Raw genomic sequence first — 144,179 nt, forward strand, 5'->3', positions numbered from 1 at the left:
GAAAAACTGTTAGGGATTTAAAATAGAAAATAATTTAGATTTGGCAGATATGTTGGCATTGATGTGTATAATTTCATGATAGTAACATCTTCATTATTCATCTAGGTGAAAATCAAGATATGGGAAAATGAAAATGTAGGAAACACTTATATAACTGTTTCGAAGGTGTCTTATCTCAACACTGATATGTCTTTCATACAGTTTGCTTTTTGTTGTTTTAAGATTTAAATAGGAACAAAAGACACACATACAATAGAAAAGACGAATATGAACAAGCATGGATAAAAATGAAAATTAAATAAAATCACAAATCTTAAAAAGAAATTATTATTATTATTATTATTATTATTACTGAAATAATATTATTACTATTGTTATTATTTTTATTGTTGTTGTTGTTGTTGTTATTATTGAAATAATAAGATTACATACATTATATATTTTTATATTATTATTATTATTATTATTATTATTACTGAAATAATACTATTACTATTGTTATTATTATTGTTGTTGTTATTATTATTGAAATAATAAGATTACATACATTATATATTTTTATAATATTATTATTATTATTATTATTATTATTATTATTATTATATATTTTTATTTCTATTATTTATTTCCCACATGAATGTTCAGCACCAGTCTGGGTTGCTCATGTCAGAAGGAGAGGCGCGACTTTTTGGGAGGTCCTTGAGAGAGTAACGCTACTTTCTGATTGGCTGAGCTAAAAGGGGCGGGCAGAGAGGGGGATGGGTTAGTGTTGAGGCTTTACTGAGCTTTTCAGCAGCAGATCTGCACACAACAGAGATAGAAACACAAGCGGAGAACAGAGAACTGAACTAAGGAGCAGAAAGAAAGAGAGAGAGAGAGAGAGAGAGAGAGAGAGAGAGAGGGGGAGAGAAGCCGAAAGAAGCGATCTAGGAGTGTTTTATTTATTTCTCAGCAATCTGTCCATCTATGCTGTGCATGAATGAATGAATATCTGTGGATGTGCATGAACATGGCACATGACACCGGGGCTCCGATCGATCCCTCATCACAAGTCCGCTTTTATTAACCTGGAACTTTACTCCTTTAAGAGGTCACTCTTTCTCACTCTGAGAGAGAGAGAGAGAGAGAGGGACGATTGAGATTCTCTTGAACGATTGAGAGAACAGTTTCATCTTCATCCTTGTTTCATCTCCATGATCCAGTAACACCTGGAAAGAAAAAAAAAAGACACCTGTCCTCTCAACACGTGGATCTAGCAGATTTTGTTATTATTTATTTTTTTTTAAAGGATTGCATTTGCTTTGGATTTCTTCCACTGCTTTGAATCAGAGTTTTCAGTGGACAGCGAGGTAAGATGTGTGCATGGTTTATATCTGGAGGTTTTTGCAGCAGCACGAGCCAAGTTGAGAAGAGATAGCTTATAACTTTTTGGACTGCAGATGATGCAGTGTGTGCGGGTTTATAACAACTGTTAAAGCTTCGTCTCATGGCTGGGGTTTAGTGTTTGTACCCTTTTCAACTTTCTTGACATGAAGTCTAACCTTTGTCCTGTACTTTTAATATGGGTAATTTGCTTGGGAATGTGCACGAGCTGGACCTTTAAACTAAAGTGCTTGATATGTATTCTTAAGTTAAGGGATTTCTATATTCAAGGTGTATTCTGGAAAAAGTACATCGATCCGAAACTTTCAAAAAAAAAAAAAAATGTTGATTTGGATGTGAGGGAATGCTTTATTAGCATTTATGGAAGGAGTCTGCAGTGTCAGAGATTCAGACAGAAGTAAAGCTGTAACTTTAAGTTTGTTAGTCAAGGGACAGAAAAAGGCGAGAGCTTCTATTTATAGCACAAAACTGTACCAAAAAAAAAAAGTTGTTTCATTCTTTTGTAAATATATTCATACAGAAGATATGCCCTTGAAGGTAGCACACCAACGACAAGCTAAAGTACTTTTAATTCTGATAGTGATAATGGCCTATAATTACTTATAATTATAATTTTGTGTGGGTGTGTATTAAGTGCCACATGATAGCTTAGACTCTGGATGCAAAAAAGGTTACTGCTAATTAAACCGCATTCTTCTTCACTGGAGCGCAAAATGCTGAGCGCCCCAAGTGATCCAGTGGCAGCTGTTACTCTCCAAACACCTCCAAACTCTCTGCTTTTCTCACCCGGTGTGTGCGCATATATATGTGTGTGTGCTGAATCTGCTGTCCTGCTGTTCTCAGCAAAGAAGGTGTGATCTCAAGCTCACGAGAGTCTCGAGTCTCAGTCGCTGGTGTGTTTTGTTTTCCGTCTGCTGGGGAAATAAAACCCTGTGAGCAGCTGATGGTCTACATTTTGTCAGGTCTCGTCACATCCTCGCCTCATCTCTCGCTCTCTCTGGTAAACATCACACTAACCAGCTCTGATTTACATGCCCATCCCTTTATCACGGAGCTAATTTTCCCAGGAAGCAACTCTCTGATAGAGGAGTAGGAGTGTGTGGGGGAGTTTCTAGCAGTGATAATGAAGCAGTGCCGTTTGGTATAATATGAGATGTAGGATATCGGTTACAGTGTCAGTTATCACTAAATTCATCTTTTTAGGAACAGAATGTTGAGGTGACTGAACTGTGTGAAATATCAGATGCATGAGGAGGAAAAAATGGTTCCATCCTAGGAGATCGACTTGATATAGTTCAGCTAGCGGTCACCTGCTGTGGGGACACACACACACACAACACAACACTTAGCTTTGGGTGGCCAGATGCCTGCTTACCTTCCCTCTGACGCACAGTGAATGGCAGATGGCTCTCCCTAGATAAAGGTGAGAAAGATAGCGAAGATAAGAAGAGTCAGAGGAAGAGTCTAACACTGTGTTTATTCACGTTTAAAACAAATTAACTTCAAGACACAAATATACCTGCACTTACATTATTATTCAACCATGAATGCTTATTCAAAACGACAGAATTGCCATCTTATAAATGGACACAGGCTATGGTGCTCTTAAAAGACAGCTGTCCATTTGCTGCTTGGGAATTTATCTACCTACCAAGGCTGCCTAATTTTCAATGGATTGGAAGATTAGTGAAGCTAATTTTAAACTGATTCTCCAGCATTTTTCCACTGAATCTCTGCGCACCACGTCTTTAGCGATTAGGCGTTTCCTTGTACTGAGAAAAATCCTGCTCACTTTTGGTGAAAGCCTTTAAGACGGTTGACGCATTCTATCAGCAAAGCCATGTAAAGTCCTGGTTTTTTGTTGTTCTTCAGCTTCGTCAACTACGGTGAATAATTCAGTAGCTACAGAGAAACTGTTCTAGCATCTTCAAGGATTGAAATACGTGACGAACACAAATAGAAACCGGAAGTGTTGCGTTCTAACAGTAGTTCCCACCGATTAGCTTCATTTGCTGAGTCTGAATGAATACTTTTAATTTGTTTGCTGTTAGTTTTGTCTGTTGTTACAGTGAATGTAGCCTATTTGAATACGCCTAGCCTGAGGGGAATGTAGGACTGAAAAACGTTTAGTTCATTGGCCAGAAATACAGCTACTGAATTCAAACAATGCTTTGGCAAGCACACAAAGAACTCTCAAAAGTTCCCTGAGCACGGACAACACAGGGCCAACCCTCAATTAATTACTAGATAATTACGTAAACTTCAGGTTTAAAACATTTCATATGTTGCGTCCAGATTTTATTTTTATCAACAAACTACAAATCAAAATACGTGATATGTTTAGTTCACTTCCTGTTGTCAATTCAGGGTTTTGCTTTGCTGAGATTGACCCATGTTCTAGCATGACTTTGCCCCTGTGCACAACGTGAGCTCCTTGAAGACACGGCTTGCCGAGATTAGTGTAGAAGAACTCCAATGTCCTGCACAGAGCCCTCATCTGACCCCATTGAACACCTTTTGGATGAACTGGAACACTGACTGCACCCAGGCCTCCTCAGCCAACATCAGTGCCTGATTTTACTAATGCTCTTTTGGCTGAATGAACACAAATCCCCACAGCCATGCTCCAGCATCTAATGAAAAGCCTTTTCAAACCGTGAAGGAGAGATGGGATGATGAAGAAGTACATATGGGTAACAAGTATACACAACCAATCTGACCGATTAAGGTGGATGTGGTTTAGTGAGCTTTCACACTGCCAGTTTAGTCTGAAACAGAGCATGTGGAACAGGAAGTAGGGCTGTCACTTTTTAACTAATATTGAAATTTTAACATGACATGAAAAATTCATATTCAAACTATAATTAATGGTTAAATGCACAGAGAAATTCCTTCTTCACATATCCCATCCTCGGAGGTTTGGGGTCAGAGCACAGGGTCAGCCATGATGCAGCGCCCCTGGAGCAGGGGGGTTGGTGCCTTGCACAAGGGCCCGATGGTGGCAGTTTGGGCGGTGCTGGGGCTTGAACCCTGATCAACAACCCAGAGCTTTAACCACTTGAGCTACCAGTTAAATATTAAAGTGCTACCTAAGCACATTAGAGAACTTGTTTAGCTTCTGTTATAGCAGTGGGCGCCATAAAAGTTTTGAATGCCCTCTAGATTTATCAGTAAATTAAGCTAATTATTTGAAAATTGAAACAACAGCAAGCAGCGAAACTGCCTTTGGCGGACAATTACAACGCAAAATCAGTGTGTAAGTATTTTTTGGTTAGATAAGGCAAAGATAAGGCTGTTTGTCGACATGACAACAAATCTTCATGCTCATGTATTGGCTTAATACTACAACTAGGCAGCAGAAGGTCAGACAGAGGCACAGACAAGCGGAGGAGCGCCAATCATACAACCTCGTACGACTGCATATTATTCGGCGTACATTGTGTTATTAAAATACTGACAAGAATGTTTGTGTTGCCTTTTTCGAGGCAGCGGGAGGGTGAACATATTCGAATGAATTGCGTGACATTTAAAATTTGACTTGATTTTTCAAAATAGTGACAGCTCTAATGGGAAAAGCACCATGGTACCAAACCTGACACTTCCTGTAGGAGGTGGTGTGAGTTCAGTTTCACTGGAACTGTGCCACCATTCTCGTGAACGTGAACTCGTACTCATACTGCCGTCTGCACTTGTTCGGGAAGTAAAGCAACCTGTGTGTGTGTTTTATTGTTGATTTACATCATTATTTTAAACAACACGTGTAGCATGAGTGGCAGGGGAAGACTGTGGGATCCAAAAGAGACAGGTGAGGTGCCTTACTGCGCATCATAGCACCAGAATAATGATTTATGATATATATGCGGTGAGTCATGTTATATTCTTTATGAGTGTTTGTGATGAAATAAGATGAATGCAAATGCATGGAGGATTGATAGAATCAAGTGAGTCTGAATCCAGAGTGATGCTGTGGGGCACCGGGAACACGATCGGATTCAAGAAGCAAACATGGATGATTGTAAAAACCTGTTTAAAAGGCATTTCAGCACAAAACCAACCGAATCAAATCACATGCCACTGGAAATAAAGTGTCTTCCATATTGTTAGTGGGATGTGCTGTTATTTTAACTAAATCAACCCATCAGTCAAGTTTGATTTATTAGATTTATTCTTTACTTAATGAATCATTTACCGATTCCTGTGACAGAACAATTCAGGAGATTGTTCAGTTGTAAACATTTAGATTTCATTCACTTTCAGAGACTTTTAGGTCACAGGGGTTGCTATATTTCCCCAGTATAAGCAGCCAGAGAAGTTTCTCCGAGCCTGACATGCTTCTGATTCAAATCACATTTCCTGTTTGAAATTCAGACGGCTTCTCTCGCTCATTAGTTCACTGTTCTATCTTTGTTCCGTTCTCCCTTGTTCCCAGTGTAAATGTCATACGTGTTTCCGAGTAACATTCATGCGAAAGAACTAAGTTATTGGCCAAAAAGATCCCGTCTGCACGCACACACCCATATGATACTGCGACATCTGACTCTATTAATAAAGCATGCTTGGATGGCGTGACTGGGATGAAAAGTCTCCCACAATAGTGATGAAATACCTTGTTCCTTCTGGCAGGTACGCAGTCATAGCATTGCTTTTCTGTCCTAATGGAAAAGCTCGCCACGGGCCCTGTGTCATTAGTTTAGAGAGGAATTATGCACTGTTGGGGCGCACTAAGCCGCTTTTCGGTCGGCACCGAGGTCACCCGGGAGCTTTAAGCTCCTATCAGTTTTTTAAAAACCCATTTTCAAGCATTCAGCTGCGTAATAATTCACTCGCCTGTGTTTATGAGGGAAAATCTGCTTTAGGGCTGGTGTGTAAGGGCCTCGGCGTCAGAGTGGTGTTACACAACACGACACTCAGAGAGGAAAATCAATACACACAGAACTCAGGCTTGCCTTGTTTCGTCTGTACAACTCTGTGTTCTGATTGGTCTCTCCATGATGAAGCACATAAAAGGATAAGGTCAGTTTCACTTAGGTATTTAACCAAATGTTTTGGCTCAAAAAAAATTTATATATGAAGCTTGTAGCTGGAAGTTGAAATCATCACATGTTTTGACTGAATTGTACAGAATCAGTTCCTAAATAATTGCAGAATAAATATATACTAATTATTGAGTTAACAAATTATTTTGGGGTGGTTTCATTTACCACTAGCTCTACCATTTTTAATGATAGCATGCAAATATTCATACAGCTATTTTGTGCTTGCATGAGTAACGCAGTTGTGTTGAAATTGCAAATACATGAAACATGTTTGTGTTTCCTCACCAGACTCTTCGAGACAAACAACCTTTCCTGCTCACAAACTGCGTTCTAAAATGAGAAACTGCATATTTTTGTCAACTGAATGAGCAAAAGCAAGGCAGATGGAGGGAACGACTGTTTATAGCTGCTATAACGTAAGCGAAAACAGTAACTAGCTGTGTCTCCACAACATTAAATGTGAATATAAATGTAACCAGACAAAAGTATGGCATGTTGTTTTTTTTTTTTACCAAAATAATGTAATCACTGAATATTGCAGTGGTATAAGAGAAATAAAACACTTCAGGATGTTGAAGTTATTTGGTTATTGAAAAATAATCAACTTCAGGGTGAAATCAGTAATTATTGTTTTTGACTTTCAATTAAATTAATAGCAGCAGGATGCTTATCTGCTAGCATACAGCATTCGGTATAGCTGATAAACAGTAACAAGTGTGCGTCAATCAGGCTGGAATGATTTGAGCGACACTTTCTTTGAGTTGACGAGGGCGCTGTGAGATTTATACAGAGCTGTGAAAAAGCTTTTTGCCGCTGTTATCCCATTAGACGCTTGTGCTCCCTCTGTCTACGTACTCAGCAGAGCAAGGAAAAAGGAGCGAAATGGCCCTGGATGTTAAAAATGCATCCAAAGCTTTCGTCCAATTAAATATTTAACCTCCTGTTCCTTTGCTGTATGAGACAGAAGCATGGAGCGCCGTCACTACAGCATGTTCGTCCAGCGTTGACAAGACAACTGACACACTTACTTAATTCTATTAAGAGGAACGGCACAGTTGTGCTCCGGCGCTAAGATCATGCAGCTCTAAACGCTTTATCGAATGTTAGTTGGTGTTTGTTCTCCTGCAGAGGGACACGCTGAGCTATCAAGCACCAAAGCAGATGATAAATGAGTTCGACGCTCATTTCTCCTCTATTGTCAATAGCCTCCCACGGCATGTGATTGCGATCACTCTAATCATCCCTGCATTAGCTGGATCTCGTTCACACACACACACACACACACACATACACACACACTTGCACTCTCACACTCACTCAGCCAACCAGCGTGAAGGAATATGAAATCTGACCTGCTGGCTCGTCTCTATTCACATGCACATTCACTGCTACTGTTTCTTAGCATTACAAATTAGCATTACGGTGGCAACAGTGATCAGACAATCAAAAGATACTTACAATGTGAAGTAAGGCCCGTTGACCCCGTGGGGCGGGGGGAATTGGTGACGATGGCTCATTAGGTAGTGAGGGTGCCAAAGTGAGGGGTCAAAGCCTTTGTCTGGAATAATGGGGGGCTGATTTGCTCAGGAGGCCTGTTGTGAGGTGGACACCAGCAGAGCGTGGCAGAATGGAAACACACACACATACACTCTCTTATCAGAGCCTGGAGAGTGTGAGTGTGTACAGCACTGATAAGGTAAAGGAGAAAGGGAGAATATTGCTGATCTGAAAACAGATTGGTGAAATCTGAACAATTTAAATGAGCTTTCTGCAACACCAGCAGCCGAAAGCGTTCGAAAATCTCTCAGCTTACGCTAGCACAAATTTCTACGTACACATTCAATGTCTTGCATTGTGTTCTCACTATTTCTGAAAGTGTGCAGTGTATTTTCATATGCAAACATTTCTGGACAATTAACCGATGCTGCATTCTATAAAACAAAGCCATTTATATGGTGTGATGTTGCATGTGTGATTTAATAAGCTTACTTGGTACTGTTTTTTACTTTTCAGGTTTTAGCACTGTTATGATGAAATGTAGCCCTGTGGGAAGATTTCGGTAAACAATACAGCGCTGTGTGACAAGTATGACAACATTAATGGGACAAAAACTGAACTGTACACCGTAAAAGATGATAGGCCCATTAGCTTATTTTTTTCTCTTCAGCTTATGACAGCTTTTGGATATTGAACTCAAGTTTATAAGGTTTCAAAAATAAAACTTACATTGTACCAGTGCATAAAGTAAACCAGTTCACCCGTACACGATCATTTTTCTATTAGTTCTTTGAATAACCTATGATTTTGCTCGCTGACACATCTTACGAAGTCCCACTACTCCAGACTATTTAGCTAATAATAACACATTCAGAATATTTTGCATATACTTTTCAAACTTATTGGAAATCCACTGCATATAGAAACTATATAACAAATTGAAGCTTAACTGCTACTCCTTAATGCTCAGAAACATGTCTATAGTGTGAACCGGTTTCAGTGAAGCCAGATGTCGTAACATTGCCTCAGAATGAGAATAAGTGTTGTGACACAAGTGGATCATAATTATCTTCAAGGATTTTACTTTAAAACACCCCAAAATTATGGACATTTTAATATTTCTGAACTGCATTTCTGTCATGCTAAAACTGGTAGCATACCAAGATAAAAAGCTAAAGAAATCATCTAAAGAAATGATTTGCATTTGTCTATAAGTTTCTAAGTCATCTATTGTTGAATACATTATACTTCTCAAGCCTATTAAATATATAGGAGCACACCGTGAGCATGTCAATTATTTAAGACATTATGTTTGATAAGTTTACACTCACTTTTCACAACATCAGCTATTTTAGTTACTCTTTCATTCAATGTATTTTTTTCCACTTTAAGCACTTAAATGTTCTATATTTATAGAAGCAGGGGACACATTCTGTAAAATGAGAGTAGTGAGGAAAAAAGTTTACAAGGGAGAAAGGCATTGGAATGCAGTAGCACAAAACATTAGCTTCCGCTAGCATAACTTTGCTTGAGGTGAACATTAACCTTGCAGGTAAATGAACTTTGTAAAGGCAGGCCAATTTCTGTTTTCTGAATGTTTTCTTTTCACTTCTGACTTAGGTTTGGGGGAAAACAAACCTTTTCTAGCTAACTGCTGCCACTATGATTTCTGACGCTAGTCACTGTTAGCACTATGGTATTATGTTACCTCACAGATGCAGGTAAAGTCTATGTAAACACATGGCTGCTTGTTTACAAACAGGCTAATGCGAATGTCATGACATACATTATTGATATTTTCCTAAAGCGGAAGTTTATGACGGCAGGTTTACGTCGTCTTGCGTAAGTATTCACCCCCCTTGAACATAGTCTAGTGTTAAAGCCTGGAATTGAAATGGATCTTATGGTTGATAAAATAGTCTTCTGGCTTTTATCAGCTTTGCACATTTGTATCCTGATATCTTTGCGCGTTATTTATTTATTTATTTGTAAATACTAGCTATATAATTATTTGTTAAATGCACTACGAAATAAAACTGAATAAGTAACTTGACTATAAACAATATATTGGAAATTCCTGTTGTATAACAGGAAGAAACCTCGCTGTCATGTGAGAAAATCTTTGGTGTGGTAACAGTAACTCCACATTACTAGTCCACATCACATTACCGTAGCTGAATTTAAATAATTTATATTTCTTGTGCTCTTCAGTGTATTTATATTGAGATGATGTGACACTTGAACTGCACGCAGGTGGACGCCGTTCAACTAATGAGCTTATGGGATTTGCGGTGGCTAAGGGTTTCACAGCAAGAAGTTATTTTTTTCTTTGTTGATTTTTCTCCACACTTTTTCCACATTATTACAGGCTCTTCGGCGTATATTCATGACATATAATCCCAATTAAGCCCAGGCTGTAACACAAAATGTGGAAAATATACAAGGGAGGATAAATACTTATGCAAGTCACTGTCAACTGTCTGGTTAATATGGTCATTTGAAGCCTGAGTCTGTTGTGAGAGCCGTATCGGTGTTATATATTAAGTCATCATCACAGCTACACAGACACGCTGATTCTCCTATTGCTTCCCCCCCCCCACTATTCATTCTGTTCACTGGAGCTGTACACGATTTATACACATAAAGGCCCATTGTGGAGTTTTATATGACTGAGCTGTACTGCTTCATGTAGGTGGTGCTGTAGAATGTGCCTCATCAGCCCCTGTACGCCTGGATGGCTTTATAGACTCTTCTGTCAACAACAGATTAGCTATTAAGGTCATATTTTTCCACTTAGGTGTGGGTGTCCATGCATGTGGGCATGATTGTGTTTTTAAAATGCCATTGCCATGCACGACCGTTTTTACTACCCTGGCCTCTGGTTTTCCCAGCAGCACAGTACAAGTGAATTAAACTGTATGTAATGTGGCCATTGATGTATCGGCAGTTCTAATCATCACCTCAGCAATTGTTTGCAATCGAGCCACGGGTCATGGGTCCGCATGATGCATGTAGTGAAAATAATTCATTACTCAGCAGTAGAGTAGCGTGCTCTAAAGAGCTGTATTCAGCTGTTCTCCGTTCCTGCAGGGATTTCCAGGAACACGGATTTATTTTGAAGCCTCTAAATAAATTTACATCCGAACAGGCTTCCGACACCTGCGGGGGATGGAGAGGAATGTGGCAGTTTTTCGTAAAAGTTGCTTATCCTAAACTTGCCTCGCAGCCCCACGTTGGCCAATAAAGACGTGTGGAGGAGGAAAGCAGTGGAAGCTGAGACTGGATGACACCCTGTCTTCAAAAGTGATAATCATAGCACATTGTTATAACACAGGCACAATCTATTATTTTAAATGATACTTTTCAGGGCGAAGTGGTTTACGCAAGACGCATGCAGCTTCGACATATTTTAAACTAAATGGAAAAATATCCACATTACATTTTATTAAAATAGATTAGAACACAGCAATGTTGAAATCTCAAACCTGATGTCAGACGGTTGGTTCAGAGGACTTTGTGGTTTCTCTGTGTGTGTTTTTTGTCTTATTAAACTCTTTATAGCTTCTCTAACTTTTATACATGATAACTAGTGTGACTCATGGACATCATTCAACTATAAGCTTCTTTGTAGCATTGTCCATTGTTGAACACATTACAAATAAGACTGAATAAGTAATGTAATTATAAATGGGTACAAAGTAAGGCGATATATTTTATGTTGTCGCTGTTATGGGAGAAACTCTTTTGTGTGGTAACAGTAACTCCACATTACTTTTCCATACCGCATTATCAAAGCATTATTTTCCTATGACAGCATATACCCAGTGCTTTACTCTATAATCAACAGGTTGGTCAGTTAGAGCTGCATTTTGTTTTCATGTCAGCAGAGTGGAGCTGTTTACCTGGAGTCAGTGTGTAGGGACTTGCTCTATTTTGACATAAGATTTTTTCATTCCTGTAAAAATCCTAACATTGGACAAGTTGAGGAGGAGTCATACAAGTGCTCAGCCTTAATCAGTTCAAAATAATCAAATAATGCTTTAAAGATAAATGTTTCCAATTAGACATTATGATCCCGTATAAAAACAAGAGCGTCGTCAACAATAAAATGTACTACTTTACTGTTTCCCACATGATGTCGTGCTGTTTACTACCTGCCCCCTTGACCGCTAGATCCTCCTACTGTTCTGAAATACCAGGAAAGCTCAGGGCTTTCTGAAGCTCATCTCAGTCAGCCCTCAGAAGTAGTTCTATATATTTAACAAGCCCTTAAGCAGTGGGATGAGTCCTAAAAAGAAACAGTAGCTCCTGCACTGGAAGCAGTCTGTTTCTTAAGCTTTCATTATCTTTCGTCTCTTCTTCGTCTCACCTCGTCTTTGACACTTCATCTGATTATTAGTTTTGAGTCTAATAATGTGCGAACGTATCTGTCACCAGAGCTGAGAAACATCTTTTTATGTGACATTAAAATATGACGTCAGTGTTAGCACGTGCATGATAGCATGGCTGGTTACACATTGGATGATTTTATGCTCGATTTTGGGCATGATTTGCCACCTCAGGTGATCGTAGGGGTGTGTTTTCCTTCTAAAGTCACGTTTTATCATGCACGTTTTTGTGAAATTTTGTGTCCATGGAATTGCCAATGTGAAATCATTACTACAAACAGCAGGGGTACGATCTCCCGGTCTGGTCGAATCACTTAGCGTGTGCAATTGGAGGGTTGAAACTGTCAGTGAACTCACTGAGGAAAGTGCAGATAGCCAATTTTGCTCTCTTGACTCTCAGTCATGGATGATTGTCCCAGAATATTTTCAATTCATAAAATTAGGATTTTTAATTTCTTACTACTCCTTAACTTTTCTCCCTCGCTTGCATTTTGAATGCTTTCAGAATATTCCAGCACCTCAATGCTGCCTCAAAATTTTTTATTTAAACAAGAAAGTTCCAGAAAATAAATAAATATATTTAGCAAAATAATACATTTAAATTAAAAAAGGAAAATAAAATAATAAAATAAATAAAAAATAAATGAAATAAAATTGAACTTATCACTGATCATCGATCGCACATCCAGCAAACAGAATTATAGGGAGCAAAACATGGTACTCCTTAAAATTTGTCAAGACTAAGATAACAGATAACTGTCTTTGTACTAAAGGTGCTCTCAAGAAAACAGATTCCTTGGGGTTCTATATCGACCCCTGGGGTTCTGCTGAATAGAACATTTTTTCCACAAAACGGTTCTAGCTTGAATCCTTGGAGAGCAATGGACCTTTTATATCAAAACTGCTCTATAAATCTAAGAATGTGTAAGAAATCCGTGCCATTGCTTTTTATTTAATCTCTATGTAGATGAAATAAGAGATGTTTTGAAATGGCATGCTTATGAATAACATATTTTAGACAAGAGCAAATAGTTTATCAAATTTGTGAAAGAATTTAAATTGATTAAGAAATTAAAATGATAGAAAGACTGAAATGAGAGGGAGGAGTTTTTCTGTTATCAATACTGTATGCCATTTTTTGTTAGCTTTTTTTTGTTGAAATAAATTTATATTGTGTCTACTTATAGATAATAATAATAATAATAATAATAATAATAATAATAATAATAATAATAATAATAACAGTAATAATAATAATAATAATAATAAATAGCCCCTAAATTAATCTAAAAAAGAATAATCTAACTTGTATTCAAAGAACTCCATTGGATTGCTTTGGGTAATCAATTCAATATTGTTTTATATAAAGATCCATTTTGGGCTTCCATACACTCTGAAAAATAAATAGCTCTTTTCCAGGGTGTGTAGTTCTATGAAGAACCTTTAAACATGGATGCTTTCAGTGCTCAAATGTTTCTTGTAGTCGAAAATGGTTATTTAGTCTTGATGGCACTAAGAAAAATGGGGTTCTTTTAGAACCATTTACTGAAAGGTTTTTCTATGGTATCATTGCGAAAACTAGATAGATAGATAGATAGATAGATAGATAGATAGATAGATAGATAGATAGATAGATAGATAGATAGATAGATAGATAGATAGATAGATAGATAGATAGATAGATAGATAGATAGATAGATAGATAGATAGATAGATTACCATTTGTTTTAAGACAGTGTGTTTTGGGACTGGGATCCCTCAGAACAAATTGTAGGTATAGTGGAATTAAAAATTGAAAAATAAAAACAATAGTTATAGGAGCAGGCAGGATTGGGATACACCTCTACTTTGCTCTGCCTCCTGAACGTGACTGACTTCCTCTAATGATGCTTATCTTATCTGCTTCCTCTAATGATGCAGGCGATGTCATTCTGAGTGGATCATGGGATTGGGATAGCACTTGGAATTGCTGATGCGTGTAGTATCATAGAATATGTTGAATATTATGATCTATCTATCTATCTATCTATCTATCTATCTATCTATCTATCTATCTATCTATCTATCTATCTATCTATCTATCTATCTATCTATCTATCTATCTATCTATCTATACACTATATTGCCAAAAGTATTCGCTCACCCATCCAAATAATCAGAATCAGGTGTTCCAATCACTTCCATGGCCACAGGTGTATAAAATCAAGCACCTAGGCATGCAGACTGTTTTTACAAACATTTGTGAAAGAATGGGTCGCTCTCAGGAGCTCAGTGAATTCCAGCGTGGAACTGTGATAGGATGCCACCTGTGCAACAAATCCAGTCGTGAAATTTCCTCGCTCCTAAATATTCCACAGTCAACTGTCAGCTGTATTATAAGAACGTGGAAGAGTTTGGGAACAACAGCAACTCAGCCGCGAAGTGGTAGGCCACATAAACTGATGGAGCGGGGTCAGCGGATGCTGAGGCGCATAGTGCGAAGAGGTCGCCAACTTTCTGCAGAGTCAATCGCTACAGACCTCCAAACTTCATGTGGCCTTCAGATTAGCTCAAGAACAGTGCGCAGAGAGCTTCATGGAATGGGTTTCCATGGCCGAGCAGCTGCATCCAAGCCATACATCACCAAGTGCAATGCAAAGCGTCGGATGCAGTGGTGTAAAGCACGCCGCCACTGGACTCTAGAGCAGTGGAGACGCGTTCTCTGGAGTGACGAATCGCGCTTCTCCATCTGGCAATCTGATGGACGAGTCTGGGTTTGGCGGTTGCCAGGAGAACGGTACTTGTCTGACTGCATTGTGCCAAGTGTAAAGTTTGGTGGAGGGGGGATTATGGTGTGGGGTTGTTTTTCAGGAGCTGGGCTTGGCCCCTTAGTTCCAGTGAAAGGAACTCTGAATGCTTCAGCATACCAAGACATTTTGGACAATTCCATGCTCCCAACTTTGTGGGAACAGTTTGGAGCTGGCCCCTTCCTCTTCCAACATGACTGTGCACCAGTGCACAAAGCAAGGTCCGTAAAGACATGGATGACAGAGTCTGGTGTGGATGAACTTGACTGGCCTGCACAGAGTCCTGACCTCAACCCGATAGAACACCTTTGGGATGAATTAGAGCGGAGACTGAGAGCCAACATCAGTGTGTGACCTCACAAATGCGCTTCTGGAAGAATGGTCAAAAATTCCCATAAACACACTCCTAAACCTTGTGGACAGCCTTCCCAGAAGAGTTGAAGCTGTTATAGCTGCAAAGGGTGGACCGACGTCATATTGAACCCTATGGATTAGGAATGGGATGTTACTTAAGTTCATATGCGAGTCAAGGCAGGTGAGCGAATACTTTTGGCAATATAGTGTATAGTGTATATGTGTATATATATATATATATATATATATATATATATATATATATATATATGCCTAGTACTAAGTAAACCATCATGTCTTGACCTCAGCTACCATTTTCTGCATGATGAATTACAGCATGGCCCAAATCTTCGAAGCAGTAAGATTTACTGCTGACTAAGGACCAAACTGGCAGAGAGGGAGAGAGAGAGTGGGCGCTGGAAACGGAGTGTTAAATTTTCAGAAAGGTCAGTGAGGTCAGAGGTGCCATGTGTGACAGCTGCTTTTGTCCGAAGTAGTGGCCAGAGAGAGAGAGAGAGAGAGAGAAGGATGGAGGGGGGGTGTTTGGGGGTAATTTAGTCAATAGTTTCACTAGGTAGGAGTGTAGACATGACATTTAGAAAACAGAATGCTTTGTCTTTTTTGTCCTGTAAACTGTTACAAATTGCTGAAACTGGAGACTCCTTCCATGGTAAATATATGTCTTTTTGCAGACGTTCATTTATAACCTTCGTAATGTATTAGAGTGAATTAAGTCTGGCTTTACTAGATAGTTAGTGTATACTGTGTATTCTGTGTATACTGTATACTACTACGAAGGCTTTACTGTATAGTTTATTAATGTAGTTAAGTAGTTAAGTGCATTACAGCCCAGTTTAAGGGACAAATGTGGCGCCACAATACTTATACTCTCCTGATTAAAGTTTTTAGATGTTGTGCATTGACATAAAGTCAGCAAGTTTTTGCCTAATGTTTTGGCTATGAGAGCGTTTAGTTCTGATATGGTTGTATTTCATCCATGTCTGCTACTTAATTCATCTAGGATAAATTGCTTTACTGGTAAATTGCGCCTAAGATGATGTGTATAGTGGGATTGAGGTTTAAACGTACCATACATGCCAGTACTAGTAACTGGTCCATCAAAAAGTTTTGCCCTAAAAATTTAGAATATCAGGAATAGTAACTATGAAGCTAATACAAGCCATTATATTACAAGACATAAATGGTATATTCAGTTGGAACAAATTTGATGCCTCATTCTCTACATAATTATGTGGTGCCACCCATTAGTGTCCTCTTTCACACACTTTACTGGACATTCCAGTGGCTACCGGCTACATATTATTCAAAACATATGATTCAGTCTTAACAAATATAGGTTTGTGGTGATTATTTTAAAGCGTCCATGTGCAATTTTAATATCTTGACATATCACAAGACCAAAAGGCATGTTTTTAGCTGAAGGATTTCAGTGTGAAATGCCTGATCCTGATTGTAGTGGGTGGGGACTGTTATATTTTTGGGTAGAGTGTTTTCCCACACACATATGCAGAACACATATGCAGTGAGCTCACTGCTGGCCTACGAGTGTTTGTGGGAGTACATGAGGATTTTAAATAGAATCCCCAAGCTTATTCCAGCTCGGTGGACACAGAAAAAAACGTGGGAGTCGTGCGTGTGTGTGTGTGTGTGTGTGTGGTGGACAAGGTTGCTGTTTAAACTGCATCAGATATTGATAGGCTCACACACGCACGGTTCTCTGTAGACTAATATTAGGAAGGTGAAATGTGGTGAAAATTGTAAAAGTGATGAAACGAAGTTAGCACATTCAGCATGTGCTTGTGTGTCGGTATTAATCTGCCTCTATAAATTATTCAGGATCCATTTTGCTCACAGTCAGTGGGCTCTGAGCAGAGCAGCGAGCTGAACAGCTTCCCTGTGTCCTGCCACTCAGTCTACCTGCTTTTATTGGGTTCACTTTAGAGTCAGTCGTGTATGTGTACACGTATTCAGCTCTATAAAGACCAAAAAGGACCAAAGGTCCTTAAAATCATCTGGTCCTCACAAAAATGACAGTAGTTTCTCAGCTTTTATGTCAAGAAGTGCGTGAGGCTGAAAATGTTTCAGAAATATCCAGTGTGTAGCGCAGGCCTGTTCTTCAGTTGCTGGGAAACCTTATACCGTATTGATTAGGCTAATTATGAATGGTGAGCTATTGAAACTAACAATGTTGTATAGGCTAAAACATGTTCAGGTTACTGCTTCAGAATGAAGTGATCACGATTCTGACCTTGAGTTAGTGTGTCAAAGTCTTCACGACATTTGGTCTTTACCTGCCAGCATATGGCAAGATGGCACTCTTTGAACTCTCGCTTATCCACCTTGTGGGAGCTCTTTCAGTTTATAATCCTTACGGGCACAATCTATGACTTTGGCCACGTTTTCTTATCGGTGTGAAGCAGTCTTACAGCTTTCAAGCTCTGAACATGTTTCCTGTGAAAGCTATGGCTACTCAAATAAGTTTAGAATGTAGCACATTAAGTCAGAAATTTTGTCCATCATGGACCATGTTATGATGTAGGGTACTGGGAGGGGTTTCTCAGAGCTCCTTTGAAATTGTTGGGTATGTATGTATGTGCGGGAGGTTTATTGACAATACCACAACACAATCCAAAGCCACAGTTGTTAACATCGACAAAGGTCAAAACACTGTAGGCATGACATTTCGAAAACAAATGCTAGAAACGAAAGAGTAGGCAAGAATCAAGGCGAGGGCTGAAACACTTACTCAGGAAGGAGCAGAACTTACTCAGATGCTCAGGTGTGGAAAGACTTCACAGCAGTTTGATCCGTGCAGGTTTATTATATTCTGGGATAAAGGAAGTAATCAGGAAGTGTCTATTCAAGGAATGTCATGACCTTTGACATGGAGGTATAATGTAAAGTGATGTAAACGTAGACCCTATTTACACCGGGTATTGACATGCATCCTGGGTGATTCACAAGCTCTCAACTGGCGTTATGAATACATCTTCAGTGACCTTTTGTGATTGTTATTGCTAGGTGTGAACGTGGCCTCAAGACGTTTCAAGTGACCAAGTGTAAATTATGTCTATCGGCTTTTAGAGCAATATTTGCAGTCATGGATTGTGCTAGTGAGCAAAGGTGTGAGTTCCCATGCCAAGAGACTCATGGTAGAGATACTGAGAAAAGCCCCTAACCATGAGCTCTATGCTTGAGTTGGAGTTTGTATCATTTGATCCAGTAACAGCACATTCCCACAGCAATGGTATGGCTTGATTCTATCAAACCTCTGCGCATTTGCGTTCATCTTATGCTAACACAAATGCACATGGAGAACATCCTACAGGTAGTTTGAGGTTGGGTGCTCTTCATGGTGTGCTTCATGGTCCAGCTTTCACATTACTAATGGTTCATGCTCTGTTTCAGACTAAACTGCCAGTGTGAAAGCCTCTTAAACCACTTTATATCCACCAGATGATTAAATAAAACATTTTTAATTACAATAATGGTACATAATTAAGTGATTAAATCTTAATACACTGATCAGGAGTTTTCATGGTTCTGACCTTGCGTCAAAGTCATTCTTGTATCTTCACAACATTTGGTCTTTACCTGCAAGCATATGGCAAGATGACGCTCTTGTGGGAGCTCTTTTCAGTTTCTAATCCTTACGGGCACAATCAATGACTTTGGTCACGTTTCCTTATCGGTGTGGAGCAGTGTTACAGCTTTAAAGCTCTAAACACGCTGCTTGTGGTTTGAATGGAGGAGAACAGCGAGGGAGGGCTCCATTAGAAGAGTGTTAAAACTCAATAATCTCCGTATCTGAGTGGCCCATGCCCACCGGCTACACACACCCAAGCAGCGTAATTAACTCTAAACAGCCCTTATGACTGCATAGATCTCTTTAAATGAAGGAGGTAATGGCAATTGGGTGCTGATCTAATTTAGCCACTGGGAGCTGGTCAAGCAGCATTTGGAGGAAGGAGGAAGAACTGAGCGAAAGGCATAAATAGAAAATGTGGGTTTTTAAATAAATAAAAAAAAAACTGGAAGCTGTTGTGCTCGAAAACTAAGATATATACGCTAACCTCCTTGTAATATTTCCACTTAGAATGACAATAAAACCAATAAAAAATTTCATTTTCCTTAGTAGAGCGGAGTTAAATAGGGACAGAGTGGAACAGAGAATCTGTAATTAAGTGCTACTGAACACAAACATATTTCGTTGGGCCTTGACACATCTGCTGAGATTGCATTTCCTGGCCTTTGTTGTAAAAAAAAAAAAAAAACCCTTCAATATAACACCTACTCACTGAGATGTTACCTGTTTTACGCTGACATGATGCTGGTGCTGATTCAGAGAACCAGTGAATGTTTTCTGCATTTTCACCTGTTTTAATAGAAATCCGTTGGAGTTTCCTAATGCTCAGTCTAACAATGAGAACAATCCTGGATTCTTCTAGAAGCTTCATCGTGGTGTCCGTCTTTACAACTCCATGAAAGCATGCTCAGCATTTGCGGATGTCTAAAGGCCCCCAGTAGTTGCGTTTTAAAACAGAGAGTCTCGTTTATATCGCAGTCGTCTACACTTTGAGGATTGTATGGGGTTTCCTGGTCTATAGAGTTCCTACAGGTTTATTTAAAATATAATGGCTCCATATGCACAGACAGCTGTTGTGTGCACTAATCACTGACAACATAGCACGTTTAATTCAAAGCTGTTTTCCTTCGCTCTCTCAGCGTAGCACTTTGTTATTAGCGCCGATGCTGTGGGCAGATGTAAAGATCTAATGAGGCATGAAAAGATGGTTATGTTCATTAACCTGGGGGTCGTTCCTGAAAAGAGCACAGCCCATTACCTAATGACACCGCTGTTGTTCAGCTTGCTGGAGTGTGTGTGTGTGTGTGTGTGTCCTTCTATCTGGTGAGTGAAGCAATGCCCTCGTGGAACAGCTGCAAATAGCACGGTCTAATTCGGGGGAAAATCGCAAGGCAAGTTCACTCCACAGTTGTAATTTGCTGGCATACGTATTCGCACACTCCCACGCACACACGTTTCAAACATGCGCTAGATCTGGTGTGGGAGGAGGGTGTGAAACAGCTCATGTGGAAAAGGAAGTAGTTATGGAGAGACAGAAGCTGTGTTTGTCTTTTCTGTATTGTGTGTTTTATACTATCTATCTATCTATCTATCTATCTATCTGTCTGTCTGTCTGTCTGTCTGTCTGTCTGTCTGTCTGTCTGTCTATCTATCTATCTATCTATCTATCTATTAGTGACGCTGACCATGTTTCTTAATGCCAGACTGGTTTGATGCTGATCTTGTATGTTCTTCGTGCACAACACTCTCTGGAGTTTATAGAAAATGGAAGAATGGTGCAAAAAAACCAAAAACATCCATCAGTCCTGCGTGTGAAATTGCATGGATGGAAGTGTTGATGAATGAGAGATGTCAGAGAAGAATCTACAGACAGCTTTTATCTGATATGAGGGCTATGTTTTCACAAATAACCAATCTTTACAGCAGAGTCGAGCTGAAAAGCATCTCAGAAGGAACAGCAGGTTGAACTTGTTTCAGCCAAGAACAGGAATCTAGGCAACTACTGTCCAGTCCATGCCAGCTAATTCAATTCAGTTTATTTGTATAGTGCTTTTAACAATGGACATTGTCTACAAAAATTATAAAGTTTAAAAATTAATTGACTCTAACATTTATACCTAATGAGCAAGCCCTAGGCGGTAGGAAAAAGGCAAGGAAAAACTCCCTGAGATGTTACGAAGAAGAAACCAGAAGGGAACTCATTCTCATTTGGATGTCACTGGACAGTAAATGATGTAAATGTAAATAATGTCCTTTCTTCAACGAATCAAAATCGAAAAACTGATGTGTGTGGTGCCGCAGCCGGTGGGATTCAGAGCTAGTTGCACAAAATATAGCTACAGTATTGAGGTGTGTTGCATCACGGCTTAAATATACACACCAAATAAATGTTTTTATTCCTTTCCTGGGTGTTGAATGACAGAATGTTAAATGCAAAGGCCTAAAACAAAATAAAAAACGAAAAGCCTGGATGGATAATTCTCGGCCCGGGTGCCAGACCCTGAGCTGATGATCTGAAAATCCATTACGACTGAAGTGACAGATTTCTGATATACCTGCAAAAAGCACCTTTGCATCTTTTTTGACTTAGTCATCAAAATCAGCCTTTACTTTTAACTAAATCAGAGTAGCTTAGAATGCCATGACAGAAAGAAAGGAGTTAAAAAGGCTTTCTTTTAACGGGAGCAATTTTTCAGCAGTGCGGGTTAATTGTCAAGGGATTTCCTCCATTGATCAGGTCGATCAGCCATGGCGGGTCACTAACCATCTGGGTTTAAGTGAATTATTGATTGATAAATTCAAAGAGAGACTGATTCATGATTTGAGACCAGACCTTGTAAAAAATGAATTATCTCTGTGCACAAGCCCCACATAAGGCAGAGTAAATAGAACAAAGGGGCTCCCTCTCTTTCCACCCATAACACCTTTAGGGCAGTAGACAAGCCGGTCCCTCTTTTCTCCTCGGCTTCTGATGCCGTTCCATCACTCTGGCCCTGTAATCACACTTGATTGAGCTGTTTGTGCTCAAACAGGGGCGTTTGCTGAGCAATTAAGGGCAGAGTAGGAGATAAAATAACACAACCCCCCTGCGGACTCCCTGTCGTCTATGGGAATATATCGCCTTCCTCCCCCAGCTGAGAACAGATCTGCGCTTTCCTCCTACTGAGACACAGTTCATCTTGTTCTTTCCGGCAACACAGTCAGATGTAATCAGAAGTTTTATTATTTTTTTTTTTTGCGAAGAAATACGCTTAAGCGCAGCTTTTATATAACAATCCTAGCTAGTGGGTGGATTGGAACAGTCACAGCGTTCACTTCAGTGCTTCATGTGAGGAATTTCTGGCGGTAAAAACTACAGGATTTGCTGGTATGCGACTCATATGTCGTGTTATTTAGTTCTGAGTTGAAAAAAAAAACGAAGCAGAAAAAATCAGATTAACTCCGATTTAAGGACTAAAACAGATTAGTGTTTTATTACAACACAATGCAGAGGATTTGTAGTTAGCTACAAGGTGGGGGGGGGGGGGGCTACAATGCCACCCTCTGTAAATGTATTTATTTACTGCTCCAAATATTTGGCCATGGAATAAACTGGAAGCTGTTTTTTTTCCAATGAAATATGAATCCTAACAAAAATACTGGGGTTATTATTTTTGTTTTTGTTTTCTACATGTGCGATATTTTCTAGCGAATTTATCTGCTCTCTATGAAACTCACTGGCAAGCGTTATCAAATAACAATCCAAATAGTCTGCCTCTAGATCTGTATACATTTCTGCATTTCTAACACGTTGCCAGTTCAATCGGAATAAAGTATGCATATCTGGTTACATCTTTACCAACTACCACAAAATGGGAAATGGGAATGGGAAAAATTTGGTCTTCCACCAAACCGTTCTCTCTCCCAACACAATATCATATGAAAGCTACCATCCAGAGAGGTTGAAGGTTAACATCGTCTTCTCCGGAGACATGAAGCTAGCCAGAAGAACCGTCTGCCCTCTTCCACATACATGACATACATCTCTGTGACTGACAGAGAGAATGACTTGTATCTTGCATTCTTGTTTTTGTTCATTGAAGCATTGTGCTCATTTCCTGTGACGTGTTTACAGAAGTAGTTCATGGCCGGTGGTTCATTCTCAGACTTCAACAAGACTCCATGGTAAAACTAAAATGAATCTCCTGGTTATGTAGTTACACTTTTGACCATATAGTACACAGTTACAGAAGTGAAATGATTTGTAATCACACACTCTGGTGTCATTCTTATGAAGACGAAGTTTTCCCTCACTGTCGTCACCTCTGGCTTGTTTTTTAGCGATAAATTATAATTCTAATTAAAATTTGTACTGATATTTAAATATAATGACCAGAAATAAAATTGAATTGAGTTGAACCAGCGCATCTACCTACGCTTTAGACCTACGCTTTCTATGTCATCTGTGCTACACTACTTATGATAAACAGGATCAGTACAGGATTTCACACTAGCTAATATATTCAATGTTATACTGTATGTTGTGTTGCAAGCTTGTATCTTGTGCGATTTGTATGAACTAAATCAATAAAAATAAGGTAAACCTTGATTGTTTGTTTTGTTGTTACCATAGTAACTTAGTCAGCCTTTACTGTGTATTTAGTCTGATCCTGTTCTCTAAGTAATCAATAGCAAGCAGGTTATAATGCATAGAAACATGGCAAGCCAACTGGAAATGCTGTATGGTATTGATGTTTTTTTCCACTTGTCCAATGAGAGACAGAGAGAGAGAGAGAGAGAGAGAGAGAGAGAGATAGATAGATAGATAGATAGATAGATAGATAGATAGATAGATAGATAGATAGATAGATAGATAGATCAGTAGTCCAACACCCTAACCACTGAGCTGCCACATCCCTTAACATTATGTGTATTATGTATAATGTATAATGAGATAATGTACAGTATATGTACAGACAGTATACATACAGTATTTAAAGAGATAAACTAGGGTAAGCAGTGAATTACACAGTTATAAACAATTACATTAATTTAATATAGTAGCTACGGCCAATCAGTAATTTGATTGAATATATAGACGAATTCTGAGACTCAAACCAGTGAGAAAGTGTGATGCACTGAGCACCAGCCTTCCCTCATGCACTGTGTAGTCTGTTTGAATTTGCCCCCTGGCGTATCCCCCCTCTCAGTGTGATTATTTTAGGCAGGTGAGCAAACTCCGGTGTGGTTCAGTTTGATTCGAAGTGATTCAAAAACTGCAGGAAGTGACTCAAATATGATATATTTTGGGTTGCATGTTGCTTTTTAGATATTTTTGCAGCTCTGAGCTGCTACACTGAACTGTGAGGAGCAAACACATTCAAAAGGGAAGCAGTAGATACTTGCCCGTCAGGGGCAAAAACAAGATCAAGGAGGTGGTTTGGACAAAGCAAGGCTCAGCCATTGCATTCGGGCTGTGCTGACCTTTGCGAGTTCCCCAGATGCGGGAATCTTGACTGCATAGTTTCTGATAGTGGGGACTACGTTCACGCTGTCCCCTTTCTCATTTAGGGTGGTGGTAACTCAAGAGGTTAAGGATCTGGGTTGTTGATTGGGGTTCAAGCCCCAGCACTGTCAGGCTGCCACCGTTGGGCCCTTGTTCGAGGCCCTCAGCTCCCCCTGCTCCAGGTGTGCTGCATCATGGCTGACCCTGTGCTCTGACCTCAACCCTCAAAGAATGGGATATGTGAAAAAGTTCACTACTTTATGGTGTTGGACTACTAATCAAGTCAATGATGAACTCCGAAACTACACTGACCTGTTAGTTCCTCAAGAGCTCTTGGTTGCACAGTTCTTAGTTACAATAAACAGTTGAAGAAAGAACATTATTTACATACATGGTTCATCTTAAGGTTTCTTCCTTCTTCTGCCTCAGGTTTGCTCATTAGGCATAAATGTTAAGGATAAATAGCAACTTCATATGTTTTTCTGCTTCTATACTTCTGTAAAGCTGCTTTGAGACCATTGTTTATGTCCATTGTTAAAAGCGCTATACAAATAAATTAAGTTGAAATGAATTAATCAGAAGGTTGTGAGAGCAAATCCCAGGATCACCAGGCTACCCTTGCTGGGTCGTTCTGGATGTCTGTCTGCCAAAAACTGTAAAAGTAAACTCCACCAAGGGACAGAGATGCAAAAAATATATGTTCTGTCTATTTGAATAATGGCTAGAATTCCCCAAATCTCTTTAATTAGGTATTTCCACTGTATTTAAACAAATTTGTATTGTCTGTGACTTTCCCTTGCTGTATTTCCAGCCAATAATTAAGAGTTTTATGATTATGTTTTGAGATATACATGATTCTCGACTTTTTTGCTGTGTTTAATTATCTGACTGAATCACAAACAAACCATACATATGGGTTTTGCTCTGATTTGGGACTAATAGGTGTGAAAGTGTTACTGCAATTTTTTAAGCTCTAGTTTAAAGCAAGTAAAGTTCATCTTCATGCTTTTTCATATTAGGGCACATATGAAATACAATAAAAGCGTCTGATATTCTGTATTTTGTACGAGTATTTCGGACAGTAATTCCCATGGATTTTTGATAGCTTATTCACGTAAACCACGTAGCTGGACGTCTTGCCATTTCTGAGGACGTGTCTGTTTTGCGTGACTGCACATACATTTCTGTGAAGCGAAAAGTCTCCCTTGGCTTAACCGCGTATTAATTCTACACAGCTTCGGTAAAAAAAAACGGGACAGATCCGCTGGAGTGTCTCGACAGATGTTACGAACAGGTGGAAGTTTTCTTTGCATAATATTTCTTTTTCCACTCTTCTAGGTTTGAAATACTCAAGGGGAGGATTCTGTTCCTAAACTTTCACTTGGGAGAAGAAGACTTCTGGTAAGGCTTAAAGGATGCAGCTGCAAAAACTGGTATACTTCGTAAAAGCTAATGATTGCATGCGCTAGCACAAAATATTATCCATCACTCATGATGTTTTTGGGTTTTTTTTTTTTTTTTTCAAAAATCTGATGAACTTTCAGTAGTAAACAAGCAACAGCCTGAAATTTGTAACCAGATGCTATCTATAAAGGGATGCATTAGCTGCATTCATAAAATATTGATTATCACACATTGTTTTGTTTTGTTTTTTTTTTAAATCCATGGTAATGGCTTTGGGTTTGTTTCCATTAAACCCTTCAGAGTCCACATTTCGCCTCTTTGCTCAGACGCTTTTATCATGCTCAGATTGGAATTCATGCTACATTTGCTTCGAGCTGCTTACAGTTTTCCTCTCGGCAGCGTACGATCTTGTAGAAGAGGATGAGTGGGTTTGATATATTTAGAGAAATCTGTCAAATACAAATACTGTAATGACATAATGACTCGTTCATTTCCTCAAAAGGAAGGAACATCCTTATGCTTTATGTATAGTTTAATGGCACATTTTACATATTTATTGTCGTGCCTAGGTTAAATCTTTAACATTTAGCTTATTGGGAGTTAATGCTGCAGTCAAAAGCAGGCACAGATCAGTGTACAGCTTGTACCTGGTATTTAAGTTTTTAGCTTTAATGTGCTGATAGCTTTAGGTTTAGGTGGTAATGGTGTGTTGCTGATAGATGCTAAAAAAGCTGCCTGGAATCCAGCAAACAGGACATTCACTAACATATCTAAGAAGGTTACCTAGTGCCGAGACTGAAGTGAGAAAAAAAAAAAGATATTTAATTTAAAATAACAATTAACCTCTGGTAATTGTGTTCCTCTGGTCATTTTTTTCATTTATGTGAACTTAACCCCTGTGAACTTCAAGAACCTAAGATAAGCAGTCAAAAGAAAGCAGGAATACCTTTTAACCAAGTCACTGCCAAGCATTACATATTGTTCACTCTCGACTCACATTATTTTCTTAATAATTTACTGGTCACAGTTGAAAAGAAAACAAACAAGACATATAGCGAGCTACAAAATCCACTGTGACGCCTGCTTTAAACATTAGTGAACATAATGGTTTACTCAGCTAGACAGAAAAGAAATTGGCTAAACATTAAATTAACATTAAAAGGAGATTATAGAAATTGTCTGAAAACCGTCTCTACTAAATATGTTATGAATGTTATGCAAAAAACGATCGCAAACTAGGACGAACTCTTAGGGCTGAAGATAATATTTAGTCAAAGCATAATGATTTGTAATATTTTATTATATCTGAGAAATTATTAATCTTTTTATTGTTACTACTACTACTACTACTACTAATAATAATGATAATAAAAATATTATTATTTTTATTATTAATTGTTATTATTAGACATGTAGATTTTTTGTCCAATTTAAGTGTTGGAATAGTGAATATTAGGTATTGATATTTACTATATTCAGAAATCAATGTTCATTAGCTAAACAGGAACCTAACTTAAGTCACATTAATTTTTATTTTTAACGCTTGCACAATGACAGGACAGTGTGGTCTTTATGGTGTTTTCCAGAGTTTGTGTGCTTAAGGATGGATTAGTTGGTGGTACCGTTTTGCAGACATGTTATAATGTAGGTAATTATGCTGGCTGGTGTTTGTTGTGGTCAGTATTAGCCTGTAACCCCTGGCTAGCCTTTGGCTCCAGAGAGGCTGATCGAGGACAAAAGGTTTTTAGGGAGGTGACAGAGGTATGGCTAGAGCTGTCGGGAGGTGTAAGGGGAGGTCAAGCACACAAAAGTGGGCCGGAGCGCTGAGACTAATGTGTAATGCACTCAGGAGGTAGTAGTGTGACCCCCACCGCCTCTGATCTGGGACTTGCTCAGTTTCCTGACGCGCCCACAGAGATTAGTCTGTATGTGGGGGAGAGAGAGTGTGAAGTGCTGAACGCGCACTTCACAGGACAGACTTGAACGAACTTAACACTTGTTTTCACACACCAAATCTCAAAACAGAATGTGGGATAAATACAGCGGCCATGGTCTAATGATTACTTATATTTACATCACATTACATTATATTTATACCACAGCGCTGTTGAATGCTGGAATCTGATTGGACAGAAGGTGTTTATTCGTTTTCTGTCCTGGGTATAGCTTTAACTAGAAAGTTTTCTGATGCTGGAAAGTCTACAGGAAGGAGGGCTTCACTGTTTGTGGGTTCTATGTAACATGTAATGCATTTTTGTCGCATTAATTTGAAGAAACAGAAAAAAAACAGGGGAATGCCAAGTCAAGCTTTGTTCTCAACTATATAAAACCAATGCAGGACACAATGAAATAAAACAGGACCCTGGTGCTACATAAAACGCAAAACTAAATACAACAAGAGAGAATTAAGAATTAAGTACTAACACAGTTCTGCATGAAGTGCAAGAGAGTGTAAGAGTATATGATTAGATAGAGTGATGAGTGTATTATATGATGAGTGAATTATAGCTGTTAGGACACAACTAATTACATGAACTGACTTGTTTCTTGGACATTTTTAACACTGGATGTGTTTAACAAATAACAAAAGTTAGTGTCGGCAAAAGTTATTGCTTTGGTGTAAGAGGAATGAAACACTTTATGGCATGTGCTGTTATAGGAAAATAATATTTTGCATAATAATAACATTTTAATATACTTTGCATCACATCACATCACTACTTGATTAATTTGCTTTAACAGTGAGGCTCATTGTGTATTATTACTTACTTAAAAGGCACAATATTATTATCATGGACACCCTAGTGAGAGAAGCTAGTGAGAGACTAGGGAAAGAAAAGTCACATAAAATGATATGCCTGATGTAATTTCATATGATAACATTAAAATGCATGATCTTGCCAAGGGTCCTGTAGATTAAAATGCCACCCTACAGGTACCTGGGGCGCTTGGTCGCTTAGTAGTTAACGGGGTTGACTCGCACCTCAGGGGATGGGGTCAGATTCCCGCCTCCATCTGTGTGCAGGTACTTTGGTTTCCTCCCCCAGTCTAAAGACATGCTGATATTGTAGGCTAATCTAAATTCTCCATAGTATGTGTGATATTGTCCTGGGTTGGCAGCCACTGGCAGTCCAGGGTGTCTCCTTCTTTGTGCCCTGAGTCCTCTGGGATAGACTTCAGGCTCCCTGTGACTTTGTGTAGGATAAACAGTACAGAAAGTGTGTATATGTATTTATAGATGTGCCGTAGGTGGGCCCATTAGTTGTTATCTCCTGTTAGCTGGCTCATCATCTCTGTGGGCCAGATGTATGCCTCAGTAGGTACAGTGCAAAACAAAGCATGACACAGCCGCAAAGCGTGCTCCCAGTGTGTCTGAAATCAACAATCAATTGACTGTATACTATCCTGCAAACAGCGCCTGGTGACCATCCATGAAATGCTGTGCGCGAGACGTAAATTGCAGATTTAGAGTGTGGAGTTGGTCAACCACAGAGCTGTCGAAAAGCTCAGGACTAAAGAGAAGAGGAAATGTGAGTACATTAATAAAGATAATGTTAATTAATCAATGTTAGTTAATTCATAATGAAGTTCTTTAATTAAACAAAGACTCGCATCACAACAAGTAAACAGTGTGGACGGTGTTAATTACAACAGATAGCATATGCAATTTGCTAATTTGCTTAATTGTTGTTGTGCATACAAAAGTTTCACTTTATATAATGAAATAAAAATGTCATTAATTTTTCTTGTGGTCCACCTTTTGAAAACTGTTCAATATCTTTTAGATTTATAGATTCGAGGGCATGTTGGTGTTCCTGATGAATGTGCTATTATCAGGGTTGCCAAATCTGCATGACAGAAACAACCCCGGTATTGAAAAATCCCATTTTCTGGTCTCATATTATTATAAACTGTATATCAGAAAATAAAAACAAGCCATGCTGGCAGTTTAAAAGCAGATTTTGCTATTAAACAACACACCTGGTAACTCTGGCTTAAGCAATACACATGGAGCTAATTTACACCTGGCAAAACTACCTGCTGATAATTTCCTAGTATTCAGAACAATGAATGGAACAGGCACTGATTTTCACTCTGCACTCCTTTTTGTGTGTATTTTAAACATATATTTTGTGATTAACACGCAGAGGTACAGATATACTGAATAAAAAGATATTTTGTGCAGAATCTGGCCTGATTATTCCTGAAAACAGGCACAAACAGACCATGTAACTATGAGGAATCTCAAAATCCCTCTAATCCAAATCTCTGATCCTCCTGCTTGGTGGCAGTAGGAATTAGCAGAAGGCTGTGTGGCTAATACTAAAATACCAAAACTTTCAGCAGCTACACGCTCAAAATAAATAGACAACGCAAATTAAAAAATGCGTCTAATTCATGGACACAAGTAGTAGGTGTGGACACCTGAACATCACTCCCATGTGTTAAAATATCTCACATGGCTGTACATGTTACATATTTTTGGCTATATAATGTATTTTAGACAGATTGGATCATTAAATCATCAACTCCTTTTCTATTTAATTTAACAGAAGTGTTTCTGGACAGTGTGTTTTTATTCCTGTGTCCAATGGTGCTAGTAAAATCTTTTTTCCTCACAACACTAAGGTGAATTAGTCACATATTCTCCCATCAATCATTTATTATTTATACAACAAAACCACTGGTAACATGCAAGGTAGTCTCTCTATTTAAGAATATAACAAATATTCTTTGATAAGACCTTGAAAAACACATGAATTACAAATTAAACATTATTATAACTAATTCGATCATTTTCTATAACCTTACTGTCCTTTTTGCTACCTTTAAAAAAAAGAGGTTAAAAATATTCATGATGAAACTTATTTTCAGTTTTAAAATATGTATTTTCATATGTTTCTTGAAATGTAATGTTAAAGTTCCACATTTGATATATATTGCTTGTATTCTACAGCTGTATTTTTTTTTAATTAAATGAATTAATTGAGATTTTAATTCCAACTAATTAGACAATGTTTAAAAACATTTATAGTTAAATATCAGTATTTAATATTAATATTTTAATTAAAAATATTATAATGACTATTTTAGCAGCTCTAATATGTCTAAATATTGTAAAATAATTGTTGTCTTGATGATATTGGTTATATATGTATTGGTGTTGTGTATATAGTGAATGATTTGACTTTGGAAGTAAAACATGGTTTCAACACCATTACTAAAATGTGTTACTATCATTTTGTCACATCCAGTAATCTCTAATCCAACACATGAAGGTCTTTGGTGATCTTGGTGACAGTTAGGATTAAAGGCCAGGAAGAAGGGAGCAACTCAAATAAGTCAGTATAGAGAGCAGAATACTGGTGGCCAGGGGCAGCAATATGAGCCTTGGGCCCCTGACAGGTTAATGCCCTGGGCCCTCCTTTATGGACTGTTTTCATTCTTTTGTCTAATTATCATTGTCAGTTCCTTTCATCGGAGAGCCTAGAAAATCCCACACCTCTTTATGGCACCCATGATGGTGTCTAGTGTAGAGCCACTGGAGATTTGTTTGTGTTTGAAGCACTATGAAAAGCAGGTGACGTTATTCATGGGCTGGTAGCGAAAAGCTTTCTGTTCACTCGAGTGATGTACTTCGGCACTGCACACTCCCACTCTTCTGACTAAGCTTTTGGAAATACTTCCTCTTCCATCTGCTCTGATGTGGCTGTAGGACTCCATAAATATATAATAGCACACTGCCAGCTTCTCTCTACATTCTTTTTTTTCTGTTTTAAATGAAATAAACTCTGCCCTGATTTTCTCAAATCCACTATAAATTTAGGTCACGTCTTTGTACGACTAACCTTAGGATATAGAGATCTGTACTGTTACCCTGCAGGAGATGATCGGATATACACTTCAGAATAAAGTCTTTTAAACCACCACAAAATGTTCATATTGAAAAGGATCAGGTAATGAGGTATCTGGAAACATTGATACTGTTAAAAAAACAACAAAAACCAAATAGTGTGCCAACAGCGAGTGTTGGAGACGCTGGCCTACTTTTGCCTTTATGCAGCAAGGGTGGGGAGAAGCCTGCTGGCTAATGATAGATGAGTATATTGATGGGCCATGAATGAGGAAGAGTTGAGTTTTCTTTTTTTGAGTTGAGGTGTCTCATGGGATATTCAAAAAGAATTCCATGTTAAATGATGCTACTGGAAGGTAAGAATGAGCTTATAGATCATTGGGAAATTCGAATACAGTGGAATGCCCTTGCTTATGAATTTTCGCCTTAATAAATTTTGGAAGAAATTTGCATCGGCATACAAAGAATTTCCGCCATTTTTCGCTAAGTTGCCGGGAGCCGTTCAAGACTTGTTTGCATCAGTGGAAAGCCAAGTGAAGCGAGTTTACAAATTTTTCCAGTCAGTGTAAGAGTCAACCCACGATACCAACGTTGCCTTTGGCATGTGTTTAAAAGCTCCATGATTTTTTTGCAGGTTTTTTTGTTGACAGGTTGGTGGTGTGGGTGGTCTGTTCTATTTTTACCACAAGCTTGGTGGCATGACTTTCTGTGAGGACCCTTGACATGGAACGCTTGCAAAAAAATGATTATAATGTAGGACATTGGTAATATTGGTAATATTTTTGGGTGGCTGGAATGGCAATAGTATTGGAATACAATTTTCGCCTTAAAAACCCGCCTCTAGAACGAATTAAATTCGTATGCCGAGGTTCCACTGTATCTGTGTGTGGGGATTGTGAGTATAACATTATAAGACAGAATGTGTGTTATAAGTATGACTGAGCTTATAGGTTGAACAGGATAGCAATGCTTCTATGGGGTTTTAATCACCATTTTCAAACTATCTGATCCATATACTCTTCTTAATCAAATCAGAGATCTGGACTGTCCCGTAAGTGCTGTGGCACATAATACTTTACATGTATTTGGCAAATATATTAGGTATACATTGAAAACATTTAATTTGGGTAAACATTATGACTGCTGGCCACTGGTATGTAGGCTAATAACTGATCAGTAATTCTGTCTATGTAGTTTTAATGATTTAGCTGTTGCTCATTTGTCTGCAGTAAGAACTTTACCCTCCTTACCATGGTCATGAGGATATACCATGACCATAGTAAAGGCAGAAATATATCTTGGATAGGACAACATTCCATCATAATGCACCACTCTAAAGAATAAGGGAAGATAAGGGAAACTGGAGAACATGAAGGAAAATCCCACGTGAATACATGAAGAATGTGCAACACACTTACATAGATAGTAACTGACAGCTGGAACCCTGGAGCCTGTGAGGTACCAACACTACCCATTGCAGATATCATGCTGCCCTTTAGTGGTGTAGCACTTACATTAATTGCAATGCTAATGAATACAATGACATTTTTCTTCACACGCAGGTAAAAGGGTTGAGAAAAAAACGGTAAAGGTCATTTATTTTCTGACCATTTTCTAGTTTGTTTGCTATAGGGAAGGGTGTGTCAGCTGGAAGTGTGCCTTTTATGTAGGTCGTAAAGGGTTTAACCTCAATCTTAGTTGATATGTTCTCCTCCTCTTTTGAGTGTGTGTGAATTTCTTAAGTAGCTCTCGTGGGACCCATAAGCTTGCCACAGGAAATGTAAGAACAAAAGACTGACGCCTACTCAGTAGAGTTTAACGACATTGGTATTGTGGTGAAGAGTTGCAGATGTTCCTGCTATCAGAGAAACATATCCAGTAATCTTCAGTGGCTTCCAAGCTGAGGGTTCAGAAGTACAGTATGTTCACATTGATAAAGCCACATTGTTTTATTGGTTTTTCTGTATTTTTTTGAGGAGCATAGGATTGACAACATGTCAGCAAGGACTGCAAGTGTGGTCACGCCAAGGGTAAAGTTCTGTAGGAGTTCAGATCTTGTTGGGCCTTGAAATGAGACTCTTAGAAATGAGACTCTGTTAGGTAAGGGTCATATCTAAAAGATCTGATTTTGATGACGTCAGTTACCTGTGTAGAAAAAGCATCCACACTCATTTTGCAACCCAACAGCTTTTACATCCTTTCAGTAATAGAGAGCGCAGGAGGAAGCATGTGTTTAAACTCATTAATCAGTTGACTAATTGAATCCAAGAATCATTAGCATTGCCTGTATCAGGGGTCAAAACATAAGTAGGCAACAATTTTTGAACAACAAACATAAAAACTAGAAACAAGGCCTGGACTTAAAGATATAAATAACATGTCAAGTCTTTGCAATGGACTATGACACGTTGTACGAGAGACAAATTATTCAAACACTAACACAGAACACTATTTGGCCAAAAGTATGTAGACACCTGACTATTGGTCAGGACCATTGTTGGTCTCATCATTGCTCTCACAACATCCACCACTCTATTGGGAAGGCTCTTGACTAGATTTTGGAGCATGGCTATGGGAATTTCTGCTTAATTACTCAGGTGAGGTTAGGCACTGATGTTGGTTCAGAAAGGCTTGGTGCACCGTCAGCATTCCAATTCATCCTGAAGGCCTTCCATGGGGTTGAGGTCAGGACTGTGTGCAGGCCATGTGATTTTGTCTACACCAACATCGGCAAACCACGTCTTCATGGAGCTTGCTTTCTGTGTAGGGGTATTGTCATAAGGTTTCGGCTAATTCCCTAAGGGAAATCTTAATTATACATCATACAAAGACATTCTAGCATACGTCCAACTCTGGGAAAAGCCTAAACATGAATGTGATGGTCAAACATCCACATACTTTTGGCCATTTATTGTACTTTGTTGGATCCCATTTCTTCTTGGATTGGCAATAGCATCATTGCTGCATTACTGAACAAACAAGCAATCATCGGAGCTGTCCCAGACGGCCATAGAGATTCGCCACTGGGGCAGATAAGCTGACCTTTCTCTGTGCCTCATTACGCAACACTGTGTTAGGTAACGGCTAGGCAATCTTAGCATTGTGTTCTAGACTATTCAGGTATCTAACGGCCTTCCTCATGTGCTAGCCAGCTCTTTGCCTGGACTGCATTCTCCCACATATAAACCTGTCTGCCTAATGAATAAATGTAAATGTACTTTAGCACCGTAAAGTTTCTTTGACCTTCAAGGCCAGAATTTCCTATTCATCCACTGACCACATTTTAAGAGCTTGTTAATGGAGGCATTGACTTGCAGCAAGCAACCTTCCTTTACGGCTTCGAGTAACATTAAACAAAACTGAAGCCTCTTAAACATCTACTGAGGCTTAAATTATATAAGGTCACACCATATATCTGTTTAGAGAGTCGACAGGTTATGGAGGGATATACTTTGTATTTTTTTTTTGTATATTGTTGTATTTTCCCTTCTATGTCGAGAGATATCGACTGCCTTTTGGGTAGCTGATATGAAGCAGGGTGTTCTTTATCTTTCTTGATTTGCTGGGGCTAAGACAGAAGGAGACACAGTAGGGTATTGCAATTGAGGTGCAAAGGTCAGATCTATACATGTTTAGACATATGGGAAGGACTTCGGCAGGGAGTTAAGAAGAAAAAGTAATTTGGTTGCGTGACCTTTAATTTAATCGCAGTAAAGTGTGTATGAAGGGCAGTGGGAAAAAGAACACAGCTGATAACTTTCACTGCCTGCTGAATAGCTTCCTGTTTGCACACACATACACATGAATGAGCACAAGTTGCCATGGGGATGGGAATGTGTGGCGCCGGGCACGTACTGTGTCCGCTGATCTCGGGTCACTGATAATCTCACCCCAAACACAGCGACAAATAAAAACCTCACATATTTCTTTCATCTTCTTGCTTTATGATACAATAGCGAGCGCAGTAGTGAATAATACCCTGATGGATGATTAAAACTGCGATTCAAGTGGGTGTAAGAGTGTATTTAGGTGTGTTAGATCTTTTCTAATTAATCTAAGTGTAGTTTATCAGCCAAGACATATTTGCGATCTGTTAGTGAATATATGGACAGTGATCTTGTGCTGATTTGAAAATATGGAATTGAAAACTATGGAATTTATTAATACATCCCCCTTTAAACATGGCTTTTGATTGTCTGCCTCCATAGAAGGCAGGCAACCTTTTCATCAAATCTTAATTTGCTTTTTATTAATCTGATCTAAATAACAAGCTAAGCAAATATTTAGTTAACTGACACGAGCTAGGAGTTACCCTAGTAAGTTGCTTGAGCTTTATGTATAGAAAACCACAAATGGTAATCATCTAGCAAGCATTTCCTCTTTAAAAAAGTCACATATGAACTCATCCTAAGCAAGTTTAGTCTCATTGGAGATGGGGGTGGATGAAATTACCAAAAGATCCAGCAGTGGTGTGTGTGTGTGTGTGTGTGTCCAAGTAGAAGAGAAACCAGAGGTTTCTGCTTAGAGCTGTAAGCTTAGCGATGCAAACTAGCATTAAAGTTCAGGTAAATAAGATAACTGTTTTCAGTTGAAGTGTTTCTGCATGTGTGTGTGAGAGAGAACCTAATCCTCCTTCACTGGAACTAAATGATATCTTCACACACACCTTTGACTTTAAGCCAGAATGAATAATGTTTCCCTTCCTCAGTGTTCAAAGTGTTTAAGGTTTTAAAAGAGTTCTCCTCAAGGCTTTGCGTTTGCGATGCACCACTTGGTTTTGCCACTGTGTTTGTGTTGTGTTTACGAGAGCAGAGGGCTGCACCGTGTGAGGCGTCACTTTCACACAATCCGGAAAGGTCTGGCAAGCAAAGCTGTGGAAATGTGGATCGCCAGCTGCTGTCCATCCCAGGAGTGTAGGGAGACTGTGTGTGTGTGTGTGGTTGTGTGTGTGTAGCTTAAACAGGTGCTGGTGAAACTCAATCCTCACTACACAACACCCACACTCCCCCTACTCTCTCTCTCTCTCTCTCTCTCTCTCTCTCTCCCTATCTCTCTCACTCTCTCTCTCTCTCTCTCTCTTTCCCTGGAGCCCTTCAGAACAGGAGTAGCTCTCTGTCTGCCACCCCAGCCTATTATTCCAGCCACTGTTGTGATCTTTAACCCCTTTAACAGGGAAAGAACAAAAGGTTCTAACCTATAAGCTCTCAGTTTGCCAGGGGTTTTATCTGGGGCAGAGAGTAAAAACGAACGTCATGAAATACCAGGACTGAGCATGTGTCTCTATCAACTTTTTAGTCTCAAAATCATTTATGACAGCAGAAAAACAAACAAACAAACAATAACAACCTTTGTCCACAGAATAGAAATGGAGAAGGCATCTGTCCAATTTGGACAAAATAAGACACCGTAGAAGACATTTCTCCTTCCTTATGCTACCTTCTATATGAATATTCTGATATATTGCAGATTCAGCATCTGACCATGATAGTGTTGAAGTAGCCATCATGATTGCAGATATAAAAAGCTAAGCTAACAGTTAAAGCGTTTCTTATTCTTTACTCCCTAACCTGATCGCACAATATAAAGGCATTTATCATCATTACCATTACGTTTCCGGTGCTTAAGGCTGATTGAAGCCTTTCGCTGGTAACCAGGTTCAAACCCAATGCTTGAAAATGTGTGCATTATTTTATTGATTTTTTATGTTTGATATACAGAAATACATTAAATGTAACAGATTATATTTGCTTGAAAGAAATCAAAAGCATAATATATGAGTTTCTTGGTTGCAATTAGACTATAACTATAAGATCTCAACAGTTACAGTTGCTTAGTTACTTCACATTGGCCGAATAATTCATTTCATTCTTTTTGCTTATGTTGATAATGTGTGAAATGTTTTTTTGAAATGCTTTGTTTCAGATAGCTAAAATGAATATCTTAAATAACCAGTGAACACTTTTAGACTTTAAGGCATTATTCATACTGCAAAATATGATGCTTTAGCAAGTACGATCTTGAAGGCGAATGTATCTAATATTAATCATTATGGATATTTTAAAAAACCAAATAAGAATATTAAACCCAATTCTAGACATTTGTTTATTATGAATTTAAAGTTACCTTAAAACTCAGCCCTTTGTGAAACGTACACTGTACATGCAAGCAAGAGATATAACCAAATATAGATCCATTTGCAATGAACAGATATTAACACATTTTAAATGCGTACAAATGTAGATTTTTCTTGAAAGCTTGACAGAAATCTTGAAAGTGTGTATGACTGAAACTAGACGTGTGTACCAGGACTAGAATCCCACAGGATGCAGCATGAATTTTTTAATTAGGTCCACACAAAGACGATCGGTCAGATGTTAAGCTTGAACGACAAAGAAATTTATGCATTAAATTCATGAATAGCAGCATGCAGTTTTATTTTATGTGATGCATTTACATTCTCATTAGTAAGTGCCTGGTCAGGGTCACAGTGCTTTTATTTTGGGAGGAATAGAAACATATAAATATGGTAAAAAAAATACTGTAAGCAGGTTACAAATGCAAAAAATGAAAAGGAGGATCAAGCAGGATGGAGAAAACTATCCTGTAATTGAGACGATCAAAGATAAACTTGATTAATTGAAGAACCGAGGCTGAAGAACTGTCAGAGCCTGAATTCAGAGCCTTACTGACAGTGCTGCTTTCATTTGAGGGCATAGTGGAATGTTAATACTGGAAACATAACTGTCTAAAGGCACGTTCTTGCGACCACATAACGATACAGATGTAGTGTTACAACCTAATAAATACATACACACATACATAAATACATAAATATATACATACTCTATGACCAGAAGTTTGTAGACACCTGACCATCACATCCATATGTGTTTTCTGAACATTCCATTCCAAGTTAGTCCTTTTTTGCTGCTATAATAACCGCTACTCTTCTAAGAAGGCATTTCACTAGATTTTGGAGCGTGGCTGCGAGGACCAAGGTGTTCAGTAAGGTTGCATACTGCACCTGCACCATTATCTTACCTTGCGACCTCAAACTGCGAGTTTTGCACAATTAATGTACATTTAATATTTAAACCTGCACTGTAGCTTTGGTAAATTAATAGTTTGTACTGGTTCACTTTTTTTGTACAATATCATACTGCACTATTACACAGTGTATATATTTATCTATATTTTCTGCACAGTTTTGCTTAAAATTCTTAGATTTATGTTTAGATTTTTATTGTTGTGCACCAATACACCAAGGCAAATTGCTCGTATGTGTAAAAGCCACAGTACTTGGCAATAAAGCTGATTCTGATTCTGATTGTGGTCAGGGCTCTGTACTGGCCACACGGGTTCTTCCAGTCCATCCTTGGTGAACCATGTCTTCACGGAGGTCGCTTTGTACACAGGAGCATTGTTTAAGCCCTTTAGTTCCAAGGCAATGCTATATAATTGTCTGCTTCCAAATTTTTGGTAACAGTTTGGGAAAGTTGCACATATTCGGATGTCCGTACTTGAAGTCCTACTGTACTTATTATTATTAAGATGAAGAAGAAGCCAATACAGATTAGAACTATAAAGGAAATTGCATTGTTTCATCAGAATGAGCATAGTCAGTGTTTGAGATCTGATGCACTAATCGTTTAAAGTAGAATATTATTATAATAAAGGGCATGATGAATTGTATTCAGAATGACTGTCTAAGGCAGCTTCACATGGCTGGGTGTGCGCGTGTTGTGTGTGTGTGTATGTGTGTGTGTGTGTGTGTGTTCATTCAAGCACTGCTGGTTGTCTGTGTAGATAAGAGGAACGTGAGACGAGCTGTCAATCACTGTGCTAACAGCCTAATGACTACTGAAGGATCCTGAATGACAAAGGCCCGTTTGCTGGCTGATAGGAATGCTTGATTATACCACGGCGCGTTAGCTAAGCGAACTAATGTTTACCGTTCGCTCCATCTTTCTGTGACTCTTACAAACACGCGAAGGAGGGCTGCTGGGTCATTTATCCGCTGAATGCTGGAGTTAGACTTTGCACTCTTGCTGTGTTTGCTGTCTTTTGTCACACGACTGTAGTTATTTAAGGCGACAACTACGTACACACCCTGCCAAAATCTGACTCTTTCTCTCTTTCCTTCTTTTCGGTTCTTTGTTTCTTTTGATTCTGCCAAACATGATTTGGTGGTCTGGGGTACTTTTGCTGCAAGCCAAAAAACATTTCCTTAATGATTTAATGATTTGGCAATTAAAAAAATCTCTGTGATAATCGGAGGAGCTTGCAGTTTGTTCCAAATTTTCTGCATATTTGGGCCAAAATCTTCTCAAAATCACAGTCAATCAAAGCAAAATACCTGCAGCAAAGTCAAGCAGTTTTGGCCATGGCAATCCTCTATGAAATCCTACAGAGCCTGAAAAATGTCTTATTCTTCGCACTATTTACTGTACCTTCCTTCATAATGTAAACACATTATGAATTGTATATTGTCTTCTATGATTTAGATGCATACATTAGATACCTAATTTGCTTTCGTACTTGGCTTCATATCTCTGTAATAGAGAATATACTGTCAAATATATGATATTATTAGAATATAACAGACAGAGATGCATATCTAAGTTCTTTGCACTTTGACTATAAGGTTAATCTCCAATATTCATTTCATTTTGAATCAAGCTTTGATCAAGTTGCTGTACATCTTTGTGCCCTACTGAGGCAGATAAATTTAGTTTGTTATCAGAAATCCGGCTGTGCAAAAGTCCTGGATGCTCCTGCACCAGATTCGGAATAATCTTTAAATGTATTTCTTTTCTGTCTTATTTTTTCACTGTTGGCTTGAACCAGACTTTACGTGCAGGTCAGAAAGTAAAGAAAGGAAGAAGTGGAAAAGAACATGAAGGCAGTTCATTTCACCACCTTGGAAGGGTGTGTGTGCCCCCAGAGGAAGGGATGAAGGTTCTTTTCTGTTCTGGCGAAGTCAGCAACAATGAAAAGTGAAGTAGAGAGAGAATATCAAGAAGGAGCGAGAGAAGGAAGAGAGGAGAGGTGAAAGAGGAGCCTTTGATCCTACGGCGAGACACAAACCTGCCAAGGCATGCTTGCTGGAGAGTGAAGGGGAGTGGGAGGAGCGTGCACGCACTGACACACACACACACACCCACCCACATCCACACACACACTCTCATACACACAAAGGTAGGAAAGTTCAAAGTTTGCCATTGGCAAATCGCATTGACTCGCCGTCTCTGAAGGTTAGTCCGGCGTTTCATTCAGCTGTCAGTGAGTTTGTCAAGGAACTTGAGCAACCAGGAAAGAATAAGGAAGAAAAGGAGGAACTAACTAAAGAAGGAAAAAAAAAAGAAAGCAATCTGGAATTGGCACTGTATAGAGGTACAGATTACTATGTCCTTTCTCCTCTTTGAAAGCAACCTTTGTGTATCTCTCTGTATCTCTCTCTCTCTCTCTCTCTCTCTCTTCCGCAGTAATATGATCCTCTGATCCAGGGATAGACTGAGTCCCACTTTCAACACTCTTCCCTTCAGTCTGAATGCAGTGTGTGTACCGTGTGCAGGCAGTGCATGTTAGAACTGCGTAGGTGTGCTTAGCATTGGTAGACATTAATGTGTCACTGTGACACTGTCTATACAGAAAAAACACTGCAGTGGGATTCTAACAGGTGAAGAATAGGGATAGAGGTTCCCTAGGGTTCTTGGTTCGAATACCAGGATTGCTGGAGACTGACTGGACTGCTAGATGCTTGCACTGGATACTGCTTCACATGTAAGTCTTTTTGGATAGAAAACATTTGGCAAATAAATACAGGAAAATGGACAGCCATGGAATTATATATTAATCAATATAATATTTTATCATCTCAGTAGAGCGGTATTGTTGTATTGTTATAAAATGCTAGGGCTGCATCAGTACCGATATAGGTTTAAGTATGAGAGCAATTCAATTAAGCGAGCACTGAGACACGTATGCTTCCTTTCTGTAGCACATGGTACTATTGATTTATTTGTTTATTTGTTTGTTTGTTTCAATCCACCCTCACTGATATGACAGAAGAAATGGATAATGTTGAAATTTTTGGTAACTCGTAGAAGCTTGTCAGTCAAGGTTCACATTACCGAGTACACATACGTGGATATAGACGCTCTCAGGAGCTCACGTAGCATGTCATCATTTTCTAGAAGAAAACTGGATTGTCATGAATGCCACGTTTCTTGTGTAAACGCTTCTTCAAACAATTTGTTTGCATCCAGCGTGATTCATGACACCAAGTCTACAAAAGTGTACATGCTCACTGAATGGATTCTTCACGATTCAGGGGTTAGTGTTCAGTTAAGCGTACAAAAGATATGAAACATTCCATGGGCTGTGAGTATCCCTCAGACTCATCCAAAATATTTACCATTTATACGTGAGCTCTTATAGGCTAACTGATAGAAGTTGAGAGTTGAACTATTGTATCCACTCATAGTGTTCTAGTAATTTTGTAACAGGTTCACTGTTTGAAGCACCAATATTTGAACACTGTCTGGCACTCATTATGCCTTGCGCCCACATGATGTCCTTGAGAAAATCTGTAAAAGAGACAGTGTCTGGATATATTTCGCTGTAGAGATTAGCACAGGCATGATGTCTAAGTTAGAGGTCTATATTGGGAGTGGGTGAATTTTGGATGGGAGCAGGTGGTCAGATATGAAGCTAATGGGACCAAAGAGAGATAATCAATACCTCAGAACAGGGGATTACGCACATTTGAGCTACAAAGTGGAGATTAAATCATGTATGTTCACCTTTTGTCAGCAACATACTAGCCTTTTGTTGCCATGTACCTGTGTATGTTTACTTTCGCAATACAGCTAACTGATAAATCAATAGTATAGATTTAAGGTACAGGTTACGACCTTTAGTGGAACCAGACATTGCTTTTCTGTTCACTGGGTTGGGAAATTCAGCATACAGATATCTGTGTTGATCTTCTGATTATAGTAAATGTGCATTACTGCTGTGACTGGATGATTTTCACCACTAAATCTTGTGACCGATTTTAATCCTTGTAGTGAATTTTAATTTTAAGCCCTTTTTCCAATTCCAAAAAAATGGTGCAATGGAAATTGACTTATTGGACATTTTCAATCAGTATAAACAAATGAAATGTTTTATGGCTGCAAGTCTGATATAAAAGGAGTCAGGACTTTCAGTGTGAGACATGTGTTTTTTCCTCTGTCGGGTAACCTTACACAGAATTTTTGTGGTTGAAGATCTTCTTCTTCTTCTTTCAGCTTTTCCCTTCAGGGGTGGCCACAGCGAATCATCTCTCTCCACCTATCCCTATCTTCTGCATCCTCAACATTTGCACCCACTAGCTTCATATCCTCATTTATTACATCCATATACCTCCTCTTTGGCCTTCCTCTTTGCCTCCTGCCTGGCAGCTCCATGTCCAACATTCTCCTACCAATATACTCACTCTCCCTCCTCTGAACATGTCCAAACCATCTTAATCTGGCCTCCTTAACTTTGTCCCCCAAACATCCAACATGAGCCGTCCCTCTGATGTACTCGGTCCGAATCCTCTCCAGTAGTGGTTGAAGATAACAGCTTCAAATTTTAGATGCTTATGAACAAGCACTTGGGCCATCTCAGCGACCAAAAAATGGTTTACTTTGAAGATGAAAGTTTTTTTTGTTGTTGTTTTTGTTGTTTTATTTTCCCTGAATTTATTGCCCCTAACAGGCTAGGTAAAAACAGAAAATACTTATGAACTACAAAGCCCTGAGTGTCTACTTTCATATGAGCCATTAATCACCACCGTGCAGACGTGACAAAGAGATTCAGTGGTGAACATGGACACAACAAAAACAGGCGCAAATTCCATTTTTCGGCCTCTGATAAAAAGAGTTAACCCAATTTAAATTGTTCAGTTGTTTTAAGCCAGAGGGTGCTCTGCTGCAGTAGGACTAAAAGACAGAAATCTAGAGCACCTTGCTGTGAGTTTGATATTATTTCTCTTTGTAAATTTCTCAGTCAAAACAAACACAAATGCCACCAACAGGAGGAAAGTTGAACTGCAATGAATCGATGATACTTGATCACCTTAAAGATAGGCTTTTCCTTCTTCTAGTGGTTAAACAAATATAACGTTTTATGGATACTACTATATTAAAATTAGGTAGAGGGTACATCACTGTCTGTTGAAGTGAAGAGATGCTGTTTGAGGCAATCTGACAGCTTGACTACAGAAGCGAATGCCACTCACGAGTGAAACGGCTACATGTTCGTGTAATGTTGCATATTTCTTTTGTCTAGCCACTCATTTTCCAAACAAAATCACATGTTTATTCAGGTTACTTTAAAGGTAATTAGAACTATAGATAACTTCCATAATTGATTCCTCTGTGTATGACTATAATGAAGGAATGTATTCCTGCACTCAGTTCCTCCAGTGTGGTGATTAACGACGCTGAAGCAAGTTCCGAGCAGCTCTTGACAAAGTATGTCGTTTATTTAGCATAATATGCACCTTGCTTCATAGTTGGCGATTAGCCAATTAGCCATTTATTATGGTTAGTAGATAAAAAAAAGGCAGCCCTTGCAACTTCGAGCTGGCAGGCAATCAACTTTGCTCAAGGCGCTGAAAAATGGTACGGTTTCGCTGCGAAACTCGGCCGCCATTATGACTCGTTCTAGTTGTAGATTTTCCTGAGAGTTATGGCGCTACAGATTGATGCTCCTGTCTCCTGTTTAAGGAGAAAGTTGCATCTAACGGTTGCGACTGAAGCGAGTGCTTAATTCTGCAGGATCCTGATGCTCGCAGCACTTTCAAAGTGCCAATTGTTTTAAGACACAGTGCTAAATCTTTTCTCTATTTTCTCACTCTCTGGATTCTTTCTCTTTATCAGCCTTTATCTCCAAGCCACGGCGGTGGTTTACGACGTCTGAGACTCTAAGGAACGAAAGAAACCACTTTGCGTGGTTTGTCAAGAAAGCAGAGAAGGGGATTAGCTTGCTTTAAGGCCTCAAAGGGATGTCTCAAAGGATGGAAGGGAAGAAGGAAGGAAAGGAAGTGTAGAGAAAGGAAGAGATGTATATAGAGAGATTCAGAGTGGTTTTGAAGATTAACCTCTTAATGCACAGTGTATCGTATTCGTACGCAGACACACTGACTCCAAGTGCACTGACTCCAAATGACTGATATTCCAGAATCCTGTGGGGTAAAGCCTCTGAAGAGCTACTCTCATTGGCTGTCAGTTTTTCTCTCTTGGCTTAAAGATGAAAAAGACATCTTTATAGAACTTTTCTAGCCGACTTCATAGCATGGTGCAGTGAATTAACTGTGAACCCAGATCATGGATTTGTTGTTTCCAGTCCCTGGAGTGCTGAATTGCCTGCCAGGGTACCAAACAGGGACATGTGGGCGGAGTTAGACCTAGAAGTTTTCGTTATAGTGACTTCCTGCCAAAAGTTATTTTTCTTTTTAAATGTCTATAGCTTAAGAGCTGTGATCTAACTAACATACTACCAGTGAAACTAAACAAACTGAGCAGTAGCCTTGTGAACTAGCTAAATACGTAGAACGCTGTGAGCTTTTGGAGTTTTGCTGTCGAGGTTTTTTTTTGTGTAAATGGTACTCATTTAATTCATTTCATATATTACTCTACTTGATGAAATGATGGTTCTTAGTTCTACTGATGGAGCAACAAACTTGGAACAAGGGAAGGGGTTTCACTCTGGAAGAGGGTGTCTGATAAAATGCAGTATATATATAATTTAAAAAAACACGCAATTTTAATTTGACAGTATTCCTTGTATATACAAAGTTTGGCAAATTATGCAATTAAATGATCTGAAGTTCGTCAAGTCGATGATTACTTTAGTTTATTTTATTATGTGTACATTTACTCACACTCTGGAGCACAAGTAGGAATTTTTTTCCCAAATATGTAGAAGGAATTACATTCTTGTGCAGTCTGAGGTAACAAAGCATGCTGGTTAACATCCTTAGGTTGACTCTAACTAATTCTAACTAAGTCGAAGTCTGCGCTTTTTAAAAAAGGAATAAAATAAAATAAAAAACAGAAGGGATAGGGATTAAAAAGGATGTGCTAGTAGATATAAAACAGGAAAAATGTGCCTGGGAACCATGTTTGCTGCCAGCAAGCTGTTACTGTAGAGCAAGACCTGCCCCTGGGGTGGAACATGTATAATCTAGAAAGCATTTAATGGAATGATCACAAGACTAGGTTAGGTTGAATCATCCAAAAAAAGAAAAAAAAAGTTCTCCTGAAAGAGACAAATCCACCATTACAACAAACTGAACCTGCCTCAGTTCAGTAGTTCACATGTGTGCACAAGGTGTGCACTTGAATTCTGGCCAAACGAAGTGACTTTAGGAAATATTTGTTCTTGTGCTGTCTTGCAAATGAAACACAAACCCTGGAGGAAAAAAAAAAAAAGCCACCTTGGCAGAATCCTCCCAAAGTAGAACACAAAGGTATAATTGTAATGTGCTTACGATCACAATACTATGATAAATATAGCAAGATATATTGTATTATTGATTACTGGTGCATGACTAGCAGGAAGTAAATCAGATTTATTTTCTCCTTAAGCCTAGTCAGCTTCAAAACCTAACCAGTAAACCACTATACGGTATGCAGTGCATTTTCTGCTTGTGTAGGTGTGTGTGCGCGAGTGTGTGTGTGCTGGGTCAGCAAGGTGATTATGTCTTAATAAGAGAGATCTCGTCTCCGATTATATGCAGAGCTAAAAAAGCCTCTTGTTTTAAAAGGGCATGGCTGCTCTGCACTAATTCTGCTCCAGTGCGTGGCGATTATGCAGTCCCATTTTAATCACATTACCATCCTTTCCAGAGAGGTTTGATTGACAGCTGGATTTGTGTCGCAGATTCACAGGTTTGGTCACTCTTGAGAAATGAGTGTTGGTTATTTGGTAGAAATTGGGATTGACTTCTGGAACATAGCATGTATGGCAGCGTAGGAAAGTGCTTTCTTGGCAACATCATACACACTTAGTACTCATCTTGGGCTTCATCATGGCTGACTTGGCTTGAATAGACTTCGGTGACTTGTATTATTCCTTCAATCAACACCTTAGGTCAAGATGTGCTCTTATTATTCCTTCATCAGAGCTAATTATGAGGGAGAAAGATAATCAGTTGTGCTTTTATATTTGATCACCTGTGTATTATTAGAGCTTTGGGAATGTGGTAGCTTAGTGGTTAAGGCAGGGGTTGTCCAGTCTTATCTGCAAAGGGCCGGTGTGGGTGAGGGTTTTCATTCCAACCATGCAGAAGCCTATTGAAAGCCAAGATCAGTTGATGGAATAAGGTGTGGCTCCTGCTTGATTGGAATGAAAACCTGCACCCACACCGGCCCTTTGTGGATAAGATTGGACACCCCTGGTTTAAGGTGTTGGACAACTGATCGGAAGGTTGTGAGTCTGAATCCCGGGTCCTCCAAGCTGCCACTGCTGTGCCCCTGTGCAAGACCCTCCGTTGCTTAGTTGTATAAATGAGATAAATGTAAGTCGCTTAGGATAAGGGCATCTGCCGTAAATGTAAATTGTCCGGATATCAGGTAAAAAAAAATGTTGTGGTGACTGATATCATGACACTGTCACTCATACTTTAGCTGTTCCCCAACATTAGATATCAGCATTAAAACCTATAATGTTGAATATTCGTAATGAAATCATATAGTAATGGGATTTTCTTTTACAGAAGAATTTCTTTTCACTCATTTCTATTCTAGCACATCATCTACAAAATACAGACTTTTTCTTACAGTTGACTGTTTGCTACAAATCATTCTTTTTTTTTTAATAAACCAAATATTTTTATATTTTTTTATACAGGTCTAATTACAGACCTTTATTAATTATGATAGTTGTCATGGTTGCATTTCAGCATTATGAGTGGCATTGATGAACAGGGATTATGTTTATGATTACAGACTGATTTAACAAACGCCTGCTTTCCAGTTAGACACAGGATTCTATCTGCAAATTAAAAAAAGAAATGATATAAATGACTTGCAGACAAGATGTTTGGATAGATTTCAACTTCATAGATTTTACAACCAGATAAATAGAGAACAGAATAATAATAATTTTAGTTAATTTTGTTTTATTTTTTTGGGCTAAATCTAAGGAACATACTGTAGATTCTGAACTTTGGGCCATTTATTGTCCAAGTGCTTCAAGTGGAAAAACCTTGAATATAGTCAAATGGAGCTAGTATCTTCTTTTATAAGATTACAATAAAACAAATCTAAGATTAGTAAACCTATTTCTAGGTATTCATGCTTGAAATGGTCTTATTGCATTGGAGGACCATTTTCTATAATCATTTTCGATCCTTTTTTTCCATTTCTAGAAATAAGCCAAATAATCTGCCAATAAAAAAAAAAAAACTTAGAAAATATGTAGAAACTTAAAAAAATATGTAGAAATAGGATCAACGATCTTAGATTGGGTTTGTTAAAATCTTATAAAAAAGAAAATATTAGCTAAGTAAGACTATATTTAAGATATTTTGACTTGCTAAGATGACATTTTTTTTTTGTAGTGGAGGTCACTACACCTTCCAGAAACTTCTGAAAGTTCTAACCCGGGATTAGAAATGTTAAAATGCAGGGAATGAAAACCAAAAGATTTTTCAATAAAAACAATTTTTTTAACAAGTTGTTCCTGAGTAAAAGCGAGTAAACGAGGTGGAAGTTAGAGATTAGATAATGTCGATAATATGAATTCAGTCATTTTTCTAAACGATCCAATCGATTAGATATTCAGTTATTTACGGGAACAGACACGTGAATTAATAATTGTTCGCATGCATTAGAGAAATTGAGTTGAACACTTAAACACTGCATGTTTTAACTCATTTTTCAGCGATAGTATCTTTTCAATTTTCAGCCCAAATTAAAATGTGCCGTTTAGACCTGAACAGGAAGGAAATGAGTACCGCGGAACAAAAAGGCTGCATGCTCAGGGCTTTGAAGTTTTATATATACCTCCCATAGCAGATAAGATGAGTGTTGGCTGTAAACGTCGCTGAGGTCTCTGTGCGTCCATATTTCACATCCACAGCCCTTTTTCCTCTCTCTCTCTCTCTCTCTCTCTCTCTCTCTCTCTGTCTGTTAGTTCTGCTTTACTAAAGCTTTTATCCCAGCGGACTGTAAGCGTTTTGTTTTGTTGCTGGTTCGACAAAAGATCCTCATTAAAGCTACCCAGCTCGCCTTATATCCTCCCTCTGCCTTTCTGTCTCTCTCTTTCTCTCTCTTTATGTGTGCTTGGGGCAAAGATAAACTGTCACCTCCCAAAAACCTGCACCTTTTGAGGCATTCGGCAAAAAAAAACTCAAAGTGAGCAAGAAAGCAGACTGCACATTGGCTCTGGGGCTGAGTCAGTGCTTATGACTGTTGATATGTCAAGGTACCTAAAGCAATAATTAATGTGGATGTAAACATGAAGAGGCGGCATGCGGTCAGACTGCAAGTGTAGGCGTGATCCCGGCGCCGTACGATCTCATCAGAGAGAAGTGGGATGAAGCGCAGATGAAAGATGGCAGGCAGGTGAGGTTTATGCGGCATGGGGATATAAGAAAGACTTAAAAGCTGCTGCATAAATGGAACATGGAGGCCATTGGACAGCTTTTGTTTTTCCATCTTGTTCCAACGCTCTGTTCAGTCTGTGATTTTGCAATCGCAAACATTAGCTCAAAAACAAGTAAATGTCTGTGATATTGGGAGAAGATTGCAATTTTTTTAAAACGACATCTTTTCTGAAGAGTTCGGGTCAAGACGCATTGTGTGATGTCATCACAAAGCGCACTGAAAGAGCCAAAGATCTCTTCGTTTGACGTGCATCAAACATGAGTACTTACATGTCTTTATTGGTAGGAGTCATGTGTTTGCAAATTCACCAATTCATGTCGCATCAATTCAAGCACCACAAGTTGCATCACAAAAAAATTGTGCAACAATCACAAAAAACATCCATGAAATTTGGGAGGATTGTTCGTCAGTGTCGTCCCTAAACAGTATTTCTAACACAAATCTAAGGCAAAAACTTGTATAGTGACAGAATTAAGTACAGTAATATGTTCAACATGATCGTTTTTTTATTACTTTTGTATTCTCTAGCTATAAGTAAAACACAACAGTGCATAAATAAATAATCAAAGACAGGAAGGTGTGTTAACTTCTGACGCAAAGTAGACTCACTATTAAAACCCCAGAGTTGTTTATTTAGCTATATAAAAATTTCCACAACTTGAAATGTTTTCCTTCAATCCTTCCATTCTTATATCATAGCACTAACAATTCAACAGCAATAAAAATCACTTATCAGTTAAAAAATGGCACCTATAATTTCACCCCGCCCCCCCGACCCTGCATTTATTAGTACATTTAATGCCGAGGAACAGCAATGAATCAAGTTTATTCCTGTTATTGCTTAGGTTAAAGCAGCTATAAACAGTCATTCTCTCAGCAGCCTCTCTTTTTCTTCCTCTCTCATAAAGTTAATTTCAGCTTGTCATGTCATTTACATAGAAACCACAATGTCTTTCCTGGGGTTAAAAAAGTGAGAGCTCTACATCTGACTGTTACACAGCACTCGCACTTTCTCAAATTGATAGATATGTGTCTCTTGCCGGAAAACCTCCACGTATCACAAATGACACTTGTTAAATCTGTGAAAGGTGTTTATGAGGACTTTTTATGCGGAGCGTATGATACACAAACAACGGAGGCAGTTCAAGCCGAAACTATTTATTTAGGTATTATTCAGGACAAAAATCCATAATCTGTATTGCACAAAGGTCGACTAGACAGACAGCGTCTGTAACACGTAATCGAGCGGATCAAATGAAAAGAGTCAAAGCACGTAGATACATTCAACGCAACAATACAAGCTTCTAAATACAGCTGGATAAAGTGAGACTATAATAACAGATGAAGAAACAGATGATAATGATTAGGGGCTTGGTCAGACCGGAGCAGGAGCGAGGTAAACTAGCGAAACAGGAAGTGCACAATAGATCTTTGTGACTAAGATTCTAGTGAAATAGTCATTTCTCAATTATCCAGTATGAAAATATGTCGTGACTCATTAGGTTGAACCAGCATGTCAGCTAACATGCATTAAAATCTGTAAATGCTTTCAAATTACTTTCATGTTAATCTTGTGGTCAGATAATATGAGGTACAAAGTATGAATAACTGCCTTTGTTATCATGACTACATGCACTCTATTACATCCTTTATCCAGTCAATAAAAAGTGGGCGGTCCTTTGTTGGGTTCAACTTGCGTCAGTTTTGCGTCAGAAGAATCTCCAGTCTATTCAGTTTCCCACTGTTAAAGGAGGACTTGAGATGAGGATCCAAGTGCAAAGAGATCAACAGACGCAAAATCCATCATGAAATCCCAGACAGAGTCTACAAAACGAGACACGAGAGCATCTCGCCATCTGGTAGAGATGGTATACTTCAAAATGGCTGAGTGTTTGGCTGCAGGTTTTAATAACGCAGCAAGTCAGGAATAAAGGCTGTGTGTGTGTATATGTGTTTGTTTGTGTTCAGGTAATTGTGCCCTCTGCTGGCGGGGTATTTTTTAGTCGTGGGTGTGACAGAATGAACCATAGGCTGTAAAAGCCCCATACAGTGCTTAATACACAGATTCACCCTATAGGTCTCTTCAGGTTGGAGAAAGCTAGCCATAGAAAATAACCTTGCTAACCTACCTAAAATGTAGCCTACTGTGATAATCCTATAATGCTAAGATTATCATTTTTATAATAATATCTATAATATTAAGTAGATGAAGAAAAACAAGAACAGCTACAACAATAACATTAAAGTATAATAATATATAAATGGGGACTTTGCCTTGCACTATACTGGAGGCTTGATTTGCATGTTCTCCCCATGCGCTGGTGGTTTTCTCCAGGTACTCCAGTTTCCTGCCCCAGTCCAAAGACGTGTTATAGAGTGATTGGGATCTCTAAATTGTCCGTAGTGTGTAAATGTATGTGTGATTTTTTGCCCTACGATGAGCTGCCACCCTATTCACCTTATGCCCCACGTCTCCTGGAATAAGCTCCAAGTCTCACCACAATCCTCTGTAAGATAAGTGGTACAGAAAATGGATGGACAACAACAACAACAACAACAACAACAACTGCTACCACAACAGAGCAATTATCCTAAGTGGTAGCTGAAAAATGCTGTAGGAAAAATTCAGCTTTAAAACTGTAATGCAAATGGAATGCACAAGGATGAAATAAAATACGAAGAGAGAATACAAGGACAAAAAAAATTACATTAAAAAATGGATTAAACTAATGAAATAAACAAAAAAGTCCAAAGAAATTTTTAAAATGACTACAAGATTTTAGCTGTAATACTAAAACAGAAGAAGTACTTTCAATGAAAATAGCAAATTAAACCGATGTGTTGTTTGGTGCTTTTTTTTTTGGATGAACTGTTTCAGGCAAAGAAGTGTTGAGGAACAGTTTTAAAGTATCTTACAGAGAAAAGACCTAGAGAGAGCTTTTAGCGCACCGAATTGAGATAGTAAACAAGTGAAGCACAGTCTTGATCTGCGATCTGCTCGAATTGTTCTTTTCCTGGTCATGTGCTTGTCTTTAGAGGAATGATGAGCACAGCTTGGCATGAGATGACATTGATGTGTCTGTGGGCTGTCAGTAAATAGACCTCCACTGGCTGCACACTTTGGACCTTCCCAAAAGCTCTGACCTTTTTGTAGCGATCTCCAGCTGCTGCTAATGAAGTGGAGAGCTTGAGGGAAAGTGATGGGCTTGAAACATGTTGAAACATGATCATTAAAAAAAAGGGGGGGGGGGTCATATTACCGTTCTTGACTTATGAATCATCTGAGCAGTGTCTTCCTGGTACCATGTCTGTAATGTGGTCTTATATTACCGTATGTTCATCGACCTAAAGGGATTTCCCATTTGGCATCATGACCTTTGACCTGATTTTACCAGGAGGCAGCTGTTAAAGATGCAGTTGAAGTGTTAATATTAAACAAGCTCTTATGTCGTGGATCATTTTATTTGGCTCTGTGACATATTTACATAAAACTTTCTGCCATATGCTGCAAGCAGTGAACTCACACAGAGCAATATTAGAGACGGTGGTCATTAAAAATGAGCTCGAGGCGCCATGATTTGCATTCAGTCAGCAGTGTAGACCCTGGCAAGCGAGCTGAACAGGAATCTTTCACTTCTTAGTGCTCAGTGCTCGCTGAATCGAACTGCTCTTTGTGGTCAAAGAAATTAACGCAAAATCAAGCAAACTCTACAATATTCAGAGTTTACAATTTTTAACGACCACAGATTTGGGCCAAGGCATGTCATGATGTGTCATCATGAAGCACGTTTAGCCAAAGCCCTCTTCTATTCACGTGCGCTGAAAAATGAGTACAGCTATAATAGAAAGTAATTACATATGTAGTTTCACTGGATTCAAAGAAGGATTGTTGTTTCGGCTGCTCCCGGTTCGGGGCCAGTGGCTGGGTTAGCTCACTATACAGGACTTGAATCCGGGCCACAGCAATGAGATCACAGGATCCTGCCGCTGGACCACCAGGAAGCATAGTTTTACCGATTCAAGTAGTTTTCCTAAAATAAGATGCATTGCAAATTTTAAGAAAAGCTGCAAAATCAAGCAAAAACAGATGGCGCTGTCTGCTACTGCTCTGACTGCTCAAATCTCCTGTAAAGATACTGTTTCAACTCAGTAAGATGTTATATTTGATCAGGTTCTATGTAGCTGTAGGAAGTTGCTGAAGTTCCACCTCGTCCTATTTCCCCAGAGCACAGCTTGCAGTCTGCTTTCCCTTGAACACGATCGTCATTAATCACGAAATACATCCGGATCACTGTCATTGTGTGTCGTCTGTTCATCACGTCGGCGCAATTTCACCTGGTATCAGATGTTGGTATTAAAATTCAGCTAAATGAGAATGGTACCAATAATACCGCTGGTCTTGAAGAGATTTGTTGCTTTGTGTTTGTTCCTGGACCTCACTGAGCTCATCTTTATCAGGAATGATTTGGCGGATCAGTGATGTATGAACATCTGGGTGCTCCCAATCATCCTCCCATTAACCTTAATTTTCTTCTTCTTCTTCTTCTTTCAGTGCGACGCTTCATTTTTGCTCTGTGATTACCTGCAATTTTTAAAATCCCATCTTGTTTTTAAGCCTCAGTCAGTTCACGCTTAATTGCTCAGAATTATACTTCATTACTGAATTTTGGAAGATTTGTCCTTGAGGCTTCGTAGAGATGTATGTCTACTTGGTTATGATTTTTTTTGTTCTTGTTGCCTTTCAGGGTCACCAGAGTAATAGAAGCTCACCCCCCCCCCCCCTTTTTTTTGCTTTGCTTTTGCTTTAACACTCTTCTCGTGTCTGTCCCTGAAGTTTGTGAAAGTGAACTCTTTGTGAGAATGTTTGCGTGGATGGACATGTGACTGAAGAGAAAAGGCCTTGAGAAGGCAAAACAGAGTGAATGAGCCCTCAGATAAAAAGGCAGAAATAACACTGGATGCTGGGAAGGAAGAAGACGACGTTATACACACCTCCGTAGCTTCTATAGTGTAGAACAGCAAGGAGAGTGCCTGAGAAAGTGACACAGGAATACACAACATTAATAAAACACAACACTGTACTAATCCATGGTATAAGACTACAAATTTTTTTAAATGGAATTAAAAATTCGTATCGAATTATCAGACATTTTTAATCAGTCGAAACAAGTCTGATGAGTCAGGACCTCTGTTTTTGACCTCTGTCAAAAGATAATCTCACACAGAATTTTAGTGGTTGAAGATAACACCTTCACATTTTAGTAGTTTATGAACAAGCACTTGGAGCATCTCAGAGAGCGGAAATGGGTTTGATATCGACATTTAATATGAAGAGAGAAACATTTATGTAACATGGCCTTTTTTAAACTTTTCTATGAATATATTGCCCCTAGTAGGCTAGGTAAAAACAGGAAAACTACAAATTCTTAAACACTAAGGTCATATGAGCCATTAATCACCACTGTGGAATGTGGCATGACAAAAACATTCAGCGCTGAACATGGACACAACCAAACCAATTTTAATTAATAACATGTCAAGAAATACCTGTGTAACATTTCTCTGAGCAGAATGCTTGGTCTTTATTTTGCGTATAGTCTTCATTTTCCAAATTTCTTCAGCAGTAAACATTTTTTTTATGATCAAGATTTTTATATATCCAGGTTTAGTTCACATCAGGAACATATTTCACGCTCCAATAAACTATATACAAACAGATGACATGAAGTTGTCCACTTGTACAAAGGAAGGGCAGAAGGAAAAATAAAAATAAAGGATGTCATCTAATTAGCATTATTTGACCTGCTCTTAATAGTGTTGTCCTTTGCACTGTTGAGCCTGGCAGTGGTGCCTTCCAGTCTCTAAAATATAATAGCCAAGTAAAAATTGCAGGAGTAGATAACTTCAGAATAGACTTTTTGGCAGCAGTACCTACTGTCAGTAAGGATCTTTGTTGATGAGCATTCAGCTGGAGAGTGGAATCATCTAACACTAGAAGAAGTTGAGGATCTCGTGGTATATCCAAATGTAGGAAATCCGAAAGAAGAGAACATTTAAATTTCCAAGAAGGAACCACCACTGGGCATTCCCAAACCATGTGTAAACAAAAGCCTACTGTAGATTTATTACATAAATGGCGGTAAGGATCAGATCTAACCTTCATCTTGTACAGTGCAATGGGGTGAAGGAAAAATTGGAAGATTTTTTTGCATGAATGGAGTGAGAGAGTAATGCTTAACATTAAGGCTCTCTGTTAAGATCACCATATTGCTGTTAAAGGAGTGATTAATGCCAGCTAAGTCCAAGCCACAGGACTTACATAATGAATGCTCAAACAATTAAAGTCTACTAATAACGGATGGAACTTTCTAAGAAATTATCATAACATTTATATGAGATGCTTTGTTAATAAAAATAGGAAATAACTGACAGCCTTAAAAAACTGGTTAATCCATGAAAATGTAAGTAATGATCAAAACCAGGAAGCAATGAAGCAGAAAGAACTTCACTTCCTTCACATGCTATTGAAATTATCATAAATATGAGTTTCCACGGGGAAGTGCACATGAATGACCCTGAAATTTGTAATTACGACTGGGAAACGCTGATATAATTTTGTTATTCAGGTTTACAACATGGTAGAAACCTTAACTTTCAGCATAGTGGACAAGACTACAGTGTCTCTGTTTAAAAACATGTTTTGTTCATTTTTTTAAATGAAGCTAATTGTTTTGTTGAAGTGGATCATAAGCCATACTGTGCATTTTTACACCATGAAAATAGCTTGTATTTGACGAAAATCCCATCATCATCAGCAAGCTAGCTGAGTAATAGGTGCTATGGTGTCAAAATAAAAGTAAAAAGAAAAAGAAGTCTATACGGACGAACCTAGCGTCGTCCAGGTTTCACGTTCTTTCCGACGACGAAGGATGTGAACTCGTAATTACCACTTCGGAAGTGGAACGTAGGGTCATTCCGATAACACATCCTAATGAAGTCAGCTTCAAATGATTCAAATGAATTCAATGAGGAATGAAAGCAAAGCGACAAACTATTCAAACGCATAGAGACAATAGAATAATACGTCAATGTCAGACCAGGACTAGAGCGGAAACTAAAGTACATGGCTAGTACAAAGCCTAAATCTACACTGGAAAAAAAAGATGTAATATTACACCTCTCAACATGATCTGATTTTATTGCTTTTATGAAACTTAATTAAAAAAAGTTTCTTATTACTAAATTGAATGATGTAGAGTGAGCGTGATGGATTCATGTAGTATTAAGGTGAACCAGTTATCTTGTGAAATCTCATGAGGATGTTGGTGCTGATGGGAAGCACAGTATAACTATAGTTGAAAATATAGTCAGTTAACCATGCATGATAGATGGACAATGGAAATATGTCTGTTGCAAAACACCAGCATTGTGAGTTCGAGTCTCAGCTCAGGTTTGAGCTTGGTGTTTGATTTTAGTCAGAAAAAACCTGATCAAATCATCTTTTTTCTACAAAACAAATTGCGTTAATGTTACTCAGTTTAATCACCTGGAACCGATGTATGCATTAGGATTACTAAGTGTAGCCATTTCCTGTAGTGCTTATCCTACATAGGGTTGAGGGGAACCTAGAGCCTGTTCCAAGGGGTCTCAGGGCACCAGGGAAAGGGACAGCCTCACACTCACACACCCATTAACACAATGTGGATGCTTTAGAGATGCCAATCATGTCTTTGGATTGGGGGAGGAAACTAGAGGAAACCCCTGAAGCACAGGGAGAACCTGGAAACTTGGGGTGGGAATCAGACCCCCAATGCTGAAGGTGATTTTTAGGGAAATCCATTTTTTTCCTAAGAAAATACAGTTGTTTCTAGTGTTTTTCTACAAGCCTTGGCCTAAACAGAAGAACAAGACTGTATAAACACACCAGAAAGGCACAAAGTGAACTGAATTAGCAGGAAGAATCGCATCAGAGGAAAAAATACCAAACAGGCATTGAGTAAAGCTCAGTGAAGAACACTCTGCTCATGGCAGGATGTTCTGGGAACATTATGCTTACTCATTAAACTTTTTTACCCTTAATGCAACCCAAGCATAGAACTGAGGATTCTAGGGTTAAGGGTCTGACTCAACAGCTCAGCAGTGACAGTCTTGGGATTTGCACTCGTTCGGGTCACAAGCGTAGAACTGTCTTCTCAAGCGTGTATTAACGAACATAAAACCCGCTGCTCAGTCAGCACCTAAAACAGCGTCCATCAGATCCCCGCGGACCGAAAACCTAATAATCCAAGGTCTGCTGTATCTCTCTCCTCTCTGAGCGGTGTCCTGCTTTTAATAAACTTGTTGTTTTCCGCTATTGGCAGCATCCAATATTGTTGCCTGCAGGCGAGTGTCTAATTAAAGTGAAGCATGATTAATTAAGGTGATAAAATCAGGGGATGCATCTGCCTCTCTACTGCTCTGTCTCCCTGTCCCTCCTTTGTTAATCTGTCTGTGCTGAAGCGATAGAGAGTCTCCCACTTCGATCTATGTAATTAAGAGAGATGTAGACAGGACTGGTGTCCGTGGAGCCACATGGCATGATGGATCTACATCTTTAATTGGACTTTACCCTGCTGCTTCGTTCACTACTTAGCGGTGTTATGTTTTGCTGAGCCGAGCCATTCAAGTTTCATGTAGGTGCCTATGCTTTTACTTCTACTCCAAGGGTATATGGTAGCTTAGTTGTTAAGGTGTTGAACTACTGATTAGAAGGTTGTGAGTTCGATTCCCAGGTCCACCAAGCTGCCTCTGCTTGGCCCCTGAGCAATTAACGCTCAGTTGCATAAAGTGAGATAGGGGGATCTCCTAAATGCTGTAAATGTGCTCTCATTAAGAAATCCAGAGGTTATATGCAAATAAGAAATGCTCTTGAACAACACAGACTGTTAACCAGAATCTGTTTGGCTCTTATGATGCAACAACACTCACTGAATCAATTGAGTTTATTTAAATAGCTATGTTGATACAAAGCAGGTCCTAGCTCTTTAAGACAATATAAGCAAGAATCCTTGAGAAGAACCAGACTCAAAAGTGGCTGCCCATGCTCTTCTGAGTGACAAGGGCTAGAGAGATAATAAATCATTAAAGTATATATATGTAGAATAGAAGATGCATCAATAGTGATAATAGTATCAGATATCAGCTTTATACAGTGCTTATATTATATATTTGCTTATATTTATAGAAGATGCACCAATATCAACATCCGATTCCAGGAATATCAGATATGTCACATAATCCTAGTGTACACTTCCACACTAATGAGCAGATCCGGATGTATTTAACGCTGCCAGAAATCATACACTGTTGTTCTTGATAATTAGGGACTCTGATGCAGCGTAGACAATAAAACAGATGTGGAAAAAAATATATATTTTCCATAGCATCCTGACTAACTACTTCATTTTAACTTAGCTTGCTAGCGTTACAAAGAACCGTATGAGCATAGTAACCTCATAAACCTGCAGGTGAGCATTTTTTATGGGTTTTATTCATACTAGAAAAATGTAAAGAGCTAAATAAAATATCCAGTGTAAAAAAAAAAACCCATACAAAGATGTCAAGATAGCAAAAACTATGTTACATGTTTTACACCAAGACACAAATATACCCCGGTTATTTACTGTCCCACAGTCTCACGTCATGTTTTTAATGAACTCATATTATCACAGCTGACAGATTGCTACAGAAAAAACAGGCTTGATAATGAGGAGAGCTAAAGAGCAAACATGACTTAGCAATGTGAGTTCTGCTTGCTTTTCTTTTTGTTTTGTTTTTGGCTGATTTACATCCAGTCTGTTGTGTTAGCAGCCTCTGCATGGCAGTTTGGCAAAAAAAAAAAGTTTTAAGTAATCAGGAAACTGGAGAGAGTTTTGCACAGCTTGGTGGTTCGGTGGGGGATAGAGCTAGACGTATTGTTAATGATTTAATATTAAGAAGTTAACCTCTCTTTTAAAAAAGACTGATAGACAATCTTGGTTTTGTTATCGAGTGAGTACCAAAAGGATGTAGTCATACCTGTTTACAGGTTGGAAACATGGTATCAATTCACTCCTAGTTGTAGTTCCATCCATCCATCCATCCATCCATCCATCGGATTGGACCATTCAGCTTATCCTCCACAAGATCTCAAGGAACCTGGATTGTATCCCAGAGGTTTTGTGGACAATATGGTGGCCAATCGCAGGGCACAATTATACACACACACACTACAGGCAATTTAGCTCGGGACAAATGTCTTTGGATTGGGAGAGGAAACTGGAGTACCCAGAGGAAACCCCTAGAGCACAAGGATAAATGAAAAACACCACACAGGGCAGAGGCAGGAATCAAACCCACCATGCCACTGTGTCCTTACAGGAGGTTCATTATGAGAAAAGTGTGAATAAGAGACCTGGGATGAGAAGAAGACATTCATTATGATTACAGCAGCAGTAGCAGCATCTGTCACAATCAATGCTAGTCCAGATTTCACAATTAAACACAATGTTTTTTACAAACACAATGTCAAAACCGCTGAGAACATTTCCCAGTCTGTGCGCTCTCATTAAGGCTTAAATCATACAAAGATACTTTATTAAGTTGGAGCTTATTTGAAATTCTTACTTCATTAAGCTAAAAGAAAAGAAGGCCGCATGCATTAGAAAAGCAAACTTTTCATTTGTATTCTGGTTAGTACTCACTTGTCTGTAATGATGTCCACATTGTTAGGAGACAGAAGAGTGTAACGATGAAGCCTGGGCCAATTAGCAATTAGCTGGGCACACAGAAGAGACAGCAGGCTGGCAAGAGTTGGCTGAAAAGAGGCACATAGCAAGTACTTATGAACAGCTGCTAGGGTAATGTGGAGTGTTTCGGGGAGGGGAAAAGAGAAAGCGAATTAAAGTTCCAGGTTGGAAAATTCAGTGTAAAGAACTGCATTTTTAAAAATAAATGTCTAAAATTTATTTATTTATTTATTTATTTATTTATTTAAATACCTCACTAGAACCAAATACAGAATAGAGGGTTTTGTATCATTTTAGATTCATTTTCAGGTTAAAATTAATATTTTAATCACAGCAAAGTTATATTTGCATATGTTGATCCCATTTTTTATTAGATTTTACAAAATAAAATATGTTTCCAGAATATACATCTTAACCAAGTAAATAGCCGACTTCTACTTCCAGGTACACTGTTTTTGCTGCAATGTACTGCATGATTATTTGATTTCAAGTCTTGTATGGAAACAAAAGCAATTAAAATCAAGGGATATATTTATATATATATATATATATATATAGATATAGATAGATAGATAGATAGATAGATAGATAGATAGATAGATAGATAGATAGATACAGTGAGGGAAAAAATGATCTGATCCCCTGCTGATTTTGTACGTTTGTCCACTGACAAAGAAATGATCAGTCTGTAATTTTAATGGTAGGTTTATCTGAACAGTGAGAGGCAGAATGACAACAAAAACATCCAGAAAAACACATTTCAGAAAAGTTCTACATTGATTTGCATTTTAATGAGTGAAATAAGTATTTGATCCCCTATCAGTCAGAAAGATATCTGGCTCCCAGGTGTCTTTTATACAGGTAAGGAGCTGAGATTACAGTAGGAGCACTCTCGGGGAGCGCTCTTAATCTCAGCTCGTTAACTGTATGAAAGACACCTGTCCACAGAAGGAAGCAATCAATCAGATTCCAAACTCTCCATCATGGCCAAGACCAAAGAGCTGTCCATGGATGTCAGGGACAAGATTGTAGACCTACACAAGGCTGGAATGAGCTACAAGACCATCGCCAAGCAGCTTGGTGAGAAGGTGACAACAGTTGGTGCGATGATTCCCAAATGGAAGAAACACAAAAGGACTGTCAGTCTTCCTCGGCCTGGGGCTCCATGCAAGATCTCACCTCATGGAGTTTCAATGATCATGAGAACGGTGAGGAATCAGCCCAGAATTACACTGGAGGATTTTGTCAATGATCTCAAGGCAGCTGGGACCATAGTCACCAAGAAAACAATTGGTAACACACTACGCCGTGAAAGACTGAAATCCTGTAGAGCCCGCAAGGTCCCCCTGCTAAAGAAAGCACATGTACAGGCTCATCTGAAGTTTGCCAGTGAACATCTGAATGATTCAGAGGAGAACTGGGTGAAAGTGTTGTGGTCAAATGAGACCAAAATCCAGCTCTTTGGCATCTACTCAACTCGTCGTGTTTGAAGGAGGAGGAATGCTGCCTATGACCCCAAGTACACCATCCCCAGGTGACAGGACAACTGCACTGCATCGAAGGGATGATGGACGGGGCCATGTACCGTTAAATCTTGGATGAGAACCTCCTTCCCTCAGCCAGGGCATTGAAAATGGGTCGTGGATGGATATTCCAGCCTGACAATGACCCAAAACACACGGCCAAGGCAACAAAGGAGTGGTTCAAAAAGAAGCACATTAAGGTCCTGTAGTGGCCTAGCCAGTCTCCAGACCGTAATCCCATAGAAAATCTGTGGAGGGAGCTGAAGGGTCAGCCACAAAACCTTAATGACTTGGAGAGGATCTGCAAAGAGGAGTGGGCCCAAATTCCTTGAGATATGAGATATGTGCAAACCTGGTGTCCAACTACAAGAAATGTCTGACGTCTGTGATTGCCAACAAGGGTTTGCCACCAAGTATTAAGTCATGTTTTGCAAAGGGGTCAAATACTTATTTCACTCAATAAAATGCAAATCAATGTATAACTTTTTTTGAAATGTGTTTTTCTGGATTGTTTTGTTGTTATTCTGCCTCTCACTGTTCAAATAAACCTACCATTAAAATTACAGACTGATCATTTCTTTGTCAGTGGGCAAACGTACAAAATCAGCAGGGGATCAAATAATTTTTTCCCTCACTGTATATACAGTAATTGTATGAATAAATGTATTAATTTCATATCTGAGAGTACAAACCATCTATGGAGTTAGAATGCAAGCACAGGGCAAGAGTTTAATACAAAAACAATTCCACAGGGTAAATGAGTACAACAGGGCAGAGGGACACAAAAACAGGTAAAGCAAAAATACAGAAAATGGTCACAAAAATGGAATGCCCACACATATACACACACACACGCAGACAAAAACGCACACAGTAAAGTTCAAGCTAATTGAATATCTAGGTTAAAAACAGGCAGTGATCACTCAGGGGCAAAACAGAAATATCCAAGGGCAAATAAGATCCAAGAACGATAGAAAAGTTAAAGTTTAAGACTGTAAAACAGCAGAAATACAAAGGCTTAACATAGGAATCGAAAATTAAATGCACTGAAACAAAAAGGCTTAAGAAGGTGAGAACTAAACACAGTAATGGGGCACACTAATGGGGAACAGTTGAGTTCAATTAAAAGTCCCATGATGAAGAAATTGGGAGCGTCTTTGGCTGTTGGGAGTTCTAGTCCTCGGCTGCCATGTTTATCGGCCATTTTGAAACGGGATCTGTGACATTGTGCTCTGTGACATTATGCCAAGAAAAAAAAATATAATTCATTTTAAAAAGCCCCAAAAGTTTCAGCTTTCCCTCGAATTCTAGGTTCAGTACTAAATGGCGTATTTTTTCATAATCCATCAAAAAAAAAACAAACTTGACACTTGCTATTAAAATGATTTAAATCTTCATTTATTATGTTAAACGGAACTGACTCTCCTGTTCATATCTCACATATTTCATTCAAATTCTAAAATATTCACTCCTAACATCCAGTGTTCGTAGTCTCTTAGTGACTACCACACTATGCGAATTTAAGCAATATAGTCTTGAATTTGCTATTATTATTATTATTATTATTATTGTTGTTGTTGTTGTTGTTGTTGTTGTTGTTAGTAGTAGTAGTAGTAGTAGTAGTAGTAGTTTTTATTTATTACTGATTTTTATTAGAAAATGTTATACTGTTTCAGAAATACAATTCCAAACTCTATTATTAGTAACTGATGAAATATGAAATAGTATTTCCCGCTTCTGGACTCAGACTTTTGGCCCCTCTGACCGGAATTTTCCTTCCATTATATAATGATCTTTGAGTCATTTAAGTGCTCAACAGTTTTACAGTAAGCAGTGTGTTTCTTTCCTGTCTCCAGATGAGAGGATGCTGCAGGGAAGCAGCGTGAGGCCGAGTCCCACCTGAAGCCCATCCTCCTCCTGTTCCTCCACCTGCCGCCATCCCATGATGCACTGCCCGTGCCGAGGGAGGCTAAAGCTGCTACTGGCATCTCTGAGCTTTGTCATCTTGCTCACGTGGCTCTACCTGCTGGCGGGCAACCTGGAGAGTGAGTATGCTTTATTTTTATTATTAGTAATGATAATAATAATAATAATAATAATAATAATAATAATAATAATAATAATAATAATAATAATTATTATTATTATTATTATTATTATTATTATTATTATTATTATTTTATTATTATTATTATTGTTGTTGTTGTTATATAATGACTATTATTATTATTATTATTATTATTGCACATTTTATTTATAATAATATTGTGATAATAATAATATATTTCTATAATAATAATTGCAGTTGTCTTTATTTATTTATTTATTTATTTATTTTTATGTCACTAAGGTGCTGTTTAAATGCTTAACAGAATAATGATGCAGCTGCTGATAAAAAGCAGTGGATAAGAATTCAAACACTCATGAATATCCACCTCTAAACCCCTTTCTTTGTGTGTGTGTGTGTGTGTGTGTTTGTGTGTATGTTTGTGTGTGGGTGGTTTGTGTTGTAAGCGACAGTGAATAAAAAATAAGACCGATTTTATTTATATAGTTGTGTGCTTGCCATTACAATCCATAATGTTTTACATGTGCCAAAAAATGCAAATGGGAAATAAAAGAAAAGAAAAATCTTTCTAAGTGGTTCTCAACACTGTTCCTTACACAGAAATGAGTAACCTGCCGTATTTAGTATTTAGTAATCAGAGTCACAGTTTCATTTAGCTCTGTTTACGTTGGTTGGAGACCCATGCTGCTTAATATGCCATGGTGTTGAAACAGGATCTTTAATATAGAGCATGAGAGCACAGAGCATTCACATTCAAATCATATTCAATTTTTATTTGTCACATACACAGTGTATTTTTCAACTGTCTGTGTATAACAAAAATTGAGATAAATTCAAGTATCAAAATAGAATCGAATTTAAAGTAAAATAAAAGTAGAATAATAATGTAATAAAATACAGCAGTACTTTTATTTTATTTTATTTTATTTTATTTTATTTTATTTTATTTTATTTTATTTTATTTTATTTTAACAATTATATTAGTTTGATTTCTAGGGGTTTTGTTCTTCATAATTTTTACAATTATTCAGAATCCAGAATCCAGAATCATCTTAGTCAATCAATGGCCTATACACCTACAGAGTGTCACAGTCCATATCATTTACATAACTGAAGCTCATAAACTCTCTTTTTGTCTGACTCTATTAACATTTTTTATCGACTTACATTTTCAGGTTAATAAACAATGACGTAAATAGACACCTTATGTAGAAGCCAGATTTGTATGAGATGATAGACGAGTATAAACACAGTCTTTACAGCATGTTTGAATCAGTCTGGTATTCAAGAGCTGGATGCTATCAGATGAAAACTGCTTGGTTTGCATATTGAATGAATGTTTTGGTTTGAGGGCATTAAAATCATTCATTTGGTTGGGGATATGGTAGCTTAATGCTTAAGGTGTTGGACTACTTGATCGGAAGGTTGTGAGTTCATGTCCCAGGTCATCCAAGCTGCCTCCTCTGAGCCCTTGAGCAAGGCATTTAACCCTCAACTGCTCAGTTCTATAAAATGAGATAAAAATGTAAGTCACTCTGGATAAGGGTGTCTGTCGAAATGATGTAAATTGCTGATGTATGAATTTAATCTGGGCTGGAAATAAAAATAAGAAATTCGTATAAGAAGTACACTGGTATGAAGTATGGGCAAAATATGTCCACTTACTCGCTAATAGTTTGATAAAAGGAAGAAAAGAAGTGGAGTTCATTGACAAATCTGGGTTTGTTGTTAACTCAGTGTTTCAAGTTTGTTTTTAAAAACAGATAAAAACTGCCTAAGTGGAAAAACTGAGAAGTAGCAAATGTCTAAAGGGACTTTCATCCCTGCAGGAACTAGGTATTAATGGGGGAAGTCAGAAGCGAAAAGTTGAGCTCCATCAAACAAACAAACAATCAATGCAGAAATAAACAAGTTGTCAGCGGCATAATTGTTTTGAAAGTGGATAAATGAGGATTATTATGCCTGAGTGATGGGAGGAGAGCCTGCCTCGTCTTTGCATTATGGAGAGAAACCGAGCGCTCGTTTAGTGTTCTTTTGTTAATCTGAAAATAAGTGCTAAATTCTTTAAAGTCATTAGTATAAGGTGCAGTTCGGATTCGGCTGCTTAATGGGCCGGCAATCCAGATGAGCCTTTGCGCTGGTGATGCATTACACTGCTGATGAAAAGCCCGAGCTTGTTTATGTAGTTTTTTATTAGAATCAAAATGGTGATGAATATTCCCCTCTGAACCTCAGGCTGTCTGAACGCCATCTGTGTGTGTGTGTGTGTTATGGTTTTCCAGACCTGGATGCGAGCACCTCTCCAGTTTCTTACAATTTTGGTAATGAGATTAATGATGCTTCATGTGTGTGTGTGTGTGAGAGAGAGAGAGAGAGAGAGAGAGAGAGAGAGTGGGACTGCCTAAATGTCAAACAAAAATATTTTAAACTCTTTGAATGCTTTGGGAAACTATTTTCCACGCAAAAGCAGAACATCAGATTTTTCAGGACACTGAATATGAAAATCTTCCTAACTTAACATTTAAGAAAGAATTAAGGATTAAAACGCCATAACATGCTCTTATAAAGATTATGTAGATTATAATTAATGTCGGATCATTTTACTTTTGACCTTTTTATCAGTTTATAGTTACATTTCAAAAAACCTCAATGAAACAAGTTCTCCTGTTATCCCGGCTATGTACTGTATACATACTCATTCCATCAACAGCATCTCTTTTTCTTTCTCTTAAAGACAACAAGACGGAATTAGACAAAAATGCAGCTTGTCACAATAACAATAACCCTGTGCCAGAACTGACTTCACAGAGCTGTTGCAAAACATTTACTGACTGTTACATCAGATAAACAAACAATATTTAGTGTCATTTACAATCTCAATATTCATGTATCGCTTAATGAAATTGTTATACAGGGAAATTTCTATTGGGTATGTAGTGGGCCCAGTGGGTATCATTGCTGGCTCACAGCTCCAGGGTTCCTGTTTAATCCTAGGCTCAGGTGACTGTCTGTCTGGAGTTTTGCATGTGGTCCTTGTGTTTATGTGGGTTTCCTTATTTCCTCCGACCATCGAAAAACAAGATTATGTTTGGATTAGCTATTCTAACTTCCCCTAGGATGAACAGTGTGTGAGTATGGTGCCATGCAACGTAGTGGCATCCCAGCAGGAGTAAAATCTTCAAGGTTGCAGCTAGTGTTATTTGGGACATCCATTACAAACTTCACTAGGATGAAGTGGTTACCAATGTTCAGTGAATGAATAAATAAATGAAAGAATAAATGAATAATATATTTAAGCCTCATATTTGTATAAAATGCAAGTTAATCCATACGGTATTCCAGCTAATTCCTTTTAGGTACAACAAGCATTTTAGAGATGGGAAATTGATGAGTTTTGGTAGAAACTATATATTATACACCATGCCTGAAGTTCCACCTTCCTCCTAATGAACATCCCACAAATTCCCATTACTATCTTTCTCACACTAGTGACACAGTTTCCACACCTACTGCTTCCCTGATGATCCATATATATTCAGCAGCTCCGAGATATTTTAGTAGAAAGCCTTGTGATCTCACGCTGAAAGGAAGACAACTACATATGTTCTCAGACTTCTGCCATTTTTAGCAGATCCACAATCAGTCTTCATGTCATATAGTTAGGTTTATGGTCTAGACTCATTTTCAATTCCATTGTGTCGCATCAAGATGTCTGATTTGTCCGAACTGCTCAAAATGTTTAGTAGAACAATGCCTGAAGCTCCTACTTTCTCCTCATGTTCAATGACTTCCACTCAAGAGTCTTCAGCAGGTGGTCTGCCTGTCTAGCATGGAGTAGAGCCTCCAGAACTCCAGCTCTCCCACTTTGACAGTTCCATAGTCATTCTTTATGTCATTTATTTGAGGGCATGTTCTTCACTAAAGGTCATGTTGGTTTCACAATGCTGTGCACTCTGCCAGAACCAACATTTATTTTATTAAACTAGCTACTGAATAGGTTTCTATAGCTTCTTTGACAAGCAGTGGAATAACCACCAGCGATAACCCAAACAAACTCTAATCTCTTTCTAATTTCTCCATCTGAAATCTGGTCATGTGATGGCAGATGGCCGCTCCTTACTCCTTGCTCCATGTCTTCTGGAGTCCACGGAGGCACGCTTCCTCGAGCGGGAGGTGCTCGCATCCCGGGTTCGACAGGTGGAGGAAGAGAACCGGCAGATCCGCCTCCAGCTCAGTCAATCCCAGGGCCAGACTGAAGGTAACTATGGCAACCAGCAGTGGGTGGCATCAGCAGATACGGGAGCAGAGGATGTGGAGAACACGGCGGAGGAACGGGCCAATCACAGCGAGTGTGTCCGCTCACCTACTGCAGAGAAGTGTGAGGTAAGAGGATTGGTGCCACTTGTTTAGCCCTGCTAGACTTTGGAAGCTGTAGCATCATGGGGGCTATGGGTTCTTTATATAGAGAGGCGTCAATTGTTAATGAAGCTTCAGGGGAGATATTAAAGGTTTTTTTTTTAGCCAAATATGTAAAATATATGATGTTAAGTAAGAAATTAAGGAGAACTCACACAGGCTTAGCTCTGTTAGGAACATGATGTTCTTAGTCTCCTATCTCTCTTGTCTTTTGTCTGTATTTTGTAATTCATTTCTTATTGTTTGCTGCATGTGTGTGTACAGCTGGTTCACATTCTTAATCCTCTCTGCCTGTGTGTGTACAGCTGATTCACGTGGCATGTGTGTGTGCGGGTCACAACGCCAGCCGGGACGTGGTCACCCTGGTCAAATCCATCTTATTCCACAGGTAATCACAAAACATCCAGATTTAATTAATTGTTTATGACTAGGTACAGCATGTTATAATGCAGTACACAAAGCAAGCCAGGCTCGCTGTGAATGAAATGAAAAGGAAAGATTAGTATACGGTGCATTCAGACATTTATTCAGACCCCTTCATTTTTTCACATTTTGTTATGTTGCAGCCATATGCAAAAATGCTTTGAATTATATATATTTTGCACATCAATCTATACTCCGTAACCCATAATCAAGGCAAACTCCACATTATTTTGCAAATTTATTAAAAAAGGAAAAAAAAAAAGAAATCTTACTCTGACATAAAATTTCCAGACCCCTTGCTATGGCATTTGACATTTAGCTCAGGTGCTTCCTGTTTCTCTGGATCATCTATGAGATTTTTCTATATTTGTCTGGAGTGCACCTGTGGTAAATGCAATTGATTGGACATGAGTTTCAGAGGCACACATCTGTCTATATAAGGTCTAACCGCTGAAAATCAGAGCAAAGCAAAACAATCAGAACCTAAAATCAAACCTTGCGGTCAAGGAACTGCCTGTTGAAATCACATACAGGATTCTAGGAAAGGCTAGAAAAATTTCTGCTGCATTGAAAGTTCCCAAGAGCACACTGACCTCCATAATTCCTAAATGGAAGAGGTTTGGAAGAACCAGGGCAAATTCCTAGAGATGAATGCCTGGCCAAATTGAGCAATCAGGGGAGAAGGGCTTTGTTAATAGAGCCTGATGGTCAGTCTTGTTGAGCTCCAGAGATCATGTGTGGAAATGCGAGACACTTGCAGATGGTCAACCATTATGGCTACACTCTTTCACGCTTTCATGTTTCTTGCTTTGAAGAGAGCTTCACATCTGGCTTCTCTCAGATCAGTGGAGTGTTGCAGTGATGGCTGACCTTCTGTAATCTCTGGAGCTCAACCAGAGTGACAATCAGGTTCTTGGTCACCTCTCTTATCATGGCTCTTTTCTTATGATTGCACAATTTGAGGTACTAGCTCTAGGAATAGTCCTGGTTCTCTCAGACATCTTCCATTTAACAATTATAGAGGCCAATGTGTGCTTGATAACATTCAGTGCATCAGAAAGTTTTGTAGGCCCTTTTCCTGTGAAGTTTCTCACATGTAGAAAGCCTTCCGAGAAGAGTGGAGTAACGGGAAAACAGCAAAAGCAGGAATAAATCTGGATTAGGATGTTCATAAATAATATATGGGTGTGATGGTCATGTTTTCACAACCTTTTGGCCATATAGTGTACTGTCATATATTTTTTTAAATGATCCTCCAACACTGATGCTTATGGTACTAACTGTATATCCTTTTCTTTATTATTATTATCTTTATGACTCTATTCTCTTTGTCTTCCCATTCCAGGAGAAATCCTTTGCATTTTCACTTCATAACAGACACGGTGGCCAATCAGATCCTCAGCACGTTGTTCCAGTCATGGATGGTACCATCAGTGCAAGTCAGCTTCTATGACGCTGATGAACTGAAGGTAAAACCTCTAAAAACGCATTTGATTTCGAAACCAAATAGCAGGTTTCAGCAGAACAGTGAATCCATCAGCCATAATGTCTTCTTTGCCACCTATCAGTGGATTGACCTATGGTATCTATTTAGACTGCATAGAAATACAATAATAATATATATTAAATTGCATAATATATCATACTGTCATTCCATCTATATTCATAATTACTATGAGTGAGCACTGTGCTGTTGTAAAGGTCATTGAAGCTGTGACTTTAATTCACTATATTAAATATACATAAGATTAAATCTATTCTCAGGTTTTTTTTCAGTGCGAGTTTTTTAATAACTGAAATGTGTTTTCAGAGTAGAAAGCATCACCAGCAATTGTAGTTGGGTGAAAAGTAAATTTCTGATCTCAGAACATAGTTGAATAATCAAAACTATGTTGTATTTTACTTAAATTTTGATGGCACAACTTTACAGTATGCATACTATACATACAGAAAAACCGGGAAACCACGCAATCTCATATAATGTATGACTTCTTAATGCACAGATTATACACTATATTGCCAAAAGTATTCGCTCACCCATCCAAATAATCAGAATCAGGTGTTCCAATCACTTCCATGGCCACAGGTGTATAAAATCAAGCACCTAGGCATGCAGACTGTTTTTACAAACATTTGTGAAAGAATGGGTCGCTCTCAGGAGCTCAGTGAATTCCAGCATGGAACTGTGATAGGATGCCACCTGTGCAACAAATCCAGTCGTGAAATTTCCTCGCTCCTAAATATTCCACAGTCAACTGTCAGCTGTATTATAAGAACGTGGAAGTGTTTGGAAACGACAGCAACTCAGCCACGAAGTGGTAGGCCACGTAAACTGATGGAGTGAGGTCAGCGGATGCTGAGGCGCATAGTGCGAAGAGGTCACCAACTTTCTGCAGAGTCAATCGCTACAGACCTCCAAACTTCATGTGGCCTTCAGATTAGCTCAAGAACAATGCGCAGAGAGCTTCATGGAATGGGTTTCCATGGCCGAGCAGCTGCATCCAAGCCATACATCACCAAGTGCAATGCAAAGCGTCGGATGCAGTGGTGTAAAGCACGCCGCCACTGGACTCTAGAGCAGTGGAGACGCGTTCTCTGGAGTGACGAATCGCGCTTCTCCATCTGGCAATCTGATGGACGAGTCTGGGTTTGGCGGTTGCCAGGAGAACGGTACTTGTCTGACTGCATTGTGCCAAGTGTAAAGTTTGGTGGAGGGGGGATTATGGTGTGGGGTTGTTTTTCAGGAGCTGGGCTTGGCCCCTTAGTTCCAGTGAAAGGAACTCTGAATGCTTCAGCATACCAAGACATTTTGGACAATTCCATGCTCCCAACTTTGTGGGAACAGTTTGGAGCTGGCCCCTTCCTCTTCCAACATGACTGTGCACCAGTGCACAAAGCAAGGTCCATAAAGACATGGATGACAGAGTCTGGTGTGGATGAACTTGACTGGCCTGCACAGAGTCCTGACCTCAACCCGATAGAACACCTTTGGGATGAATTAGAGCGGAGACTGAGAGCCAGGCCTTCTCGTCCAACATCCGTGTGTGACCTCACAAATGCGCTTCTGGAAGAATGGTCAAAAATTCCCATAAACACACTCCTAAACCTTGTGGACAGCCTTCCCAGAAGAGTTGAAGCTGTTATAGCTGCAAAGGGTGGACCAACGTCATATTGAACCCTATGGATTAGGAATGGGATGTCACTTAAGTTCATATGCGAGTCAAGGCAGGTGAGCGAATACTTTTGGCAATATAGTGTATCTGGAAATGTGATTGTTTTAACAAAAAGATATGCAACACCATTCTTCTCTTCTGTTCAGCAACTAGCAATGCCCCATAAACCCAAGGCATCTTATTAGTTTTTATAGCAAAGTGTTTATTTCCAAATACCCAAATTATCTTCTCTATTTTTCACTTAGTAGCAATAGAAGTAATGATGGTTACTGATAGCCAAAAGCCCCTCCCTCCTAGGCTGACATTATATTTTCTATCCAGAAACCAGTAATTTTCTTATTTTACCTCAGGTCAAAATGAAATCTAATTGCTTCCATGGGAACAGAAATAAGTTGAATCTCAGGTAGTTCTGGGCTGCATCCCAAGTAGTCCAAAGAACAGTGAATAATAGAATTCTTGGCTCCTTCCAAGGGTGTGGAGGTAATGTCTGAGTTCTTGGTTCAATCGCTCCACTAGACTCTGCTAGCCAGAGGTGAGGCTAATGTTGATGCCCAGTCGCTCAAGAACACTCTCCATGCTTGTTAAGTTGAGGGCCCAAAGGTAAATAGGCTGAAACAAGGCCTCAGTCTTGCAAACAGTGGGGAGACCTGGAAAAGGGAAATAACAAGCATTAAAAATACTAAATCACTACCATGTGGAAGACAACTGAAGACTTGGAAGCAACTTACATTTCATCTCATCAACTGAGAGGCTCTGATTTCAGGTCTTGCTGAAGGGCCCAGCAGTGGTAACTTACTGTAGCAGGGATGGGATTGGAAATCATCTTCCAATTTGTAGCCAGACATCTTATCCATTGAGCCACCAGTATGGTGTAGGGAAATCCACAGTGTCAGAAATCCACTAAAAGATAGATCCATGTTCTTGAAGTATGGACAAAGGTTCCAGCTTGCTGTCAGGGAGCTGTCTTGACATCTTGGCTTAATTAACGGAATAAGACATACTGTATATAAACTGGGCCACCAATAATGATCAGACATAACCTATGCCATTCTTGTGCATGTGTCACCTCAGTTGATAAGTTTACTCACTGGGGCACACATATTCTCAGGTAGTTTATCACTCTGTGGTGTAGCTGCTGCATTTGAAATGTCCTGGTCAGTCCCCCAGTGAATGGGAACAACCAGGCAGATGGGCTTGATAATATCTAGTGGCTTTGGGTCCACTGCTGCTGGGTTGTGCACACTTGACAAAGCATCTATGCAGCCATTTTTGGATGTAAAGTACAGAACTCTTGTGGATTGACAAGGAGATATACATCTCCTCAAATGATAGAATGTACTTTAGGATACAGTATAGCAAGTTGAGAATTAAGAGGTGAAACTGGCACGTCATGACCTTGATGGAGTGTTCCAGATGTTTCAGGACAGTACTCATGGGAACACGGTGGTCCTCCAAGCTATGGGAATGCAGAATACAGAAAAAGTAAGGGTAGACTTTGAACTGTACCTTTCCTAAGCCCAGAGGTCTATAGTCCATAGCAGAGAACAGCATGGCTGCATGGGGAGCTTTCAGTCTCAGACCAAATGTTCTGCAATAAAGCTCTAGCCCCAGAGGCAATCATGTAATATATATATGTATAATTAGATTGTTTCAACTTGCCTGAAACTTTATATTAAAAGAGTAAGTAATATCATGTGACGCAGTGGCACTTTGAGTAGCATTGCCACTTCACAGCATGGGTTTCCTCCAGGTTCCTCAATGTGGCCAATACAGGCAGATTGGCTATGCTAAATTGCTTTTGATCTGAATGAATGTGTGTGTGTGTGTGTGTGTGTTGCCCTCCCATCTAGGGTGAATTCCCCTGCTTTGCACTCAGGATAGGCTCTGAATCCAGACCAGGTTGATGTAGTTGGGGAAGTGGTGGCAATTAAGGCTCTGGGTTATTGATTAAAAGGTCAGCAGTTTGAGCCCCAGAACTACCAAGTTTCCACTTTGGGGCCCTTGAGTGAGGCCCTTAACCCTTTCTGCTCCAGTGGCACAGTGTCATTGTTGACCCTGCACCTGACCCAACTTCCTAAGCTGGGATGTGCGAAGAAAAGAATTTCACTGCACTGTTATGTTTATGTGACAAATAAAGACTTCTTCCACTTCTTGTTATGAAGATGAAGATGTCACTCAGAAACTAAATATAGTCTCTTTAAAGCTGGGTATAATGTTTATTATTTAGAATTCTGACTAGATGTAGCACTGAGAGGGAGTTGTTGAAGTTTGGGTTATTGCTGAAGCACGCTGGGCGTTTGTTACAGCACAAGTTTCATGCATTGTTTATACACCATAATTTTAAGTCAGGCGGCACAAAGCCAGTAACGCTTGCTGCTTTTGTAAGTGGAAGCCATCAGGTTGTGCACACTGCAGCATCCTGATGCTAGCGCTCTCCCTGGGAGGCCTTCTGTTCTCAGCATGGAGACTCTGCAGAGACTATGGAGCAAAGGATTTTTCATTTTTGCTCACATATTTTAAATGATTATGAGGCTCTTTTTTCTTCTTCTTCTTACATTTGCTACTGCAGTGACTTTTAAATTATTCAAGACACATTTGTAAGTTGTTTTGTTGGCTTGCACTGCATGGTAGCATCTGTGTGCTGATATTCAAAGACCATTTTGTTTTCAAACAGTACACAGTTTAAAAATTGTGAATGCATATTCATCCAATCTCTACACATATTCATTACATACACATTCTCCATGGGTGTGTCTCATTGTGCTTTTTATTTTGACTCTCTGACTCTCTCTGACTTTCTCTCTCTTGCTCTCTCTCTCTCTCTCTCTCTCTCTCTCTGTGCTTTTACCTCTGATTGTGCTGTTGTTTGGCTCAGAGCCTGTGTAATCATTACATGGATCTAAAAACACAGGAACTTTGCCACTCTCAAGTGGATGCCATCTCTGCAATTCAGTCTTTTATCTCTTGTCCACCAGATCATTTTGCAGAGCTTCTCATCAATAAATATGTATGCGGCAAGATGAAAGAGACATTAGTGACAACAGTCTTGTGTGAGATCCCGTCTGTGGGTAGTAATGCCATTACAATAGTGCAAACCCATAGGAAAGAGACCAAAACTGTTCTGAGGTTATATCTGTAACACCCTAAGCATCTTTCTCTTACTGTTTCTCTCTCCTTATATAGCCGGAGGTTTCATGGATACCCAACAAACATTATTCGGGCATTTACGGCCTGATGAAACTCACGCTCACCAAAGCGCTACCCTCTGACCTCTCGAAAGTCATCGTGCTTGATACGGACATCACTTTCGCCACTGATATTGCTGAGCTATGGGCCATCTTCAAAAAGTTCACAGGTAATTACTATAATTAATATGATGACCTTTTGGTTGCCAAGCATCCAGGAGCAAAAACTGCAATGCCGTGGGATATAGTGATATAGCTTATATCATAAATTCCTAAACCTGTGGCACTTGCAATGTAAAATAACTCTGTGCATGTGTTTTTAACCTGACTGTTCAAATAATCCTGATCATCACATCTGTTAATTGGAGCCATTAAAATAAATTTTCACCCACTTCTAAACACTGTTCTTAAAGAATTAAAAGCACATTTGTAGTGTTCTTCAAATTGCTCTTAGATTCAAGTTAACATTATTTATACTTTTTTGGAAGTTCCCTTCTAGGAAAAAGAACAACTTCATAATGTTCACAGTAGTTGGTTATGATCTCAGCCATCACCATGTCATTAAAAATGAATACAATCCTGGACCCACTGCCAGTTTATAACATACCTCTGGGGAACTCAAGAGCTAACTTATTGTTGAATTCTTAAATAGCATATTTTCCCGCATTTTCCTTTTCTAGTTTTCTTTTCTTCTATTCCTCCACACTAATCTATTTCATTTGGCTCAAGAGATCGGAGATACGACAATATGACGATAGAGAAGCACTAGTTAAATCAATGTCATGTTCTCCTTGCCAATGATATGCACAGTTTTTGTAAACCTGGCAATGCTTTGCATTCTCTAAAGAGTTTTGAATGCTTACAATTTGTCAGGACTGGACCAGTTTGCAGTGGTGAAAAGAAGGTAGCTGACAACATTGATCTACACAGAGCTATTAATAAGATGAAATGCCAGACTTTGAATTTTCAGATTTGATCTAAAGATTGTTGTGTAATAGATCTAAGGCTCAGTTTTTGTCCATTTTCTATTTTTTGTCGTCAGTAATGAATGTCTATGTGCCGACGTGATATTCAGTATTTTCAAGCCCACTTTGGTCCAAAATTGTACCAATACCTATTGAGAAATGTTTTCCTGACTTCAAGCAAAGCTTGTTTTGTTTCTTATTTCTGACTTTGTGGATTTTCACTATTTCAGTGTAAACACCCTACTGATAAATCAATTAATTATTTTGTTTGCCTGTCTATCTACACTGGCATTGTCAAATATTTTCCAAAAAAATGTTTGTCCACACTGAAAAGTCTGAAATGCCTACATCTACGTACATACATGGGGATGTGGTAGCTTAGTGGTTAAGGTGTTGGACTACTGACCAGAAGGTTGCCACTACTGGGCCCTTGAGCAAGGCCCTTAACCCTCCATTGCTCAATTGTATAAAAATGAGATAAAAATGTAAGTCACTCTGGATAAGGGCGTCTGCCAAATGCCAGAAATGTAAATGTTCATACTGCTCAGGGGTAAAAATGTAATCTTTGACCTTCATCATTTATGTGAGGAGTTTCTTTAATTTCCCTCTTATTGAACTGATGAGGCAATGTTGAGGAAACCAGTGAGTTTTTTAAATAGATAAATAAAGAGGTTGCTGTGGGTTACCCAAGAGTAAATGGTTTGTTTTGAATACTCACCTAACTAATAATATGTCATTGTTTTTAAATATATCTATTTTCTATTTTTGAGTCCCCTCTATGTTCTGACCACACTACATTACTTTTTCTAATTTATTCTGTTTTTGCTGGATAAATATGCTGAATACATACCAAACATCATATATTAAACAAAACCACTGAAAAAATAAAAATGGCTAAATTTGTTGTCAAGAAATAAAGCATGATTGACATCTTCACCAAAAAGACAGAAAATGCATTTGTTGTCATTTGCAAAAAGCTAGATGATTATTTCTGAAACCGAAATATCGACCTATAAGTGAAGTCAAATCATTTGTCACTACTGTGCTGGACAGCTGGTGGACATTTGGCTATGAAAGGAAATGAGATGAGCGGTTTTAATTGGTATCACACAGCGGATCTATCTGGAAATAATTTGGACCAATATGCTCTTGGTGTAAATAAACCTATAAAAGAATTAGACTGTTACTGTCCACCCAGCAGTATTGACCTTGAATCAGAAATCAGTGAAGATCAATGAAGGAGCATACGTTTCTTCTTCTCATGACCTGCAGGAAGCGTCCTGTTGAACACCTTAGTGAATATATTCCCTTATAAAGTAACCTGATTGTATGAATGTATATTTTTCAAAGCCTGTACTGAGTGACTCATGGAAAAGGATGTTTCAGACCTGAGCTGTTAAATGGATTTATACATGAATGCAAATGGAATAAGATTTTTTAAAGTACTTTAACGATTATATTTCAAGGTAAAGTGAGGCAGGACTGAACCAGACTAAAATGCTCTTTAGAAATGCTATAAATAGGTGAGAGTGATGTTATTTCATTGAGGTTGTTGTGAAGGACACTTTTTACTTTTTGTTTAAAATTTCTTTCCCTTTATGTTACACACACACACACACACACGTGTATATATATATGTATATATATATACATACACACACACACTATATTTGGGACACAGATGGCAGCCCAATCATGAAATCACCTGCATGCTGAGTTCAGGGTAGATTTACATTTACAGCATTTGGCAGAGATGCCCTTATCCAGAGCGACGTACAGAAGGGCTTTGAAGTCAAAGAACTCTGTTGGCCAGGATGAATACATCCTGATACTGGTTCACTAGGTCACAGACTAAGAATACCAGGTAATGTATAGGTAATGGAGCAAAATAAAAGCACAACACATTTTCTCCCAGATATTTTCCTCTTGTTTTGTTGTGCCCATGTTCAGCATTAAATCCCTTTGTCAGGTCACACTTCACAGTGGTGCTTAATGGCTCGTATGAAAGTAGACACTCAGGTCTTTAAGAAGTTGTAGTTATAAGTATTTTTCTTTTTACCTAGCCTACTAGGAGCAATATATCACATAAATGTTTATATTTTCAAAGCGAATGGTGATTTCTGCTTTCTGAGATGCCCCAAGTGCTTGTTCGTGAGCATCTAAAATTTGAAGGTGTTATCTTTTGCCACTATACCCGTATAAGTTTATCCAACAGAGAGGGAAAAAAATGTCACACTGAAAGCCAACATTCATTTTATATCAGACTTGCAGCCATAAAATAATACATTTGTTTAGACTGATTGACTAAATGTCTGATAAATTGATTTATATTCCACCGGCACAATGGAATGATAAAAAAAAAAAAAAGAGTTCAGAAAGCTTCAGGAAGTAGGTCTTTAGACATCGTTTGAAGACTCGGTGCTTGAACATCTTGAGGAAGTTCATTCCACCGCCTAGGTGCCAGAACAGAGAAGAGTCTTGATGCATAACTTCCTTGTACCCTGAGGGATTATGGGTTCAGTCAAGCAGTGCTAGAGGATCAGAGGAAGTGTGGTGCAGTGTGCGGTGTGATAAGTGCTTTGAGGTAGGTGGGTGCTGGCCCGTTTTTGGCTTTGTAGGCAAGCATCAGAGGTTTAAATCTGATGCAGGAAAGCCAGTGGAGGGAGCGGTGATGTTTGAGGGAGAATTTGAGGCTTGTGTGTGGATATAAAGGGTAAATGGTTTGATGAATAGATGGATGACTGGCAGTATTTTTCATTGCAGCAAAGCAGGTGATTGGACTTGTTGAGAACCAGAGTGACTGGTACTTGGGGAACCTCTGGAAGAACCACAAACCCTGGCCTGCTCTTGGACGTGGCTTCAACACAGGTAAAAAGAACATCTGCATGCATGCCTGTCCCAAGAACTATTTCTGATAATATTGTTAATAACTGGCTGTCGTTTAATTCTCCAGGGGTGATCCTGCTGTATCTGGAGCGTTTACGGAAGCTTGGGTGGGAACAGATGTGGCGGTTAACAGCAGAGAGAGAGCTAATGAGCATGCTTTCCACTTCACTCGCCGACCAGGTCAGGAGGATATGACCAAGCTGTTAGTCTATTAATGACACACATGTTGTCGAGCCTTTCTGAAAGAAGTGTTGTTGTGTGTGTGTGTGTGTGTGTGTGTGTGTGCAGGATATTTTTAATGCCATCATAAAACAAAACCCGGTTCTGGTGCACCAGTTGCCATGCTTCTGGAACGTACAGTTATCAGACCACACTCGCTCGGAGCAGTGCTACACAGAGGTGTCAGATCTTAAGGTAAGACAGTATTTGGTATGACAACAAAAGAGATATCACCTCATGTACACTATATAGTTCTGAAAACAACAGCATGCTTCAAAATCTTTTACATGGTTTTCAATCACAGTTCCCTGAATGTAAAGAAAGGAGAAAATTGCATTTATTGACTTCGCACCAACTGTGGCAGCGAAGCATCACAGACATTTTGACAACCAATATCTGATAACAAACGGAATTGATTAGGCTTGTCTATATTTCCGTGCCATTGACTGTGTGAGGAAATCACACTTAACAAGGCTGTTTTTAGCACCACATTTGATAAAACCTGCTTTCTTACCCTGACATAAAAGAAAAAAGGTTTCGAGAAGAAAAAACACGGAAATCTACGTCCTTTTGCCGAAACGTATTTACCGTTTATTTACCCATATTGTGCTTTCTGTCATGAATTTCACGCAGTCACGTAAATTTTCTTTTGTTTGTCATTTTCCCCTCCTGAAGACGGCGACAAAAAGAAAACTGACAGAATCCACATATTAATATTGGCCCCTTTCCAGGTCTTCTTCTGTCTCAGCTAATTCTCACAGCGACGGTTCAGAAATGAAGCAATCACATCAACTAGACGTAACTGCCCTTTTTTAATGAGGCCTATTTTCTGTATCACGTATAGACTTCACATTATTTTTAACAGCCGCGGTCCAGCCGTCTGCTCTGCTGTTGTCTGTGTTGTACACGTTTTTTGTTGCTTTGTTGTAGGAGAAGCACACGCTGACAATCCTGTCACATTATACTTACTTTCTGTGTAATTGCAGCATTTCATGTATCGTCAAAGGGCTTATCCTATAAAGCCGAACAGAGGGAAAAAAAACAGCTTTGTCCTTCTATAGCAAGAGCCTCAAACTATATGTGCAATTATAATATATTTACTGAGGAGCACAGCGGTGAACATATGAATCTCATATTAAAGTCTACATTTTGTATAATTTCCCCTCAACAAAAACAACAAATAAATAAAAGCCGATAAAACTGAGGAAATGAGTTCATAATTTATCACTTCCTGTTCCATTATATCCAAATTAGTGGGTTTTTTGAATAGGATTTTGGTTAAATGAGTGAAATAAAGACTGTGGTTAACATAAGCTCAGGATATTTTCATAGTTTATTAAAATAATAAATGATAAAAAAATGATATAAAATAATACCAATACCACAGCGCATCCTTATCAGGAATGTTTTTATGTGTATTTTTTATTTTATTTTTGTTTTATTTTGTTGTAACAGGTGATTCACTGGAATTCTCCTAAGAAACTGCGAGTCAAAAACAAGCATGTGGAATTTTTCCGGAATCTTTACTTGACTTTTCTGGAGTACGATGGGAATCTTCTCCGGCGAGAACTCTTCGGGTGTCCGAGTCAGGCCACCTCTGAGAGCACACGGGTGAGTTGATCGTCTTCAGTATAGATTCCTTTAAACTCGCTGGTCTCTTATCCTAAACCACTCAAAAGCAGAAACACGCTGTAAGTAATGTCAGTGGAATAAAAATCTCTTATAAACAGCATGAAACAAATAGGCAACATTTTATTGTACACATGTTAATGTTAATAATAATAATAATAATAATAATAATAATAATAATAATAGTATATTGAATAATTTTAGTATGTTCAGTGTAGGCATCCGATTTATTTTACCAAAAAGAAATGAGAATCTCTATTTTCAGTAGCTTTATGTTAAAAGTTTTATCTTATACCCTTAAATTTTAAAATGCTTGGGATTTTTTTTCTTTTTGGAATATGCAAATATTTTAATAAATAAATAAATAAATAAATAAATAAATAAATAAATAAATAAATAAATAAATAAAGTATTTGAAATTATATGGCTTAAGACAGCCCTAGTAACTATTTCTAATATGGTTCTTGCAAAAAAGAACCTAAAATGTTTGTTTTTTTTTTTGCTGCTGCTGCTGCTGCTGATGATGATGATGATGAAAATGTATATAGTATTGATAACAGTTTTGTAACATTTATTAACATTATTTATTCATTTATTTTGATCGATCAATCAATCAGTCAATCATTTAGAGGGTTTCTATCAATTCAGTTTTGATATTTTTTATATTACTTGCTCTTTGCTAAACTATTTGATTTTTTCTAAAAAATATGTTTTGTAGAGCCGTTTAATATTAAAGGTTCATTGATGTCCAAAGGTTCTACAATGAACCTTGCTACGATTCTACATTGAAACCATTGGAAATCGTATTAACAACATTCATCATTAAGTTTAGTATTAAGTTTACTTTAAACACCATTAAAACATTTAGTTCAAATTCCTGTCCTCCAGCTTCAGAAAGCACTAGAGGAGCTTGATGAGGATGACCAATGCTATGATTTCCGGCGTGAGCGAATCATGGTGCACCGCGTACACCTTTATTTCCTGGAGTACGAGTACACGTCGACCGAGGATGATACTGACGTCACTCTGGTGGCCCAGCTGTCGATGGATAGGTGAGAAACGTGACGCTGCTGCCTTGAGCTCAGTGTTTACACTTTTATATGGATTCACATGAGTTGCTATGGTTTGATTAAAGCACAACATTTTCTAAGACATTCTTATAAGAAGGACTTAAGAGCTGTTATTTTCTGTCTCATCTTAAATAGCAGCTAATCCGCCCTGACAATTTGTCTGGCCCGGTGCATTCTATAGCTGTAATGTGTGTCTCTGTGCAGACTGCAGATGCTGGAGGCCATCTGTAAACACTGGGAGGGACCCATCAGTTTGGCGCTCTATATGTCAGATGCTGAGGCTCAGCAGTTCTTGCGCTATGCTCAAGCCTCGGAGGTCCTCAAAAACCGCAAGAACGTAGGATACCACATCGTCTACAAAGAGGGCCAGTTCTACCCTGTTAACCTGGTGCGCAATGTGGCTCTCCGTAATTCCAAAACCCCTTACGTCTTTCTGACTGACATAGATTTCCTCCCTATGTACGGACTCTATGATTACCTCAGGTGAGTCGGTGCAGCTTTATAAAAACAGCATAAACATAGTTCTTCATTGACAAAATATTCCTAGTGGAATTTTAAGGAATCGTTTTGTTCACATTGAACAAGATTCCATTGCTATGCTTTAACATGCTAATGACTGAAACACCATCTTGAATTTCTAATTTGTTTTTGTTAATTGCCTTTTGTAGAAAATCCATCGTCCAGCTGGACATGGCCAACACCAAAAAGGCTCTGGTAGTGCCAGCCTTCGAGACTCTGAGATATCGCCTCTCCTTTCCAAAATCCAAAGCCGAACTGCTATCCATGCTAGACATGGGGACTCTCTACACCTTCAGGTATATTAACCAGGACTAGTCTTAACTCTCCATAGTACTGAATATATCTGTAGTGAGCATGTGTTGGCTTCGTTGTTAAGCTGTTGGAATTGTGAGTTCGAGTCCCAGGTGCACCAAGGTGCCACTGCTGGGCCCTTGAGCAAGGCCCTTAACCATCAGTTGCTCAGTTGTATAAAATGAGAGAAAGTCGCTTTGGATAAGGGCATCTGCCAAATGCAGTAAATGTAATGTAAATGTAGTGGGTACTTACTTCTAAATCTGAAGTGGGTGTGGTTATAATAATATTATAAAAATTAACATTATAAAAATAAATAAATATAAAAAATAAATAGTATATAAGCCTATTGCTATTATATACCTGGACCCTATATACTGTATGTGCACCTCCTATTTGTATCTGTATTTGTATCTGTTTATGCTGTATAAAGTATTCAGATTTGTTTGTAAGTTCAAGCACATAAGGGTCACCGGTTCGGTTTAGAACTTTGATTTCATTAAGCTTTTCCAGTTTCCACCCACTGCCCAAAAACATGCATGTAGGCAGTTTGATACGCTGAACTGCCACTAAGTTTGTACATGTGCCCAGTGTTACCAGAACAGACTCCAGATTCACTGTGAGCTTGACCGGAATGAAGCAGTTACTACAAATGAATGAATGAATGAATAATGTTCTAATATCTTCTGACTGGCAGGTACCATGTTTGGACCAAGGGTCACGCACCAACCAACTACGCCAAATGGAGGACTGCCACTACACCTTACAAGGTGGAGTGGGAAGCAGACTTTGAGCCCTATGTGGTGGTCAGGAGGGATTGCCCTGAGTATGACCAGAGATTTGTGGGCTTTGGCTGGAACAAAGTCTCCCACATCATGGAGCTTGATGCACTGGTAAGATGTCTTTATACTTGCAATACCAGTTTAAGAGTCTGCCGGTTGATTCATTACTTACTGAGCACTCTCGGTTCTCAAACAGGAGTATGACCTGATGGTGTTACCAAATGCCTTCATGATCCACATGCCCCATGCGCCCAGTTTCGACATTTCAAAGTTTCGCTCCAGCGCGAGTTACCGGTTCTGCTTGACGACTTTGAAAGACGAGTTCCATCAAGATCTCTCCAGAAAATATGGTGCTGCTGCTCTGAAGTACCTCACTGCTCAGAGGAACATTTGAATTCAGCCCTTAACGTATGTCCATGCACACCAGGGTCACCACTAATCTGTTCCTGGAGGCCTACTGGCCGCATGCTGCTCTCAGACATGTGCTCTTGATGTGTCCAGTGTGTGTCAAGATACTGAACTGTCCTTTCACATGTCTGCATTTTTATTAAATCTGCTGGACGCAGATCAGACTGACTGGAGCTTTAAACCTTGTTTTTGGATATAGTTGTCACATTCAAGACTCAGAACAGCGATGTCAGCACTATCCCAAGCTATGATAAAATAAAGACTTAAAATTAAGAATGAAGTGAAGACCAGAACAGGATGGCTCATATCTAACCCAGGGTTTCAACTACTGGTTAGCAGTGTTAACTGAAGTCTACTGTATGTCTATTCGTAAAGGTCTGGCATTGCTTAAAAGCGCAAACGATCTTGATCAAGGGTGTTTTGACAATCAGGGCTTTCTCTTGGCTAAATATAAACAGCGGAGAGTTAAGCAAAGTTGGAGAAAGGACGTGAACTTTTTAAAGCCTCTTTTATTTTGGAAAGGGCATCCCAACTGGAACAGACGAAGCCTTACGAATCCCTCACTATTTAAGATATTTATGCTTTTGGTTTCTTTTTAAATGATAAGGCCAATGAACTAGGGGGTTTTGACTTACAAGATATGTTTTGATTGTAAGATTATGAGAAGGAAAAATATGTCACATTATTTTTTCATTTCTACAAACGGAGTACCTTCGGTGACTGAGAGCGCGAACACTTGACGGGGATACATAACTTGTATCTCTAGTGAGTATATGGGCTTATTTGCTTTCCATTAGGCATGACAGGTTGTCCAGACAGACGTGTGTGTTATTGCTGCATTTAGGACTGTCACTTAACTGTCACATGTTTTGGCATGCATATTCCATATCCAGCACTGTAGCATCTCATCAGCTTTTATCTCCAACTCACTCTGACCACTCTACATTTAAGAAAATGTTTCAGATAAGAGTATATCTATTAAATACCATGAGTGACCCATACAAGGGACCATCAAATGACCCCTGTTCAATTCAAATGTATTATTTGCTAATGAAATCTTGGAAAACTGTTGTATATGTCAAGCTGTAATACAGTTATAACAATATGTGAACAGTATACACAAAAATGATTGTGAAAACCCTACAAAAAGTGTTACTAACTAATTGGTGGGGGAAATGTGAGAGGTACATCACCGGCTCATTACAGTTCATCTCTCTCGCATCTTTTACCCTCCACGACTGCAGTACACGTCTGCAGTACATGCCTGTGCCTTTGCTGTATCGTGAAACTGGATATTGATTGTACTACTGTACATGTCAGCGGGGCCTGCGAGAGGTACTCTATTTATTATTGACTTAAATCAATCATATTTTTCTATGTAGGGGTTAAGTGCTTTAAATAAATTTGCCCTTTTTCTAAAACGCTTGGCTGGAGATTTCATTTTTCAAAGTGTGTGTGTCAATACTTGTGTTTTTTTTTTATATCATGATTTTTGGTCTGATTGCTGACTGGCAGCATGGTAAAAAGCGGGCAATAATGATTCACATGGAAGAGGTATGATATTATTTATGATAATATTATGATTTAGCAGTTATGACACCATTCTGATATATAGGACACTTGAAATATTTTTTGCTTTTTCAGCTTAAGCTACTTTGCCAGCTTCACTGAAGGAATGTACACAGGACACGACGTCTAGAATTCTCTTATTAGCAATCATGGCACCACTGACAAGACTAACAAGCTAAGGGGGAAAAAATTGAACTATTGGCAACACTATAGGAAAGGGTCAGAAGTGCACCACTGGCCCATGACAGATTACACAGTACACAAAACAAAAAAAGGGTTTTAATACACTGATAACTGATAAGATAAGAGTAAAAAAGTTCAACCAGAAAGAAAATTCAGTTTTCTACTTGATGCCCCACTCATATGTTCAGTGGTGGCTCTGGGCTGTTGATTGGAAGTTTGAGGTTCAAGCCTCAGCACCGTTGTATGTGTGAAGAAAGAATTTCACTGTGCATTAATGTATATGTGACAAATAAAGGCTACTAAGCTTAAATTAATCTAGAGGAACTCAATAAGAGCCAACTCAATCGTAAAATCTGACCAGAAAATTAAGGGTCAAGCCCCAGCACCACAAAGCTGCATCTTTTGGGCCCTTGAGCAAGGCCCTTAATCCTTTCCGCTCCATCATGGCTGACCCCAACTTTCTAACAAAGCTGGGATATTTTTACATATTCATCTTGGAAATTGCCATTTGCCATTGCCATGGCCTGGGTTTGATTCCTGGGCAGGGAACTAATCCAAGCCTGGATAAAATGTGAGGGTTGAGTCATCCGGCATAAAACCTGCACCAAATCAAAACATGTGGACCACTGTGGCGACCCTGAACAGCAACATGTAACAGTAAAGAATGTTCAAACATACAGAATATTAATATTGTATTGTGGAACGAAGAAGAAGAAGACATGAGGCTACTAGATCAAAAAGATGCAGGTATTTTGTCCACAATATAAAATCATTTTATATTGCAGTGTTTAACATAAGCCTATCATGTAAATGCTATAACCCCTCGGTAATAAGAACCATTACAAAACTAGGTTAAGTGAACTGAGCCTCGAAAATGAAATCGGTAGCAGTGCGAGAAAGTTTCCACCGCTTAGTCTGTCTATTATTTTTTAATTAAAATTGTCAGAGTCGTGTTATGATCGTCAGCAGTTGTATGAGTGTAAAATACCAGGTTTGGCTTTAAAAAAAAAAGTTTAAGTGCACTTGGAATGGCTGTTAATTTTGCCCCCGAAGGATGTAAGTATCCTTCAGACGAAGGACAGCGTAGTCATAATAACTCGAGGATGGACTGCACCTAATGGGCTTTAGTCTGATTCGGTACAGGAACTACATAAAAGTTGCTTTGAGCTACTTCGAAAAGAAAGATGAGTCTGGATTTTCAGATAAGCTTAAAAGAAACAGCTTTTTTTCCCTTCTTTTTTTCTGCAGTTAATCTCTCAAGGAAAAGTGCTGGTGCATGCGACAGTAGACGTCTGTAAAACCCTGATGTGATCACTGTCATAGCTCTAATGCTAATCAGCCTTTTCACATAGATAAGAGACAGAAAATGTCAGACAGCTCACAATCTCCGATTTCAAACAGACTCGGAAGATCCTTCTAATCAGAACTTTCTAATTTCTGCTTCTTTTGCGCCATAGAGGAAGAAAAAGGCAGACACAAAGCAGTAAAACCAGACAAAGTGGAATTCTGTCTGCTGGGGTTTTTCTTTTTTTGACTGAGACAGGTTGGAGGTGAACAGAAATTGCTTTACCCTTTTGTTTGATTTAGAAAAACATCATTTAGTCGATATACTACAGTTATACAACAACTGTGATGAGACAAAGTGAATAGTTATACATCATTATCAGAAGGATTCATTCATTAATCTATAGTGAGTGCTTTGTGCTGGTCAGGGTCGTGGTGGATCTCAGGAATGCTAAGGGAGGAAAGCAGAAACACACCACGGATGAGATTAAGCCATTAAGCACGACTGTGGAGTTTAACATGATAAAGAAATTCCATGCTGAATTTCTGAACACAACAAAAAGCACACTGGCACGAATTCCAAAAAGAGTTAAAATTAATAACTGAACCCTTGCACTACCACTCTAGTGGTTTTCGCATGATCTCTTTCTTGAAAATAAGAAGCTATAAAACCATCATATAATGTAATGTAACCTGCTCACAGACTCTCTTTAACTGCTTCTTATGTCAAAGTTGCAGCAAAATATCTTTACTATAATAATATTAAATCATGGCATTGAACAACGAGCTATACAGTAATCCTGGGAGATTCATCGGTTCGGAAGGAAGAAATGAGATTCAACAAATATAATACCTGCACTGTCGGATGTATTAATTGGTGCACACAATCACTGTTCCTGAAATGACTTTGAGGCTGCAGTAAAGAAAAAATCAGAGTATGCATGCTAAATGTCTTTAATCCTTTGCAAAGAAGCTGAGCAGTATAATATATTTAACACTTTTAGATAGAAATGACACCATCTGCATAGACATATTTGCTTATGTAAAAGAAGCAACCTGCTATAGTTAAGTGTTAAAAGATTTTTTCGCAGGTTCGGTACAGAAGGTTTGCTCTTCACCTTCAGTAACTCACAGTTTACATGTCTCAATTATACCTCACCAGATCTAATTTTATTTTTCTTATGCAACTTTGAGTCGATAGAAAAGGTTTTGAACTCCAATTCCCAGAACACACCACAGCATACAAACATGGCCTCCATGAACTATGGCTATTCATGGTCTCTGGAGTTCTAGTCACACAACACCTGTTTCTAATTACACACACACACACACACACACACACACACACACACACACACACACATTCATTCACCTGGACTTTGTGAAGTAAATGCAGTGTCTACTCTGTCTTTAAAAAGCCTTTGTTTTTTTCTACATTATTATTATTATTATTATTATTATTATTATTATTATTATTATTATTATTATTATTATTATTTCTTTATTTTATTTTATTTTATTTTATTTATTTATTTTGCTGCAATATCCATTTTATTAATTGCCTTTAACCTTCGAATAATGTTTTTGGATTGTTTGCTGATTTTCACTGAACTTTCATCCATTAAACTTGTGATTTCATTATGGAATTATTTTAAATGCCATAAATGTAAAATCTTGTTATACAACAAAGTTGATTATGACTTCTATCTCCTTTTTTTTTTAATATCTGTTATATCTTTCCATATTAACAACCTACCCAGGTAAACTGAATAAAATGTAAACCAACTGAAAAGCATGAGTAACTGTTCATATGGTTAAATGTTCTATATTTAGTATTTATGGAAGGAGTCTCCAGTATCAGTGCTGATTTAGAGTCAGAGGTAAAGTTTTCTGACACAGGCTATTTGGTCACATCACATGACCCTGTGGCTGAATTCTTGTTGGGTGATGTCTTAATGCTTGTAGTTAGTCTACACAGGAACATGGTCTCAAATAAAATGAAAAAGCTGTTGAAAATCCTTTACAATTGTTTGCTGTATAATATTGAGATTTTTTTGTACTAACGAGACAGAAGGTAGGGGCTGGTGTAGACGTTTCCAAATGCATTAGAGCTAAAGCCAATCACTTTAAGGACGAGTCTGGCTTGTGGAAATCTGGGAGTGATGAGTTGCTCTCTTCCTGTACTGCTAATGCATTTGTAATTGGTTGATATGGCTCTTTATAGCATTAGGATGTATGGAGCTCAGTTCACGTTAGGTAAAAGTCTCAGACAGCTTCCTCAGCAGATTTTTTTTTTCCACTTAAACAAATACCAGGAGTGAAGAAGCAGACAAGTAGCTCAAGATAAGACATTAGAGCTGGAGGACACCGAACATGGAAAGTCTCTTTATTTTTTGGTAATTTATTCATCTTGGTCAGTGTCTGTTGCTGAGGCTAGATCAAAGGCAAACAAGGCTGTCACAGACAAATCTGTTCTCTTGTCCAAAACAGGCAGGCCAGGATCAGAACAAAATAGCTATATGGAATTATATGGATACAACTATAGAGCATGGGAAACATCATTACAGAATACAAAACCAAATGAAATGTAAAAAATAAATAAATAAATAAACCCAGCGAATTTAGCAAAATTTAGCTTTGCTTATAACTCACCCGCTCATCATGTGGCCAATACCATCCCTACAGTGAAGCATGGCGGTGGCAGCATCATGCTGTGGGGATGTTTTTCAGTGGCAGGAACTGGGAGACTAGTCAGGATCGAGGGAAAGACGAATGCAGCAATGTACAGAGACATCCTTGATGAAAAGAGCTCTCTGGACCTCAGACTGGGGCGACGGTTCATCTTCCAACAGGACAAGGACCCTAAGCATAGAGCCAATATAACAAAGGAGTGGCTACTCTGTGAATGTCCTTGAGTGGCCCAGTCAGAGCCCAGACTTGAAAATCTCTGGAGAGATCTACAAATGGCTGTGCACTGGCACTCCCCATTCAAACTAATGGAGATTGAGAGGTCCTGCAAAGAAGAATGGGAGTAACTGTCCAAAAATTGGTGTGCCATACAGCTAATAGGATACTAGCATCATACTCAAAAAGACTTGAGGCTGTAATTGGTGCCAAAGTGTTGAGCAAAGGCTGTGAATACTTATGGACATGTGATTTTTTTTCGTTTTTTATTTTTAAGAAATTTGCAAAAATTTCAAACAAAACTAGGCACCGTTCATCATGTGGCCAATACCATCCCTACAGTGAAGCATGACAGTGACAGCATCATGCTGTGGGGATGTTTTTCAGTGGCAGGAACTGGGAGACTAGTCAGGATCGAGGGAAAGATGAATGCAGCAATGTACAGAGACATCCTTGATGAAAACCTGCTCCAGAGTGCTCTGGACCTCAGACTTGGGCGACGGTTCATCTTCCAACAGGACAACGACCCTAAGCATAGAGCCAATATAACAAAGGATTTCCACGTTATCATTATGGGGTATTGTTTGTAGAAAAATAATTAATTTTATCCATGGCTGTAACAAAACAAAATGTGGGAAAATGTGAAGTGCTGTGAATACTTTCCAGGCTGCACCATAGGCTAACATTCCATGAAACAAAAATGATTTGTATGTCATTTTATTCATTGTTTATTGCTCACGCCCACAAATATAAGTAAGTTAGAAACAATATGTTTAAGAAATATTGTTTACTGTGGTAGTCGTGGTGAAGACAGGATGCTGGAGGATTCAGGAAATGAATTGTGTTTGTTGATAAAAACAAAAAAAAAAAGGCAGCAGGACAAATTTGGTGAGGTAAACGGAAATTCGAAATGGAATTCCACCACGCTGGACCCTGGACTCTGTTTGGTCGTTTATTTAATAAGTTCCACAGGAAGCTTTGTTGTGTTTGTATATTACAGGCAGGCAGAAAGCAAACCGATGTTGCTCTGAGGTAAAAGAATATATTAGTAGTGTTCACTAAGGTCAAAGAAAACTTGCAGAACTTCTGTGTGTGTGTGTGTGTGTGTGTGTGTGTGTGTGTGTGTGTGTGTGCATGAGACACCAAGTAAGAAAAATTTCACCATCTTATTTTCTTGACTCAGAATGATGTTACTACAAGTATGCAAATGAACTGAGCCGTGCATCGTCCTCCTGATAAGCAGAAGTGAGGTGACGCTGACGTGTTAACTCTGTAATTTGTTTTTAGCCTTGTCAGCCCGAAATATTCACAGAAACAGCCAGTTACCAGGAAGAAAATGATGTGTGCCATCCCCAAAGGAACATTAGACAACAAAGATTTAATTAACTGCTTCACACGAAGGTCACGCATACTGAAGCTGTCCTGTATTTCTTTCGCTATATTCATTAAAAGATACAAGATTATATCTCGTCTTCTCTGTCTCCAGCAAGGAAGCAGATATTTTCTAAAGTCCCTCTTTAGCACCTCTGCTTTCATTATAAGATTACAGTTTACTCGGTGCAAAAAAAAAAAAAAAAAGCTCTAATTTGGGATAGTGAAAATGTTGACTTAATTTCGAAGTAAATCATGATTTATGCTGTAAGAAATATGCACTACAGTACACTTTGTCACTTTAGTCATTGTGCAATATACAACTCAGTGTGCAATACACACCTCAATATGCATTTCAGCGATCAAGGCAATGCATTTGTGTACAACTTTGTTAATATTTTATAATACACACTTTGTTTATGTATTCTTAATTTTTTTTATTCCAATTTGAGTTCTCACTACACTACATTTGTTGTCACACATTGTTCCTTACAACCTGACTTTTAATCACACACACACACACACACACACCTGTTGTTATCGCTCTATATAAATACTTGTTGTGATTTAATCATAGACATATTTGTTTTGCAATATTCTGTATTTGTATGTTTACATTTATAAAAGTTCTATACAGTTTTTCTGCATACCTTATATATTTACACGTTAATATCTGTACATTATATATTCAAAAATCTTATGCATACATATGTATGTATATGTATGTGTATGTATAATATATATATATATAAATAAATAGATAAATTATCTAGATATTGCTAGATATCTAATATATCTAATATAATACTGCTTATATAAATAGATAGTATATAAACATATGTGAATATTTTTCTTTTCAGTTGTTGTATTTTTCTTGTTACTGCACTGAGAGAAACGCAGTTTCAATCTTCTGTATGTCCTGTACATGTAGCAGAATTGACCATAAAGCTAAATCTGACTCCATAGATATCTGTATCTCTCTATACCTCTGTTTCCCTATTTATAAAATTCTACAGCACTCTATGTCTCTCTATAAAAAAAAAAAAACTACATATCTTTATACACTGATCAGGAAGGAACAGTGGAGAACCGGTGACAGGATCACGGGTCATGGGACACTGATGCACGTGGGGAGTGAAGGCTGGCCCGTGTGGTCCAAGCCAACAGATGAGCTACTGTCGCTCAAATTGCTGAAGAAGTTAATGCTGGTTCTGATAGAGAGGTGTCAGAATACACAGTGCATCACAGTTTGTTTGCATACAGGGCTGCGAAGCCACAGACCGGTCAGAGTGCCCATGCTGACCCCTGTGCACCGCCGAAAGAGCCAACAATGGGCACGTGAGCATCAGAACTGGACCATGGAGCAATGGAAGCAGGTGGCCTGGTCTAATGAATCACATGTTCTTTTTTACATCACGTGCATGTGCGTCATTGCCTCGATGGGTCAGGGCAGCAAAAGGGGGACCAAACACAATATTAGGCAGGTGTTCATTATGTTATGCCTGATTGGTGTATGCACTCTATCTCTCTCTATATAACTATATCACTCTTTATCTCTCTATCTCTAACTCTATTTCAGTCTCTATCTCTCTATATAGCTGTTTTACCTTTGATTATCATTCTGGTTTTTGGATTTTTGCCTTTCTGGATGATTTCTTAGTTTGTGTTTGCCTGGTCAAACCCTGGGTGTTCATCAAAATACCAAAATACCCATACCTGAGATTTGACCTTGCTGTTGCCTTACAAGTTCTGCTTTGTCTTTATTAAGTGTTCAGCTGCACTTACTTGTGTCTCCGATTACCACTTTTTGACAGTTTGTACATGCTGTATTTTCTAAGAAATTAAGTAAATAAACAAATAAACAAGCTAGTAGCTAAAGATTACCAAGATCATAACCAGGCAGTTACTAGTGGCCTTCTTTGGAAAGCCGTCTCTGGGATCCTAGTCCAAATACACATCTCTAGTCTCAACCAGATGTCCTGTAAACAAAACTGACAAAAAAAAACCCTAAGCAAAACAAAAATCATTATCTCTTCTACCTGAATAATGTATTCATATTCAGTTACATCCCTAAAGTACAGATTAATTCATTTACTTATTACAACCGAGCTTTGGGGAGTGAGGACCGGTTTTAATCTGCTGCTGGATCCAACTGCACTTCATGTGAAACAGGTTGATGTGCATGATGAGATCATTACTATAATTAAAACCTCAACTGTGTTTATCAAATGGCTTATTTGATTTGACAGTGTGAGATGAGGCATTACGAGAGAATTGGCATGCCAGCCTTTTGATCAGGCTAAGTCTCTAGTCCTGCTAGCTGCAGATAAATGCTCTGTGCTAATTTAATTTGCCTGGATGACAGATAAGGGTGTCAAACATGTTTAGGAATCTGCACACACATCAAGCTTGCCTTAAGGTTCTTCACAGAACACCTGTGGAATTCATTGAGCAGCTACACACACACACACACACACACACACACACATACACACACAACACCTGCTTGCAAAATCTTAGCATTTTTTGTGTCAAGTTATTGAACAGATCCATCTTTTCAGTTTAAATTTGGACTTCTTATCTTCAACCCCCCCCCCCTTCCAAAAAACAAAACAAAAAACAATCTCAATAATGGACATCTGTATCTATGCCAAAGATATCAGTGCTCCGTTGGCACTGATGTCTCAAATGAATGATGTAATGTTGACATTGGGATTGACATTGATGCAGATATATTGTTAGTTATAGCAGAACTAGAAAGCATTGCTAAATATATAAAAAAAAAAAAAAAACACTAGTGTTTTTGAAAGCTTGCTTTTGGATCTTGATGGATTTTGCTTTCTGAATTTTGGCTGAACGAGCATGGACAAATATGTTGTGTGTGTGTGTCTTCTGTGATTAAATAACTTTGTAATGCTTGTCATTCCATTGCAAGTTAGACTTTATCTGCAATAAAAAAAAAAGCTTACTGAATTTACAAAATTTTAAAGAACACAATTTGTGGTGGTTCAGCCAACATGATTTGTTTAAAGCCTTGAAGAAATCAAAACTCAATAAACTCTCACCTGCACTGAGGCTCGAACCCAGATTGCTGGTGTCTTGTAATCTCCATGTTACTGCTGCTATACAGTAGCAGTTTATCACATTTATCCCACATGCAGTTGAGGTCATATATTTACATATGTCTGCAAAATATTAATAAATTATTTTAAAAAATATGAATAATTTGGGGTTTTTTTTATGTACCGATGCCCTGAATGAGCTGTTTCACATGAGAAATGTTTACATACTCTACAAGATACAATAATAATTATATTTACACATATGGCCCAGTTCAAAAGATAACATCTGCTTCATTCTTAATACAGTGTGTTGTTACCTGGATGATCAACAACTGTTTTTCTCTCTCTGTCTTTCTCTGTTGAGCTATACACCCCACTCCTGAGCTCCCAGTTTCCATTGTGCCCACTGCCCTACCCCTGGTCTGAGTCTCGTCGCTTGGTGGTGCTCAGTGATGCTGTGGATGGATATGTGTGGACCAGGAGACAGCCGTGGACAGAGCCATTTGGGGACTTTCACACCGTCACAGATCTGCCATTTCATCTGTCAGCTTGTGACAGCAAAGAAGGTCTATATTGACCTTAGAAACTACACTGACCTAATAGTTCCTCATGGGCCATTGATTGCTGTTGTAGAAAGGACATTAATCAGCTACAGTTACATTATTTACTGTTTAGTGTCACCCAAATGAGGATGGGTTCCCTTCTGAGCCTGGTTCCTCTCAAGGTTTCTTCCTCATACCATCCCAGGGAGTTTTTCCTTGCCACCGAAGCCACAGGCTTGCTCGTTAGGGATAAAAAAGGGATAAAATTATTTAATAATTTATTCTTAATTTATTTCTAGTTATTTCTTAATTTATTTCTAGTCATTTCAGGGTTTTTCTTATTTTTTATTTTCATTTCTTCCCCTCCGCTTTCTCTGTTTGCTCTTCTTTTGTAAAGCTGCTTTGAGAAAATGCTCATTGTAAAAGGCGCTATACAAAATAAATTGAACTGGATTGAATTTTAAAAAGGTTATGCAATCGTTAAATGTGTCCCTTGTTTGTCTTAAAGCAGTTACAGTTTTTCAGAAAAATCCTCCTAGACATTCTTGCCAGTATTTTCTGCATATTTGACCCCTACTGGATTTTGACATCCATGTTTTCACAATTAGGATAACTGATAGACTCGTAAAAAAAACGAATACAAAATGTACAGACATTTCCTGATGCTCAAGAAGGCAACACGATGCTTTAAGAGCCAGGGGGATGTAAACTTTTCAGCATAATGATCAGTGTAAATTGTTATTATTTAGTCTGAAAGGAAATATGAATATCTTAGATAGCTTCTAAAGAGCAGAATTAAGTATAAAAATAAACAGGTTCAAACAAACACCAGATCCCTCAGCCGGATTTATTTTTTGCATGGAATATATTGCACACTTTATTCCCAGTAGTTATAAACTTCTGCCATTGATCCATATTCGTATAGATTTTTAAAAATATATATTTTCTATATATTTTCCCTCAGCTTGTACAGAAAATTCTATTTATTTTTTTTTATTCCATTTTATTTTTTATTGTAAACATTTTTATTCTATTTTTATTTCACTACATGTTGTACTCTGTATGGTTGCACACGTGACAAATACAGTATTTGTATTTCAATTTTTGTTTTGTGATTAGTGACAGTACATTCACTAAGTACAAACAATTGCATACTGGCAGCGAAGTGACGTGACAAAGTGGCTGGTAAGTCATTCATTTTTGTCAGTGAAACAAATGGCTCTTGACAAAAAATGTAAAGTGGGCTGCCTGGATGCTGCAGTTTTTAACTTTATAGAAAATGAGACGCAAAACAATGTGGTTATTAACAGTGTGTGTGAAAACCACTGAACTCTGGATGGCCCTTTTTAAACCTCAGTGAAATGCAATTCACTGTTATTTGTATTGTTTTACATCACTACACCTAACTCCTCTTTATTGTCATTGCCACCGCATGAGACGGTGAGTGCACTAATAGAATAAAAAGGCTCTTTGGATCTTCTACTTGGAACTTTCTACGGTAGGATTTTTTTAATAGAACACCTCTAACGCAGGGGGTGCTCAGCTGCAATTTGTAATGATCCACTTTCCTTTTTTTCAGGTTTAATGCCTAGCTGTTTATGATTTGTTTCAAAGTGGTGCTCAATGTTTACCACTTTCGAGTAGCACCATGGTCTCAGCAGATGAGAGGAGTGGTTTGATATATGCACATATAGAATAAATGCATATTCTCTTTTGTTCTTGACTATTTTTCAAACAAGACATCCCATCAAACTAGCGAGGGGGAATAAAAAATAAAATCATTGAAAGTCTTCAAAATCTTTTCCCTTCCACATCGCTAGCACAGTCGCTATCCTCTGGTCTGGTGACGCTCACATAAAAATCACATTCAAATAAAAAGTATATAATGTATGTATCAAACTAATATATTATATATTAACACGGAGCAGCATGGTGGCTTAGTGGTTAGCATGTTCGCCTCACACCTCCTGGGTACGAGTCTCTCTGTGTGTGTGTGTGTGTTCTCCCCTTGCTTGGTGGGTTTGCTCCTGTTTCCTTCCACAGTCCAAAGACATGCTTCTAGGCTGATTGGAGTCTCTAAATTGCCTGTAGTGTGTGTGTGTGCCCTGGGATGGGTTGGCACTCCAGGGTGGATCCTGCCTTGATGCCCGATGACGCCTGAGATAGGCACAGGCTCCCCATGACCCGACGATAGATCGGATAAGCGGTACAGACAATGAAATGAAATATTACCAAGGAATAAAATGCTTTGTGACTGGATAGAGCAGACATGCAGGTTCATGCTTAGAAAACTAGAGTCTGTCAACAATGGTCAGTTTTTATTGTACATTATTGGTGCTACAGAATTCTTTCAGATTTTACACAAACAGTGACAAAACAACATGCAGCTACTAATATCATATGTAGCGTGCCTTGCATAAATATACACCTCCTCTTTAATATTTAAAGATTTTTGTGATATTACATCCTGGAGCTGAAATTACTTAAATATAGATATATATTAGAAAAGAGACTCCAATAGCAGTAGCATGCAGGTGGCCGCTCCGGATCCAAAATGGTGCCCTGTCCTGTACTGTTCTTTTGTTTGTATTGTCTGTCACTAGGTTGCACATGATGCACTTGGACAACTTCCTTTTAGTCCTTAGCTCTGTGTTGTTTTATGTAGCACCAAGGTCCTAGAGAAACGTTGTTTCATTTCACTGTGTACTGCATCAGCTATACATGGTTGAAATGTGACAAAGAAAGCTTCTTGACTTGACTTGATGTCATGAAGCTACACGACATTGGCTGGTGTGAATTTTGTAAATTATTTTTAGTGCAACCATCATAATTCACCGAATGGAATCACACTGTGTGCAATTAAAGCGGCACATGGAAAGCTACAGAGATCATATCTGACTAAACAGCACCGTGGAAACTAAAAATCTATCAAAACAACTTCAAAAACGAAACTTGTGGGAAAGACTAGATAAAAATATCTCCAACGCTGAACACTGCAGTAATTCCATTGAATTTCATTCCAAAAGAGGAACTGAAGTGAGCTCACCCGCAAGAGACAAATCTGGATTGACTTGTTGCATGGAGGTGTGAACACAGGGTCACAGCCTTCATCTTAACTGTGGTGTAATTTGTTCTTCCACTCGATTCGGGTCGATTGGTGGAAACATATTTTTGTTGGTTTCACTGTCATCTTTTTAACAGCTCTGTGCTCATATTGGATTCTTCCTCACAGGTAAGTTGCCTTAGCAGAAAGCTGCCAAATGAATCGGTTTGGTGTGAGACAGATAACATGCTTTCAACCAATTAGCATGCTTTCCGAATGCTGCACCACTTCTGGAGACTTCCAGGTGATGGTTAGAAACAGTTGTCATATTTATTGAAGAACAGTTTTTCATCATGAAAGCTATTCCTGCACTGATTTTTTAATAAATTTCTGGTAGATCATGTTAACCAGATTTACTTTTAAATGTCACGGCAATATGACATATTTTGTCATTTCTGTCGTTGTTTCCGTACCAGAAGATTATGGAAATGTTATTTTTAACATTGTCAGCACAGCTGTGTTGTGTGGGTGAGAGAAGGAGGCAGTAAAGAAGTGTGTGTGTGTGTGGTGTGTGTGTGTCTGCACTAGCAGTCTGGCTCTAAATGACATGAATTCTTGGAGGAGTTGAAGTCATTGCGACAGAGTGACAGTGTAGACTCACTTCCGGCACTTTTATAAAGACTCTCTATGGTCCCGCTGGGCCTCCCTTTGCCATCGGAGCATTCCCAGTGCTCTAAACATCCTCTGCTTATTAAATGTATACTGCGGTACAATTATGGATGCCATTTAAGTAATGAATAAAACAAAACCATCTTACATATTGCTCTTAAATTAATTGACAGTGAAGTTACCACTTACCAGTGTTTTAGTCCTTTTATAATCTACAGCAATTAGACAATGCTAACAGTATGACTTTTCGTTTTCTTTACAGTTACAATTAATGCTGTAAAATATCTGTGAAACATGTTAGCTCCCTTTATCACTTATGTTACAGTTAGTTATGAAAATATAAAATTCTACTAAAACTACATAAATCTCACAATAGTAACAATTACACACACTTATAATTTATTTATTTGGTGCGTATGGCATACAAGTTGTAGAGTACTATAGAATACCATATCAGGATGAGCACATTAATATAAACCTGTGATGTAGATATAGATGAAGATGTATGCTGCGTTACATTACAGACATTTTTAACTTAAAATTAAACACAATTTAACTTGGTCCTACTTTACAAAGTGGCCTTAGTTGTCTGCTTCACATATTCATCTATCATTTATACCTCACTCCCAAAGACATACATCTTTTTAGTCTGTATGAAGACAAAATGGCAAAAATGTTACTGATGTACTTGTGGTACTGTCCAAAAATATTACAGTCCCCTCCAAAGTGACTGACACCCTTTGTTTAGATATGCAGATGAAAGAATGACCTTACTGACAATACTGGTACTCTTCTGGTATATCAGAGTTGCAAAACGATGATGATGATGATGATGATGATGATGATGAGAAAATATCTATAAAATTAATTCATCATTTTTATTAATAAAGAAAATATATGACAGAGGAAATACACAAATATAACTCTGATGTCACTGTTCTTAGACTTAAATGCCTGCTTTATTTAAGGTCTGGAGTAAACAAATGTAAATACACGACTGTTCTCGCAGTGTAAATTCTTTACTAACGCAGCAGTGTGAAAGTTCTCAGTTATTTATTGTTCCAATTAACACCACATGACAGCTGTAAGTTGTCAACGTTCTAAAGAAAGTATCATGACACAACAAAAATATACTGTATTAGCATCTATCACTAGGCTCTTTTCAACACAAGTAGCATTCAGAGTGTATCTTTAAATCTGCTACAACAACAACTGATATCGTACATTTACATTTATGGCATTTGGCATATAGTAAGAGTAAGAGCTCTTGCAGCACTTTTTTACAGCTTTTCTTTGGATGAGGTGAAGAAGAAGCAATAAGAGCAATCGGGAGAGGGCAAATATATGAATATTTTAATGCACAGGAAGATATATAGTGTCCTGTTATTGGTTGTTTCCCTGGAACCTGTCATTATCAAGCTGTTTTTAATGTTTTGATTTTGTCTATGTTCACGATTCACAGGCTGCTCAGGTGCTTGTTCCGTCTCTTGTCATATCGACTGCCTCTCTCTACATCTGAATGCAATTCGTCCTCTGCAAATGATCCAAAATGCCGTGACGCGACTTGTTTTCAACCTGCCGAAGTTTTCACATACCACCCCACTGCTGTGCTCCTCCTCAACTGGTAGCTGCATCAGATTCAAAACACTGATGCTTGCCTACAAAGCTATGAATGGGCCAGCACCCTCTTACCTCAAAGCTCTTATTACTTCTCACACTGCACCTCACTCCCTCAGATCTACTAGCACTGCTCAACTGGTCTCACCATCTCTAGACTCTTCTCTGTTCTGGCACCAAGGTGGTGGAATGAACTTCCCCTAGATGTCCATACAGAGTATGAGCCATTGACCGTTTTCAAACGACAGATGAGGACCTACCTCTATCTGAAACAGTTAAAAGTTCCTCCCAACACTGTTTTTAAGATGATGGTATCCTAAGCCTGTAACCTATTGAACCAGTGTTAATGTATTCATTGATAGAGACTTCAAAGCACTTTTGTACGTCGCTCTGGATAAGGGCATCTGCCAAATGCCAGAAATGTAAATGTAAACGATCTTGCCTGCTGTATAATTCTCTGTCGATCACCTAACCATAGGTGGTTTTGACATTGAATTTGCCTACTCTATTGAATAGTTTGCTTGGACATTTAACAAATATCAAGTTACCCTTACCTCGCATCCTTCTCAGCATCTTGTTATGTGGCATCACCATTCACACTGCAAGCATTAACTCAGTCCTCACTTAACTAGAAATACAGCAAGCTAATAGTAACAAAAATATACTATTAGTGTAAACTAACCACAGTTTTGATGTTTGGATATATAAAATATATATAGCTACTCATCTGACTCAGAATACTATATTGATCCCTGAGGAAAAGTTGCAGTTGCTCACAGTATAATCTAAAGTAAAAATAAAAGTAAAATATAACATAACAATTGAAAATAAATATACATATTTGGATAAAATCTATAGGTGCTGTACAATGATTGAATTTCCAATATTACTGAAAAGGAAACTTTCAGGCTTACAGGAAATCATTTCACTCAGCAAATATGTAGGTCCTTTTTAGTGTGTCTGGGAAAAATGGATTATTTGAAGCCGTCCACATTCGTGCCTAGTGTGAATGCTTTTAGACATGTTTCCATAGGTTAATGCCATTTGCCATTACACAGATGTCATGTAGCCACAAAAACCTGTTACAGCAGGGCTGCATTTTTGAATCTTAGCAATGCCATGTGTTTAGAGAGCACTAGCCGCTGCTTTCTATTTGGAGAGGAAAGATGGCAGAAGTGCTGTTTGTTGCTTCGCAGTATGAGATGCCAGGCAGGCAGTCATGAGAATGGTTCTCCTGTGTGCAGTGGAGTGTTCAGCAGTGCCGCATGGGCAGTAGTTCAAAAAGACCAGCTTTTAAACGCAAGTGGATCAGGTCTTGAGCATCTCAGACTGGGTGTGCAGTCATGCAGAAGAGAACTTCCATTGCCCTTGAGATTGACAGGATGACCCGGAGACTGCATCTCCTTTTAAGGAATGGGCTGAATAATCAGCCTACGAGTATGCAATCATATTATATATTAAATTTGTGTAAATGTGTATATATTCATGTAAATCACACTTGCAAATGAATGCATTTTACTACACGGCATCACCATTTCTCATGAAGCAGCTTCACAGAAATCTATAAATTTAGCATATACATATCCAATTTAGAATGTATCAATTTTTCCTTAATGAGGAAGCTAGAGATGATAATTAGGACGAAACCTTGGGTGACTTCAAATAATCTGATTATAAATCATTTCTTTTTTATAACTGTTCGATGTGGTAAAAAAGTGCAATTGCATAACCAGGGATCAAGTCAAAATAAGTGGATGCTCAATTTGGGATTCATTAAAGATGATGGATATCCATTTTCTGTACTGTTTATCCTACACAGGGTCACAGGGGATCTGGAGACTACCCCAGGGGTCTCTGGGGCACAAGACAAGTGACTCCCTTGATATGGTACCATACCATTGCAGGTCACACTCACTCACCCATTCACAAAATACAGTTAATTTTGGACTGGGGGAGGAAACCAAAGTACCTGGAAGAAACTGTGAAGCACTGGGAGAAAATGTTCCCTCAAACATGGAGGTGGAAGGCAAATATGTGGGCATGGATTCAACCAGTTTCTGTAACAGGTGTGATGGAAGATTTCCTCCAAATCAACCAAATAACCCAACCAATAAGTCAATCAGAGTTGGCAATCTCCTCATTCTTCTAAACTGCATCCCTTAGATGCTCTATAAAGCCTTTAGGTCAAAGCTTTGGCAGCTCATATGCATTGGACCAGAATCCTGCTGGTATGCATTGGACCAGTATTCTGCTGAAGAGCTTACTTGTGTCATTTCCAGAATGCCTCTGTGCACTTCTGTGTTCATGCCATTAACAGATACAAGCTCATCAACACCACTAAAAAACAGGCCTAGACACTTCCAGGGTTTATAGAACATTTAGTGCAATTTGGTTTGGAATTCTTCTCCTGGCTTTCTCCACACACTCAACCATCAAATTTATCCAAGGTAAATGTGGATTCATTTAAAAACAAGACAGTTATCTGGACCCCTTACTATCTTATTCCTGAGCCTCAGGGATGGGTTCTATCGAATTAATAAGTTCTATCTCGTAATTCTTGCAGCTGTTTCTCACCCATTTTTCTTGATTTACACCGTCGGTTCTTGATGTACATTGTCGGTTTTCATTCAAAGGTCCTTCATAAAATATCCTTTTAAATGTTCAACTGTAAAGTTGAGATTTCTGGTGAGCGACTTTCTTTGTTTATTTACATGAACAAAGACTACTCCTTGGTCATTTCTGCAATTAACCAACTGGCCCCAAAGTAGTTTAAGTTGATTTATGTTGTCAATTACCACCAGTTTATCGCATGGATTTGGATTATCTGTCACTAGAATATGCTGAAGTGTACAAATACATTTTTGTTTAATTTTGAAACATCTGTACTGTGGTATCTTTCTAATGCAGTGAAATATATACATTGTAAGGGCCCAAATACTTTTTTTGGGCCACTGCATAAATCTAGAACATTGCCAAAATGGTGTGGACACCTGATCATCACACCCATATGTGGGCCTTCCTTAATCTGTTAATCTTAAACAAATTTAGAAGCTCGCAATTGTATAATTGTCTTTGCTACAATTGTCACAATTATCTTTCTATATTTTTTTGTAGATTTTTATTTTTGTTTTCTGAAACTAAGGGAGATAAACATGTTCCAGCCGGAACAGTGCCCCTGTGCAAAAAGCAAGGTCCAAGAAGACATGGATTGCCAAGTATAGAGTGGAAGAAAATTGAGTGATCTGCACAGAGCCTTGACTTCAAACCTCTGGGATGAACTGGAACACCGACTGCACCCCAGTGCTTTTCACCCAACATCAGTGCCTGACCTCAATAATGCTCTTCTGGTTGAATGAACAGAAATCCCTACAGCCACAATCCAAAATCCAACAGAATGTCTTCTCATAAGATTGGAGATTATTATAACAGATATGGGGAACAAAATCGGAAATGGGATTTTCAGAGAGGTGTGATAGTCAATCATATAGTGTATATTACACCATATAGTAAATAAATACAATATATCATGTAAATGATTGTATACTGTGTGCTCATCTTGCTTTGTCAAATTGTCCACTCCATTAGTAAACAAAAGATTCTGACTTCTAATTGCATGTTTGTTGCATTATTATGCATAATATCAGTCCTGTTTTACTGAATTCCTTTATCCACCCACACATGCGATTGCTAATATTAGCTGTTGGATAAGGTCACAAGCACTATATGTCCACTCCTAGTCTTAAGCACTTCCTTAGTTGCCATGCCAACAGATGGCACTGCCCGGAGTGCTAGGCCATGCTGAGATCCTTTGAGGGCAGATGGGGCAAAAAAAAAAAAAAAAAGTCTGCCACAATAATAATAAAGATCTTGTGTAAACTGAGCTAATGTGTTGTGTAAAGTCTCTGTTAGAGTGTAATCCACTGTAAAAAAATAAAAATAAATGCACTGTCATCTGTACTGTTTTTTGCTGCTAAGCAAGTGGAACCTCAGCATAAGAATGCCCTCCCTTACAAATTTTTGCAGTAAGAATTGAAATTTTGCAAGAAATTCGCATCAGTATATGAAGCATTTTTGGCATACAAACAAACCAAACCAGACGCTGGCTAAGTTGCTCATACGTCTGGGAGCTGTTCAAAACTTTTTTCAGTCAGCAAAAGCTGTTTTGAAAGAGTCAACCCACGATACCAATGTTGCCTTTAGGCATGCATTCAGCAGCTACGTAATTTTTCATGCATTATGTTGTTGACAGATTGGTGGTGTAGTCTGTTCTATTTTTTTGCCATTTTGGTGGCAAAACTTCCTGTTCCATGGAATTCTTGGCTTGGGTCAGTTCTTTGTAAGCAGCCATACAGTTCACATACACTTCGTATTGGTCATATTTTTTGGGTGGCTGGAGTGGTTTATTTGCATTTACATTATTTCTTTTCAGAAGATTTGTTTCAAAATACAAATTAGAACTCGCCTCCAGAACGAATCAAATTAATATGCTAGGATTCCACTGTACCAAATACTCATTTAGTTTGTCTCTTCAACTTCAAACTCAGGTCTAAACATTGAAGAAGAACGGGTTCAGAATCTAGGGGTGGGCGAATCGATCCTAATATCGATAGTATCGATACCAACGTTGCTACTGATATCGGATCGATACCACCCTGCCGAGATCGATGCTTTAGTTTAAACTTCTCTAATCTATTCTGAAGTACGTTGCTCTTGTTCATCAAAAAAGCTTACACGTCTCTGAATAAGTTGCTCCTTTTATATCTCGACTCGTACGCACACGTTGCTCCGCCCCTGCTCTGCTGTGTTCAGTTGTCCTGCAAATCACGTGGACTCAGCTGCGCCAAATACAAGCAGTTTTTGGCTGCTCTGAATGAGAGATGACAGAAAGAAAGAGGAGCTTATTTTACTGCAGTAAATGAAAACATTGCAAACTGTGATGTTTGTAGAAAGGGAAACATGCAAACATGCTATTGTTTCTGAACAAAAACCTCTAAGTCTTAACAGGGGGTCAGGGTTTAAAAGGGGGCTGCAGGGAATATTTCCTTGGACATAGGAGGGCTTTGGGGGTATAAAGCCAAAGACAGACTCAGATGCAATAGTATGTGCTTTTGTTCAGTTCTGCCCTGTATTTACTTCATTTTTACAAGCTGTTCACTTTTTTATAAAATGAGGCAGATGTGTCTAATGAAAGGGAAACATTTTATTTATTTTTATTTTGAACAAAACACTGAACAAAAACTGTTAAAAAAAAGATTTAAAATCATTTGTTCTCCAGTAATAATTTTGTTTATATAAAATGTATTTGTGTATGTGTTTTAAAGTTATTTGTTTAAAGACAAAGAAGTGCTAAAAGAGAAATTGTTTTATTATATTATTGTTTCTGAACAAAAATCCCAGACTAAAGGAAAGAAGTTCATTGTTCTCTTGTAATACTTTTGTGCAAATTTCATTTTTGCAAATTCAGTTCATTACAGTAATAAAAAATGTATATTTTATTTGGCTTAGAAGTGTTTAAAATCTGTCCTGGGTTTTAACAAACACAAATACAGGTGCTTTGGGAGCACACATTACAAACTCTTTTAGTGTTCGAGAAAATGTACTCTGATTTAGCATATTAATGATGCATTCACTTCATAAATCATGACAAACTGCTCTACTCTACAGGAAAGTAGATGTAGGCTCAAGTTCATGCTTTTAGAAAGTAAAAGTATCGGTATCGGTATCAATATCGGCGATACTGTCCCTGTATTTATTTGGTATCGGATCGATACCAAATTTTGCAGTATCGCCCACCCCTATCAGAATCAGAGCAATTTTATTTGCCGTATACATTTACATGTGTTTTTGTCTCAGTATTGGCACAGTACATTCAACACACACGTTCCAGAAAACACAACACAATTACAATCAGAATATATTCAACCTAATATACATAATACTGTATGTTCACAGTAGTGCCTATGACTAGTCCAATCCAAATCAAATCAATCAAATCAAATGTTATTGGTCACACACACAACCATACACAGAATGATGCGCAGTGTAATGTGAAATAAAATTTAGGTCACATTTATGACGAAATAATTTGCTTATATAGAAATAGAAAAAAACAATAAATAAATAAAAACGGTAGATATAACGGGTTGACAGCAAAGAACGTATGAACTATATATGGCATGCAGTTGTTCAGTATATGCAATGCAATGCAATATCGGGCTGAGATAGCTGTAAATTCCATAATCTTGTTTCCACTGGTGCATGCCTTTTTATTTCTAGGATAAAGTAAATCACTCAGGATAAGTTTGTTCTGAATTGTAGTGAGTCTTGCCTTTAAGCGGAACACAAGCGGACACGAAACATGCTATCAAAACTCGTCAAACAGCTTAACATTGCCACCAATTTTACTTTTAATTTGTGAAACATCTGCCGCTTATGTTTGGCATCCACATTTTCACAACACAAATCATTTGAACACTGAGTGTTTTATGCGTTTCACTTCCCATGTTGGAAGGACAAATTTACAAGTTCCATTTGAATGCACCATTAGCTCTGCTTGAGTGCTTGGCAGCAGTCTGCTCCAGATGAACACATATGCATATTTGTTTGCAGGTAGACATAGTTTCGGGCAGATTTTGAATTAAAAATAAAAATCTGATAGAAAGAATGAAGATACTATTGGCGTTGGCGGCTAACATTAATATCAACTAGGTTTCATTTTCTAGCCATCAGTAAAGATCTGTGTACTCCACTGGAAATCTGAAATCTAAAGACTGCAGACAAAAAAGAAAGAACATCATTATGTTTGATACTCTTCAAAATCATGCACACTTTAGGGCTAGTTGGAACGCATTAGTTGTGCCAGAATGTATTTATGTTCGTTCTGCATAGCAAGAAGAAGAAGAAGAGGAAGAAGAAGAAGAAGTACTATTTATTTGTTACATAAATGGTACATTACAGCACAATGAAATTCTTTTCCTCAAACATAGCTTGTTAGGAAGCTGGGGTCAGAACACAGGGTCAGTCATGATACAGCACCTCTGAAGCAAAGAGGGTTAAGGGCTTTCCTGAAGGACCCAAAAGCAGCAGCTTGGTGGTGCTGGGGCTTGAACCCTTGACCTTCTAATCAGTAACCCAGAGTTTTAACTATTGAGCTTCTGCTGACTACTGCCCACTTCTGCCCACTGTGCTTTCACTATTACCATATATACATATAATACGTATGTAGCATTAAAAAACATTCACTGCAGAAATGTTACACAGACTACTTTATCACACTATACCATTTCTGGGATGCCAACGCAATCTGAAAGGAGTGGGGTATTCTTTGTAAAAGCCTCTATGTAAAATTAGATGAAACAGTTGGAACGACAGAGCCTCCAATGCCTGGATTTAAGGATTTGGCTGTGAAAGAAATTGGCAAATGTTCCATCTCCATGTCGTTTGAAGGAGATTAGAAAATAATTTACTGCTATAATCATTTGGAATCCTTTTACCTGAGGACAGAGAGAACAGAAAGACATTTTCTGGTTTTGTGTTTTCAGCTGAGATAGAGCATGAAGCCGAAATATTGGGATAATTGAAATAAAAACACTGTTTTATTGTAACAGAAGTTATTTTGGGTATCCCCTCATAGGGCATCTCAGCATAAAAGAGGGTTCAGATCAGAGGCATACTTATAATACACTAAAAAGCCAAGCTCAAAAAAGGTGAAGTCCAGAATATATAATTAGGAAGAAAGAAGCACAGAACTAAAAGGATAATGATAGGGACTGGAAACAATGAATCTAGGAACAGACTAGAGCTAGAAAATATATCAAAATAGCTTTTTTGTATTCACACCAACAGCGACTTTTCATCTTGTGTTACTTAGATCATTCTGTTCTCCAGTCAGATCTTCTATCATTGGTAACTGATGCACTTTAAGCCTGTCACAGCTTCAAGCAGTTTCACCAATTGGCTCAGGAGCTAAGAAAATGAACATATATGTGAAAAAAATATAGATTCAATAGTAATAGAGTTTTTTTTTTTCATTCAGACCATAGGGAACTTGAGCTGTGAGGTTGACCAGAAGTGTGATGTTATGTGAATGTAGGGCAGTTGATTCAAGGTGCAGTAAATAAGGGTAATGTATCAGATGATGACCATCAAAAGCAAAAGTTTGACCATCCTGGGTGTGACCATAGCTCTTAAGTTGAATTCTTATGGCCAGGTTCTGGTTGATGAAGCTCCTGCTGCTCCAGTATCAATGACAGATAGAAAGACTGGGGGTCTGAATGGTGCAGGAACAATTTAGTGGCATGTGACTGGCCTTTCATGTCCTTTCCTGGTCACGATAAGGTAGGCACGAAGGGCACCGTGTGATGACATATGAGTGCCTTCTCCATAGTAGTAACACAGTTTTCTTGCTTTGAGGCAAGTTCTATTTGTGGGGATGATTCCTCTGTTCCAATGAAACAGTTTCCAACAAAACAGCTAAATCTGTAAGCTTGTCCAGTGTTAGTGGCTACTGCGATAAGTGACACTGGCCCCGAGACCTTTGCTGAAAGTTGAGTTGAGTGCTTGTGAGTCAGTCTGATTTTCTCATATGCATGAGTTTGATCTAATTGTATAAGATAAAAAATGCAAACACGATACTGCATTGCATAAACTGCTATTTTATTGACTTATTCAGTCTGATTAATGTAGTCCAGTTAATTCAATTAATGTAGTCCATTTGTGTGGGATTTAAACCTCTATCTCTGTATAAACAGCTGTTAATTGTACAGAAATTATAAACACGCATAAATATTATATGTTATGGGTCCACTTTTACTGTGTTTTTTTACTGTGTTTCAAATGGTGTAAGATCCATCCATCCATCCATTATCTATACCCGCTTTATTCCTAATTAGGGCCACGGGGATTTGCTGGAGCCTTTCCCAGCACACACTGGGCGAAAGGCAGGGGTAAACCCTGGACAGGTCACCAGTCCATCACAAGGCCAAATGGTGTAAGAGACAAATAATATTCAACTGGAACCAGACTGCAGGCAATGCTAATATTTAATGCAGTCCTGTTTATTATTTCTTCATGAGAAATCCTATCATCATTTCAATACATCTCCTCTGGTACTCTGGTATGTGTTAGCTGTATTACCATTAGTGATATTCTATGTCTATAATGGCATATTATTTCTTTGGACCTCTGTATTTTTAAGTCTGTCCTCCTTGTGGCATTGTGCCTAACCTTCCATGCTGTCCCTAGAGTCATCTCTATAAGTTATAGTTTATAAACTACTATTTGTCACGATGTACAGAAATAGCATTTGGGCTAAATGCATAACAATGCAAAGGAAAGAGGGAATTTGAAAGTATAATGATTTCAAAAGTTGCAGACCATAAAAAAGTCTTCAGACTCATATTTCGAAAGAATACATACTGAAAATATCTGTTATTGATTGATTTTTTTTATCTCTTATATTGTATAAGCCATTGTAACTTAATGAGTGCCCTCTCGGATTCTTCTGTTCTCTGCCTTGTCAGTGAAGTCATTTTTAATCAAATGTACCATGGATTCATAAAGAAATTGTCAAGGAATGTCATAAACAAACGAACGTCTCCTTTCAGAAATGATCCTCACAGTGTGTGTCTTCTGTTTTATTCATGTCTCTGCCAACTTTTACTGACACTCCTTAAGCCTTTAATTTAACAGCAATGACTTGTCATTAAATATAATAGTTTTTTTTTTTACCACTTAGTTTACACCATATGAATTGTCCACAGATAGCTTGAAATGACAGAAATGCTCATTACCACGTCACAGAAGATCTGCTATTGAAGGATGCAATCTTATCTTCTGACTGTAATTGTACTTCTCTGAGTAGCAGTTGAAAAAAGTTTATATTAAAAATGCCCTAGTATTAAAACGCTGTTGAATGGTCCAGGAAGAATTTTGTGGACAGGCTTAATGGATGCAAAGTGTCGCTGACTCACTGCATGTGATTGGCCCTCCATGTGAATTTCCTGGTTGAAGAGGCTTATGATAAGGAGGGCACACAGGGCACTGCACGATGGCGAGTGCCATCTCCACAATAGAAACACAGTAGTCTTGCTTTGAGTCAAGTTCTTTTTGTGGGAACGAGTTTCCAACCAAACATCTAAATCTATGAGTGCTGAGTGGCTGTTCTGATTGGCCAGCTTGGTGAAGACTCTGGCCCGGAGACCTTTGCTGAAAGTTATGTGTCAGTTTGATTTTCTCATATAAGACTCTCGGAAGTAGACACAGGTTTTGACTGCTGCAAATTCTCCATATTCTCTGGATACAAAATATCTGGTTAGTAGTATAAAATGAATGCAGATGTGTTGCAGGAAGTGCAATATTATAAACGTGCATCCAATAAATATAAATAATGTACACTACCAGTCAAAAGTTTGGACACACCTTCTAATTCCATGATCTTTCCTGATGTTTATTTCTTTCTACATTGTAAAACAATGCTGAAGGCGGCCGAAATCCACAATAATGTCCTCTGAACAGTTGATATTGAGATATGTCTGCTACTGATGCTCTGTAAAGCCTTCATAACGGCTCTAATCTGAGGTGCAGTTAACTGGTGATTTCTGAGGCTGGTAACTCTAAAGGAACTTCTCCTCTGCAGCAGAGGTCAGTTTTGGTCTTGCTTTACTGGGATGGTCTTCATGTGAGCCAGTTTCATCATGGTGCTTGATGGGTTTTGCAAATGCACTTGACAATACTGTTCTTGCAAGAACTATTCCAGAACACCTGACCTTCGTGTCTTAAAATAACAACTGACTGTTGTTTGTTGTCATTACATATGGATTACTTAAGTCCATGTGTGTTATTTCATAGTTTTGAGATCTCCAGTATTGTTCTAGAATGTAGAAAATAAATCCCTAAACAAAAAACATTGAATTAAAACTTTTGACTGGTGTGCACAAGATTTGAATCACCACCTCTGTATAAATGTTTGATAATTTAGCAGAAAATGATTAGCATCTGTAAGTAGTATATGACATGGTTCCACTCTTATGTCTATGTGAAAAGATAAAAAAGATAACAGGACATAAATAAAATTCTAAGGGTACCAGATTATAAAATGTTTTAAAATTTTAATGTAATTCTTCTTCTTCTTCTTCTTTCATTTTTTATTTATTTGAGAAATATTGTCATACTACAACTATTCAGTACATTTACTACTCTAGTTTCTAGCATAATATTTGGTTCATGTTTAATTATATTGCCATTAGTGATGTTCTGTATTAATTTTGGTATGAATAAATAAATAAATAAATAAATAAATAAATAAATAAATAAATAAATAAATAAATAAATAAATAAATAAATAAATAAAAGCATGATGGCAGTGTGGTTAGAATTTGCTTGATATCCCATGAATAAAAATGTAAATGTTAATTCTGATGAAACTCATTGTTTTCATATTTTTGAGTTTGTCTGAATTGTTGAGAATTACCAAGCAATTCATAATTCATGGCTAGCTACGAATTATTGCCAAGATGTCAGTACTTATTAATGATCGCAGAATTCCTATATATTGTATATGGACTTTCAAATACCTACCAAAGTAACTTCACCCAACAGAAAGGAAATCATAAACAACTGAATTTAAAAGGTCAGCTTTCTTTTTGTTCTTTCCTTCGCAGTCAGTGATGAATTCATTCCAGGTCTTAAACACAAGAAAAAAACATAGGGTATTAAAGAGAATTCTGGTGTAATTCAGTGTATAAAAATATAAGCACTACAATATCAGTAAAATGAGACACAAGCATAAAAGACATCATTCATTCTTTCGTTCATCCATCGTCATCAGAGGTGTAGGTTTGTAGGTGGGATTTAAATTCTCCATAATACTAACATTTTATTTATATTAATAATTTAAACCAATTAAGATTTGTTGATGGTAACTCTGTTTTCTACTACTATCTGGCATCCATCCAAAATGCACGACCATGTAGCACTTATTTGTATTCATACAAATCATACATTCATATGAAATAAAATTCTGGCTACACCATTGCATCAAGAGTCTATCATGGGAATACTTGGCATAAGACAGGAATGCACTCTGAACGGGATGCCAGCCCATTGCAAGGCATTGTACACATATTCATTCTCACCTAGAGGAAATTTAGCAAAGCCAATCAACATACCAGCATGCATTTAGAAGGTGAGAGGAAACACACACAAACGTGCAGCTGGAGTTTGAGCACATAGATCAACCCTGGAGACTTTCTGAACTCTTTCTTCTTGTGTACATATATTTCTGACATTGCTGTATATTAAGTAAAAAATACTTATTACAGAAGAGTTGTTGTTAAAGCTTATCTTCTGATAGTAATTGTACTGCATCAAATAGCAATTGACGACCTTTATTTTAAAAATGATCTAGTATTAGCAATCTGCCAGAAATATATCATAACCCAGCCTCTATTCAAACAAATAAACTCATGAAGTTCTTTTTCCTTCAGAATTTTTAGTTTTAATTTCAGTTGTTCTATGTAAATTCATGAATATAAAAGTAAGTGCTTTGAGAAATCACCCTACCAACCAACCAAGCAACAAACCTACCAATCAACTAACAAACCACCCAAATGCCCAAACACTTGAAGAACCAACCAATCAACCAATTGGCCAACGAATCAACCATCCTCTCCACGAACCAACCAACCAACCAACCAACAAATCAATCAATCAATCAAACAAACCAACAAACATGCAATAGCTGAAGTACACAGATCATATAATATATTTGGATTCATACCATAAAGAGAATAAGGCAAGAGAGAAAAGAGCTGATTAAAAAATAATTTGGTGAAATAAAAAATCTGTTAAAACATCATCAAAAAGCCTCCAGCATACAGTATTTTCAAATTCTTAGAATACCCAGCAATCAAGAATAACCTGGGCGCACTGGAGCTCGAAGGCTGCAACACAAAAATGGATGTACTGTATGTCTGGGGTTTAAGACTTTCTGGACTCTTTCTTTCTGTGTACATATATTCTGACATAGGTCTCAGAGATGAAACACCTGAAACTAGGACAAGGCTCAAAGAATTCACTATTCCTATCCTGGGTCTATAGGAATCATTTTGGGTTGCTGCAAGGTTTGAAGACGTATGCTGTATAGTAGATTCTAAATAAAGATTAGCTTAGTCAGTGTCTGATCATCATTACCTGTTCAGGTTTATTAGTGACCTGAAAAGGTAACAGTTGCACTAATTATGACTTGCAAATTGTCCTCAGTTACCCATCTTTGTTTCGCTAACATGAAGCCAGCAGATCTCTAGAACAGAGCCACATTTATACTGATTTGATGCACAAATGTGCAATATGGTTTATGGAACATGGCACAGTAATAAAACAGACATGGGTTTAAAATAAAATTTTTTTATTTTTTATTTTATTTATACTGAGTTTAAAGGAAAAGCAGTACAATGATAGACTTTTATAGACCTACAAACCATTTCATTTTTGAAAAATAATATTAAATCCCTTCTCAGTGGTCACATTTTTAAGAGTGATCATTGAGGTTGAAGTGTCATGGTGCTGAAAGAAGCTGCAATATAATTTCATAGAATGTAAAAAGTACATTTTTAGATTTTTTTTTTTTTTATGATCCTGGAAGTTTGGAAACCAGTTGTTTCTCAGTATATAAACTTTGCTTGTGTATAAATATCAAAGCAGGTAAAGTAGGCTCAAATTATTCCCACTAATGTAATTTAGACAACAGTTACTTCTAGACCAGTAATTTGATTAGACAAGCAATGTTTGAAGAGTGCTTATATTTATTATATCCACAATGGGACATTTCTGTATCACTCCACTCAGCTTCGTTCGGGAAGTAAAATTCTACTTCCACTAAAGTAGTGTTAGCAGCTTCATCTGTGGACATGGCAATTGATACTTTCCAGAAATATAACATGTGACTTAAAATATGAAAGCTCATTAGTTGAAGATGAATAAGAGGACCACCAGAAGCATATTTAAACAGAATTAACAAATTATTGTGAGCTAGCTAGCCAGCTGGTGACAAGCTATGGCAACTTCAGGATCTATGTGTGCTAGCAGAGCAAAAATAAACAGAAATTGTGCCCAAACTTTTTGTCTAAAAGAAATATAGCAATTTCGGTCCTGTAGTTTTATTAAATCTTGACAGATATTCAGTGTCTTGTAAGATGTATTCCAAAATTAATTTTCCATGGTCAAAATCATACCACAGTGCAGTCCTTTACCTACTCTCTTTATATTCACTTTGATCATGTATGACCCCCAGGTGACCTAAAACCTCCAATATGTATAGGTGCAAAATAATTCCCTAGTGTAGGTGACAGAGGCTGTTAAAACTATTCCCCCACATAGGATGAATAGGAGTTATTACACAGTTTCAAATGCATGCTGTGACCCTACCTTGAGAAAAAAATTTCCTGTCATCCTAGGGGCATTGCTCTAAGAGGAGATTTAAGAAATATTGGAGTGTGTGACCTCTTTTAGTTTTACTGGTGTTATTACTGGGTTGGCTGCGTCTCATTAACATTGACTGGAGTGTGTACCTCGTTTATCATGCTCACTCTGAAGCTGACTGAGTCTCTGAAGGAGGAAATCCACTGCTGCTATTTTGAATGTTCCTCCTAAAAAGGGCAAAAGTTTAATGATGCATTGCAATGAGAAGTCATTCACAGCACATTCTGTGCCCTACACCCAGTGGGAGAGTTGTTATCCCTTTCGCACCAGATGCCAAACAACAAAATTGCTTCTCCCATGCAATCTCTTTGTATTTTCAGATCGGGCATTTGAACAGCATGTTCTCAGAGGGCCCAAATTATGTGCATGACTATCACATAGATCTCCTGTTTACCTCCTGTTTACCTGAATTCTGGCTGCTGATCATTTTTGCACTGCCTGCTTTTCAAAAGGGATCTACACAGGTCCTTTATATCACAGTCATAAGCACTGATTAAATCCTATACCACACATCGCTGGAGGTTAAAACATGTGAGGTTACATCAAATGTGACATGATTTTCGACACTACTGTATCTTGTACATAAATCACTGTCTCACTCCACTACATATTAATAAAGATTTGATTATTTAAGATTATTTTTTTAAATCAACATTTCTAGCATAAAAATGACACATGGCTTTATACTTATGGCTTTATGAGAGTCTACAGCACACTATGTATGCTTTTAATGAAGTATGGCACAATAGAGCCTAGACTCAGCAACCATCAGTATCATTTACAAAATAAAACCCATAACAGAAATGCACTTCACTTTCCTTTGATTCATTGGCTTTCCACCATATTGGATTTTTCCATTATTTGAATTTTTTATTTTGAAAACAGTTGTTTTTCTCCTGTTTTCTTCTTCTTCTTCTTCTTCCATCATCTCCAAATTTGAATCACAGCAAAAAAAAATTATTTCTGATTTTTGATATATATAGGACGGTTTGTCCATAACACTCTAACAGCATATGAAGGTGTATCTCAGCAAAAGTGTAATGCATTCTGTTCAAACTTTGAAGATGAGTAAATGACCTTGTTCTAAAGGACCTCCAAGACATTTTGTCTTAATTTCGTCTAGAGGGGAAAAAAGCAGCTTAATATCTTATTGAACTGGCCTTCCTCCATTGCTCAGGAGTGGGGATAAAAAGTGCTTGGCCCCCTTAATTGCTGCTGGCAGCTATATTAATAACCTTGGAGCCGTAACTATTGTCAGAGCTGCTGTTATAGAAAATTAATCAACACATTCTGTCTAATAAAAAGCATTCAAGCGTTCACCAGGGCTTTGGTATAATGTTTAATAAATGCATGGTTAAAAAGACAAATTAATAGCTTCCAAAATTAAGCTCTAGAGTGACAAACTCGAACAGAGTATCCATAATGATAAATGTTCTCCATTTCACATAAACATACAAAGTTATACTACATAAAGGGAGTTCAAAACTAGGGGTTGTGTTTTAGAAATGACATCAGGAACTGTTTTGTTTTATTCATTTCTTTTACTAAGTAATATTATATACCTATCATACTAAATGATGAATTGTTTCTGGGAATCCGATTCATGCAAATCACATTTAAATTAAGAGTGTTAATGACGTTTTATTTATTTATTTATTTATTTATTTATTTATTGCTATGTTGAGATATTGCACTAGCATAGGAGTTCCACAAGTAAAATGGACAATGTTTTTTCCATTTCCTCTGGCTAGTTCTTCAGCAACATGAAGTGAATCACAAGCATGACTGTAAATGACGAAGAGGAACCAAACTACCTTATAAAAAGTTAAAAAAGTTTTGCTCTATATTTCTTTTTGTGTGCCGAAAAACTGGCCCAGTTGCAAGTTCCTATTAGTCTGATGCTGGATTAAATCCAAGAATCATTTAAAGCTGGATGTGAAAGTCTAAATGAGTTACTTCCTGACTTTGAAATGCTGTACCATTAAATGCGAGATCACCCTAACCTACGTCAGTGCAAGGAATATGCCCTTTAATTTTGTACATAACTATTTTTGTCTTTTTACAGGATGAATTTAATTACATTAAATTTAATTAAATTAAGTTAAATTTATTACGAATTTTATTAAATTCAAGTCACTTCAGTAGCAACTACCTGTAGTGTTAAATATGTGTAAGTATTGGGTATACTTTATCATCAAGTAATAACTGTGAAATATCTCTGTAATTTTGCTGTCTAAAATCAGCTTTGGTTAGCTATCTAGCAATTACTTGAGGTACCACTTGAGCTGAGCTGGGACATATAAGTGGAGCTAAAAATGGTGCACACTATCAACTGATTAAACACAATCACACATGTCCTGATTAATGGCTGGAATTACTTCTGCACCAACACAAAATCCATGTAGTAGTTGTCTGCAATAATTTCAGTTTTTTCCAGCAGTTGAAGCCACATGCTTAAACAATATAAGCCACATGCTTTTTTATCATCAGCTGACTTGTGCCAGGTTCCATTTACTACATTTTTTACTACTGTAACTCAATATCCTTAAGAGAATCTCCTCCTACTTTCATGGGTTAGAGTCATACAATGGGAAGGCAACACATGCACTCAGCCAGGAGATGGATAGTCCTGGGTTTGCATTTGTTTTTAAGCTATGGTGAGTCATGCTGTTTGGCGGATAAGCACTATTAATGATGCCTGCCAACGTTTTATTATTAGAATATTCACCACAGGTTTGCACCTCATGCAAACTAGTACTCAGTTTGGGATATTAATAAATCAGGGCAAAAACAAAATCGTTGGTGACTCCTGCAAGTGCAGAGTATTTTATTTAAAGCAATACACAAACATGACTAGGACTGAGGAACATAAATATACATGCAAACATAATCTAGACAATGCTACTCACAACAGACGCTAGACAAATGCTTAGACTTAAATACTTGAGCTCATTAAATCAAAATGTGAATCAGGTGCAGACAGTCACATGACATAAGTGTCTTGATCAGGTGAGATGCAGTGGCTGATGTGAATCTTAGTCCTGAGGCATATTTGGCACGAGCATGACAACCCCAACCCCGCAAGGCTTTGCTTCTGATGCATCTAAGACAACATATCCATGGTTGGATGGAATCCCTCTGGGCATCAGAACCCAAATGTGGTATAACCCCCAGTGCAATGGGCCAAAGTTACTTCCTTGGGGAAGAGAAGGCAAATAATGATGTCCTCACCAGAGTCATGGGGTAAAGCAGACTTGATTTAAGAGGCTATCATCAGCCTTTTTGTGGGGTCGCCTTTTTATGCTTTGTCTTGCATCACAGAAGCTAAATCCTCAGCTTCTGATATATGTCAACCGAATGCCCGTGTTTGGCCGACTAGGTTCGGCAAATGTACCAGTTATAGCCCTCTCTCCAAAAAATTATTTACAGAGATACACATGTGAATCATAGTCTTGCAACATATTCAGTGCAGCTATGACAACAGCATAAACTTTGACTTAAATATTTCCATACAAAGGAAAAATTGGCCTCTTTGCTAGGATTAGGGCACTGCTTCATAGATTTGGCCCTGTTGCTGTAGCATACCTGACTCAACCCATCAGCTCATTAACAAGCCCTCTGTGAGGTTTAAATGAGAGTGTTAGAGCAGAAAAATGCTAAAATATGTGGTGCATGGGGATTTCTGAACTTGAAAAAGCTCAATTAGCATGACTACAGATGGTGCACATCAAAAAGCTCACAGTAATTGTGGTTATCTGTTAACAGGTTTGATCCCAAACAAGCAGTTTTCATGAGATGGCAGATAAATATGTACTCAGTATGCAAGAAGCTTGTTATTTGAATTTTGTGATGACAGGGATGTAAAGATCTTTGTCAAAAATAGTAAAACATTATACTAAAAAAAAAAATCACATTTGTAATGGTCCTAATTCAGTTTCATAAGGTCAGAGCTGTGGAATACAATTCTCACAACACTCATCACATGAACGGATCATTGAAATGGCGGCATTTAATACGAAACACAACTTAAGCTGAGAACAATTACACAATAAATGTCCTCTTTAGAAGCCACTGTTTTAGTCCCAGGGTGTAACTTAGTCGCTGAAAAAAGGCACCACATCATTAGAGGTCAGTGGAGATTTGAAAACAGCTACGGTTGTCAAGGATCTCAGCATGAGATGACATCAAGGCTTTGCTCCCTGCAGCCCTGCACTGAGCCCAAATGGTGCTGCGTAAGCTTCAAAAAACCGTCTGGAAGCACAAATTAATATTTCATATCTCACCTTCTTGCTGAATGTAAATGACTTTTTATATCTAAAATACCTAGCTGAGAGTGCACCGTTTCAGTAAATAAGTTAGACATTAGCGGTGATTAATGAAGTGTTCACTTACCAAGCTTTGCACTCTTTAATTTTGAGAAGAGGAGCTGGATGTGTACCAAAAAGAGAACAGCAGCATTGCTATGCTCTCGCCCAATCTTTGTCACAGAGCCCGAGTCTTTCAGAGATTTCAGAGGTGCCAGTGTGGATGTCAAGAAACTAGTGCAAGGGCCTTGAGGCCTTCAAAATGGAGACAAATTCTAATTCATTTGAGAGCCATTGAAATCCGATTCAAGCTATTTTGTAGTAATATGCTAACCATTTATTATTTGGCATTAGTACACTTCCGTGCCTGTATGTCTGACCAGATGAAATGATGCGACTAATCTGTTTTGAGATATGGGTGGTAGCATGGGAAAGCCTTCACAAAGTTTTAAGAAAATGGTAACTTTTCACCACATTGGCTGAAAACAGTAGCAGGTAAAAAAAAAAAAGTCTAGCCTACAGCCTTATATATAATTAAATCACACAATTCTTTTTTATTTTTAAATATATATTAAAGTTTGTTTTACACGCTACATGATAGGCTTCATACGATCTTCTTTGGCAGGTTTCTAGCTATGCAAACTCATCAGAGGCACCAAAGACCTTGGCTACTAAATTCCGAGCTCGATTCTACTGTATTTTGTAAAGTCTGTATACACATTTGATTAAAGGTTGTATCCACCAGGAAAAGGTTTTTCTTCCATTTTTCCACAACAAACAGTAAATCAGAATTCACTGTAGGTAGCTGTGATTGAAGAATTGAAAAAGAAAACGTTGGATAACAAAACCCGTAGGCTTAGTCTGAGGAATCAATCAAGTCAATCATTTGGCTGTCTCACTTTATCGCATCATACCTAATCTGCATATAACTGATAAAATCCCATTTCAAATGTCACTTGCCACATTTACTGTGAAATTATAGCTCTATAGAGTCACACATGTTCATAAAAACTAAAGTTCACCTGTCACTTGTGTGAACGTAGGGTAAGAATGTGAAGCGTCAAGGCACTCACATATGAGTGCAGGGAGCTTTATTTAATATAGTTCATGTTTCACTGAAACTGATGTTCGAGATGAACCTACTGATGGATTGTTGCCTTCTGCCAAGTCACTCACCATCAGTCATTACTTGATTGGCCTTATTCTCCAACAGGAATACAAAGCAGAGAAGATGTTATATGGTAAATTACTCATGCTTGTCAAAAAATACCCCAGACATTCCTTTTTGAGATGGACTATAATGTCAGAGGGGACTAATGAAAGCTCTCAATTTTGTTCATCAGACTTTTGGGTTGTCTTTGCCGATCCTCTGACTTTCTAAAGGATTTTACATCTTAGGGGAAAATCCAATTCATAAAAAAAATAGATTAGCATAAATAAATTGCATTTTCACTTTTGGTTCAAGGGCCAATGGGTTTATTCTTTATTAATTAAAGAAGTGGAGCTTGAGCTAGCCATAGTATCTGGAAACTTGGATAACTTCAAGAAAACAAATCAAAAATCTGGATCAGACTGAGACCACCAAACGTGAAAGACATGTATGATATGGAAGCCATAACTGAATTTCATTGTCTTCTTTGCAACAAAGCAATGATATCTAAAGCTATGTTGACAATAATGGGCCATTTACAAATTCTCTTTCAAAGGCATTTTATGGGTAATAAATTTATCAGTGAAGAAGGCTAAATAATATCAACCAAGATGGAAATCATATCTCCAGTGTAGATGATTACACATTGTGTAATCATTTGACATGATTGTCACTCATAAACTGCATAATGCTACAGTCGGGGCTAAAAGGAATTCAGCCCCAGCTTCACATCTTTTTTGCCATTATGTATAATTGTTATGATCTTTGGTGGGTTGTATTGTGCTTCGTACCACAATTGTCTAAAATAATTAAAGCCTCATGACTTAAATTAACAGCAAATGATCAACATGGATTCCAAAAATCAACTAGCAAGCATGACAATCAAATGATCAGACCACAAGCCTTTAGTTTAGATTTCACAGATTCCAGGCCAGGGGATCATTGTTCTGTTTTAATTCTTAACAATTCTCAACACACTGTCCTAAGGGATGACACAAGGAATCAAGGTACAAAAAAATTGCATTATATATTTGTTTAATGCGTTATTATGCTGAAAGCTTTTCACCTGCAGTGAGACCAGCATCAGCAGCCAGGACAATTTAATAGCTAAACTCTTTAATAAAAATTTATCTACCTCCTACTTGTTGTTTGCATTTTAGTGTTTTCAAATTATGGAGTATTATTAAGAAACCTGTCAGGCTGTTGATTTGGTGTACAAAAATAATCAAATCACTACACCCCGGGGAAATCAAAATGCTTACAGAAAAACAATGGACAAACACAGTTTGGAGTCTGCTATGATTAAAACGATAATAATAGGATCAGCCAGCGGTGGCTCGTCTCCCAGAATTCCATTGGAAAATTAAACTTTCTGTGTACTTCACTGACAATGTAGTAGGAGAACAACACCGAAGGAAGCAGAGCCAGTTAAGACTTATAAATGAGTGTGCTGTGGATATAGACAAGACTGACAGCCTCAACACATGGAAGGCTTGCAGAGAATAAAAATGAGCTTCAATGAATTACTGATGGGGCCACATACGATAAAAACCAGACTTATGAAGAGCATTAAATTGATTGCAGCCAATTGGCAAGCATAAAGTTGAGTAATTATGTCTATTACTTGGTAATCAGCAAATGCAGCCAGTGCAAATAAACAGCCAGCTATCAAAGAAAAGAGGCGTCTTGAAAGGGTCCTTACAATTATTAACCAATTATTTTACAATTCTTATAACTCGAGTTTCTGATTTGTTTTCCCCATACAAAATCGTTTCAGTTTAATGAGAATTTTGTACAGTAGATAAATTTTCAGACACGATCTAATAATGGACTTAGATGGATTTATAAACTGTGTATAGAAGTTAATAACAATATACTTAGATACTGTACAAATTCTTTCATTCTAAAAGAAATATTGTGGTTTCTTACGTTTTTCATGCTGACCAGAATGCTGTTGATTGTGAGATTAATACAGCTTCGATGAGTAAATAAACTAATATTTGTCTTTTAAATCACTTTGCACTATGTATTTGCTATAGTATGTTGGTTAGGAGGTGCACCTTGCTATAATCATGTGGCATAAACCATATGTAGCAGACACCGGTCAAGGGCAGCATGCTCACATCAAACTTTAACCGTATCATGGTTGCTAATGCCAGATGGGCTGGTTTGACCTGCTGATCTCCTGGGATATTCTTACACAACATTCTCTAGAAAAGATGAAGAAGAACATTGTGAGTCAAGGGTCTGCAGCCTTGTGAATGAGAGAGATCAGAGGAGAATGACCAGACTGGTCTGAGAATGACCTGACTGGTAAAGAAGAGGCCATTTTCTTGGTGAACCTGGTGAGTTGTTTCCTGTGTTTAAGTACTCCAAATTAGAAACAGTTGAAACTTTTCTAATTAGAAATATGTGTACATCTGAATGTATGTAAATTCGAGGTTGACTCCAATACATACGAACGCAGCATGGTATTTTTTGGATTTCATGCCCAGTTTTAATATTAGTCTCATTTATTGCCCTACTCTTTATTCCTCCTTACTCCTTTATTTACTCCTCTTTATTGTCTTGTCTCTCACACAACGAAGAATTGTAATGATGGAGAATCCTTGAACATTCCAGTGGGAATTCTCTGCTATGAGGACAACAGAGCCACAAGCCCAGCATCACCACAACTGAACCCCTCAAGAGTGGGAATTATCCTAGAGGGCAGCCTTGTAATGGATGCACTCAGCAACCTGCCTCGAGCTATGTGCCTCTTGTTTGGCTTTACCTATGCACTCCACTTGGAGTACCTGAAGTGCATGAAAAACACTTTTATCTTTATTCAGCAGGTAATGCTAAACATCGGTCGAAGTGAGCTACCACCAAAGGTTCAAAAGCTGAAGAATGATCTTGCAGTGTAAGATCATGGCACAATTTCAAATATTCTTGCTGTTGCTCATTTTGTAATATGTTTCTAATGTTTTTCTTGTAATATATGTGATTGTTAAAAATGTTTAATATATTGTAATATATGTGATTGTTAAAAATGTCTAGAACTGAAATGGTTTAACAGAGGACACATTTTTAGAAAGTTGCAGTTTGTGTATTTAGCAGGTAAAGCAGATTTACATTCCAAAAAAAAAAAATGTTCCTGTAAACCAAGGGTTCCCAAACTCTGCTCCACAAGGCCCAAAGTCCTGCTTGTTTTACAACTACCATGCCTGACTGAACACACCCAATCCAGGTAATCAGCAGTGTGCAGGGCAGGGTTAGTTGGAAAAAAAGCAGGGCAGTGGGACTTGAGGACCTGTTTTGGGAACCCCTGCTGTAAACAAAATGGTTTCATGTTGAATGTTGTAACATATTGTGCCACTTAATGTTTAAGGCAGTTATCATCCAAGATTCAAAAGCAGAAAAATGAACTTGGAGTGTAAGTCACTTTTGTGATGACTGCACAGTTGTTCTTAATACTAACAGTGCCTGCTTTGTTGTGTGGCGCAATTAGACTGCACTGAGAGGTATAAATAATCACACTGTTTCTCCTTTTGTATGCACTTATATGCTGCTACATGGTACAATAAGTTAAAATGTGTTTTTATTTTCCAAACTTGAAAATTTGGAAAGGTAGTTTTAGGGTGTATCAAAGTGATTGTGAGACAAAATGTCTGCAGCAAAATATAAGAACTACAGTCTATTCTTATGTTTTGCTCCAGACATTTTCTCTCACCATCAGTTACCTGGTGGTAAAAAGGCATTTTGCTTATATAACTGTTCTTGTTATTTAAAGCTTATTTGTTTGTTGTTGCTTTGTAATATGTTTCATTCATTGTCTATACCTGCTTATTCCTAGGACTCCTAGGGTCACAGGGGTCTGCTGGAGCCTATCCCAGCACACATAGGGCAAAAGGTAGGGGTACACCCTGGACAGGTCACCAGTCCATCACAGGGCCACACTTAGACAAACAACCACACACACTCACTCCTATTGCCCTATGGGCAATTTAGAATTACCAATCAACCTCATGTACATGTCTTTGGACTGTGGGAGGAAACCGGAGTACCTGGAGTAAACCCACACAGGCACAGGGAGAACATACAAACTCCACACAGAAAGGCCCCAGTTCGACCCCGGGATTCGAACCCAGGACCTTCTTGTTGTGAGGCGACGGTGCTAACCACTAAGCCACCGTGCTGGCCGAATATGTTTCAATAAAATAAAAATAAAAATGTACAGTATTGTGTGGTCATTCACAAAAAAAAAAAACTAACTGAAGTGGAATTTTTCTATCCCAATTATTTTAGTACAAATATGGTTTTAAGTATATTTGACTTAAAATATTAAGTTCTGACTATTTTGCATTTAAGTTGACTCTACTTAAACAAATTCATTTTTTCTACTGTCGATTTCTTAAAGCAGTTGAGTGTATATGATTTTAAATATTACGTTTGGACTGTTTTACATTTAAGTTGACTCTTCTTAAACAAATTTATTTTTTCTACTGTCGATTACTTTAAGTACAACCAACTTAGCCGGGTTTAACCCAAATAAGCACTCTTTACAAACGTGGTGAGAAGAATAGCATCTCAGAATGCACAACACATCAGACCAGCAGAACACACCAAATTCCACTCCTGTTAGCCAAACCAAGAATTTAAGGCTATCATGGGTACAGACTCAATCTGGACAAAGTAAAAAATTACTATTAAAATTATTACTATTGAAATTATGCATGCAGGCTTGCAGAGGTTTAGTATGTTCCAGATTTGCACTCATTGCTACAAAGATTATAATTTTTAAGATATTTTGAGCTTTAGCACGTTTATGAATTATATTTCCAAGTCTTGGATTTTTTTTGTTGTTTTTTTCCTGTTGATCTGATTACCGTTGTACACAGTTGTACAGTTTATTATTGTTTTTTCCTAAAGCCCACCAGGAATCCTTGGTCCAAGCAGGGATGTGGATGCTCTTGGTGTTATTGTTACTCCAGGCACAGATAGATTTACAGAGTCTCCAGATGGTGTTTGTCCGTGCAGTTGTTTTATTGTTACTCGAGGTCCTGCTTGTTCAAAAGAAGCTCCACAGCACTATGGTTCCTAGCTGTGTTTTTGGTGCTATGGGAAGAAGTGGGCTTCAAATACAATGCTGGGCTTTGTTTAGTTCTTTTGTGACTGAGTAGTTGTGTCTCAAATGGTCTGGTGCATACTATATTCCTGTTCTCAGGTCTATGTAGTTAAATAGGGAGAGTCTGTATTTTTGTTGGCAACTTGAAGGTAACTTTGAACACATTGTAGTATTTTATACTGAATGGAAATAACTAACTCACACTTTAATTCAGTGACTAGTTTGATTTTCAAATGTTTGGATGCACTTGGTTAATTTTTCTTTTTTCATACTATATAAAATTTATTTACTCTAAATATTAAATATTTATTAAATACCTAAATATTTTAGGTGGAATTAACCATTGGATTTATTTATTTTTTTTACACATACAGAATTATCCAGTGACCAAGAAAATTACTCAACAAATAAAAACTATTTTATGTCTATTCTTAAATTTTTAGCAGTATTCCGGATGAAGCATTTTCTCAACTAGCTTCATGAGAGAGCTTCACTCAGAAGACTTTTATTTAAAGATCCCAAATAAACAGAGTAATCTTACGAGGTCAAATCATCATGGCTTCCTCTAAGGTGTAAATTAAAGCTCCTTTTTTGGAGAAATATTTTAATGTTAAGTAAAAACTTCTTATTAAAAGCACATTCATATTACAATAATATATACTGAAACTAGCAGAGTTTACCATATGCTAGATAATACATAATATAAATACAGAGGGGTAGTTTAGAGGGTAAGGAATTCTGAATATCAGAATGGGTTTTTCTCTTTGCTGGTCCAAATGCAGTGGGTGCAGTGGTTGAAGTGGTACTTCAGATTCTGTAGGTCCTAATGGTGCTTTCCTTCTATGTGTCCTAATGGATTTTAAGATGCAGTGTGTCTAAGATATTCAATGGCTACTAAACAATTTAACAATGGTATGCAAACTGTGGTTCTGAGTGCTGTAAGAGGGATCACTGTGTACCTAAATGGAGAAGGGGAGGATTTGCTCATATTCCAAAGCATACAATTTCATCTTATGGCCTGGTCATGTATGGGTGCCAGTTAAAGTGGTTCCCTTGTATTGATAATGTAGCTGAGGGAAATTAACAATAGCAATGCCCAAAGAGTTTTGAAGCATTTGGCTAAATCAGAGCACATCATCTCTGATTTCTTTACAACGTATTGGGCAGTGCTTTAAGATGCAGATAGACAATAAACCATACTTTAAAATCAGCCCAAGAGTTTTTTTTTTAACCAAAGAAGTGGAAAGGTTTTCAATGGCAAAGACAATCACGTGACCTGAAACCAATTGAGCACACATGTCAGAAGAAGAGGAAACTGAAGATAGCTGTAGTAAAAGCCTGGCAGAGCAGCACCAGGGAAAACGTTTGGCATCTGGTAATGTCTGGGAGTTCCAGGCTTCAGGCAGACATTGACTGCAGAGAAAAAAATGTCAACCTAATTTGTCAACTTAATATCGGTTAGTTTGTCCTAATAATTTGTGCCCTTAAAGGGGAGCACAGCATATAGTGTGCTGGAGTTCGTACACCTTTAATTCAACGTGGATCAGCTTACAGCTGAAAGTATGTCCTTCCGTATACATTACATTATTTTAACTACTGTATTCTATGGTAGACAGCTACAATTACTGTATATATTTGTCAATGTCTAATTATTTATGGACCTGAGCCAATCAATATATACTGTTTAATGAAATCCTGCTTAGGTGACACCATATACACAAGCAATTACCGGCATCAATCTTTATACCTTATGTGCTGCACTTTTTTGTACAAACACTAGCAGAATAGTGACAGACACATGCGACGACTGATCAAATGTCAGAGAAATGTCAGGTACCTTTTGGAGTTAAATTAAAGCTGGTCACAAGGGTCACCTAAAGTTCAGTGAGCAAGGACCTGGGCTCCTTCCCCTTGATTTGTGACAACCGCTAAAGCGGCAGGCTTTTTGCAGCTTATTGACATCTTTGGTTGTCTAGCGAAAGAAACCTATTGATTTATTTTCCCAGTTGATTGTCCTTGGGGATAAAATTACAAAGAAGCTGAAAAGTACAAAATAAATAAATAAATAAAAATCCACTCTAAGAATGGTCACAATGTGGACTGGATTACTATGTGGTTGTATTGCAGGAGTTTTACAAAGAATAATTAATAAAACTTTAATAACATGCAAAGTAGAAAACAATATTTAAATAATTCCATAACACCCAGACTAATGAAGGCTATTTGACAACACTTTATTAAATGGACTACATACAGCCAACAAGCCATCTATGGTCTGTTATCAATCATTCTATCAACTCTCTTCCATCAATTCTTCCTGTGTGCCAGGAGACATTTACAACTTCTACACAATTCTGCTGCATGGCTTATTTTATCGTCGCGTTGTCCCCATTACCACCTATATGCGCCGACTTCTTGCGGCTGGCCACAGCAGATTTAATGCTATTATGCTCACCTGTTAAAAATGAAAATGGACCAGTTCTGACCTACCTGAAGCCATTTATCAAACACTGCTGTGTAACATGTTCCTTTTAAACCAGTAGCAGATCTCAAAACACCACCCAGAGGTACAATAAAGACATGATTCCAGACTCAGTATATTGGCACCATGGTGGTAGAAGATTCCTCTCTGGCTAAACAAACAGGTGGGGCAGTGGATGTCTTCAAAGAAAGCATGGATGTATATCTGTTCACTGAGAATTTTAAATCCAGAGGGAAAACTTGTGTTTTTGTTAATTTAGGTAAAATTAAAGCAAATCTGTTTGGAGTCTCTAAATTGTCCGTAGTGTGCGATAGCGTGAGTGAATGAGTGTGTGTGTGTGTGCCCTGTGATGGGTTGACGCTCCGTCCAGGGTGTATCCTGCCTCGATGCCCGATGACACCTGAGATAGGCACAGGCTCCCCCTGACCCGAGGATAGATCGGATAAGCGGTACAGACAATGAAAATGAATGCAAATCTGTCCAGTGTACTAGATCTCAATACAAATGGTGGTCCAAATCCCATAGGATACATAACAGCATTTCAAAAAAATAAAAATAAAAATAAATCTCTCCTTCAAATCTTGTTTTTCTTGCTTCATTAAAGTAAGTCTGTCTGTGTTTTCTTGAAGACTAACACAGTGTAAGGGAGTAATTTGCATATCTTGGACTAGGTAAGAGGCAGGCTTCATGACTGCTCATTTCAAAAGTATGCTACTGCCTAGCCTCCAGCAAAAAATGGAGCCTGTGTATCTTCTGCACTTAGGGACCCAATACTTTGTGGATGTTGCTTCTCTCATGTGGGGTTCAGACTGGTCAACTGACTGCTCTGATCACCAGATGGTTCAGCAGACTGATGATAATCTGGCATTTCATTCCTTAAATCATTATTCAATCAGTTCAATTTCTGTCCATCATGAAAGCCTTTTATAAATTCATACAGCATGTATATATATATATATATAAACACACATGATAAGACAAAATACAGCAAGTAGGAACAGTCACACCATGTTTCTCAAATGCAGTGAAACATCTGCATAGACAATCAAGTGCATGTGCACCTGGACAGGACTAAAACTAAATTTGATGATCACTGAGTTTGTAGAAAAACACAAAGTAAGTCATTCGGCAAGTAATTTCTCTGACCAGGCCTAAGAAAAATGGCCTGAAATTAATTCACCAAGGATAACATTTCTTAAAATAAGAAATTACCCCAGGATCCCATGTTAATTTTATCTCATTCACATAGGGCTAATGAGTGCTGAAGTCTGAAACGTCACAGACTTCCCCAGACACCATTATTCTTTCCTGTCGATGATCTTTCAGGCCCTTACTACATCTGCCATTAATTGCTTGGTTTTGGGGCATTTTGCCATTAGTAAGTAAAATAAATTCTCAGTTGGATTCAGGTCCATTTGCCTTTAAAAAAGTCCTGGGCTTTTTGGCGGATGCTTCAACCATATGATTTCTGAAGCTCTATCTATATGATGATAGAGCTCTGAAGCTCGATCATCATATATTCATTCATATATATATATATATATTCTCTTTCTTTAGCAGTCCCATAATCAATAAATACAAGAAAACCAGTTCTACTGTCATCTACCACAATTGTATTCAATGGCATTTTAATGTTTCTGAGTGTGAACATACCAGCTAGTTGATTTGGCCGGTTTTTCTCTCTCATATACAGTAGGTTTGTTTTGATTTTTCAGCCTAATGATGGACTGCCTTCATATTACTTCATATTAAGGTTTATGCAGCAAACAGATTCCAAATGCCAGTATGATGTCTCTTTTATCTGCTTCCTTGAAACAATGAGGAAATAACACATACCAGGCCATGTCAAGGTTGAGCAGCCAACTGTCCAAATATTTTGGTCTCTTAAAAGGGTAAGACCATCTCTGGTTGAGACCTTACTGTAGGTCTGATGTAGCTTTCCACCTGCTACGGATGTAATATGAATTAGGTATGAATATGACTGCATTAATTTTAAACAAGTAATGCATTCTAAATAAAAAAGAAATATGGATGCAAATAGGACGAGTAGTATTCTGTTGTTGTTGTTGTTGTTGATGCTGTTGTTTTTTTTTTTAGACAGCATGCCAGAAAGGTTCACAAGAATGATGCAAGACACTACAAAGACGTGATGCCGGCAGAAGGTTTTTATATTTTACAGGGTTTCAAGCACATGTTTGAAGTGTAATAGTGTGATGCTAACATGAGTTTTATAACATGAACACAAATAGGAGGTGCACTGTTTGTTTTTTGTTGGTCATCAATGGTTTGCCCCAGTAACTTGAACTTATTTCAAACCAGGCTGACGTTCACACAAAAATATTTATTTATAGAGCCACCTCTGTATAGCTGATAGTCTGTATTCGAATCCATTTGGCAGGAGATTCCTGCCTTCTTCTGCAATTAAACTAAACTTTACTACACTGTTAAGCTAAAGTTTTTCACTAGTGATATCAAGCCTAAGTAACATCTGCAATATTTTCCGGTTAGCCAAGATCAAGCTTGTTCACTGTTCTGGTTATATGTCATATTCTATCACTAGTAATAGTTTTACTTGTACAAAATGGAGACAAAATGGAGATGCACATACTGATGCTAGAGAGGACTACTGAGACCAACTGCAGTATAGTTTCTGTAAGGGAATGCCTGGGTGCCTTAGAGATAAAATTAAAATAATGGACAATACAGTATGATAATGAAACATATAGAGAAAAATCTAGTCACAGCAGTAGAGCAATTAAACTTTTAGTCCCAATCCGAAAGACTAAACTAGTTACACTTCCTTTATAAAAAATACCAGAAGCAATTAAACTTGTATTAAAATAACCAACTCCTCCCTTAGCACAGGCCTTGTACCTATATACATTAAAGTAGCAATTGTTAAACCTCAGATTTACAAATCTGTACTTGTCAACTGTGAAACTGAAGGAAAATATCACACTTCTTCATTATATCCCTTATATCCTATAAATTTTGTAGCATTGCAACTTACAGCATTCACATTCATTAAATTTTTCATTCAGGAATTAGACCATGTCACAGTACTGAGGACACATCATATCTATTTATCTATCTAGCTAGCTAGCTATAGGCATTAAAGCCACGTAAGCTAGAAGATGTTAAGGTGCTGTACAAGCTCAGGATCGCAATAAAGTTCTGTTCTGCAAATTGCTATTGTATTGTTGGCTGTTGTATTGGTCAGGGTCATGGTGTTGCTGGAGCCTATTCCAAGAACACTGAGTACATTCACTCTAAATGGAAGGCAAGTCCATCACAGGGCACCATGGACACACACATTCAAACACTCATTCACACCTACAGGCAATTTAGTGTAGCCAGTCTCCTTACCTACATGTGTTTGTTTGGGAACCCAAAGGAAACCCATGCCAACAAGTAGAGGACGTGTAAAACTCTGCACACACTGTAACATCATGCATTTTGAAAGTGTGTCATATTCAGATATTTCATCTAATCAATCTTTTGTGTACTTTAGAGTGATTATTAACAGTTGACATCCTGGAAAAAAGCAAGGAATGAAACATATCCCGTCTGCCTAAATGGAAATACTGTACTCAAGTACGGTAAGAAATTCCATTACAGTACTTCATTACTGTCCACTACTGGCCTTGCTACCCACTGCACCACTTTACCACCCGTTGTTATGCATGTATAATTGGCTGATAATGATGTCCACCAAAAGAAAGGAGCTGTCATGCATCCCCCCCTCCCTGCATGTGACACACTCTAGTCTAGAGCATGGCACATGCTGTTAATATTTTGATTTCAGTTTCCATGCACTGCTTTGTTAACCATTTTCGGTCTTTTTGAGTTCTGTCTCCAACTCTGTCATATGATTGGTCTTTATCTCGATTGTTGTCTGTTGTATTGAATTAGTTCCTGATTGGTTTGTGAATTTAATCCTTTGTGTTTCATTGTCCCAGTGTGAAGTCTTGATACTGTTTTTCATTGTTGTTGTTGTTGTTTCTGAGCTGGTTCATCTTGATTCCTTGGGTCCTACTTTATGTTTCTGGGTTCCTTCTTTTGTTTTATGCCTTTTTCTTCAACTATGAGTATGGACATTCCTGGGTTAAACCAGACAGCCTTTTTAATATGACCTATGCTACAGACTATGAATACAATTATTGAATTAACCATAATAAACACCACACAGATATACAGTATATCCTCAGAGCATTTGGTATATTACGGTATAGCTTTGCACCCTGGTCCTGGAGCCAGAACATTTTTGGAAATGTTATATAGAAGAATGATAGTAAAGGCTAGCAAAGTGTAGTTTATTTGCTTTTTTAGTTCAATTTTAGTTTTTAGTTAGGAATTATGAATCATACACTATTAATAGTTTTCTCATTTTCCTGTTTTGATTGCATCTGACCTTGCTAGTTATGCTCAAGCAACTAAAAATATCATAATTTGTCTTCTTTGTCCAGCCCTGTGTATTGCTGATTTTTATATTTTACATGCTCAGCCCACACATACCTACATTTTTACTGCTTGCTAGATAACAACCAAGGATTCATTAACTTTCATGGTCATATGATCAACATAGAGCCATCACAGTCCAGATTCGTGTTCACATTTAGTCATGCCTCACGAGTTCTCTTAGTCAATACAGAGAGAGGGATGGCTTTGGGCCCATCTCCTACTCAAAACCATGGTTTAGCCAGCAGGAGTGTGGGGGCAGTCACTGGGACACTTGGGAAATTGAAATGGGATGACAGGATTAGTTCTGAAGAACATGTAGAATTGAAAGGATTAGTTCTGAAGCTCTCTAATTCATGAACACTGATAAACCACCATGTCTGTCTATGTTACAGGTATTAAGATTTACTTAAATAAATTGATGCCTCAGTCTCTGTATGAAGAATGTGGCTGAATCAATTCAAAGGTGAATGTATTGAGTAAAATGTATACATGGATATATACATGGCCTCAGTTTATGGCCTCTGTGTCTGTTAGTCCCAGTAAAGTGGGTGTGGCCTCTTTATCTGTCAGTCTCAGTGAAGTGGGAGTGACCTCTGTGTCTCTCAGTCCCAGTAAAGTGGGTGTGGCCTCTGTAGCTGCCAGTCCCAGTTAAGTGGGAGTGGCCTTTGTAGCAGTCAGTCCCTGTAAAGTGAGTGTGGCCTTTGTAGCAGTCAGTCCCTGTAAAGTGGGTGTGGCGTCTGTGTCTGTCAGTCCCAGTAAAGTCTGTGTGGCCTTTGTAGCTGTCAGTCCCAGTTAAGTGGATGTGCCCTTTTTGTCTGCCCATCCCAGTTAAGTGTGTGTGGCCTCTGTAGCTGTCAGTCCCATTAAAGTGGGTGTGGCCTCTGTGTCTGTCAGTTCCAGTAAAGTCTGTGTGGCCTTTGTAGCTGTCAGTCTCAGTAAAGTGGGTGTGTCCTTTGTGTTTGCCCGTCCCAGTTAAGTATGTGTGGCCTCTGTAGCTGTCAGTCCCATTAAAGTGGGTGTGGCCTCTGTGTCTGTCAGTTCCAGTAAAGTCTGTGTGGCCTTTGTAGCTGTCAGTCTCAGTAAAGTGGGTGTGGCGTCTGTGTCTGTCAGTCCCAGTAAAGTAAGTGTGGCCTCTGTAGCTGTCAGTCCCAGTAAAGTGGGTGTGGCCTCTGTGTCTGTCAGTCCCAGTAAGGTGGGTGTGGCCTCTGTGTCTGTCAGTCTGAGTAAAGTGGGTGTGGCCTCTGTGTCTCTCAGTCCCAGTAAAGTAAATGTGGCCTCTGTGTCTGTCAGTCACAATAAAGTGGGTGTGGCCTCTGTGTCTTTCAGTCTCAATAAAGTGGGTGTGGTCTTTTTGTCTGTCAGGCCCAAAAAAGTGGGCGTGGCCTAGGTGTCTGTCAGTCCCCGTTAAAGTGGGTGTGGCCTCTGTGTCTGTCAGTCTCAGTGAAGGAGTGGCAACATCTTAAAGCTAACAATTTTCATCAGATGTTTTAAACTAATATTTTATATATTCATAAGATAATATCATCATACAAACACACATTGGGTGGCAGAACAAATTAGAACAAATTGCAAATCAATTAATTACAGTTTGTGAGAACAGAAATGTAATAAAATGGCTCCCTAACTTTTATTTCACAGGTGTCTGGACACAATTTATTCAAGAGTGTGCTCTCATGGGAAATTTTGTTTCAGTGTTTTTCAAAGTCAATGTGCCCTTGTTCGGACAATCCTTTTGGTATCACTGATTTGTTGTGTGTCCATTTATTCTTTTTAATAATCAAGAGTGATCAGAAAAAATCAAGGAGAAATCAAGCACCATTGTGCGTGTGTGCGTGTGTGTGTGCGTGTGTGTGCGTGTGTGTGATGGTCTATGCTCCCTTTGCGTATCCATCCAACCAGGATCATGCAGGTTGACACATCATTAGCTGGTCTTCTTTCCTCTTGGCAATCCAAGTCAAAGGTCAATAAAAGGTCAACAGCTTCTCATTTCACCTTTCATTTCCTTCCTTCCTCCCATATATCTAGCCTTCGCTTCTCATTGTTTTCATTTCTGTCCTGATTTGACTTCCTTGTTCGTTCTATAATCTGTGTGCTCTTCCTCTTCCCCACAGTTGCTGTATATTCTTTTCTCCCATGTCCATCAAATAAAATATTGATTATAAATCATTTTAGCAACCTGGAAGTAGCTTCCTGTGGCCATATTGTTGATGAGCTGTCTGTGCTGTCAGCTGCTCAATAGTTCAAAAGTTTACTAGTGCAAAAAGGCATTCAAGAAAATTACAAAATTATTTGAAGTGTAAGACAAAAGTTTCTGTGTTATACAGGATGTCAAAACTGATGTCCCAGGACAACATCAACACTCCCTTTGTTGGTGCCACTGATTCACCTGCATAAACCTGCCTCCAGGTCATAACAGCAGTAGGGGTCAGAAAAGATTCATTCTAAAGAATTCAGAAATGATTGCTAATTATTAATTACTAATTATAATAATCCTAGAGCAATTAGTCCATCATGGGCATCTGTGAGCTGATGTGTGTGGAAAAGGGTAGCTAATGCTTTCCTCCAAGTGTGTTATGTTGTCCTGTGATGCAGCAAGAGCAGAAGAAAAGAGAAAAGAGGTAGTTATGATAGTTAAGACGTTGGAATACTGATCAGACGGTTGAGAGTTCAAATCAAGAGACCACCAAGTTGCCACTGTAAATGCAAGTTGCCCTGGATAAAGGTGTTGGCCAAATGCCATAAATGTAAATGTAATAGTTAGCTAAATTCATGTGTCTTGGAGGAAGCACTTATTAGCCATCACCCTCATCTTGTTGTTAGCTGTTGTGTATATACTTAGCTGGCTGGTGGGTTGGAATTGGGGAGGGGAACCACATATTCCAGTAACTCCAAAAACTCTGCCTAGAGTAGCCTCTCAGCACTTTTGACCCTGTTCAGCTTCCACGCTGCTCAAAACAAACACAGTAGGCAACCTAGCATGCTGTTTAAACTAAGCACGATTACAGCCATGGCAGAACTCAATAATATGTACCAATATGACAGGTAAGTCCAGTCAATGTCTTTTCTTGCCTGTATGTGTTTCATTTCTTCCAACGTCCCAGCAGAAAAGAACCACCGTTCTTTCCTTAAAGTAAAGACAAAAATGGAGATTACAAGAAATGAGACACAGAATGATAAACAGCATACAGGTTCATCAAGACTCCTTGTCTGCAAGAGCCATTATGTCAATAATCTTGTTATTTTGATATAAGTTTCACTGATTGTGTTAAAACAGCATACTGCCTAATCCACCAGCCTAATGTATCACCCCGAGCGCTGTATGCGTTCCACTTAGAAATTTATGCATGCTTTTTGATGCGTACTTAATCCAGACAAGATTACTACAATGCTTATGTAGCCTACCCCAGGAGCTGTATTACTAATATACATCATGTTCAAAATGCTGCCGGCAGAATCCTGACACGCGTATTAGAGATCACATTACACTGACACTTAAATTCCTTTAGTGACTCCACAAACCTTTTAGAGTCTTTTATTCGTATTCAAACATTTCCATGCTCCTGCCCTCTCTGGTGCAGCAAGATGATTATCATTATTGTTTACATATTGCATTCAGTTTTCATTTTCTTTTAGGTTTATTTCTCTTTTGATTTAATCGTATTTAATCGTCTTTTTCATCTTAATAGCTTCATTTGGTGTCCTGTATTAATGACTCTGTAAAGCACAATATATTCTTAAGAAGATTATTATTATTAGTAGTAGTAGTACTGATAAGAAGAAGACGGTGTTTGTCTTGAGGCTTTAGACAGACTGACTGTTTTATTCACCATGCTTGTTAAAACTGGTTCATTACCCAACCTGATATTTACAGGATTAAAGTATTAGAAAGTCCTAAAAAAAAATACTAAAAAGTAAATTAAAACGTTTCCTCGTTGTTTCGGTGAAATATACTATAAGTTTCTTTAAATTGAGATGTTTTTGTATGTTGTAAATAGAAAATCATCGAAATATTTTGTGTCTATAATTTGTTTGAAGTCTGTCAAACCAACATACAAAATGTTACATACATACATACAGCCCTATTACTGGGAGATGACAGCACCCACCTCTTCCTCTGAGGCATTGACCTCTACTATGAAAGGCAGGTTGGGATCTGGGTGTTTTCTAGTTCAAGAAATTTGCAAAACCTGTGGAGTTTGTTGAATATTTCAGACCCTGCTTTGCAAGGAACTGCCTGCACTTTGCCATCATGCCCCAATTTGTCTGGCATGAGTATAAAATCCAATTTTTTAGGAGCCTATGAAGGAGTCTCTGAAGGATGTTCATGACATGGATAATGTGTTTTTAATTGGGTAAGAATTTCCAAGTATATCAGATATTTCCAAGAATATCATTAACAAAAGCCTGAAACGCATGAATAGTGTTCGCTATTGTGATGAATGTCTTCCACTTGTCATGCTCATAAATTCTGCTGGAACAAGTCGCAGTGGATATATCATTACTTGATGATTATATGTTTGAGACCTTGGTAATCAATAGATGAATGCAGACACGGTCCACATAATGATCTGGTCAATACTGGTCAAACAACAGGTCAAGATTATAGTCATATGGCCTTTGAGTTTGCAGATACACAGAGTAGCATTCTGGAAGGATCATGCCATGGATTACAAAGACAAAGATGAGCTCAATATCAAATGCACTTGTGAAAAGACATAGAGGAAATACATTTATAATGTATGTTGAGCCCCTTTTCTACATGGTTCCAATCAAGGGCTTAAACTGGGATTGGAATTTGGTTTACAAGGTTTACTTTCTGTAGTACTTGGAAATGTTGAAAAGTCTATGAATTTGGCCATTGCCCCGGTGTTAGTTGTTTATGGTTGGAATGAAGAACCCAGTGTTTGAAGCAGGAATTAGGGTGAGAAAATGAAATGGCTTTGGGGGAACAACAAAGGAACAAATGACAGTTGAGTAGTGGGAACACTGGGTAACACTGAGCGACAGTAGAGGCAGAAGCCCTTCATCTGAGATTCCTCTTTGATGATCATCATAGGACAGTCTGGGCTCTGAATCAGGAATTGACTTACTCTGTCAAGTGGTGGGGTCAGATCTGATGGGAGTTTTTCCTCTGATTGTCTTCTTATGATGAGTGAAAAGCAGCTGTAAGGTAATTCCACATTCTTAGCAATGTACAGGTTTGTTCCATCCAATTCTAGCAGCCATAGTGCAAAATTAAAGAGAAACTTATCCGCTGTGCAGAATTTAAGAAAAGCTTATCCGCAAGTACAATGAGCATGATTTAGAATGATTTTTTTCCCCCGACTTTATTCTACCCTGTTGTGCTTGTTGTGCAATGAGAAGCCAAGAGGTGCTGGGCTAGTGAGAATATGACCTGGAAGATGTTGAAACTAGTTATTAAAGATTTTTTCTGTAGCGCACAAAGAGGCAAGCTTTTGCTATTTGTTTCTAATGTTATGGCCTTGAGAAGTGGGAGCTTGACAGAGACCACTGAAACCCACTGAGTCCTTAATAGAGGCAAAGTCCTCTGCCATAAATGGCAGACAGACAGACACAATTACAGGTTTCACTTTTATTAAAAGGAAAAAATGGCATTCTTAAAATGGTAGTCCAGAGATCCATGAACAGGCAGGAACTAGAGCAGATAAAATGGGTAATCAGTGAATAAATCAAGGTCAAACTAGTAAACAACACAGGAACACAGGCTCAATAACACACTAGCAAAAGCGGAAGCAAGACTTCAGCTAGAGCAATAATTTTGTGAAAGCCCAAAGCTTGGGTCAGAACTGATATAATGATATTTTCTTCATCCCAGGGAGTTTTTCCTTGCCACCGTCACCACAGGCTTGCTCATTATGGATAAAACAAAATCGTTTAATAATTTAATTTATTAATTTATTCTTATTTCTAGGTATTTCGTTTTTTTTAATATATATATTTTTTTATTTTCACCCCCCCCCTTTCTCCGTTTCTCTTCTTTTGTAAAGCTGCTTTGAGACAATGTTCATTGTAAAATACGCTATAAAAAATAAATTGAATTGAATTGAATATAAGGATTATATTTACTACTGAAGGCATTTTGAATAAAGATCCATAATTTGAAATTGTTCTTTAGAGATTGGTGTATTTACACGATATAACTAAGGGGTATATTTACACCAAGCAGCAAGTGAGCAACAGCTGAGTAGCAGTTATTAGGCATATTATACTGAGTACCAAGTATTAAGTATATTTACATTAAGTAACACGTGTAACAGCTGAGCAACAGGAATTAGTTGCAAGTTACAGCCAAGTAACGGGTAATAGGTATAATTACACTTTGTAATAGCTGGGTAACAGCTGAGTAGCAGGTGAGTAACAGGTCATAGGTATATTTACACCAAGTAATAGTTGAGTAATAGCTGAGTAACAGGTCATAGGTATATTTACACTGAGTAACAGGTGCAAAAATTGCATAAGGTGTGTGTTCAGGGCAAAGCAGTTGTTGAGAAGCTAGTAAACAGGAAGCGGTAAAGACAGTTTACAATGATAGCGCAATAATATGTTGCGACATATATTTAAAAGTCAATGTTAGTGAAGTTAAAAGTAAAATTTAACTAGATATTATTCATGCTCAAGTGGTTAAGGCTCTGGCTCTGGGTCGTTGACTAGAAGGTTGGGGGTTCAAGCCCCAGCACCGCCAAGTTGAGCAAGGCCCTTAACCCTCTCTGCTCCAGGGGCGCTGTATCACCGCTGACCCTGTGCTCTGACCCCAACCTCCAAGGATGGGATATGCGAAGAAAGAATTTCACTGTGCTGTAATGTATATGTGAACAAATAAAGGCTATTTCTATTCTTCCTGTGTCATTGAACTAGCTAATGTGTCTGATATGTCAACAATATTGATGTATAATGTCAATCGGAGGCCTGTTTCCTTCCATAGTTTTGGTTTTAACTTATGACCCTGTCATTTTCAGATTATAAATATAGATTTCAAAAAAAATGCTCTCTTTCATCCAGTCTCTTCTACAGTAGATCCCAAGTGTCACAGTCAAATTATCTATAAACAGCATAGCCTTTCCATCATTTACATGCTTGAATAATTCAGCTTCACAAATGAATGATGTGTTGCTAGAGCAGGTGCTTTTCTGTTCTATTTACCAAATAGCAGGTTTACCACCAATTCAGCTCATTAACACTTCAGCTCAAGTGAACATTATTTTTTTTTTTAGATTTGCTGACCTTATCACATTAAGTTAACTTTGCAAGCCTGCACAAAATTTTTCACACTACTTCTGTTTTTTTTTTTTTGCCTGGAGTGGCATGCTTGGCCACATCAGTTTATATCATTAATGTCTACAGAAAGGAAACATTCACATTATTTGACTATAATGACAAATCAAATTTTTACTAGCATGCTGCCAGGGCAGACTTTCAATCAATAGCTCTATCAGGTGCGATTATGGAGGTATAAGAGGGGAGCATACTCTAAGAGCACAGGCCGGAGTAACCCACTGGACTAAATTTGTATTAATGTTCCTACTAATTAATTAACAAATTCAATCAATTCAAGTGATGGCTTATTTGAACAAAGAATTCAAATTCAAGTAAGATACATACAATGCTATATTCAATGACAACAGGCACTCGAGCTAGCATGGACTCTAAAGGTTTGTGCAAATCCTTTGATTAGTTTTAGAATAAATTCATCAGAATATTGTCTGTATTGTCAGTAGAAGAGATTAGGCACATAGGAAGTATGACCTTTTATACAGAGCGTTTAACATGTTCAGTATCACACATTTGCAATTACATTTTAATAGGGACATGCAGAATCTTAAATATACGGTATATTCAAGATATTGAACCTTTACTTCTAAAAACATGTCTGGATTTAGACTTTTGAACCCAACTGTGTGTGTGTGTGTGTGTGTGTGTACTCAGCCATGCTCGCATGACATGATTGAATTCATTCTTTAAGAGAGATAGACATATTAGTTTAGTTTTTTAAGCTATTGACATCCATTAGATTTTAGTCATCTTATCTAATATCTTGACTAGTTGTCACTGTAATATACCTAATTTTTTTATTTCAGCTTGAATTCAATGAAATTTAGCTTTAGAAATTTAATTCAATGTTTCTACTTTAACTAAATTACAAACAACAGATTATTTGAACTGTCAGATGTCATGTTTCATATACAGGCGTGTAATTAATTCAACTGAGTTTGCCAGCTCATACAGTCAAGAAGCTGAATACTCTACTACAAATATTTGATGTCAAAAAAATCAGCCATGAGCAGGTTAATTAATAGACTGAGCTTATTCAAATATTTGAAACTAGGAACTTCATCATGCAGCTTACATTGAGCCTGCTTCATTAACATTTGCAAAGACTCCTAAAACACTCCCGATGATAGAAGTGCTCACTACAGAGGATGTCAACCATCAGTGGATGAATGTGCCTTTGGGAAGAAATCTGATGTTAGGGATTTGGAGACAGTCGTTAGGTCACAGAGTAAAGTTAAGGGCGGAGTGTTGGCGTCTCCAGGGACGTCACAAGGAAGGTAGAATCCACCCGGGCTAAAAGTTGAGCAACTGTAAACCATGAAACTTTATGCGCTTTGCTTAGAATTTCAAATAAGCAAAGAAACTACGCTCACTGAAAACGTTATTAGGAAAACCTGTACACCTGCTTACTCATGCAATTATCTAATCAGCCAATCATGTGGCAGCAGTGCAATGTATAAAAATAATGCTGATACAGGCCAGCAGCTTCAAATAATGTTCACATCAGCCATCAGAATGAGGAAAAATGTCATCTCAGTTATATTCACTGTGGCAGGATTGGTGGTGCCAGACAGGCTGGTTTATATTTTTCTATAACTGCTGATCTCCTGGGATTTTCACACACAAACAGTTTACTCTGAATGATGCAATACAGAAAAAACATCCAGTGAGCAGCAGTTCTAAGACAGAAATGCCTTGTTAATGAGAGGGGTCATTGGTGAATGGCCAGACTAGTTCTAGCTGACAGAAAGGCTACAGTAACTCAGATATTCACTCTGTATAATTGCTAGTGAGAGCATCTTAGAATGCACAATACGTCAAAACCTGAGGAACAACATCAGACAAGGTGTTCAACATACTCCAGTGGTCTTCCTAGTCACTGGATCTGAATCCAGTAGAACACCTTTGGGATGTGAAAGAACAGGAATGAAAGCACACCTGTAAAATCTGCAGGAATTGAGTGATGCAGTCATGTCATCATGAAACTGACGTCATCCAACATCTTTTGGGATCCATACCATGTAGAAATGGGGCTGTTTGAGAGTGATGAGAGGCCCTAGCAAGTATTAGTATAGTGTTCGTAATAAAGTGTTTTGTGATTGTATGTGACAGACAGTTGGAGCTGAATCTCAAATGTATTGTGGCAAAGACTGCTACCAAGGCGTATCTTAACTTAAATTTATTTATTAACTTTTTATTTGTTTATATACCTTTCATAAAACCAAGATAGGTTTGACTGAATTGATGTAATAGAGATAGAAACTTACACACAGACACATTAATAACCATTAAAAACAACCATTTATAAGTCATTAATAGCTACAAATATAGCTAGAATGAGTATACTAATTAGTTCATTTAGAGAGCAGAGCCTTAATGTGAGCAGATGGGCTACTAAATCTCTTTCTAAAATAAATCCATTCTTTCATCTTAGAAAAGCTGTTAAGATAATAAAGATAATGTCACTACATGAGGCAGAAAAGCTAGTTTGTGATGCCTTGCTGTCTGGATGGTGCAGTAGGTATATAAACTGCAGAGAATGGTCTAGTGTTTTAATATGTGAGTGAACATCTGGACTCCATCTTCAATCAAAAGGTGCATGCTCTTTGTTAGTATTTCTAATAATGAAGGCTACATCGGGGCAGTGCTTTTTCTTACAAAGCCACATTCAGTTACCAGTAACCCTGAGTACATCTGCTGTCTAGACCTGAACCATCCTCATGCTCTAGTTGTATTTTTGGAGTGTTTATCACTTGAAAACAACTTGCTGCTGCTGAGATTGCCCCCACAGCTAAAGATCACCATGAGATTACTATAGATGGTACCACATAAAAACCGTAATGATGACAATGGATGCTCCTTCTTAAATTGCCTTAAGACTGCAATTGCTGCAAGTCTCCATCACTGAACAGCAAATAAATTCCACTCTATATATAGTAGACTTAAGTTAAAGCTATAATTAACTCAAAAAATGACTTTGGGCTCATGCTCATAAGTTGATCTGAAGACCATAAGTTCCTTTTCCTTTTTACACAGTTAGCACTTTGTGACTATATGGTATAGTTACAGATGTTATAGATGAGAAATTATTTATAATAAAACTCACATCACTCAGATGATGATGTGTTCCCTTTTGGGTTTGGTTCCTCTGGTTCTGTCCTCATGTTGTCTCAAGGAGTCCTGTCACCATTGCCTCTGACTTGTATGTTGACAATCAGTGACAATGTACATTGTTGAAAATGCTATACAAATAAAGTTGAATTGAATGGAATTAAATTAAATCTCATTTCTTTCAGAAAAAGAAAGCCACACACACAAGTTCAGTTGTATGTAAACACCTAACAGTTATACCTAGCAGCATACTATGTGCCACATTTCACAGAGTTAAAAGGGAAGATTCTCTAACAAGATTGGGAGAAATTACTTAAAAGACCTTAGTTTCCTAACCTTAGTTAGAAAAACATCATTTTCCTGATGTTTCCCTAGGCAGACCATTGTACACACTGTACAGTGCTTGATTTTCACTTGTTTTATGCCTACTTGAATCCTGGCTATGGAATTGTCAATAGAAATGTTTAAAAAAAAAAACTCTGAATGTATTCAAAATGCTAGGATATGATCGTAGAATTTGTGCTAGATTGCAAATGGTAATCGTATGTAGTGATCTAGAGGCATCTAGAGATTGGGCTAGCTCCAGTAGACCTTTATTGAGAAGAGGCCAACCCTGCGAGGATCCTTAGGCATCCAGAGATGGACCAGCTCTAGCTGGATTCTGCATCATGAGGGTTTGGGTATTTAAAGCAACCCTATGTGGACTTTAAGGATGACAACAACCTCCTAATTAATACACAAAATAACATTCTACATATGCTGTATCTGCATCACACAACTGACTGTACATGACTGTAGAAAGGACATTGTTCATAATCACACTCTCCAGTGTCACCCAAATGAGGATGAGGTTCCCTTTTGAGTCTGGCTTCTCTCAAGGTTTCTTCCTGATACCATCTAAGGGAGTTTTTCCTTGCCTCAGGCTTGCTCACTAGGGATGATTCTGTCTAACATCTAGGACTTTTGCACTATGTTTCTTATGTTCTGTGAAACTGCATTGAGACAATGGCCATTGTTAAAAGCGCTATACAAATAAAATTGAATCGAATTGAAAAATCATCAGGAGCAAACAATGCAGTAGCATTTGTATAGTGGTTAGTGTCTGGGGAATAGTAGCTCAGTGTTTACTTCACACTCATATGCTTACAAGTTCAATTCTTGCCACTTTCATGTGTACATAGGGATTTCATGTTCTCTCCATGCTTCGGGACATGTGTCTTGTGATGAGTTGGCATGCTGTCTTGTTCCCAGAGTTAATGTCAGGGCACAGTGGCTTAGCGGCTTGCAAATCACACATGCTCAGGGTTGGAGGTTCAATTCTTGCATCCGCCCTAGGTCAGTGAGGTTTTCATGTTCTCCCTGTGCTTTGAGACATGTGTCTTGTGATGGGTTAGCACCCTGTCCAGCATGTCCCCTATCTTGAGCCTTGAATCCTTTGGTATAGGCTCCAGGCTCCCTGTTTAGTATAAGCAGTACAGAAAATGTATGGATGGCTAGTGTCACTAACATGATCATGATTTTGAATGCTGCTTGCTTCCTCATTGAGCTCTGCTATGCAATATGTTGATGATTTGTGAATCAGTCCTAATAAACCACACACTCTGTACAGACATTTATTCTGCCTCAACATGGTGCTTGTTGTAGTTAGCAAGATGAAACGATATGTAAACCAACACACTTAACTAAAGACTGAGAGCACAGGTTTGATAAATATATATTTACATTTTATTTTTTCACAGATTCAATTGAACATGTAACCTTTACGGTTTGGGAATGTAAAGGCTAGT

General features: G+C 38.1%; 1 protein-coding gene and 1 non-coding gene across 7 annotated transcripts; both read left to right on the top strand.

Moving 5' to 3' along the window:
* Positions 1-819: 819 nt before the first annotated feature.
* Positions 820-84,864, top strand: large2 (LARGE xylosyl- and glucuronyltransferase 2). 6 transcript variants are annotated; one of them, XM_058387412.1, is made up of 17 exons: positions 820-1,349; positions 6,708-6,835; positions 25,875-25,937; positions 63,588-63,776; positions 67,905-68,182; positions 68,521-68,603; positions 69,984-70,107; positions 74,995-75,166; positions 78,725-78,829; positions 78,915-79,027; positions 79,136-79,261; positions 80,522-80,677; positions 81,584-81,747; positions 81,970-82,248; positions 82,434-82,580; positions 83,273-83,468; positions 83,554-84,864. In XM_058387412.1, exons 4-17 carry the CDS (start codon positions 63,674-63,676, stop codon positions 83,749-83,751), a joined length of 2,244 nt encoding a protein of 747 aa, XP_058243395.1. In that variant the 5' UTR covers positions 820-1,349; positions 6,708-6,835; positions 25,875-25,937; positions 63,588-63,673; the 3' UTR covers positions 83,752-84,864. The 6 variants fall into 6 exon arrangements, with proteins under 6 accessions (XP_058243395.1, XP_058243393.1, XP_058243397.1 ...); XM_058387410.1 differs by lacking the exon at positions 6,708-6,835; XM_058387411.1 differs by lacking the exons at positions 820-1,349; positions 6,708-6,835; positions 25,875-25,937 and adding exons at positions 40,969-41,187; positions 41,280-41,577.
* LOC131352465 (U1 spliceosomal RNA) lies at positions 24,429-24,591 on the top strand. The gene has a single exon (XR_009204523.1). It is a non-coding gene; the product is annotated as a U1 spliceosomal RNA (small nuclear RNA).
* Positions 84,865-144,179: the final 59,315 nt, after the last annotated feature.

The sequence above is a fragment of the Hemibagrus wyckioides genome, linkage group LG04 (assembly GCF_019097595.1).
Source record: "Hemibagrus wyckioides isolate EC202008001 linkage group LG04, SWU_Hwy_1.0, whole genome shotgun sequence".
Taxonomy (NCBI): domain Eukaryota; kingdom Metazoa; phylum Chordata; class Actinopteri; order Siluriformes; family Bagridae; genus Hemibagrus; species Hemibagrus wyckioides.

Coding starts and splice junctions, on each gene's coding strand:
- large2 (XM_058387412.1), top strand. CDS start 63,674: ATGATGCACTGCCCGTGCCGAGGGAGGCTAAAGCTGCTACTGGCATCT. Junction 63,777..67,904: donor GCTGGCGGGCAACCTGGAGA/GTGAGTATGCTT, acceptor ATGTGATGGCAG/ATGGCCGCTCCTTACTCCTT. Junction 79,262..80,521: donor CAGAGGTGTCAGATCTTAAG/GTAAGACAGTAT, acceptor TTGTTGTAACAG/GTGATTCACTGGAATTCTCC.